The sequence below is a fragment of the Manis pentadactyla genome, chromosome 3 (genome assembly GCF_030020395.1).
Source record: "Manis pentadactyla isolate mManPen7 chromosome 3, mManPen7.hap1, whole genome shotgun sequence".
NCBI lineage: Eukaryota > Metazoa > Chordata > Mammalia > Pholidota > Manidae > Manis > Manis pentadactyla.
Genome location: NC_080021.1, coordinates 106,112,425 through 106,256,603, shown reverse-complemented (window position 1 = coordinate 106,256,603; position 144,179 = coordinate 106,112,425). Strand labels below are relative to the sequence as shown.

The 144,179-nt window shown below is 38.2% G+C and overlaps 1 protein-coding gene and 1 pseudogene across 1 annotated transcript; both read right to left on the bottom strand.

The window, feature by feature from the left end:
- Nucleotides 1-11,029, bottom strand: part of LOC130682920 (serine/threonine-protein kinase TAO1-A-like) — a 14,977-nt pseudogene extending 3,948 nt beyond the window's left edge.
- Nucleotides 11,030-29,230: 18,201 nt separating this feature from the next.
- On the bottom strand, nt 29,231-131,732 carry LOC118935861 (uncharacterized). The gene is made up of 21 exons (XM_057498257.1): nt 131,297-131,732; nt 127,414-127,529; nt 113,894-113,973; nt 100,715-100,769; nt 98,872-98,988; nt 96,850-96,914; nt 91,066-91,144; nt 88,230-88,379; nt 82,389-82,496; nt 81,854-81,943; nt 71,606-71,677; nt 68,880-68,981; nt 67,571-67,616; nt 66,921-67,017; nt 65,290-65,403; nt 62,764-62,855; nt 39,074-39,167; nt 37,437-37,518; nt 34,821-34,988; nt 32,788-32,987; nt 29,231-29,331 (listed from the first exon to the last, which is right to left on the bottom strand). The coding sequence occupies exons 1-21, from the start codon at nt 131,454-131,456 to the stop codon at nt 29,259-29,261; spliced, it is 2,160 nt and encodes a 719-aa protein (XP_057354240.1). The 5' UTR covers nt 131,457-131,732; the 3' UTR covers nt 29,231-29,258.
- Between the last annotated feature and the right edge of the window lie 12,447 nt (nt 131,733-144,179).

The window sequence follows — 144,179 nt, the reverse complement described above, 5'->3', positions numbered from 1 at the left end:
TCTTATGAAGGTTTCACATGAGCAACATTGTGGTTACAACATTCACCCATATTATCAAGTCCCCTCTTATGTATCATTTTTGTAAGTGCCCTTTTAAAAACACACAATTTAGCATGGAAACACATGCAAATAAAAAACTGCTACATAATATGATAAGATGTAATAACAGATTAATAAGGTAAAGCAGAAATACAAAGGGATGGAGTACTTCACTCTATAGGGGGAGAGGAGTAGGGTAAAGAAGTCTTCTCAGAGAAGGTGACAGAAACTGGATTCGGAAGGAAAAGCACAAGTTTACCAGAAGACAAGGGAAGGGGAAGATATTTTCAGCAGAGGGAACATGGGCAAAGGCATGCAAAATGATAAAATGTGTGTGGGGAATTACAAATAGGCCAGAATGTACTTTGATAGGGTGAATTTGAAAATTATTAAACTCTAAGTACTAAAGAGTTACAAAGGTTTAGGGAGGACACTTCCTAATGAAGGTTGAAAGAGAACCTAGATTAGACACAGTGCTTCTTCTAAGGGAAAGATATCAAATTGTTAACTGGTGATTTCTGAGTGGTGAGATTAAAGACATTTTAATTTCTATCTGTTTCTCTATAATTGCCAAGTTAAAAAAAATATGTATTTGTAAAATAACTTTTCCACTCTTTTAATATCTACATATAAAATACCCAATTCATATAGAATTAAATTTATATATCTGTAAGGATTCAAATAACTTCAAATTTTCCTTTTAAATCTTTCCTATTTTAAAATTTCAAAAATCCATTTATTAAGAACATTTAATTCAAAGGACCTAATAAAGGATAGGCTTGTACTGAGTATTTAACTAATTTGAATGCCCTGTATATTATTTGAAGGAAACTCATGATAAAAATATTAAACACATTAATTAACTTTTATCCAGTAAGCACAGCTTCAATTTTGTGTGCTGAATTAGTTTTGTCATTTAAGAAACTGTAAATATTTTTCAATAAAAATTAAAACTAAGATTTGTGATAGGTTATATTAACCCCCATTTCTTTGAAAATGTCTTATTTATTACTGTAAATAAGAAAGGTGGTTTCACTGGATATAAGACTTCTGAGACTTCTCTCCTAACCTATCTTCTCTGAAATCAAATGTGTAAATATTTTCAGTTCAGAAGGTCCTGTAAGATATTCCAATTGTCAATTCTTATTTAAAAACTACCAACCATCTTGTTGATATTAAGTGAAATATTCAGGGAAAATTAAAGGAAATGTTAAGACAAAGAAAAGCCCATTTATACTTTGCAAATACTGCCACTTTTTATGCATGTATGAAATGCACATAGAATTTAACATTTATAGTTATGTTGTCATTTTGCTGAAACTTTAATGTAAATGAAGCACAAGGAAAGCTGCAGTAAGACCTCATGTGAGCCTCAACGGAGGCGTCCTCTGTTGGTGTCTTGACCTGGAGGACAATTTTTGGTTCATTTGGAGGCTGAAAGCAATCTTCAAACAGAATTATTATACATCTAGAAACAACTAACATTCTCTCTGGTTCCACCTCTATTTTCAGATGACTGTTTCTTATCTGTACAACTGGTAAGCACAAAGTACAGAAAACACGGATGCTACAATGTTGTCAAATCATACCATGGGTATATCACTGCCTTGGTAGTTGCCAACTGACTGACCCCAAACTGCTTTATAGTCATGCACTTCACTTGAAATATAAACATGAGCCCTAAAAATCAAGCAGCAACTCAAAGCACTGTAGATTTATTCCACTGTTTCTTTTATTATTTTTAATACTAAATAATCTTATGCATGTCTATTATCAAATACAAACCACCACAACCAATCTACCATATTAATATAGCCATTATAAGTATTAGTTCAACTCACTTTAAGTGTGATTTGTCTTTATTTTATTCAACACCTCATAAGCATTTTTCCACATTAATACTATCTTTATAGCCATTATTTAAATGGTTGAGTAAGATTTAATTAAGTGGCTTGGTCATAAGCACTTAATTATTTTAAACCATTATAAACTAAGCCATAATTAACATATTTATGCATATTGCTTTTCCTGTATTCAGGATTTCTTTTCTCTAAATTCTCTAAATTCTTTGCTTAACATTTTCAGAGATCAATATATACTTCCAAATTGCTTTCCAGAAGGCATTAACAATGGATGAGAGTGCCACTGCACTTCTGGCAATGCTATCAGCCCTATGCTAACATTTTACCTGGTTTTGTAGAACATAAAGGCCTTAGTTCATATATTGAAATAAGACTACACCTAAGATACTAATTAGCACTCTTTAACTCGGAGCCACTAGGTGGAGCTAAAAATACAAATAAAACAGTACCAATATTTCTCTCATAACACTGTTACTGAAATACTATAGGTTCTCTTTTAGTGATGATTTTGAAGCGTAAGAGATGGAACTTCAGATTAAATTTTAAATATGCAAGTTGAAATCAGGCAGACTTATGAATTCTGTACATGGGACAACTACATTTTTCTAAAAATTTATATGTGTTTCTGTCTTCCCATCTTGAATGAGAAACACAATTGAGATAATTTTTAGAGGCAAGTAACTCTTAAAGGAGCCAGTAATAAAGACAGCTGTGCCAGAGAAATAGCAACACCTTATTTAGGTGGAGTTTTTAAGAACATATTTTTTTAATAGAAATGAGGTATTCTATTTTTATCACAAAAAGTATAGAAAGTGGAGGAAAATCGATGGGCCAACTAATGGTCCAGAAGCAATGACAATTTTTAATAGACAAAACCATTAGGCACATGTTAACTTACAATGGACCTAAGACCATGCCAGCTGCTGGGAACTTATGGCTCAGGAATTCTGGAACACAGCATTCAATCCTGGATACAAGTGATACTCTACTACTACTCAGAACAAATGCCTTTCCTCTCTTTCTTTCTCAAAAGCTTCTACCCTTTGTTCGTTCTCCAACACACACACACACACACACATACAGCCTCAGTACCTTAAAGGACACAAGTGAATTTAGGGATTCTAGTTCTAATATATATGACAAAGAATAAGTAAAACAAATAAAGCTACATCTAGAAATAATATTTTCAGCCTGACTCTTCATCTGTGTAAAACTGGTTTTACCTTCTCTTTTCTAGTAATGCATCAATCTGTACAGTTTCAGACCAGGGATGAATGAATAAAGTATATTCCTGATCCCTTTTCCTTGTCTCTCTCAAGCAATTACTAAAGTTTTTTCCTTCACTATCCAAGTTTCTCTCCAATTTCTTTAGGTACAAGTAGGTACACAAAAGAAGGGAGGAAGACGGAGCCAGAGCTATCCTTTTACAATTCAACTGTCTTCACATAACTCCACATCATTCCTCTAGCAATTACTACTTAAGTATATTCCTTTAATATAGCACATTCATTAATTTTAAGGTTCATTACTGAATCAGTAATTTTAAAGAAAAAGAAAACACTACCAAAACTAGAATTAAGGAAATATGGTATTGTGAAAACAATCTAATGCCATCTCTGTCATCACGAAAATATATTTATGAAATGATTTTCATGAAAGCAAATACTGGCACAATTACTTTTTTCTATTATGTATACCTGTTGTTTTAAGAGTTCCTTGTGGAGGGAGACCCTCTGTTCAAGCTCCCAAAGCTCTTGAGCATGTTGTGCCTCAGCCTGCATTTTGATCTTGCTCTGAAGTTCAGTCAACAGCTCCAGTTCCTGCTGCAGCTGCATTTTCAAAGCCTGGCACTCTGCCTCCTGTGCTTCATCCCAATGCGGCTGAAAGAGAGAAAAGAAACAGATATATCCTCCGGTGAGCTATCTTTTCATGACCTATGGAAAGGAGGAGGTGTAAGTTAAGGCAGACTACTCTTCTATAGGGCACAACTGTTCACTTTTACATCTTGGAGTAAACATCTCTGGAAAAGGAAAATACAGCAACCAATGACGGCATTATAAGAATAAAGCTATCATAAGCTATTTGGATGATGCCTAAATAATCATTATTTTTTAAAGGAAAACATAGAATCTGATTGATATAAGACTGTGAATCTCTTCTCCCCAATGGAAATAACTACAGAACAGGGACAAGCATGCCACAGCTTATGGGTCAAATCTGAACAGCTACCTGATTTTCTGTTTTTGTTTTTCAATAGTCCACTAATTAGGAATGGTTTTTTACATTCTGAAATGGTCACATTTTAAATGGCTACGTAAATACCCACATAATATCCTCGATTTTTCCTCCTAAAATATTTACAATCTGGCCCATTAAGAAAAAGTCTGTAAACTTACATAGCAAATATTTTGTACCTGCACTCAAATGTGACCATCTGGATTCCCGATAAAGTACTACTTTTTGAACACTGCTTAACAAAGTTGCTTCTCCAATCTTGATACACTGTAGGTATATGTACTAAACCTCTGCAAGGCACCAGCAGAGAGCCTATGTGGAACCTCATGTCCAAATGTATCAAAGAGAATTACATATGCATCGTGCATATTTCCAAGCAATGCTGAGAACAAGAAGAATATGGACCACCATGACTATTTTCCAAGGTGCAGCAGAGTTTTCATTTCCAACTTAATATTTCAATTGTTGGGATTTTATTCAGGTGGTGGAAGGAAAGGGGCACTAAATTGTTTTGCCTAAGTAAAATAAACTAACAGCTTGAGTGGAGAGCATTTCATTAATGTTGTGGTCATTCTGCTCAGTTAAGATGGCTAAGTTTTGGGTCTGCTTCTCCTTAGGGTTTACTCTTTAGCACCATGAGCAAAAACCTGAAAGTCAGCTAACTAATCTTTCAAAGGTCAAAGAAAAGTTATGAGGCAAGAGAAGGGACAACCCTTCTTGTGGTAATGATAACAGACATGAACTACATAAACATTTTTGAGATAAAATAATTTGAGTTCAGAAACAGAATAACTCTGGCTTTAAATTACAGGTTAATTATTCTCTGAACTCAAGTTTCAACAAAACTTAGTAAGATGAGATATATTTTATAAGGTATACCCATCAAGCCTACAAGTAACAACACTCATTTGCTACACAAAGGCAGAACCTATAGTTGAAATTATTTACCTCAATATATATACTGCCAGATATTGAATGGTTGAGTCAGTGTGCTAATGCATGTATGACCAAACACTCTTGTCAAGGAACTAGTTCACTCTTTGCTCCCATACTACAAAATCAAATATATATCCTTTTCTGCATTTTACACCAATTGAAGTACTAAGTCATAGTCATGTACCTTTATTCTGTGAAGGGTCAAGAAATGTCTAGCTAGAAAGACAAACTCTTGGTTTAGTGATGCTTAGCACTGCTCTTAAATACTGCCCTTGGTTAATAAAATTCCTCCCAGTTAGCCAGAAATGGAACAATGAAATTTAGAATTCTCTTCTGACTTTGTGTAACAGCCTCCATTCTTTAAAAAACTTTTAAATATTCAAATATATTGCCAAGAAAACTATAGTCCCTCCATATCACTAGCTAATGACAAAAAGGAATGCCCTGAAAAATTTTTACAAGATTAATACTTATACCAAGAATAAACTATATTCCTCAATGTTTCACTCAAGTGAAAGCAGGATAAACATGTTCCAGTTGTTTCTTAATCACTTAATACTGACAAAATGTCACCTAATGGCAGATGAAGAAATGGCAGATAAACAATAGGTGTTTACCCAAGTCATTCCTCAGAAATGGTGCCCCAATGTCTACAAATACTGTCAGCTTACCTAAGTGTGCAAATTGAAGTCCTCCTACCCCTCTTAAAGTCTTGGAGAAAGTTGGAATAGTTGCAACTATTGAAGTTGAACTACTACTTAGTAAATAAAAATTTACCTTAAAAAGTTACAACTATTACTTACGTAAATGAAATGACCTGATGTTAAAACAGAGTCTGTTTTCTCCCAGAAGGGACTAGGGTTACCAAAGGGAAGGGGTTGGGAAGCATGGGTGGGGAGGTACGGAGAAGGGGACTAAGAGGCACTATTATTAGCACTCACAATATAGTGGGGTCACGGGGAACACAGCACAGCACGGAGAAGACAGTAATGACTCTATAGTGTCTTACTACGCTGATGGACAGTGACTGCAGTGGGTTTGGGGGGACTTGATAGTATGAATGAATGTTGAAACCACAATGTTGCTCATGTGAAACCTTCTTACGATTGTTTATCAATGATACCTTAATTTTTAAAAAAGAGTCTGTTTTGTTCAAATTGTGCAGGTAGATAGATATATACAACTAAGAGGAACATGGTGATTTTCTTTCCCACTAAAGTAACAGAACAATTTCTTTATGGAAAATCTTGAGCTTATGTATCATGAGAAGGACGCTTTCTATCTGAAGTCTGACTACAACTGTGAGACATTATTTTTCCCCTTGATTTTTTAATAGTATCTGTGAAAATCAGACTAGTGTCTACAAGCTTTCAAACTGAGAAGGCTGCCACAACAGGGAACAAAAAGGAAGGGTTAAACAGCAAACAACTAACCTATTCCAAGCCCCAGAGAAATGAAGTCATATCAGATTTATGGTCTGACCAAAGACACTAAACAAGCTTTCAGTTTGGTTTACTTCTGGGTGCTGCTCACTTTAAAATTTTAATTCATTTTATAGACATGCTTTAAATATCTCTTGGTGGGAAACCCTACTATGTAACCACTACAAAGACAAAATAAATCTGGAAAATCATTATGAATTCTGATTGTGATAAGCATTAACTAATGACGGTTATGAGGGTAGTCAACGTACGAGCCACTCTGTAAATGATGTTCATTAGCTGTTTTGAAGGTACAGCAAAGTATAAAATTTTACTTAGATTCACAAGGAAAGGGTAAATTTTAGCTTTGCTTCTGTGTTTTGTTCAGGAGAACTTGTATGAATGGAGTTGAATAGGAATCAGAGATACCACTAGGTGTGGTTTAGCTTCTGGTTTGGAGACAGATTACTTCTGTAAGTGAATTTCACTTCACTTCAGGAGTTATTCAGGTAAGTGTTGTTACCTGATAGTTTTATAGTTAAATTGTCAAAGAGTTTGAAAAAGGGGATAAAGAAGATAGTGTGGAACCGGGGCCTTATTGGATGTAAATACATGTTTACAATGTGCAGACATGTACAGATTAACTGAGGTACTACTGTGGGTGACAACATATATAGTGCATCGTTTTGGTTTTTTGTTTATTAAGATTCATATGATTATACTTCACATATTCATTACAAGTTATAAAATTTGAAAATTCCTTGGAATTGTTAACTCTGGCTGTTTTTGGTAGAGGGGTCTGGACCAGGTGGCCTAAAGAACAAGGAGAGGGAAACCTTTAACTTTATAATAAATACACTTTGGCATCTTTTGAATTTTGTATCATATAAATAATTTTCTCCATCAAAGCAAATACAAAATTTAAAGTCCTTTGATATTATATATCACCAACACTTGTCTTTCCTTATTTGTCTACAAGAGAGCATATATACCTTGCTTCACTCTGATGTACTAATTAAAAAAATACACTCCAACTACACATGCCCTGGTCTTACCTATGTTACCAAACACAGAAAGAATGGGAGTAACAGTGTGATAATTCCACTATTCCTCTAAAGATGAGTATTGACAATGAAGGGAGAGGGGGTAAAAAGGCATTTTTCATTCACTGGTTTCTGTACTAATTAAGAACTTACTGCCTCTTTTGGATACAAATCACATTCAGAGGAAATAAGATTCCAAAACTATAAAACTTGGAACAACAGAGAGAAGCTAGCAGGTTAGTATGTTGATATGTAGATTGTAGTATCAACACTGGACATTTGGGTACACTTAAAATGAGAATTTTGAATCTTATTTATGACATTTTCCACAGTTAAAAAGTTCTGGCCATTTTTTGGTACTCCGCTGAGAAATACACAAGCAGAAGTCTGTAGCTACAGACCCTCTACATCAACACTAACCAAACATGCTTAAAATGAAATGAAAAAAAGCTTATTCAATTTCTTTATGACAGACATCTGGCTTAGACTTTTACTGTTTACATGATGCCTTTTATCTGTTCTCCTTTGTCAAGAAGCTTAGGCTAAAGGTACCTTCAGACTCTTAGGCTGCTGTCGAACCTGCATGACATGCTTCTGCCTTAGTTCTCGCTCTCTCCGTTTATTATGCTCCAGCTGGTCAGTGAACTCGGCTTGATGCTGCAGTCTCATCAACTCACAGCGCATCTTCTGCACTGTGATGAGGTGGTGGAACTCCAGTTCTTGCGTGGATTCATGCTGTCGCAGTAGCACTGCATGCTCTAAGTCCTTTTGAGCCTTCATTTTATTTAATTCCTAATCCATAAAAAAAGACAAAGGCGTAATTTGCTGATGTACAATGCCAGGAGAAAAAAAATCCTAAGAAACAGAATAACCAGGATATAGATGTAATCCTCTGATTTAATAATGGCTGCACGGTGAATATTAGACTTTTATTACTGGAACTGTAGTAAATGGGCAATTAGTAGCACAGTTGCCTTATCTGTTCATTTACTATTTATACTACTTTTAGCAATAAGCTTAAGACATATCAAATCTGTCCCAAGAGACTTAATGTCCTTTCTACTCTCTTTCTGTCATTTATGTTTCCTAATTTTGTATTTGAACAGGACTTCTAAGTCATCCTTTGAATTTCTTCACAGTATACATTCAATTCTACTACATGCAGTATACCCAGTATAGTGCAGTGGTTAAGAACACAAGACTCTAAGGCTAGGCTGCCTGCCTTCTAAATCCTGGCTCTGCTACTGACAAGCAGTGAGTCCTTGGGTTAATTACTTAAACTCTCTGTGCTTCCATTTCATTACTTCTCAAATGGAGACCATGACATAGCCGTTTCATAAAATTAACGTGAGGGTGAAATGAGTTCATAAGTGGAAAGCTGTCAGAATACCTACCTCATGATCAATAAATGTTACTACAATTTTTTTCAGTTTAAAAGATCAAAGTACAACACACACACACACACATACACTCACACATACTCTCTCTCTTTTTCTATGTAGAAGGAAGTCAGACGTGCCCCCTTTGCCTCTGCTGCCCCTTCTCCAGGGGCCAACATTTGGTGCATATGTTTCCCAACCTTCCCCACACTTATCGTGACACAACTATTACACAAAAACATACAGTTTTAAAATTGAATAACAATATATATTATAGGCATATAATAAGCTTTCTTTACCTAAAAATATAAAGGACAAATACAGATTTAAAAAAAAATTTTTATAGGAAGCTTGTGCTTTCTGATGCCATAGTTTTTCTATTTTTTGTTTTATGAAAAATTTTCAGTAAACATCTACACATGATACACCATATAATTATGTTACTATTTCTTTAGGAAAGAATTCTAGAAGCGGATTTGATGGGTAGAAGATACATGCAAATTAAATTGTTAAAGCTGATGAATTATGCTCCAAAATGGCAGTATCAATTTATATTCTTACCAACACTGACCACTTTCCCATGCCACTACTAGGACTTACCAATTTTTTAGACGGATCTTATCTAATTGATGCAATTGTTTTAATTTGAATTTCTGTAATTATTAGTAAATTTGAATAATTATGTTATACTTGAAGTTTATTTTAAGCCACTCTTGGAAATAAATTGATCTATGCTCATAGGTATACCTGATAATGAGAACCGTTGTTTTCATTGGCATAAGTTTCTACATATTCCCAATGAATAATTTTATGATTATAAATTATGTTAAATGGTAGTATATACCTTCATGGCACCCATTTCGGATGAAAAGGCATCAGTTATCCAATTAATTTTCTCATATTTAAAAATTAACAGTTCTTTCATTCATGGATTTAATATTTATTAAATATTTACTTAATACATATTTATTGAATACCTATTATGGGCCAGCCACTAGCTACAAGGCCTGGATATATCTAGCCACTGGATATAAAAGCCATGAACAGAACCTGGGACTTCATCTAATTTCCATTCTACTTGGGCAGAGAGAGATCCCCATAAAAAGTGTGTGCACATACGTGTGTGTGTGTGTGTGTGGTGTGTGTGTGTGTGTGTGTGTGAGAGAGAGAGAGAGAGAGAGAGAGAGGAGTGCAAGAATATTTAAAGAAGGGAGGAGGATTTGGAGATCAGAACTGAGGAGATATGAAGTGAGGGAGAAGGTGAACCGTGTGGGTTGGGTTTCCAGGGAAGAAGGACTTAGGCAAAGGCAAGCAGAGGCACTCTAAGGCCCTGGGGGTGGGATGTGACTGACATATTTTCAGGAAGATTCTGATTTCACACCATTTACACATACCTCCCTGACAACGTCCTGCTCCAAGTTATGGCACCCAAGTAACGACTTTCTTTTGAAGCGACGGCATTGCAGCTCTAGGTACCGTCTCTGACGTTGAAGAAGATTGGTCTTTTCCTCTTCTTAGAAATGCTGTATGTTCTCTTTCTGCTTTGAAAGCCATTCCTGTTTTTCTTTTCTTGGGGTGCTCTTGTTTTCATTCAGCTCCTGGCAAGATAAAAAACAACTGAGTTCAAAACACATAAAAATTAACTACATGAATATACTATTTGGTAGCTGGTAATCTTCAGTAAAAGTACTTAATTTGTGCCCTCTCTCATGGGCAGGCAGGGCAATGACCTTAAAGGAGGTAGGTAGTATTTTCCTGTTTCTGGAGTTATCCATGAAGTAGGACAAGAAAAGAGAAAACATACACTAGAAAACATGCATACTCTTTAGCTTTGCACAGCTATATTTAGGATGGCCCATAGCTTTGAAAGCACGCAATGATTGGTGAATGAAGTAAAACATCTTTCTTTAAAGTTCTCCCAAAAAGGGGAAGAAGACAGTGCTTTCAAGTAAAAATCACACATGAATTAAAATTAAGGTTAAAATATAGTTATGTCTCACTTCTTGGTTTTCAACAATAGAAATACTAAGTTTTTGGCAAAGTTAAGGATGGGTTCAGTATAAAAGACTGGAAATTAAATGGAAAATCAACAAAACCACAGGAAAATAGAGACCTTTTAGAATAGATTTAATATTCAGCACTATAACCACTGAACAAGGCAAGACCAATGTTTTTCTACAGCATTTTAAATATCATCTCACAAACTACCTAAAAAAAGTTTATTTATACTGGACAAGATGAGAATATTGACAATACATTCAATGATGCAAACCCAAGGATGCTAATTAATACTAGTATATTTCAACCTAAAATGCATCAACCTTGCAGAGAATATAAATCAGCCATCTTTCCTAGGTCTAAGATGATTTTTTAGAGACTGTTAACCTATGGTTCTTCATCTGTTGTTCAAGAATGAAACCAATTATTCATTACTTTCATTGATAAGATATTCAAACACATAAAAATAAAAAGCACATAAGCTTGTAGTTCTCAACTTAAGGATGTCAATGAGAAGACAGGGCTAATACAGGAATATACAAAAAGAATCACTTGGCTATGTTTTTCAAAATCTTTGGCCAAGGAAATTTCCCACCCGCTAAGACTATAGTATGTCCCTTCCTCTATACTAATAATAATCATTCTAAATGAACACACACACACACAGACATACGCAGACACAAAACTACCTTCTAAAAGAAAACGAATTTATTAGTTAGACTATGAATTATATGCTTAAAGGATTATCTAAAACAACATATTCATTTATAAAACTAAAACCTGATTTCACTAGGAAACAACTATAGAACCGCATTTTGTTGGATATTTATTTACAGTTGGGAATCCTATTTACCATCTTTTCAAATCCCATGTTCTAGTATTGAGTTTAGCTTTTAGATTACAGTAATGGGAATACATAGCAGGTTATTATACTCTTTAAAGTTGGAAAAATTTTATCAATGAACCTCACTCGGCAGGGTATATATAGCAAGGCTTTGTGACACCAATGTCCTTAATAAGACTTATATCTCTAATTATAGGTCAAATTCCTACACATAAAAAAGCACTATACCAAAGGGATTATGGTTATTTTATCAAGATTAATTTATCTGTGTGCTAATAATTAATTAATTACATTGACTAAAAATTTCAGTCCATCAGTCTGTAAAAGAGGGTGCAAACTGGGGAAGTCTTGGTGGGTGGGGAATTTCCTTGGCAAAAGATTTTGAAAAACATAGCCAAATGATTTTTTGTGTATACACCTGTATTATCTCTGTCTTCTCATTGACATCCTTCAGTTGAGAACTACAAGTTTATGTGCTTTTTATATTTATGTGTTTGAGTATCTTATCCACAAAAGAAATAAGGAATTGGTTTCTTTCTTGAATAACAGGTGAAGAACTATAAGGTCAATAGTCTCTGAAAAATCATCTTATACCTATAAAAGATGGCTGATTTATATTCTCTGAAATATAATAAATATGCCATAGTTGACACATATCATTTTCCTGTCCTGACCACTATCCTGAATAATAATCCCCTTTCAGATATTGCCTTAGGACAACATGGCTTTCCTCACAGTTAGACTAGATATGCGATAAAAATAAGTTCAAGAAAGCAGCACATAAAGGGCAAACACACATGAAATCCTGTAGCCATAAAGACATAATTAGCATGCTTTCCTATTAAAGAAAATGGGATGAGAAGAAATGCCTCTTATCCTTCTTCTGTGTTAAAATCAGAATAAGAACAAATTATTGTAATCTGAGCCCAAAGTAAGAAGATATGATTTACTTTTTTTTTCTTAATTGAAGGGTAGTTGACACACAGTATTACATTAGTTTCAGGTGTACAACACAGTGATTCAACATTTATATACATGATAATTCTAGGTACCACCTATCACCATACCAAGTTGTTACAATATTTTGACTATATTCCTTATGCTATAAATTACATCCCGGTAACTTATATATATATATATATATATATATATATATATATATATATATATATATGTATATATTTTTTTTTTGTGAGGGCATCTCTCATATTTATTGATCAAATGGTTGTTGACAACAATAAAATTCTCTATAGGGGGGTCAATGCTCAATGCACAATCATTAATCCACCCCAAGCCTAATTTTAGTCAGTCTCCAATCTTTTGAAGCTTAACGAACAAGTTCTTACATTGAGAACAAATTCTTACATAGTGAATAAGTTACATGGTGAATATAACAGGGGCAGTCATCACAGAAGCTTTCGGTTTTGCTCATGCATTATGAACTATAAACAGTCAGTTCAAATATGAATATTAATTTGATTTGTATACTTGATTTATATGTGGATACCACATTTCTCTCTTTATTATTATTGTTTTTAATAAAATGCTGAAGTGGTAGGTAGATACAAGATAAAGGTAGAAAACATAGTTTAGTGTTGTAAGAGAGCAAATGTAGATGATCAGGTGTGTGCCTGTAGACTATGTGTTAATCCAAGCTAGACATGGGCAATAAAACATCCACGTATGCAGAAGATTTCTCTCAGAACGGGGGGGGAGGTTCTAAGCATCACCTCTGTTGATCCCCATTTTCCCACCTGATGGCCCCCCTGCGACTGTGCCTGTCTTAGGTTGTTCCTCCCTTGAGGAATCTTACCCGTCTCTGGCTAACCAGTCATCTTCTGGGGCCATACAGGGAAATGTAAAGTTGATCAGTGAGAGAGAAGCCTTATTGTTTGAAAAGGTTAGCTTTTTACTTCTTTGCATATTTATGCCCTGTGGCTTCTATGCCCAGTATTTGTCTTGAGGTGTCTTTACCCCTTGGAAGAATTATGATACTCGGTAAATTCGATATATGGCACGAATTCTATTTAAGGGTTGTAATTAGGAAAGAAGAAGAAAAGCTATAGAAGTAGCAGGCGGAAGAAAACCTGGGGAGATTGATTATTTCTTTGACATATCTTCTTGTAGAGTAACTTCAGCATGTATAGTTTTTAAACTACTAATTAAATTGCTCACACACATTAACATAATAGGAGTACAGTTACGTAACCAAAGCATACCTGTAATTACCAGCCATCTCCAGTGAAACCAAGAAAAACAGTTAGGCACCTTAGGCATTTGTGAAAACTTATCTATGATATGGTGGATAATATCCAACTGAACTTGAACAGTCTGAGAGAATTCAGATAAATTAAAACAACCCATTCCTGGGAACTGTTCACACCCCATATGTTCTTTTAACAGTAAATAGTCTATAGTTGTAAGATTTTGGAGTGCTACAATTTGCACTTCTCCTAAATCTTGGTTGAGTTCCAACCGTACAGATCCAGTCAAATTTGTTGTTTTACTGTATGCACAGGCCAACTTAGATATCTCCTTCTTCATTCCCATGGCAAGTCCAGGAGTTGGTGGGATGAGTGCATCTACACCTGTAGCAGTGTGTGGATTTTGTTGGGTTTTTTTTGATGATCATCTTCTGGTATGAGTCCTCCCGAGAGTGCTGATGTTGAAAGTTCTTTTTCATATCATATTTTAGTTCATTTTCGGGTAGCCAAATTAGGCTTTGATCCTCTGTATAAACACAAACAGACCCTTTGCCTACACTTTTATATGCCCTTTATATCATTGTGTAGAGCTCATTGGAGGTCACCACACAGGAACTGCTTTTTTTTACTAACATTAATCTATACTTACATGACGAATACTTTGTTTACTAGGCTCACCCCTATACCAGGTCCCCCCTATATACCCCTTTACAGTAACTGTCCATCAGCGTAGCAAAATGTTGCAGAATCACTACTTGTCTTCTCTGTGTTGTACAGCCCTCCTCTTTCTCCCACCCCCCTATGGATGCTAATCTTAATACCCCCCTTCTCCCCCCCCTTATCCCTCCCTACCCACCCATCCTCCCCAGTCCCTTTCCCTTTGGTACCTGTTAGTCCATTCTTGAGTTTTGTGATTCTGCTGCTGTTTTGTTCCTTCAGTTTTTCCTTTGTTCTTATATTCCACAGATGAGTGAGATCATTTGATATTTCTCTTTCTCCGCTTGGCTTGTTTCACTGAGCATAATACCCTCCAGCTCCATCCATGTTGTTGCAAATGGTAGGATTTGCTCTTTTCTTATGGCTGAGTAGTATTCCCTTGTGTATATGTACCACATCTTCTTTATCCATTCATCTATCGATGGACATTTAGGTTGCTTCCAATTCTTGGCTATTGTAAATAGTGCTGCGATAAACATAGGGGTGCATTGGTCTTTCTCACACTTGATTGCTGCATTCTTAGGGTAAATTCCTAGGAGTGCAATTCCTGGGTCAAATGGTATGTTTGTTTTGAGCATTTTGATGTACCTCCATACTGCTTTCCAAAATGGTTGAACTAATTTACTTTCCCACCAGCAGTGTAGGAGGGTTCCCCTTTCTCCACAGCCTCGCCAACATTTGTTGTTGTTTGTCTTTTGGATGGCAGCCATCCTTACTGGTGTGAGGTGATACCTCATTGTAGTTTTAATTTGCATTTCTCTGATAATTAGCGATGTGGAGCATCTTTTCATGTGTCTGTTGGCCATCTGTATTTCTGTTTTGGAGAACTGTCTGTTCAGTTCCTCTGCCCATTTTTTAATTGGGTTATTTGTTTTTTGTTTGTTGAGGCGTGTGAGCTCTTTATATATTCTGGACGTCAAGCCTTTATCGGATGTGTCATTTTCAAATATATTCTCCCATACTGTAGGGTTCCTTTTTGTTCTATTGATGGTGTCTTTTGCTGTACAGAAACTTTTCAGCTTAATATAGTCCCACTTGTTCATTTTTGCTGTTGTTTTCCTTGCCCGGGGAGATATGTTCAAGAAGAGGTCACTCATGTTTATGTCTAAGAGGTTTTTCCCTATATTTTCTTCCAAGAGTTTAATGGTTTCGTGACTTACATTCAGGTCTTTGATCCATTTTGAGTTTACTTTTGTATATGGGGTTAGACAATGGTCCAGTTTCATTCTTCTACATGTAGCCGTCCAGTTTTGCCAGCACCATCTGGTGAAGAGACTGTCATTTCGCCATTGTATGTCCATGGCTCCTTTGTCAAATATTAATTGACCATATATGTCTGGGTTAATGTCTGGATTCTCTAGTCTGTTCCATTGGTCTGTGGCTCTGTTCTTGTGCCAGTACCAAATTGTCTTCATTACTATGGCTTTATAATAGAGCATGAAGTTGGGGAGTGAGATACCCCCTACTTTATTCTTCTTTCTCAGGATTGCTTTGGCTATTCGGGGTCTTTGGTGTTTCCATATGAATTTTTGAATTATTTGTTCCAGTTCATTGAAGAATGTTGCTGGTAGTTTCATAGGGTTTGCATCAAATCTGTATATTGCTTTGGGCAGAATGGCCATTTTGACGGTATTAATTCTTCCTAGCCACGAGCATGGGATGCATTTCCATCTGTTAGTGTCCCCTTTAATTTCTCTTAAGAGGGACTTGTAGTTTTCAGAGTATAAGTCTTTCACTTCTTTGGTTAGGTTTCTTCCTAGGTATTTTATTCTTTTTGATGCAATTTTGAATGGAGTTATTTTCCTGATTTCTCTTTCTGTTGGTTCATTGTTAGTGTATAGGAAAGCCACAGATTTCTGTGTGTTTATTCTGTATCCTGCAACTTTGCTGTATTCTGATATCAGTTCTAGTAGTTTTGGGGTGGAGTCTTTAGGGTTTTTTATGTACAGTATCATGTCATCTGCAAATAGTGACAGTTTAACTTCTTCTTTACCAATCTGGATTCCTTGTATTTCTTTGTTTTGTCTGATTGCCGTGGCTAGGACCACCAGTACTATGTTAAATAACAGTGGGGAGAGTGGGCATCCCTGTCTGGTTCCCGATCTCAGAGGAAAAGCTTTCAGCTTCTCGCTGTTCAATATAATGTTGGCTGTGGGTTTATCATAGATGGCCTTTATTATGTTGAGGTACTTGCCCTCTATTCCCATTTTGCTGAGAGTTTTTATCATGAATGGATGTTGAACTTTGTCAAATGCCTTTTCAGCATCTATGGAGATGATCATGTGGTTTTTGTCTTTCTTTTTGTTGATGTGGTGGATAATGTTGATGGACTTTCGAATGTTGTGCCATCCTTGCATCCCTGGGATGAATCCCACTTGGTCTTGGTGTACAATCTTTTTGATGTATTTTTGAATTCGGTGTGCTAAAATTTTGTTGAGTAGTTTTGCATCTACGTTCATCAGGGATATTGGTCTGTAGTTTTCTTTTTTGGTGGGGTCTTTGCCTGGTTTTGGTATTAGGGTGATGTTAGCTTCATAGAATGAGTTTGGGAGTATCCCCTCCTCTTCTATTTTTTGGGTATTATGTCTTCCCTGTATGTCTGATAAAATTCCAAGGTAAATCCATCTGGCCCGGGGATTTTGTTCTTTGGTAGTTTTTTGATTACCGCTTCAATTTCATTGCCGGTAATTCGTCTGTTTAGATTTTCTGTTTCTTTCTGGGTCAGTCTTAGAAGGTTGTATTTTTCTAGGAAGTTGTCCATTTCTCCTAGGTTTCCCAGCTTGTTAGCATATAGGTTTTCATAGTATTCTCTAATAATTCTTTGTATTTCTGTGGGGTCCATCGTGATTTTTCCTTTCTCGTTTCTGATACTGTTGATTTGTGTTGACTCTCTTTTCCTCTTAATAAGTCTGGCTAGAGGCTTATCTATTTTGTTTATTTTCTCGAAGAACCAGCTCTTGGTTTCATTGATTTTTGCTATTGTTTTATTTTTCTCAATTTTATTTATTTCTTCTCTGATCTTTATGATGTCCCTCCTTCTGCTGACCTTAGGCCTCATTTGTTTTTCTTTTTCCAATTTCGATAATTGTGACATTAGACCATTCATTTGGGATTGTTCTTCCTTTTTTAAATATGCTTGGATTGCTATATACTTTCCTCTTAAGACTGCTTTTGCTGTGTCCCACAGAAGTTGGGGCTTAGTGTTGTTGTTGTCGTTTGTTTCCATATATTGCTGGATCTCCATTTTGATTTGGTCATTGATCCATTGATTATTTAGGAGCGTGTTGTTTAGCCTCCATGTGTTTGTGAGCCTTTTTGCTTTCTTTGTACAGTTTATTTCTAATTTTATGCCTTTGTGGTCTGAAAAGTTGGTTGGTAGGATTTCAATCTTTTGGAATTTACTGAGGCTCTTTTTGTGGTCTAGTATGTGGTCTATTCTGAAGAATGTTCCATGTTCACTTGAGAAGAATGTGTATCCTGTTGCTTTTGGATGTAGAGTTTTGTAGATGTCTATTAGGTCCATCTGTTCTAATGTGTTGTTCAGTGCCTCTGTGTCCTTACTTATTTTCTGTCTGGTGGATCTGTCCTTTGGAGTGAGTGGTGTGTTGAAGTCTCCTAGAATGAATGCATTGCATTCTATATCCTCCTTTAGTTCTGTTAGTATTTGTTTCAGGTATGTTGGTGCTCCTGTATTGGGTGCATATATATTTATAATGGTTATATCCTCTTGATGGACTGAGCCCTTTATCATTATGTAATGTCCTTCTTTGTCTTTTGTTACTTTCTTTATTTTGAAGTCTGTTTTGTCTGATACCAGAATTGCAACACCTGCTTTCTTCTCTTTGTTGTTTGCATGAAATATCTTTTTCCATCCCTTGACTTTAAGTCTGTGCATGTCTTTGGGTTTGAGGTGAGTCTCTTGTAAGCAGCATATGGATGGATCTTGCTTTTTTATCTATTCTATTACTCTGTGTCTTTTGATTGGTGCATTCAGACCATTTACATTTAGGGTGATTTTTGAAAGGTATGAATTTATGGCCATTGCAGGCTTTAAGTTTGTGGTTACCAAAGGTTCAGGGTTAGCTTCTTTACTATCTTACTGTCTAACTTAACTCGCTTGTTGAGCTATTATAAACATGGTCTGATGATTCTTTATTTCTCTCCCTTCTTATTCCTCCTCCTCCATTCTTCATATGTTGGGTGTTTTGTTCTGTGCTCTTTTTTAGGAGTGCTCCCATCTAGAGCAGTCCCTGTAGGATTCCCTGTAGAGGTGCTTTGTGGGAGGCAAATTCCCTCAATTTTTTCTGGGAATTGTTTAATCCCTCCTTCATATTTAAATGATATTCGTGCTGGATACAGTAGTCTTGGTTCGAGGCCCTTCTGTTTCATTGCATTAAGTATATCATGCCATTCTCTTCTGGCCTGTAGGGTTTCTGTTGAGAAGTCTGATGATAGCCTGATGGGTTTTCCTTTGTAGGTGACCTTTTTTTTCTCTCTGGCTGCCTTTAATATTTTTTTCTTGTCTTTGATCTTTGCCATTTTAATTATTATGTGTCTTGTTGTTGCCCTCCTTGGATCCCTTGTCATGGGAGTTCTGTGTACCTCTGTGGTCTGAGAGGCCATTTCTTCCCCTAGTTTGGGGAAGTTTTCAGCAATTATTTCTTCAAAGACATTTTCTATCCCCTTTTCTCTCTCTACTTCTTTTGGAATACCTATAATTCTTATATTGTTCCTTTTCATTTGGTCACTCAGCTCTCTGAAAATTCTTTCATTCCTGGAGATCCTTTTATCTCTCTCTGCATCAGCTTCTCTGCGTTCCTGTTCTCTGTTTTCTAGTCCATTAATGGTCTCTTGCATCTCGTCCATTCTTTTTTGAAGTCCTTCCAGAGCTTGTTTTATTTCTGAATTCTCCTTCCTTAGTTCTTGCATATTTCTCTGCAAGTCCATCAGCATGGTTATGACTTTTGTTTTGAATTCTTTTTCAGGAAGACTGGCTAAATCTATCTCCCCAGATTCCTTCTCAGGGGAAGATGTAGCAGATGCCGAAGCTGTCTGGGTTAGTCTTGTCTGGATCATATTTTTTTGCCTTTTCATGTTGACAGGTGCTATTGACTGTCGGCTGGGAGGGCCAAACTTTTCACTTGCTACTGGCCTTTCTTTACTGGGACAACTGCGTCCTCTAGTGGCTTGTGTTGGGTAATTGCGAGTAGGCTGGGTCTTTGTGTCTTGCCTGGCTGATATGGATGGATCTCCCTTCTGTGGGCGGGGTTTGCCTTAGGCTGTTTCTCTGCTTTCGCAGCGCCCGGAGGGGTAATGGACCGGGTGGGGGGGGGATTTTTGGCTGTTTACCTCCGTGAGGGGTCTCAGAGCTGTTGCCCAGGGGTTTAGTGCGTCCAGTTTTCCCTGTAATTTCCTGCCACTGGGCTGTGGCCTATGCTGTTTCCGTCCAGCTGTTAAATCCCTGTCCCTTTAAGACTTTCAAAAAGCCTCCGCTTTTCTTTGTCACAGGGGCATCAGCTTTGGCACCCGCTCAGAGGTCTTGCTGCCCTATTTCATTAGTTACCAGCCCTCTACACACGCACTGTGCCTGCGCTCTGGTGCGGGTGGCTGGGGCTTGGTGTTTAGCAGTCCTGGGCTCCGTCTCCCTCCCGCTCTGCCTACTCTTCTCCTGCCAGGAGCTGGGGGGAGGTGTGCTCGGGTCCCGCCAGGCCGGGGCTTATATCTTACCCCTTTCACCAGGCGCTGGGTTCTCGCTGGTGTAGTTGTATTGTGTCTGTTGTCCTGTGTCTTCTGGTCTCTCTTTTAGGATTAGTTGTATTTGTTGTATTTTCAAAAATATATATGTTTTTGGGAGGAGATTCCCACTGTCCTACTCACGCTGCCATGTTGGCTCCGCCCCCCCTATGATTTACTTTTAAAGGAAGAGATGTATGGCTCTTTTTCACAGCTAAAATATTTTTATTTCTAGTGACTCAATTACTTAAGAAGTGCTTAGGAAAGCTACTAAATAATAGCTTTATAAAATAATTCAGATTTTCAAGAGATCACTCTTTTTAGATCCCACTCAACTGAGGATCTCAGCCATTGAAAAGTAATAGGTTATAATCAATGTCCTCACTTAAACTGATATATTGTTAGTGGCCACAAAGAAAAGAAAAATTTATCTTAATGGTTCTATGAGTAGATCAATATTGGATATAACCAGTAAGCAGGTAAGTGGCTTGAAAATTTTTATAAAGTAAATGCCTCCTTAAGCTCTTCCTTTCAGTTTGTATTCTCTCTTCTGGGACTTCAGAAAGCTATTCAGTTCTTTCTTCTGCTCAGCCTGAATAGTTGCTGAAATTTTTTCATCTCATTGGACATCACTTTAGCCTACAGGAAAGATTTTTAATGGATCAAATTAGCTAAGCAGATAAACTTCAAAGCAGCAGTTTAATACACATTAGCAAGGATATTTCCTCCCACCTAAGAATATAAAATCAGTATAATCATTACCAAAACAAGAATATCTAATAAATTATTAACAAGTATTACTCAGCATCCTTATGATTTGAATTTCAGAGAACCACTAAAATGGAACTCATCTTTAAAATGTTGATCTTTTACAGGGTCAGTGTTTTCACCTTTTTTCCCCCCATTTAAGTTGAGTATGCTGCCCAACCCCCCCACTAATAAAACAAAACAAATGTAATTAAGTTATGACCTTTTATCTAGCTTGACTTGTGTATTAAACAATGTAATAAGTTCATCTTCAAATTAAACCCTGACTTTTAATTTGTATTTTAAATAATATGAAAATGTTAAATATTAAATACCTGTATATTATTATTTTATTTCTGATGATACATGCAATAGTTGATCCTTAAACAACGTGGGGATAAGGGGTGCTGACTCCTAACAGAGTAAAAAAATCCTCCTATAACTTTTCATTCCCCAAAAACTTAACTACTAAAAGCATACTGTTGACTGGCAGCCTTACTAACAACATGAACAGATATTCACACATATTCTGCATGTTGTATAAATTCTATACTGTATTCTTACAATAAAGAAAGCTAGAAAAAAGAAAATGATCTTTTAAACTGTCTCCCAAAACATTTTCCAAGACCTTTATTGAAAAAAAATGTGTATAAATGGGCCTGTGCAGTTCAAACCTATGTTATTCAAGGGTGAACTATACATATTCATTTTAGAACATTTAGGAAATACAGAAAAACACAAAGAAGAAAAATCTTGCATGATTTTACCATACAGAGATAACCAATATAAACATTTTGGTGCATACCCTTCCTAATTTTTTCTAGGCATGTAGAGATATTGATATAAATATATAAAACAAATCTAAAATCATATTGTACATCCTGTTTCATGAATTCCTTTATTAAAATGTTAGTATCTACCTCTTTAAAAAGTATTCAAGAAAGTACAACACCAAACAGGATTCTAAATATTTCTACATTCTTTCACCAAATTATTTCAAAATCAAATATTCATTTACACCAGAAATTATTTTGCTAAATTCTCTATTCCTGTGAGAGAGTGATTCTTCTTCTTTTTGCAGGGAAGGGTGAACAGGGTAGCTATAAATGCCCCAGGGCAGACTAGCCAGACATAGTTGAAGATATGGTGTAAATTTATTGAAAAGTTTACATTTTACTTGACAACTGTGATTATCAAAATAAATTGAAACTAATGGGACACCAAGGAAATTAGAAACCAGTTTTCACAAGACTCCTAAAAAATGCACCTTTATCATACAGTAGAATGATACTTATTTGTAGTAAACAAATGGGCTAAATCTGAATCTGAAACCCTCTTAATTCCTCTTAATTTAACATTCTCTGTATATTACAGTACTCTTCAATTCTTCTGATATAAAAATGCTACTATAAATTTAAGGTTTCTAAAAAGTACATAGAGAATGATAAATGTTTTTTTGAAACCTAAATCACCTACTAACTGATTTATCAAACTTCTCAGATAACCAAAGTACCCAAGGCCTAGAACAGAATACTTAATGACTTTTTTTTCATTAAGGTATCATTGACATACACTCTTATGATGGTTTCACATGAAAAATAATGTGGTTACTACATTCACCCACATATATTGCCGAGTTTCCCCCCATACCCCATTGCAGTCACTGCCCATTGGTGTTGTAAGATGCCACAGTCACTACATGTCTTTTCTGTGCTACACTGTCTTCCCCATGATCCCCCCCACACCATGTGTACTGATCGTGATAGCCCTCAATGCCCTTCTCCCTCCCTCCTCAACCGCCCTCCGGCACCCCTACCCTTTGGTAACCGCTAGTTCCTTCTTGGAGTTTGTGAGTCTGCTGCTTTTTCCTTCAGTTTTGCTTCGTTGTTATACTCCACAAATAAGGGAAATCATTTGGTACTTGTCTTTCTCTCCCTAACTTATTTCACTGAGCATAATACCATCTAGCTACATCCATGTTGCTGCAAATGGTAGGATTTGTTTCTTTCTTATGGCTGAATAGTATTCCATTGTGCATATGTACACTTCTTCTTTATCCATCCATCTACTGATGGACACTTAGGTTGCTTCCATATCTTGGCTATTGTAAATAGTGCTGTGATAAACATAGGGGTGCATATGTCTTCTTGAATCTGACAACTTTTTTTCTCTGGGTAAATTCCTAGGAGTCGAATTCGCAGGTCAAATGGAATTTCTATTTTTAGTTTTTTGAGGAACCTCCATATTGCTATCCACAATGGTTGAACTAGTTTACATTCCCACCGGCAGTGTAGGAGGAATCCCCTTCCTCTGCATTCTAGCCACCATTTGTTGTTCCTAGTCTTTTCGATGTTGGCCATGCTAAATGGTATGAGGTGATATCTCATTGTGCTTTTAATTTGCATTTCCCTGATAATTAGTGATTTGGAACATCTTTTCAAGTGCCTCTTGGCCATCTGAATTTCTTCTTTGGAGAAGCGTCTGTTCATATCCTGTGACCATTTTTTAATTGGGTTATTTGCTTTTTGGGTGTTGAGACATGTGAACGCTTTACATATTTTGGATGTTAATCACTTGTCGGATATGTTGTTTACAAATATATTCTCCCATACTGTAGGATGCCTTTTTGTTCTGCTGATGGTGTCTTTTGCTGTACAGAAGCTTGATGTAGTCCCATTTCTTCATTTTTGCTTTTGTTTCCCTTGCCCAAGGAGATACATCCGGGAAAAAGTTGCTCATGTTTATATTCAAGAGATTTTGCATATGTTGTCTTCTAAGAGTTTTATGGTTTCATGACTTACATTCAGGTCTTTGATCCATTTTGAATTTACTTTTGTGTATGGGGTTAGACAATAATCCAGTTTCATTCTCCTGCATGTAGCTGTCCAGTTTTGCCAACACCAGTTGTTGAAGATGCTGTCATTTCCCCATTGTATGTCCATGGCTCCATTATGGTATATTAATTAGCCACATTTGCTTGGGTTTACATATGGGATCCCTAGCCTGTTCTATTGGTCTTTGGGTCTTTTCTTGTGCCAGTACCAAATTGCCTTTGCAGTAGAGGTTGAAGTTGGGGAGCATAATCCACCCCCTACTTTATACTTCCTACTCATGATTGCTTTGGCTATTTGGGGTTTTCCATTGTTCCATATGAATTTTAGAACTATTTGATCTAGTTCACTGAAAAATGCTGTTGGCATTTTGATAGGGCTTGCACTGAATCGGTAGATTGCTTCAGGCAGGATGGCCATTTTGGCAATATTAATTCTTCCTATCCATGAGCAAGGGATGTGATTTCCATTTATTGGTATCTTCTTTTTATTGAATGTCTTGTAGTTTTCAGTGTATAGGTCTTTCACTTCCTTCATTAGGTTTATCCCTAGGTATTTTATTCTTTTTGATGCAATTGTGAATGGAATTGTTTTCCTGATTTCTCTTCCTGTTAGTTCATCATTAGTGTATAGGAATGCAAGAGATTTCTGTGTATTAATTTTGTATCCTGCCACTTTGCTGAATTCAGTTCTTAGTACTAGTAGTTTAGGGGTGGATTCTTTAAGATTTTTTATGTATAATATCATGTCATCTGCAAACAGTGACAGTTTAACTTCTTCTTTACCAATCTGGATGCCTTTTATTTCTTTGTGTTGTCTGATTGCTGTGGCTAGGACCACCAGTACTATGTTGAATAAAAGTGGAAAGAGTGGGCATCCTTCTCTTGTTCCCAACTTAGAGGAAAAGCTTTCAGCTTCTCACTGTTAAGTATGATGTTGGCTGTGGGTTTGTCATATATGGCCTTTACTATGTTGAGGTACTTGCCCTCTATACTCATTTTGTTGAGATTTTTTACCAAAAATGGATGTTGAATTTGTCAAGTGATTTTTCTGCTTCTATGGAGATGATCATGTGCTTTCTGTCCTTATTTTAGTTAATGTGGTGGATGATGCTGATGGATTTTCAAATGTTGTACCATCCTTGCATTCCTGGAATAAATTGTACTTGATCATGATAGACGATCTGTTTGATATATTTTTTACTATGATTTTGTTGAGTGTTTTTGCGTCTATGTTCACCAGACATATTGGTCTATAATTTTCTTTTTTTGTGGTGTATTTGCCTAATTTTGGAATTAGAGTGATGCTGGCCTCATAGAATGAAGGTGAAAGTATTCCCTCCTTGTCTACTTTTTGGAAAGCTTTAAGGAGGATGGGTATTAGATCTTCACTAAATGTCTGATAAAATTCAGCAGTGAAGCCATCTGGTTCAAGAGTTTTATTTTTAGGTAGGTTTTTATTACCAATTCAGTTTTGCTGCAGGTAATTGATCTGTTCAGATTTTCTGTTCCTTTCTGGGTCTGCCAAGGAAGGTTGTACTTTTCTTGAAAGTTGTTCATTCCTTCTGGGTTATCAAGTTTCTTAGCATACAATTTTTCACCATATTCTCTAATAATTCTTTGTATTTCCATAGTGCCCATAGTGATTTTTCCTTTCTCATTTCTAGACACTCTTTTTTTCTTGATAAGTCTGGCTAGGGGTTTTTCTATTTTGCTTATTTTCTCAAAGAACCAGCTCTTGCTTTCATTGATTCTATTGTTTTATTCTTCTCGATTTTATTTAAGCCTGCTCTAATCTTTATTATGTCCCTCTTCTACTCACTTTGGGCCTCATTTATTCTGCTTTTTCTAGTTTTGTTAATTGTGAGTTTAGACTGTTCATATCGGATTTTTCTTCTTTCCTGAGGCAGGCCTTTATTGCAATATACTTCCCTCTTAGCACAGCCCTAGCTGCATCCCACAGATTTTGCATTGCTTGATCTGTTTTTATTTGGTCATTGATCCATTGATTATTTAGGAGCATGTTGTTAAGCCTCCATGGGTTTGTGGGTCTTTTCATTTTCTTTAAGTAATTTATTTCTAGTTTCATACCTTTGTGGTCTGAGAAGCTGGTTGGTTCAATTTCAATATTTTTGTATTTACTGACGTTCTTTTTTGTAGTCTACTATATAATCTATTCTTGAAAATGTTATATGTGCACCTGAGAAGAATGTGTATACTGCGGCTTTTGGGTGGAGCATTCTGCAGATATCTGTTAGGTCCATCTGTTCTAATGTGTTGTTCAGTGCCTCTGTTTCCTTACTTATTTTCTGTCTGGTTGATCTATGCTTTGGAGTGAGTGGTGTGTTGAAGTCTCCTAAAATGAATGCATTGCATTCTATTTCCTCTTTTAATTCTGCTAGTATTTGTTCCACATATGTAGGTGCTCCTGTGTTGGGTGCATAGATATTTATAATGGTTATATCCTCTTGTTGGACTGACCCCTTTATCATTACATAATGTCCTCCTTTGCTCTTGTGGCTTTCTTTGTTTTGAAGTCTACTTTGTCTGATACAAGTACTGTAACTCCTGCTTTTTTCTCCCTACTGTTTTCATGAAATATCTTTTTCCATCCCTTCACTTTTAGTCTGTGTATGTCTTTTGGTTTGAGGTGAGTCTCTTTTAAGTGGCATATAGATGGGTCTTGTTTTTTTATCCATTCTATTGCCCTGTGTCTTTTGATTGGTGCATTCAGTCCATTTACATTTAGGGTGATTATCAATAGGTATGTACTTACTGCCATTGCAGGCTTTAGTTCTGTGGTTACCAAAGGTTCAAGGGAAACTTCCTTACTATCTAAGAGTCTAAGCTCACTAAGTGTGCTATTACAAACACAATCTAAAGATTCTTTATTTTTCTCCTCCTTTTTCTTCCTCCTCCATTGTCTATATATTAAGTATCATATTCTGTACTCTTTGTCTATCCCTTAAGCTACTTTGGGATAGTTGATTTAATTTTGCATTTGCTTAGTAATTAATTGTTCTGCTTTTTTTAATGTGGTTTTATTACCTCTGGTGGCAGCTATTTATCCTTAGGAACACTTCCATCTATAGCAGTCCATCCAAGATACACCGCAGAGACAGTTTGTGGAAGGTAAATACTCTCAGGTTTTGCTTATCTGGAAATTGTTTGATCCCTCCTTCAATGTTAAATGATAATCTTGCCAGGTAGAGTATTCTTGCTTCTGCTTCATTGCATTAAATATATCATGCCATTCCTTTCTGGCCTGTAAGTTTTCTGCTGAGAAGTCTGATGATAGCCTGATGGGTTTTCCTCTGTATGTGATCTTTTCTCTCTCTCTCTGGCTTCTTTTAATATTTTGTCCTTATCCTTGATCTTTGCCATTTTAATTATTATATGTTTTGGTGTTGTCTTCCTTGGGTCCCTTGTGTTGGGAGATCTGTGCACCTCCATGGCCTGAGAGACTATCTCCTTCCCCAGATTGGGGAAGTTTTCAGCAATTACCTCCTCAAAGACACTTTCCCTTTCCCTTTTCCTCTCTCTTCTTCTTCTGATACCCCCATAATACGAATATTGTTCCGGCTGGATTGGTCACACAGTTCTCTCAATATTCTTGCATCCCTAGAGATCTTTTTTTCTGTGCCTCAGCTTCTTTGCATTCCTCTTCTTCAATTTTTTTCATTTATCGTCTCCTCCACCATATCTAATCTGCTTTTAAATCCCCACATTGTATTCTGTAATAAATGGATCTCTGTTCTGGATTCATTTCTGCATTCTTGAGTATTTTTCTGTACCTACATGGATGTGTTTATGATTTTTTAAAAATCTCTTTTAGGAAGATTGATGAGTTCATTTTCACTTGACCTCTTTTCTGGTGTTTTGGGGATTTTGGTTTGAACCAGGTTCCTTTGGCATTTCATATTTATATGTGGCACCCTCTAGGACCCTGAAGGCATACTCCCTGGAGTTACTTAGCCCGTGGAGTGATGTCAGGGTCTCAGCGGAGTGGCGCTGGTGACTGGGGGTTGGGAAGAGCTGTTTCCTGCTTCCCAGCTACTGTGCATCTCTCCACAGCCAGACTAGTCAGCCGAACACACAGGTGTAACCCTCTATGCCTTGCATTTGTAGCTGCTGTAGGCAGGACCTCCCTCTGGATGGACTGATGCCAGGGCAGGGGTAGCTGGTTTGTAAGCCAGTGCCAGCCTGCTGGAAGGTGCAGCAGGCTGCATATCATGGTGGAAGGCCTCCGAGCTGTATAGCCAGCCAGGGGGATGGAGTGCCTGAAGTTCCTGAAAAGTTTCCAACCTGCTGAGCAGAGTGCACCTGGACAATTTTGTCTACCTGTCCTTTTTCCTGAGCAGCAAGCCCTGTGCAATCCTTGCCCATTTAGTAGCCCTCTCACTGTTAGGAAGTCTCTCATACTGCCTGCCTCTCTTTTGTCCCAGAGCAGCTGAATGTGAATCCCTGTTTTCTGCAACAGCTGGAATCTTAGTCTGTCCAAGTATTCCTCCTGTCTTAGCTTTCCAACCCCACTTATCTCGAGCACCATGCAATATCAGCTCTTGCTCCCACAGCAGATCTCCAGGGCTGGGTGTTCAGCAGTCCTAGGCCTCCATCCCATCTCCACTCCATTTCTCTTCCTTCTGCCAGTGAGTTGGGTGGGAGAAGAGCGTGGGTCCCCCCAGATCATGGCTTTGGTATGTTACGTTTTTTGAGGTCTATTCTTTTCTCCAGGTGTAAGCAGTCTGGTACTGCCTTCTTTCCTGTTGATCTTTTAGGGTTAGTTGTATTAACAATATTTTCATATTATATGTGGTTTTGGGAGGAGGCCTCTGTCTCACCTCTCACATCGTCATCTTTAATCTGATCTACCTGACTTTAACCACTGTTACATGATAAAATTTTCAATTTATCAGGACATAATTCCATATCTACTGGTTCCTGACTCAGCACTTGATATTTTACCTATTATATAAATATTTCTCCCTTTCCCCAACTGACTTGCTAGTTCTGGGGAACAGATACCCTAACATCGAAATGCCAACTTGGTTAATTTTGAAATAGTCACAAGTGAGAATAAACACATTAGTAATACTGGTCAGCTACCTCTTTTTCCACTGCAGCCTGATGTTTCTTGATAAGTTTCTTCATTTTTGCAGCAAAGGTGTTACGCTGAGTTTCAAGATCTTTCTCTAATCTGAGACGATGCTCATCCACCTTAGCCTTTAACTTTTTTTCCAGATTCATGAGCTGTTTCTGATGTTGCTGTGTCATTCTCTTACAGCCAGACATTTGTTCTCCGAGCTGAGTTTCCTGCTCATGTTCTGGCATTTCCCTTGTAACCTACAACAATGGAGAGGAAAGAATGAAGTAAAGCAAAACCTTTTTCTTTCAAAACCATCTTAGACCAGTGTACTATCAACTAAGTAGGTAATTCATGTAGGAGATCCCAGTCAACAGCTTCTAATAAAATTTCATCTGAAAAAGCAGACAAGCTAGCTGGTTCTAAAATTTAAATGGGAATGTAAAGGACCTAGAAAGCCAAAGTTTTGAGGGGGTATGAAAAGTTGGTAGACGTAAACTTCAGTAATCAAAACAGTGTGGTATTGGTATAAGGAGAGGCTGAATAGAGCAAAGGAACACAGTAAAATATGGAAACAGACCCACATATATTCAGTGAATTGATTTGCTACCAAAATGTCAAGTTAATTCAAAGAGGAAAGGAAAGTGTTTTTAACAAATCCTGCTGTAACAACTGGTTCTCTGTATTCAAAATAAATAAATGCTTAATCATGCTACACACAGAAATTAATTCGAAAAGAGTCACTTGACCTAAACCTAAAATCCAGAATCATAGAGCAGAGGAAAACACAGAATATTGTCATGACCTTGGGGTCAGCAAATATTTCTTGGGTACGACACAAAAAACACTGATTATAATGAAAAAAATGTACAAACTGGATTCTCAAATAGAGGCAAAATTCAGATAATGTAAGATTAATCATTTAAAGTGAATAATTCAGTAGCATTTAGTATATTCATGATATTCTGCAACCACTGCCCCATTGTAAAGAAAAAAATGTACAAACTGGATTCTTAGAGACAAAATTCACATAAGGTATGATTACTCATTTAAAGTAAACAATTCAGTAGTATTTAGTATATTCATGATGTTCTGCAAGACTGCCTGTATCTGGTTACAAAACATATATAATACTTCAGAAGAAAACCCTGTATGTTTTAAGCAGTTGCTCCCTAATCTCCCCTTCTGGTAACCACCAATCTATTTTCTGTCTATGGATTTACCTATTTTGGATGTTTCATATAACATGTGACCTGTTGTGTCTAGCTTCTTTCACCTAGCATGTTTCCAAGGTTCATCCATATTGTATAGGATATAACAGTACTTCGTTTCTTTTTATAGCTGAATAATATTCCACTGTATGCACATACCCTCATTTGTTTATCCATTTATTTGTTGCTGGACCTCTGTGTTGTTTCCACCTTTTGGCTATTGTGAATACTGCTTTTATGAACATTTGTGTATATGCATTTGTTTAAGTACCTGCTTTCAGTTGTTTTGGGTATATATCTAGGAGTAGAATTGCTGAGTCATGGGGAAATGCTATGTTTAACTTTTTGAGAAATCATCAACTGTTTACCACAGCAGCTGATATTTTACATTCTTACCAGCAATATACAGTAGGAGTTCCAATTTCTCCACGTGCTCCCTAGTTGTTATTTTCCATCTTTGTTTTTGTTTTTCTCTTTTAATAGCTAGCCATCTAACAAAACAGCAGCAGACTCACAGAGTCCAAGAAGGGACTAGCAGTTACCAAAGGGAAAGGGGTGGGAAGGGTGGGTGGGAAGGGAGGGAGAAGAGGATTAAGGGGCATTATGATTAGTACACATAGTGTAGAGGGGGGAGACGGGGAAGGCAGTAATAGCACAGAGAAGACAAGCAGTGATTCTATAGCATCTTACTACTCTGATGGAAGTGACTTCAATGGGGTGTTAGGTGGGAACTCAATAGTATGGGTGAATGTAGTAACCAGTGTTGCTCATGTGAAACCTTCATAAGATTGTATATCAATGATACCTTACCACCAACAACAAAAAAATAGCTGGCCATCCTAGTGGCTGTAAGGTGGTACTCATTGTAGTTTTGATTTGCATTTCCCTAATGACTAATTATATTGAGCATTTTTTCATGTGCTGTTGGCCATTTGTATATATTCTTTGGATAAGTGTCTATTTAAGTCTTCAACACATTTTTAAAAATTGAGGTATAGTTTATATATTAATTTGAATAGTTTTTTGGTGGAGTCTTTAGGGCTTTTTTTATGTATTATCAGGTCATCTCTAAACAATGACAATTTCACTTCTTCCTTACCAGTGTGGGTGCCTTTTATTTCTTTTCCTTGCCTGATAATGTAGCTAGGACTTCCAATACTCTGTTGAATAAAAGTGTTGTGAGTAGGCATCCTTGTCTTATTCCTGATTTTAGAGGAAAATTTTTTAGCTTTTTCATGGCCTTTACTCATTTTTAGTGGGCTGTTTGAATTGGATTTTAAAACTAAAAATTTTAATTTATCACAGATGGAGAAAAAATATTTGCAGGACATATCTGAGATAAAATACCTGTATGTTTCTTATGAAAGTCACACATACATATGCCCTATGACTCAGCCATTTTATCCTATATATTTGTCACAGAAATTAAAACATCATGTTCAAAGACATGTACATGTTTGTAGCATCTTAGTTTGCTGATGGACAGTGACTGTACTGGGGTATGTGGTGGGGACTTGGTAATAGGGGGAGTCTAGTAACCATAGTGTTGCTCATGTAATTGTACATTAATGACACCAAATAATAAAATAAATAAATAAATAAAAGTATTTATTTCAGCTTCCACTTGCCCCTTAGCAACCTCTAATCTACTTTCTATGAATTTGCCTAATTTAGATAGTTCGTATAAGTGGAATTCTAATAATATTTTTCCTTTTGTGTCTGGCTTATATCATTTAGCATTTTTTCAAGGTTCACTTACATTGTAGCATATATTAGAACACCATTCCTTTTCAAAGCTGAATAATATTCCATTGTGTGTGTGTATATATACTATGGTTTGTTTATTCATTCATGTGTTGATGAACACTTGGGTTATTTCCATCTTTTAGCTATTGTGCCTACTAAGTTTTGGTAATACTGAAAGCAGTGAAGTTAAAAAGGAAGCATTCCTATCAATTGTGAAAAGGAGTTACCTGACCTTCCAATATTTTCAAGAAAATTTAAAATCTTATACGTGAAAGTGTAGCAAACATCCATATTTCCTAAACTGAGAAGTTGTAATTTTCTACAATTACACCCAGTTTTATTTTTAAAATGTAAACATTATGGAAAACGCAAAAATCACTTTTCATTATCACCCATCTTAAACCTTTCCACGTCCCAAAGGCAACCATTATCATTAATATCATGTTGTATACTTACTATTTTTAAATACCTTCGTTTTCATCTAAGTAACTTCAAATAATACATTATATGGTATTTATTTATTTATTTATTCTAAGATTTAAAAAATATTCTTTTTGCATTCTCAAAACATGTTTCCTAAATGCAGACATTAAACTGCGAATTAAAAAGCCTTTTGCCACTTTAAAATAAGTTGCCTAAAATTATGTTCTAAACTTCTGATACATCAAAGGAAAAAAAACCCCAAACGCTTAAACTAACCAGACTAGGAAAATTAGGTACCAAAGTTGAAATTTTTTTCACTGAAATCCAAATACTCACAGGTTTTGAACGGAGGGCAGAATTATTAGACATATTGTTTCGATTCCCTCCATCACGTGTAGCTCATTCTTATCTGAGGCATCTGGAAGAATGTTAACCCTACTGCTTTGACTCCTGGTCCTGTTGGACATACGGGGAATAGACTGATGACCGCCAATATTATGCACTGCTCCTGTCTGTCCAACACCATGATCTTGGTCCTGAGGGAAAAGAGTATTAGATTCAAATATCTTTATCTCCTGAATTCTTGATTATTAGCACCTAGCACACCGCTTGGCACACACAGTCTTCAAAATGTTAGTGGTCTATTTTGAGAAATTCCTTGTATTTGCCAAGACCAGAAAGTTTATCAGTTGTTAGTTGACAGATTAAAAAATGACCAAGTAAATACCAAAAAGCCCAACCATGTGAAAAAGTTAATCAATTCAGAGTTATTTCCAAAGTGTAGTCTTTTCTCTAAAAATTTTGACATTACTTTGAAATCCATTTCTACTACACATCTCATGGGGTATACACAGAGATGCTGCTCATTTCTCAGTGATTCCAATGGTGAAAACAAACCCCAACCTTTTTTTTAATCCTATAAACATCCCTTTTAGTTATTTTTTATTGAAGCCTTTTATATTTTTCTTCTCAGAATATAGTCTTTAGCCTAAACTTCTTCCACTAAGTAATTTAATATTAATTTCTATTTTTCTGTAAAATTTAAAATTGTATATATATTTAATCATAATAGAAGACTGTTCTTCCCAAGAAACCCAGCAAACTTTGGTATCTGGGCACCAATATTACAGTCTTACCATACCAAAACTCTTTAAGATATGCAGAGTAATAAATACAGACCCATGGTATATGGAGGATCTTTTCTTACATCCACAGCCTTAAAAAGTTGCTGTTATTCTAATGTTTAATGACATTAGAATTTTATTAATTTCACTTTACTAAAGCATTTCATATACCTAAAATAGCCCCAATTTTCTAGTGACTACTGTAAGAACTAAAAAACAATATCAAAAATACCAAAACTGTATGTAAGAAAGTCTTCTATTTTATAGTTCATTAATTATGTAGTGTTATTAAAAAGAAAAGTAACTACTACTCCTGTTTTCAGAATGCAGGGATCTTTCTCAATAGAAAGCAATAAAAAAGAATCAAAGCTTTGGCATTGGGACATGAGCAAAGAAGAAAACAGAAAACGCTTAGACTAAAAAAGATAGCTCCACAAATCATAAGCTTTATATTTTCCTTTTGAGGAAGTTCTGTAACATTTCTACTGCAAATTTGGAAACATGGCAACATGGAAACAACTTGGTCTCAAGAGTAATATATGAATCCAAACCCATATGCTTCTCCAGTAAGTTAGTTAACCACTCTGAGCCTTACTTTAGTCACCTATAAAATGAGTATTTTAGAACCATGTAGAGGAATGAATCCTATACACAACTGAAAAGAATGAAGTGTTCTTAGTAACAGAATAAGAATGCTTGGTAATTCTTTTCCCCCAGGATAAATTTAGCTAAGTCACATGTTTATTTGTTTACTTATTTTTTAAAAAAGCAAGAAATTTCCAATTTAATAAACATTTATCAAACATTACACAAAAGGCACTGGGGAAAGGTTTATACAATAAACAGGATAAGGAGAATGGTTGGTAATTCTAATGACTTCTCTGTGAACACCGTCAACTTCCAAAGCCTGTAATTTCAAATACTTTCAAAAGCGTGTCCCATGCCATCAGACAATCAGGCAAAAAAGTGTTCAGTAGACCAGAATTTTGAGAGGGACTAGATTAAATAAAAGTTGAACAGGTTTCTCTAATAAAAGACTTCACAGAGCTTTACTATGCTAATGTACACTACCAAGAGGTTGGTTTAAAGAATGCAAAACCTTTTTCTCCACCTGGGACCTTAGAGAATCACTGTGAAGACACAATCTGGAAACCACTGATATAAAAGATTCTTGGCAAGAAAAGTTCCATAAGGAAAGAAGCCAATAAAGAGACCCCAATACTTGAGCCGTTTCTAAGTTATTACCTTTTCTTCCTGTGCTTCTACTGCTGGCCCTTTATGTGCCTCCTGGGAAAGGACCTTCTTCGTCTTTTGAGTGCGCAGATTGTCCAGCACTCTTTTTTTTTCATCCTTTGCCCTTTGAAGGAGATCTGTTAACACTGTTGTAGGGCGCTCCCAAAGAAGAAACGGGTGCTGGTTTTAAGAGTAGAAGGCAAAAGTCAGGTTGAGACCTATATATTTTTTCATTCAGAACAAATGAATCCCTTCTTGGACCCTAGAGTTACTATCCTAAATAATTATAGATAATGCATGTAATCTATAGTTATCTAATTCTTCTATGCTTTTTACTTCTTATATTTATAAAATTTAATTTACATATAAACACTCTGTGCCTACATAACTTCCCCTGTACTTTTTATGAAAACTTTGAACATGACACCTTTGTTGGCCAAATGAAAATGCAGAGTTGAAATAATCAGAGTCTAAGTAAACATTAAGAATTAAGTCCAAATAGAGCCCTAAGTAAATGCTTACAAATTCTTAGAACTGGTTGCATAGAGGAGACACTATCAGTTCTGAATTACATTAGATTTCAACAGGAATGTATTCACTGATGGTGAATTATGTAACATACTACTTGGGTATAATGGGTTCTTTATGTTGCTTAAATGAAACTTCATAAAACATTAGCAGTTGATTAAAAGATGTTATGTATTAGTGATTTTTACCATTAATATTTAATAAAGCTTAACATTATCAAATACAGAAAAGTAGAAAGAACAATTCTACTATAAGATTATCATTGTTACATTTGGTATTTTTTGGATATTTATTTCTTCTCAGAAGTTTTCCGTGTATAGATTTTGTTTTGTAGTTAGCACACAGATTGCAGAAAGATGACTTGTGCACTGGAGTTCATGAGATGATCTTGAATTCTTTTAAGACTTTTACCTCCTTTATTAGCTCAAATTTATTTCTTCTCTGAAGAGTTGTAACTATATATTATTCTCTTTTTATTGGTGTAAGTATTATGTTATTTCAACTCATAATGCCTGCTGACTATTTCATCAAATGTTCATGCCAAAATTACATAACCATTATTCTAATTCTGGATAATTATTTTCAATTTTTCATTCTGAAAATATCTTCATTTTAAATATGAAGCTTAATTAATAAATAGCTTCATACAGTAAGTCACTTTTTTCCATTTTATTTTTTTTTCCTTATGACAGACTGCAACAGAAATGTGATTAGGCCAAAGGGAAGGATGCACTTGACAGATTCTTCCTATCACTTCCAATAATGTCAATATACAAAATGGACCAGATAAATGAATACATATGCAGGTTTGGGATTACCCAAGGTCAAGTACCCATTCCTGGTGGGTTGGGTTATTACCAAAAGAGCTTCTTTTGCCTTCATTAGGTAAATGTAAGAAGCCAGTCACATTCTTCCCTTTCCTGAGCCTTAGCTTGGTATGTACCACTATTTATAATATTTGGTCTTTTTTATCCAAAAATAATATATCTTGTAATTCTAAGTTATTTAATAGTTTTCTACAAATGGATCCTGCTTGTTTTTCACTTACATAATTCATAGCTATACTAAACCTTTTGTTGCTATTGTGAATACCTAGTTTTTGGGCTTTCATTTGAGACTGTAAGTGTGCTTAGGGCCTAGAATTCCCTAGGTGTTACTGAAACTTTATACTGCTCTTCTACATACTGTAGTTGCAAATAACCCTACTGAATATGTACATGATCCTTTCAATATCCTTGCATATTGAACTGCGTTTTGGTGAGAATAAACTGAACTTCTTTGAAATTCTAAAACATTCATGCTGAAAGTCTAATTTTCTAGTGAAAAATCCACAAAATTCCTCAGGGTCACAAAAAGATAGTCAACTGCTACTCACTAATGCCTTATCTCGATGTTTTAAGAACTATATTAAGTTGAACAATACTATTATTGCTATTAATAAGATGTCAAGCTCTAAATGAAAACATTTTTGAGAACAGAAAGCATATACTAATAATTTATTTAAATTAGATAACCAAACCTATTGAAAAATGAATAGAATTCACATTACTTTTAAAATATTTTCATTGCTAAGTTAGAAAAACATATTTCTCAAAAGGAAACAAAAATGTGATATCCATTTTTAACAGTTCTTTTGAAATCTCTTTTCTCCCACAGTATTTATGTAAATGTATTACACATTTCTCTTCCTTTCATATTACTTTATATAGGACAGATCGATATATAAAGTATGGTAGATACAAAAATTAAATCCAAAGTTAAACTATGCTTTGCCATCTCTGAAATGACATTGTTCCACATGAGTTAAAATTTCTAGTTGTAACTCATGAATATATTCTTGCACATATAAAAATTAAGTCATTTAGTAATACTATATTGAATATTTAACTATATATTCTATTCAGACATGGTAAAAGCAGTTAATTTTGAAAAACAAATGAAAAACTTAGCAACTAAGAAAATTTCCGAGAAAGAATGGTATTATGAAATTAGTATTTTAGCAAAACCCAGTACAGCGTACTTAATACTGATTCAGAATCAAAGAATAAAACGCATTCTTTAAAATAATTTCTTAGGTGTACAAAACAGAGTATAACTGACCTTTAAAAGTTTCTTTGATGCAAGGCGATCTTTGGGGTTTTTCTGGAGGCAACACTCTACAAAGTTGCGAAAAGAACTGGACCTATTGTAAAGGAAAGTATTAAGTGAACATATTGCTATTTCCTTTAAAAACACATCCAGAAATCAAGGCATGTCCCTATGGGTGGGAGGGAGAATAGAAATCATAAAAAAAAGCAGACACAATACACTATATATTTCATCAGGTAAGTCTATAAAAAGCTATGCAAAGCAACTAATGAATCTTTACCATTTTCCAAAGATAGATTTGCACAAATTATTTTAAAATCCTGTTCTCACATACTTAAGTATCACAACTCATTCTACGTTGCGGTAAATTAGGGAAGTCAATCATTTTCCTTTTTGCATTCAAATCTAAGATAATATTCTTCTTAGTATTTTTTTTTTCTTTTCTCTAGCCACATCTTTTTCTTGCTTGACCCTTGGATCATCTTCAATATAGCATGTTTCAGAACATCACGCTATTTGTTTTGGAAAGAACAATTTTTATACCTAAGTATTTAGTGTCCTTGAGCAAATGGATAAAAGTTCCAGAAAACAGTAAAATTTTTTTAAAAATTAGAATTCTGTAACATACTATTATATAGTGTTACTGATGAGAGCTCAGTAAGGCAGTAAGTAAAAAATATTCCATCAATGTTTGTCATCAATATTCAAATAAGATTTAATTATTTTATACAAGAATCCTTTTTTGAATCCCCAAAGTATCATATCAACCAGTGTAAAGACAGCCTGTGTTTCGTGTATTTATTATTCAGATGTACCATAATAAACTCTGAGCCAAGATTTCTTCAAAACATCTCTACAGAAGCAGCAAAGACCTGTGAACTTGCCTTAATAATGTAATGATAAAAAATAAATTATTGCTAATTTATGCATCTTATTTGTGAATTTTAAAGTATTTGTTAAGTACGGTAGGTAGTCCCCTAGAATGTTTCAAATGCTAGATACACCTAAACTTTCCCATTAAAATTTTCTATCACTGATAAAAATCCTTCTTTCCTAAAATTGTCCATCTGTTCTCAATAAACTTCTTTACATGAATAACAGTTATTATCAAAGAAGCACTAGGAGATGCAACATCAAAGCACATTCTGAATAATAAATAATAACAATTAGAATCACTCCAAAATTATGAATTATCTGGTAATTCTTATAAATTATCAAATCATTTTTACCTATGTTTTATACCATATCAATTATAAACCATTCCCCAATTAAATATCTGTACAGGTTGCAGCAATCTATATACTGCAGTTTTAAAATATGAATGTTTAAATCACGCTATTTATTATATAATCAGGGTTGTATGTGTCGCTAAGGTACAAAAAATATATTACTTTTTATACAAAAGCCATACTTTTTGCTCCCATGTAGCATCACCTATCTTTTATTTCTGAACTGAGTTAGTTACATACATGCTATGAAAAGTAGAGATAATAAAGGATAAACATGATGTAAGGATAAAATTAAGCTATTTTAATATTTCTTCAGGTTATATACACTTCACCTAATTGAAATGAAATCATTTTGATAACATTATGAAAAAGTATTTAAATTTTACCATGTTGAACAATATATCTCTCAGCCATACTCACCATTCATTAGACTGTAGTGTAGGGGGGTTATTTCTGGTAATGTGATATAAGGCATGCCTTGCATTCATATCAAATAAAGGAGGCTCCCTTTCCGCTATAAAAGAAAGAAAACTTCCTGTTAAATATGTGCCTGTTATATAGGAGCATGGAAGCACTGTTAGTTTTTTTTTTAAAATAAACCCCAGCTTAGGAAAAAAGTTGCAAGTAGAGTTCAGAGAACTTAGTTAAGTGAGTCAATAGAGAGGAAATTGCAGCCTTGATGCAAAACATCTCTAAATAGTGTATTTTTCCAATAAACAAGAACATTCTAAGAGAACCTAATACAGTCATTAAATCAGACCATTAATATGAATACATGACTATTATCTAATCCTCAAGCTCCATTGTAGTTTCAATCAAATGTCCCAATAATGTCCTTTGTAGCAAAAATGACCTTCGATCATCTGCATCCTTAAAGGAAATTGTCCATTTTTTCTAAGTTTTAAACTTACATAAAATTGTTCATAAAATATCCCTATAATCCTTTCAATATGTGTAAAATCTGGAGTCATGTCCCCTGTCATTCCTGATATTGGTTGTTTGTGTCTTCTTTCTGTTTGATCTAGCCAGAGGTTTATTAATTTCATTAATTTTCCCAAAGAACTAATTTGTGATCTCATTGATTTTCTCTGTTTTCATTTTCTATTTAATTGATTTCTGTTTTGATCTTTTCTGGGTCTCTTCTGTTTACTGTGGATTGAATTTGCCCTTCTTTTTCTAGTCTTAAGGTGACAGTTGAAGTCATGACCTTGACAATTCACAAGTATACAATTCTGGCTCTCGAAGATCCCTCAGTATAGCTTTGTGCTGTTATTAAATTTAGTTTACACATCTCTGGCAGGAATATCACAGAAGCAAGTGTCATGCTTTTCTCAGTGTATTCTATGATGCTCCTATAGAACAGGTCCATGGTTTCAGATCGCCTTGTCATTGATGGTGTTCACTTTGATCACTTAAGGCCATTCCACAAGGTTTCATGATGAAGTTTCACTTTTTTCATTTGTAATTATTAAGTATTTGTGAAAAGGTACTTGAGTCTATATAAATATTCTGTTTTGCATAAAGATCATTTTATTCTCTTATTGTATAGATTTAGATCCTTCATTTAATAATTTATAACCTGCTACTATTTATTTTGATGTTGAAATTGTTTCATTTTTGAGCAGTTGAGAATCTTTTTAAGCTGACTTCTGCCTTTCTTGCATGGCTCCATCATTCCCTGCTCAGCTCCTTGCTCTCTGGCACACTAAGATGTTTTAGGATCATCTTATGCTTTCCCTACTGTAGACACGGCTCCAAGGAGCTGTGGCAGGCAGTGTGCTCACTGCTACTGCCTGTGTCACTTCTCTTAGATCCTGTCAGTGGATAAAGAAAGGGAACACACACGTCCCTCATATATTTGTATTCATACTTGCACATTAAATATCTTTAGTTGTTTATTGAAAATAACTGAGTTCACTACAATATCTCAAATCCAATGCTATAGTACTATTTATTCGAGCCTTGTCTTTCCGTTATTTGTAGCACCCTTCTCTGACAGTAAGAAACCTCACTCTCATTATCCTTAATGTATTTGATGAATCGCCCCTGTACATAGCCAGTCTCCCATCTTGGCCACCACCCTTTCCCCTTTTCCCCATCAAGTTTTCAAACCCCATTCCAAGCCTGTCTACAGTGTGAATGTCCACTTCATCCACTCAGTTTCTGACACCCCATCCAAACTGGATCACTTTCTGCAGTGAGGCCCCCCTCATCAGCCCTCAGGAGGGAAGCCCCCTTCCTTTCAATCAGGCAATGCCACTGTGTCAGGTGATCCACCCCCAAATGTGGACATGCTCCTTGGCCTCTGACACCCCATGCTGGGCTACTTCCAGGTCTGAATGCTTTGGTTACCCCACCAGGACTCCGAATCTCCAAACTTGACTGCGCCCTCCCTGCACAGGTTCTGCTTCCACATACAAGGCATTCTGTCTGTGGGAACTCTGTCCTCTCCTCACAGGACTCTGACACGCCACGCTGGGCTACCATGGCTCAGCAGGTGACATGGACACCTACTTTACACTGTCCTCCCAACAGCTTTAAGAATGAGTAGTTTGATCCAGGAAGGGGAAGGGATTACTGAACAAATTCTTAATGAATAAAATTACTTGTGTTTCTACTGTGATTTATTAAAGTATTCAAAAATTCTAAGTGGTGTACCATCAATATATCAAACCAGAGTATGATTTTTGATCTGTCATTTACTATAAAGCTGAACATCTCTATTTAGTCAAAGAACACTGAACTTAGCTAAAAACCATACAGATTTACTAAATCTAGACTGCGGTAGCCTTCAGTGGATTCAAAGGATATTTTCGATTTCAAATATTTCTTTAATTGAAGTACCATTGATATTCAATCTTATATTGGTTTGAAGTATACAACACAGTGGTTCTACAGTCACCCATATTAAATCCTCACCCCCAATACTGAAGTTACTGTCAACATAGGAAAACGTTACAGAAGCAGTGCTTATATTTTCCATGCTATTCTACTATCCCGGTGACCAACTTATGACTGAAAATTTTTGTGCCCTTTTATTGCCCTCACTCTCAACTACTCACCCCAATCCCTCCCACACAGTAACCACCAGTCACTACTCAGTGTCTATAAGTCTACTGCTATTGTGTTCCTTTTGTTTTGTGTTTAGATTCCACAAATAAGTGAAATCGTATGGTATTTTGTCTCTGCCTGGCTTACTTCACTTATCATAATACCCTCTAGGTTGATCCATGTTGTTGCAAATGGCAGGATTTCTTTTCTTCTTATGGCTGAATAATATTCCATTGTGTATATGTACCACCTCTTCTTTATATCCACTTATCTACTGATGGACAGTTAGGCTGTTTCCATAACTTGGCTACTATAATACAACAATAAACAGAGGGGTGCATCTATCTTTTTGAATCAGGGATTTTGTTTTCTTCAAGTAAATTCCTAGAAGTGGAATTACTGGGTCATATGGCATTTCTATTTTTAGCTTTTTTAGTATCCTATGCACTGCTTTCCACAGTGGCTGCTCCAATTTACATTCCCACCAAGAGGGTAGAAGTGTTCCCCTTTCTCCACATTGTTTTTCCTTTTCTCTTGGACAGAGGTCATTCTAACTGGTCTGAGGTGATATATTATTGTCGTTTTAAGTTGCATTTCCCTGATGATTAGTGATGTGGAGCATCTTTTCATGTGCCTGTTGGCCACCTGTATTTCTACTTTGGAAAAATGTCTGTTCTGGTCTTCTGCCCATTTTTTGTTGGTTTTTTTTTTTTTTTTTGGTGTTTAATAGTATGAGTCCTTTATATATTTTGGATGTTAACCCTTAATAGGACAAATCATTTACAAGTATTCTCTCCCATACTGTAGGTTACATTTTTGTTCTGCTGATGGTGTCATTTGCTGTACAGAAGTATTTTGGTTTGGTATATACTCCCACTTGTTCATTTGTTATTTTGTTTCCACTTCCTGAGCAGTTGTGTACAGGAAAAACTGCTCAAACTTATGTTTGAGAGATTTTTGCCTATGTTTTCTTCTAAGAGTTTTATGGTTTCATGTCTTACATCTAGATCTTTGATCTATTTCGAGTTTACTTTTGTGTGTAGAGAGTTATAGACAGTAATCTAGCTTCTTTCTCTTGCATGTAGATGTCCAGTTTTGCCAACATCAGTTGTTGAAGAGTCTGTCATTTCACCATTGTATACTCATGGCTCCTTTATTACGTATTAAGTGACCATATATGCATGGGTTTATATCTGGGCTATTTTGTTCCAGTGATCTATGGGTCTGTTCCTGTGCCAGTACCATATTGTTTTGATTAGAGTTACTTTGTAGTATAGCCTGAAGTCAGGGAACATAGTATCTCCCATTCAAATTCTTCTAAGCTACTACTATTAAACTAATGTGATTTAAATAAAATTTAATTTTTAAAAAGTTAGAGATCCTATTCCTTATTATCTTGTATACATGTTTCTCAAATATGTCTATTTGTAAATGTGGATTGCTTCCAGTTTCATTCTCTTACATGGGCCTGTCCTGTTTTCCCAAATGAGCTGTTGAAGAGGCTATCTTTTCCCCACTATATATTCATGGCTTCTTTATGTTATTGTATTAGTTGAACTTGAATATCATAGAGCTTGAAGTCAGGGAGTATAATCACCCCAGCTTTGTTCTTTCTCAGAATTGCTTTGGCTATATGGGGTCTTTTGTTCCACATGAATTTTAGAAGGATTTGTTCTAGCTCATTGAAAAATACCATTGATAATTTTTTTTTTTAATTATTTTTTATTGAAGGGTAGTTGATGCACAGTATTACATTACATTAGTTTCAAGTGTACAACACAGTGGTAGAACATTTATATACATAATTCTAGGTTCCAGCTATCACCCTACCAAGCTGTTACAATATCTTGACTATATTCCTTATGCTATACATTACATCCCGGTTACTTATTTATTTTACCATTGGAAGTCTGTCCTTTTTTTTTTTTTTTTTTTGTGAGGGTATCTCTCATATTTATTAATCAAATGGTTGTTAACGACAATAAAATTCTATATAGGGGAGTCAATGCTCAATGCGCAATCATTAATCCACCCCAAGAATAATTTTCATCAGTGTCCAATCTTCTGAAGCATAACAAACAAGTTCTTACATGGAGAACAAATTCTTACATAATGAATAAGTTACATAGTGAACAGTACAAGGGCAGTCATCACAGAAACTTTCGGTTTTGCTCATGCATTATGAACTCTAAAGAGTCAGTTCAAATATGAATACTCATTTGGTTTTTATACTTGATTTATATGTGGATACCACATTTCTCTCTTTATTATTATTATTTTTAATAAAATGCTGAAGTGGTAGGTAGATACAAGATAAAGGTAGAAAACATAGTTTAGTGTTGTAAGAGAGCAAATGTAGATGATCAGGTGTGTGCCTGTAGACTATGTGTTAATCCAAGCTAGACAAGGGCAATAAAACATCCACGTATGCAGAAGATTTCTCTCAGAACAGGGGGGGTGAGGTTCTAAGCCTCACCTCTGTTGATCCCCAATTTCTCACCTGATGGCCCCCCTGCGACTGTGCCTGTCTTAGGTTGTTCCTCCCTTGAGGAATCTTACCCGTCTCTGGCTAACCAGTCATCTTCCGGGGCCATACAGGGAAATGTTAAGTTGGTAAGTGAGAGGGAAGCCTTATTGTTTGAAAAGGTTAGCTTTTTACTTCTTTGCATATTTATGCCCTGTGGCTTCTATGCCCAGCATTTGTCTTGAGGTATCTTTACCACTTGGAAGAATTATGATACTCGGTAAATTTGATATGAGGCACGAATTCTATTTAAGGGTTGTAATTAGGAAGGAAGAAGAAAAGCTATAGAAGTAGCAGGCGGAAGAAAACATGGGAAGATTGATTATTTCTTTGACACATCTTCTTGTAGAGTAACTTCAGCATATATAGGTTTTAAGCTACTACTTAAATTGCACACACACATTAACATAATAGGAGTATAGTTACATAACCAAAACATATCTGTAATTACCAGCCATCTCCAGTGAAACCAAGAAAACCAGTTAGGCACCTTAGGCATTTGTGAAAACTTATCTATGATATGGTGGATATTGTCCAACTGAACTTGAACAGTCTGAGAGAAATCAGACAAATTAAAACAACCCATTCCTGGGGAATGTTCACATCCCTTATGTTCTTTTAACAGTAAATAGTCTGTAGTTGTAAGACTTTGGAGTGCTACAATTTGCACTTCTCCAAATTCTTGGTTGAGTTCCAACAGTATAGATCCAGTCAAATTTGTTGTTTTACTGTATGCACAGGCCAGCTTAGATACCTCCTTCATCATTCCCATGGCAAGTCCAGGAACTGGTGAGATGAGTGCATCTACAGCTGTAGCAGTGCGTGGATCTTTGTTGGGGTTTTTTGATGATCATCTACTGGCATGAGTCTTCCAGAGAGTGCAGATGTTGGAAGTTCTTTTTCCTGTCGTATCTTAGTTCATTTTCGGGGTAGCCCAATTAGGCTTTGATCCTCTGTATAAACACAAACAGACCCTTTGCCTACACTTTTATATGCCCTTTATACCCTTGTGTATAACTCGTTGGAGGTTACCAAACAGGAACTGCCCTTTTTTTGTTTTTTGCTTTGCTTTTGGTATCACTAATCTACACTTACATGACGAATATTATGTTTACTAGGCTCTCCCCTATACCAGGTCTCCCCTATAAACCCCTTTACAGTCACTGTCCATCAGGATAGCAAAATTTGTAGAATCACTACTTGCCTTCTCTGTGTTGTACAGCCCTCCCTTTTCTCCTACCCCCCCATGCATGTTAATCTTAATACCCCCCTACTTATTCCCCCCTTATCCCTCCCTACCCACCCATCCTCCCCAGTCCCTTTCCCTTTGGTACCTGTTAGTCCATTGTTGAGTTCTGTGATTCTGGTGCTGTTTTGTTCCTTCAGTTTTTCCTTTGTTCTTATATTCCACAGATAAGTGAAATCATTTTGTATTTCTCTTTCTCCACTTGGCTTGTTTCACTGAGCATAATACCCTCCAGCTCCATCCATGTTGCTGCAAATGGTTGGATTTGCCCTTTTCTTATGGCTGAGTAGTATTCCATTGTGTATATGTACCACATCTTCTTTATCCATTCATCTATTGATGGACATTTAGGTTGCTTCCAATTCTTGGCTATTGTAAATAGTGCTGCAGTAAACATAGGGGTGCATCTGTCTTTCTCAAACTTGATTGCTGCGTTCTTAGGGTAAATTCCTAGGAGTGGAATTCCTGGGTCAAATGGTAAGTCTGTTTTGAGCATTTTTATGTACCTCCATACTGCTTTCCACAATGGTTGAACTAACTTACATTCCCACCAGCAGTGTAGGAGGGTTCCCCTTTCTCCACAGCCTCGCCAACATTTGTTGTTGTTTGTCTTTTGGATGGCAGCCATCCTTACTGGTGTGAGGTGATACCTCATTGTAGTTTTAATTTGCATTTCTCTGATAATTAGCGATGTGGAGCATCTTTTCATGTGTCTGTTGGCCATCTGTATTTCTGTTTTGGAGAACTGTCTGTTCAGTTCCTCTGCCCATTTTTTAATTGGGTTATTTGTTTTTTGTTTGTTGAGGCGTGTGAGCTCTTTATATATTCTAGACGTCAAGCCTTTATCGGATGTGTCATTTTCAAATATATTCTCCCATACTGTAGGGTTCCTTTTTGTTCTATTGATGGTGTCTTTTGCTGTACAGAAACTTTTCAGCTTAATATAGTCCCACTTGTTCATTTTTGCTGTTGTTTTCCTTGCCCGGGGAGATATGTTCAAGAAGAGGTCACTCATGTTTATGTCTAAGAGGTTTTTCCCTATATTTTCTTCCAAGAGTTTAATGGTTTCGTGACTTACATTCAGGTCTTTGATCCATTTTGAGTTTACTTTTGTATATGGGGTTAGACAATGGTCCAGTTTCATTCTTCTACATGTAGCTGTCCAGTTTTGCCAGCACCACCTGTTGAAGAGACTGTCATTTCGCCATTGTATGTCCATGGCTCCTTTGTCAAATATTAATTGACCATATATGTCTGGGTTAATGTCTGGATTCTCTAGTCTGTTCCATTGGTCTGTGGCTCTGTTCTTGTGCCAGTACCAAATTGTCTTGATTACTATGGCTTTATAGTAGAGCTTGAAGTTGGGGAGTGAGATCCCCCCTACTTTATTCTTCTTTCTCAGGATTGCTTTGGCTATTCGGGGTCTTTGGTGTTTCCATATGAATTTTTGAATTATTTGTTCCAGTTCATTGAAGAATGTTGCTGGTAGTTTCATAGGGATTGCATCAAATCTGTATATTGCTTTGGGCAGGATGGCCATTTTGACGATATTAATTCTTCCTAGCCACGAGCATGGGATGAGTTTCCATCTGTTAGTGTCCCCTTTAATTTCTCTTAAGAGTGACTTGTAGTTTTCAGAGTATAAGTCTTTCACTTCTTTGGTTAGGTTTATTCCTAGGTATTTTATTTTTTTTGATGCAATTGTGAATGGAGTTGTTTTCCTGATTTCCCTTTCTGTTGGTTCATTGTTAGTATATAGGAAAGCCACAGATTTCTGTGTGTTGATTTTGTATCCTGCAACTTTGCTGTATTCCGATATCAGTTCTAGTAGTTTTGGGGTGGAGTCTTTAGGGTTTTTTATGTACAGTATCATGTCATCTGCAAATAGTGACAGTTTAACTTCTTCTTTACCAGTCTGGATTCCTTGTATTTCTTTATTTTGTCTGATTGCCGTGGCTAGGACCTCCAGTACTATGTTAAATAACAGTGGAGAGAGTGGGCATCCCTGTCTAGTTCCCGATCTCAGAGGAAATGCTTTCAGCTTCTCGCTGTTCAATATAATGTTGGCTGTGGGTTTATCATAGATGGCCTTTATTATGTTGAGGTACTTGCCCTCTATTCCCATTTTGCTGAGAGTTTTAAACATGAATGGATGTTGAACTTTGTCAAATGCTTTTTCAGCATCTATGGAGATGATCATGTGGTTTTTGTCTTTCTTTTTGTTGATGTGGTGGATGATGTTGATGGACTTTCGAATGTTGTACCATCCTTGCATCCCTGGGATGAATCCCACTTGGTCATGGTGTACGATCCTTTTGATGTATTTTTGAATTCAGTTTGCTAATATTTTGTTGAGTATTTTAGCATCTACGTTCATCAGGGATATTGGTCTGTAGTTTTCTTTTTTGGTGGGGTCTTTGCCTGGTTTTGGTATTAGGGTGATGTTAGCTTCATAGAATGAGTTTGGGAGTATCCCCTCCTCCTCTATTTTTTGGAAAACTTTAAGGAGAATGGGTATTATGTCTTCCCTGTATGTCTGATAAAATTCCGAGGTAAATCCATCTGGCCCAGGGGTTTTGTTCTTTGGTAGTTTTTTGATTACCACTTCAATTTCGTTGCTGGTAATTGGTCTGTTTAGATTTTCTGTTTCTTTCTGGGTCAATCTTGGAAGGTTATATTTTTCTAGGAAGTTGTCCATTTCTCCTAGGTTTCCCAGCTTGTTAGCATATAGGTTTTGATAGTATTCTCCAATAATTCTTTGCATTTCCGTGGGGTCCGTCGTGATTTTTCCTTTCTCATTTCTGATACTGTTGATTTGTGTTTACTCTCTTTTCTTCTTAATAAGTCTGGCTAGAGGCTTATCTATTTTGTTTATTTTCTCAAAGAACCAGCTCTTGGTTTCATTGATTTTTGCTATTGTTTTATTCTTCTCAATTTTATTTATTTCTTCTCTGATCTTTATTATTTCCCTCCTTCTGCTGACCTTAGGCCTCATCTGTTCTTCTTTTTCCAGTTTCGATAATTGTGACATTAGACCATTCATTTGGGATTGCTCTTCCTTTTTTAAATATGCTTGGATTGCTATATACTTTCCTCTTAAGACTGCTTTTGCTGTGTCCCACAGAGGTTGGGGCTTTGTGTTGTTGTTGTCGTTTGTTTCCATATATTGCTGGATCTCCATTTTGATTTGGTCATTGATCCATTGATTATTTAGGAGCGTGTTGTTAAGCCTCCATGTGTTTGTGAGCCTCTTTGCTTTCTTTGTACAGTTTATTTCTAGTTTTATGCCTTTGTGGTCTGAAAAGTTGGTTGGTAGGATTTCAATCTTTTGGAATTTTCTGAGGCTCTTTTTGTGGCCTAGCATGTGGTCTATTCTGCAGAATGTTCCATGTGCACTTGAGAAGAATGTATATCCTGTTGCTCTTGGATGTAGAGTTCTATAGATGTCTATTAGGTCCATCTGCTCTACTGTGTTGTTCAGTGCTTCCGTGTCCTTACTTATTTTCTGCCCAGTGGATCTATCCTTTGGGGTGAGTGGTGTGTTGAAGTCTCCTAGAATGAATGCATTGCAGTCTATATCCCCCTTTAGTTCTGTTAGTATTTGTTTCACATATGCTGGTGCTCCTGTGTTGGGTGCATATATATTTAGAATGTTTATATCGTCTTGTTGGACTGAGCCCTTTATCATTATGTAGTGTCCTTCTTTATCTCTTGTTACTTTCTTTGTTTTGAAGTCTATTTTGTCTGATATTAGTACTGCAACCCCTGCTTTCTTCTCACTGTTGTTTGCTTGAAATATGTTTTTCCATCCCTTGACTTTTATTCTGTACATGTCTTTGGGTTTGAGTTGAGTTTCTTTTAAGCAGCATATAGATGGGTCTTGCTTTTTTATCCATTCTGTTACTCTGTGTCTTTTGATTGGTGCATTCAACCCATTAACATTTAGGGTGACTATTGAAAGATATGTACTTATTGCCATTGCAGGCTTTAAATTCGTGGTTACCAAAGGTTCAAGGTTCGCCTCTTTAGTATCTTACTGCCTAACTTAGCTCACTTATTGAGCTTTTATACACACTGTCTCGAGATTCTTTTCTTCTCTCCCTTCTTGTTCCTCCTCCTCGATTCTTCATATGTTGGGTGTTTTGTGCTGTGCTCTTTCTAGGAGTGCTCCCATCTAGAGCAGTCCCTGTAAGATGTCCTGTAGAGGTGGTTTGTGGGAAGCAAATTCCCTCAGCTTTTGTTTGTCTGGGAATTGTTTAATCCCACCGTCATATTTGAATGATAGTCGTGCTGGATACAGTATCCTTGGTTCAAGGCCCTTCTGTTTCATTGTATTAAATATATCATGCCATTCTCTTCTGGCCTGTAGGGTTTCTGTTGAGAAATCTGACGTTAGCCTGATGGGTTTCCCTTTATAGGTGACCTTTTTCTCTCTAGCTGCCTTTAACACTCTTTCCTTGTCCTTGATCTTTGCCATTTTAATTATTATGTGTCTTGGTGTTGTCCTCCTTGGATCCTTTCTGTTGGGGGTTCTGTGTATTTCCGTCGTCTGTTCGATTACTTCCTCCCCCAGTGTGGGAAGTTTTCAGCAATTATTTCTTCTAAGATACTTTCCATCTCTTTTCCTCTCTCTTCTTCTTCTGGGACCCCTATAATACGGATATAGTTCCTTTTTGATTGGTCACACAGTTCTCTTCATATTGTTTCATTCCTGGAGATCCTTTTGTCTCTCTCTATGTCAGCTTCTATGTGTTCCTGTTCTCTGATTTCAATTCCATCAATGACCTCTTGCATTCTATCCATTCTGCTTATAAACCCTTCCAGAATTTGTTTCATTTCTGCGATCTCCTTTCTGGCATCTGTGATCTCCTTCCGGACTTCATCCCATTTCTCTTGCGTATTTCTCTGCATCTCTGTCAGCATGTTTATGATTCTTATTTTGAATTCTTTTTCAGGAAAACTGGTTAGGTCTGTCTCCTTCTCTGGTGTTGTCTCTGTGATCTTTGTCTGCCTGTAGCTTTGCCTTTTCATGGTGATAGGAATAGTTTGCAGAGCTGGGACGAGTGATGGCTCGAAGGACTTCCTTTCTTGTTGGTTTGTGGCCCTCCTCTCCTGGGAGAACAGCGACCTCTAGTGGCTTGTGCTGGGCAGCTGCGCGCAGACAGGGTTTCTGCTTCCTGCCCGGCTGCTATGGAGTTAATCTCCGCTGTTGCTGTGGCCGTGGCCTGGCTCAGGCAGCTACTCCAAAATGGTGGAGTCGCGTTGGAGCAGGAGCTGCTGGGAGGCTATTTATCTCCGTAAGGGGCCTCCCTGCTCCCTGCAGCCCAGGGGTTAGGGTGCCCAGAGATCCTGGATTCCCTACCTCTGGATTAAGTGACCCGCCCTGCCCCTTTAAGACTTCCAAAAAGCACCCGCCAAAACAAAACAATGCTCACCAAAAAAAAAAAAAGAAAAAAAATTTTTTTAATTAAAAAAAAAAAGAAAATGTGGTCATTCGTTTTTCTTTATTTTCCGGTGGCAGCCTCAGGCCTCTGCTCACCAGTCTTTCTGCCCTGTTTCCCTAGTATTGGGGTCCCTATACCTTTAAGACTTCCAAAAAGCGCTCGCCAAAACAAAACAGCAAAAAAGGAAAAAAAAATGGTCACGCGCTTTTCTTATGTCCTCCGGTGCCCGGCCTCCAGTGCCTGCTAACTGTTCTTGCTGCCCTGTTTCCCTGGTATCCAGGGCCCCCTGGGCACGTACTGTGTCTGCACTCTGGCCCGGATGGCGGGGGCTGGGTGTCCGGCAGTCCTGTGCTCCGTCTCCCTCCCGCTCTGCCTATTCTCCCGCCGGGAGCTGGGGGGAGGGGCGCTCGGCTCCCGCGGGGCCGGGGCTTGTATCTTACCCCCTTCGCGAGGCGCTGGGTTCTCTCAGGTGCGGCTGTGGTCTGGATATTGTCCTGTGTCCTCTGGTCTTTATTCTAGGAAGGGTTGTCTTTGTTATATTTTCATAGATATATGTTGTTTTGGGAGGAGATTTCCGCTGCTCTACTCACGCCGCCATCTTCCGCCCCTCTGTCCATTGATAATTTTTATAGAGACTGCACTGACTCTGTAAATTGCTTTGGGCAGGATGGCCATTTTGACAATATTAATTCTTCCTATCCATGAACAGGGCATTATTTCCATTTATTGGTTAATTTCTCTCATGAAGAAAGTATAGGTCTTTCACCACCTTGGCTAGGTTTATTTCTAGGTATTTCATTCTTTTTGATGCAGTTTTAAATAGAATTGTTTTCCTGATTTCTGTTTCTGCTAGTTTGTTGTTAGAATATAGGAATGCAACAGATTTCTGTGTATTAATTTTATATCCTGCAACTTTGCTGAATTCAGTTATTAGTTCGAACCATTATTTTGATGGAGTCTTTAGGGTTTTCTATATGCAATAATATCATGTCATCTGTAGACAGTGATAGTTTTACTTCCTCCTTCCTGATCTGGATGCCTTTTGTTTCTTTTTCTTGTCTAATTGCCTTGGATGGTATTTCCAATACTATGTTGAATAAAAGTGGTGAGGGGATATCCTTGTCTTGTTCCCAATCTTAGAGGAAAGCCTTTTAGCTTTTAGCTACTTGGTAGGATATTAGCAGTGGGCTTTCCATATATGGAATTTATTATGTTGAGCTATCTTCCCTTCACACTTATGCTAAGAGTTTTTATCACAAATGGATGCTGAATTTAGTCAAATGTTTTTCTGTGTCTAATGACATAATCATGATTTTCAGCCTTCATTTTGTTCTGCTTCATTTTGTTCATTCACACTGATCTGCAGACATTGATCCCATATTTGCATCCCTGGGATATGTCACAGTTAATCATGGTGTATTATTCTCTTAATGTATTGTTGAATTACATTTGCCAGTGCTTCACTGAAAATTTTTGCACCTATGTTCCTCAGGGACATTGGCCTGTAACTTTCTTTTCTTGTAGTGTCCCTGTCTGGTTCTGGTTATCAAGGTAATGCTGGCTTCATAAAATGAGTTTGGAAGTACTCCCTCCTCTTCAGTTTTTTGGAAGAGTTTGAGGAGGACTGGTATTACTTCTTTACATGTGTGTTAGACTGCAATAGTGAAGCCATCTGGTCCTGGATTTTGTTTTCTGGGAGATTTTTGATTACTGATTTGATCTCTTTACTAGTAATCAGTCTGTTTAGATTTTTTACATCTTCATTATTCAGTCTTAATAGGTTGTATGTTTCCAACAATTTATCCATTTCTTCTATGATGTCCAATATGTTGGCATATTAATTGTTAATAGTAGTCTCTTGTGATCCTTTATATTTCTGCAATATCAGTTGTAATACCTCTTCTTTCATTTCTGATTTTCAGTCCTTTTTATCATGGTTAATTCTAACTAGAGATTTGTCTATTCTTTTTATCTTTTCAAAACACCAGCTCTTAGTTTCATTGATCTGTTCTGTTAACTTTTTAGTTTTTTATTTCATTTATTTCTGCTCTCATCTTTGTTATTTCCTTCCTTCTCCTAACTTTGGGACTGGTTAATTCTTATTTTTTCTCATTTCCTGAGGTTTTAACTAAGGTTGTTTATTTGAGAAACTTCCTAGTGTTTTAATGTAGGCATTTATTGCTACAAAATTCCCTCTTAGAACTGCTCTTGGTGCATCCCATGTGTTTTGGTATGTTGTATTTCCATTATCTGTCTCCTTATATTTTTTTATTTCTTCTTTGATGCATTGGTTGTTACAATAGCATGTTGTTTAATCTCACATAGTTGTGAATTTCCCATTTTTCTTCTTGTAACTAATTACAAGTTTCATAACATTGTGTCTGGAAAATATGTTTGATATAATTTCCATCTTCTTAAATTTATTAAGATCTGTTTTGTGTCCTAAGATATGATCTATCCTGGAGAATGTTCCATGGGTGCTTCAGAAGAATGTGCATTTTGTTGTTTTGGGATGGCATGTTCTGTATATGTCTGTTAAGTTCATCTGGTCCAGTGTGTTATTAAAGGACAGTGTTTCCATATTGATTGTTTTGTCTGAATAATCTATGCATTGATGAAAGTGGGATGTTAAAGTCCCCTACTATTATTGTACTGCTGTCTATTTTTCCCTTTAGGTCTATTAATATTGCTTTATAATCTTAGGTGCTACCACGTTGGGTGCATAAATATTTACACATTTTATATTCTCTTGTTGGACTGACCTCTTTATTAATACATAATGTCCTTCTCTCTTATTAGTCTGCTTTAAAGTCTATTTTATCTTTTGTAAGTACAGCTACCCCAGCTTTCTTTTCATTTCCATTTGCATGGAATATCTTTTTCTATCCTTTCAGTTTCAGTGTGTACATATCCTTACATCTAAAGTGCATCTCTTGTAGGCATCATATACATGGGTCTTATTATTTTTAATCCATTCAGCCACTCTGTCTTTTGACTGGAGAATTTAGTCCATTTATAATTAAAGTAACTTTACATAAGTATGTACTTATTGTCATTTTGTTCATTGCTTTCTGGTTGTTTTGTAATTCCTTTGTTCCTTTCTTTTTCCTCTTGCTCTCTTTCTTTCTAATTTGATTTTTTTGGTAGTGGTATGCTTAGATTCCTTTTTATTGTTTGTGTATCTACTATAGCTTTTAATATTGTGGTTACCATGAAGCTTACATAAAACTAATATTTATAATTATCTATTTTAAATTGCTGATTTGGAAAGCATTTTGAAGTTCTACATTGTTATTTCCCACCATGTTTTACATTTTTTATGTCATAATTTACATCTTTTTATTTTGTGCATCCTCTAACAAGTGACTGTAGTTATTGTTACACTGTTTATATTTCTGAAATTTTATACTCTCCACATGTACTTTTATAATCAGACAAAAATGGCACATTTTATTTTTATAAACACAACTGTGTAATCATGCACATAGCCTGAAAAGCAACAAAACTGGGATCTTTTTCATCAAATTGTGAACAAACACATAAAGTCACCTATGAAAAAATTCAAGTTATTTCAACCTCTATGATAATAGGGAATGAAAGTCATATTTATTTAGAACTGTATTTATCAAAACCAAAGACAGTACAATTGACTTAAGTTTTGTTCTTTTACCTACCCTGTAAGAAAAGTTTGCTTTAATTCATTATCCTTAATTATTGTAAAGTAGAACAGCATATTACATATATTTCCCAAGACAGCAAATCTAATATGCATTAAAAAAAATCAGGCCTCTACACCTGTTTTGTCTAAAAGGGCAGCTACATGTTACTATTTAAATGCAAACTTATTTTTTATACATTTTTCTTTATTAAGGTATTATTGATATACACTCTTATGAAGGTTTCACATGAAAAACAATGTGGTTACTATACCCATATTATCAAGTCTCCTCCATACCCCATAAATGCAAACTTATTTAAATGAAATAAAATTTAAAATTCAGTTCCTCAGTTGTACTAGCCACATTTCAAGTGCTCAAAAGACATGCAAATACAGAATATCTCTATCACTACAGAACATTTTATTGGCCTGTGCTATTCTAGACTTTCCCCTGGAACCAGAGTCAGGTTCTGGTTCATGACATTACAGAATTCAAAATATCTGTAAGTAAAAATTTAAATCTGATCATGAAAGAGTTTCTAAAAGTTGAATATGCCACATGCATGCCTAAAACTCTAAGAACTTCTTTGAAATATCTTACTCCTTTAAAATTTAGGCAGTCACATCTGAAGTTGCTTTATTCTATGTGTAAAAACTCTCATTGTGAAGGAAGTCTATTTTATGAACTATAATAAGAAATGAGAAAACATGGAAAAAATAAGAATCCATCCCATAGAAACTCTGGAGTTTATACATTTCTTTCTGAGCAGTATAATTAGCCAAGGAATACTTTCTAATCAAATGAATATCAAAATACATCAATGATATCTAAAAGGATCATTAATGCAATTTCACCAACCCAAAGGGGCACATATATGCATCAAACACATACCCCATAAAAATACCCCATAGCCAGACTATATTAACCAGCTTCTGTACATTTATACCCAAGTTTCTTAAGAAATTAATTAGGATGTACTGCTAGGAAGAAGAATCAGGAGTAAAAAAACAAGAGTTTAAGATACCTAAAGATATTTTCAAATAGAAGAAACACTTTGAAAACCTCAAATTGAGACCAAAATATCAGAAAAGGATGACATGGTCATCTCCAAATCTCTCTTTGCTGATGTCAAGCTTTAAAATATATATGATGATACAGAGCTTGAAGGGAATGATTAATGTAGGAATTCTAACGAAAGTGAAAAAATCTAAAGGTTATATTATTTTGGAAAAATATTAGATTGCAAGATAGAAACAGCCTGGTTATAATGGAAATTGTAGTATTTATTGTGTAATGATAAGGAAGTTTTTACTTTTATTTTACCTCAATTTCCCTATCTGGTTTTTTTTTACTACTGACAAACCCAGGTTGATGATTTATCCAAATGACACATGGATTTTACTTTAAATGTGTTATTTTCAATCTTTGGTCACTTCTAGAATGGATCAATTAAATATTCCCAGTATTTCTTAATAGTAAATAACGCTTAAAGAAAAAAATGTGAAGGGTATTATAGGCTGGTGCAGGGAATCAAGAGCAAGAAGATGGCCAACAGCTTCAATTATAGTGACAGTTCAATTACTCACCTGGCTCACTTACAATGGGAGTATTAGCAAAGTTTTGATGGTCCACTGCCTTAAGCATAATTCCACTTAGGGCAACAGAATAAAATGTGTGCATAAAATCAAACTGTACAGAGACTGACAAGATGGTGGCATGAGTAGAGCAGTGGAAATCTCCTCCCAAAACCACATATATTTTTGAAATACAACAAATACAACTATTCCTAAAAGAGAGACCAGAAGACACAGGACAACAGCCAGAGTACATCCACACCTGTGAGAACCCAGCACCTTGTGAAGAGGGTAAGATACAAGACCCGGCCTGGCAGGACCCGAGCACCCCACACCCCAGCTCCCGGCGGGAGGAGAGGAGTCAGAGCAGGGAGGGAGAGGGAGCCCAGGATGGCTAAATAGCCAGCCCTAGCCATCCGCACCAGAGCGCAGACACAGTGCGTGGGGTGCTGGAAACTAGGGAAACAGGACAGTAAGATCTGTGAGCGGGTCCCCGCAGCCAGTGCCCCTGGGGCAAAGAAAAGCGAGCACTTTTTGAAAGACTTAAAGGGACAAGGACCCCACCGCTGGATGGAAGTGTCCCGGGACACTTAGCCCAGCGGCTAGGAATCCCGGGGAACTCTGGGCACCCTAACCCCCTGGACAGCAGGGCAGCTCAGAGGCCCCTCACAGAGATAAACAGCCTCCTGGCTGTTTCCCCTCTGATGCAGCTCCGCCATATCAGAGCAGCAGCCCAAGGGAGGCCACGATCACTGCAACCACAGAGCTAAAATCCAGAGAGGAAGGGCAAGAATCAGAAGCCCCATCTGCATGCAGCTGCACAGCACAAGCCGCTAGAGGTAGCTGTTCTCCCAGGAGAGGAAGGCCACAAACCAACAAGAAGGGACGTTCTCCTAGCCATCACTTGTGAGAGCTCTGCAAACTATCTCTATCGCCATGAAGAGGCAGAATATGAGAAAGACCAAATCACAGAGTCAACCCCTGAGAAGGAGATAGACCTAACCAGTCTTGCTGAAAAAGAATTCAAAATAAAAATCATAAACATGCTAACAGAGATACAGAGAAATATATAAGAGCTAAGGGATGACATCTGGAGGGAGATTACAGAAGTGAAACAATCTCTGGAAGGATTTATAAGCAGAATGGATAAGATGCAAGAGGCCATTGATGGAATAGAAACCAGAGAACAGGAACGCATAGAAGCGGTGCAGAGAGAGATAAAAGGATCTCCAGGAATGAAACAATATTAAGAGAACTGTGTGAACAATCCAAAAGGAACAATATCTGCATTATAGGGTTCCCAAAAGAAGAAGAGAGAGAAAAGGGGATAGAAAGTGTCTTTGAAGAAATATTGCTGAGAACTTCCCCAAACTGGGGGAGGAAATAGTTGCTCAGACTATGGAGGCACACAGAACTCCTGAGAGATGGGACCCTAAGAGGACAACACCAAGACACATAATAACTAAAATGGCAAAGATCAAGGAAAAGGACAGAGTATTAAAGGCAGCCAGAGAGAGAAAAAAGGTCACCTACAAAGGAAAACCATCAGGCTATCATCAGACTTCTCAACAGAAACCTTACAGGCCAGAAGAGAATGGCATGACATACTTAATGCAATGAAACAGAAGGGCCTTGAACCAAGGATACTGTATCCAGCACGATTATCATTTAAATATGAAGGAGGGATTAAACAATTCCCAGACAAGCAAAAGTTGAGGGAATTTGCCTCCCACAAACTGCCTCTTCAGGGAATCTGAGAGGGACTGCTCTAGATGGGAACACTCCTAGAAAGAGCACAGAACAAAACACCCAAAATATGAAGAATGGAGGAGGAGGAATAAGAAGGGAGAGAAATAATCATCAGACTGTGTTTATAATAGCTCAAAACGCAAGTTAAGTTAGAAAGTAAGGTAGCAAAGAAGCTAACCTTGAACCTTTGGTAACCATGAATCTAAAGCCTGCAATGGCAATAAGTACATATCTTTCAATAATCATCCTAAATGTAAATGGACTGAATGCACCAGTCAAAAGACACAGAGTAATAGAATGGATAAAAAAGCAAGACCCATCTATATGCTGCTTACAAGAGACTCACCTAAACCCAAAGACATGCACAGATTAAAAGTCAAGGGATGGAAAAAGATATTTCATGCAAACAACAGAGAGAAAAAAGCAGGTGTTGCAATACTAGTATCTGACAAAATAGACTTCAAAACAAAGAAAGTAACAAGAGATAAAGAAGGACATTACATAATGATAAAGGGCTCAGTCCAACAGGAGGATATAACCATTATAAAGATATATGCACCCAATACAGGAGCACCAACATATGTAAAACAAATACTAACAGAATTAAATGAGGAATAGAATGCAATGCATTCATTTTGGGAGACTTTAACATGCTACTCACTCCAAAGGACAGATCCACCAGAGAGAAAAAAGTAAGGACACAGAGGCACTGAACAACACACTAGAACACATGGACCTAACAGACATCTATAGAACTCTACATCTAAAAGCAACAGGATACACATTCTTCTCAAGTGCACATGGAACATTCTCCAGAATAGACCACATACTAGGCCACAAAAAGAGCCTCAGTAAATTCTAAAAGATTGAAATCCTACCAACCAACTTTTCAGACCACAAAGGCATAAAACTAGAAATAAACTGTACAAAGAAAGCAAAGAGGCTCACAAACACATGGAGACTTAACAACATGCTCCTAAATAATCAATTGATCAATGAGCAAATTAAAATGGAGATCCAGCAATATATGGAAACAAATGACAACAACAACACAAAGCCCCAACTTCTGTGGGACGCAGCAAAAGCAGTCTTAAGAGGCAAGTATATAGCAATCCAGGCATATTTGAAGTAGGAAGAACAATCCCAAATGAATAGTCTAATGCCACAATTATGGAAATTGGAAAAAGTAGAATAAATGAGGCCTAAGGTCAGGAGATGGAGGGACATAATAAAGATCAGAGAAGAAATAAATAAAATTGAGAAGAATAAAACAATAGAAAAAATCAATGAAACCAAGAGCTGGTTCTTCGAGAAAATAAACAAAATAGATAAGCCAGACTTATTAAGAGAAAGAGAGTCAACACACATCAACAGAATCAGAAACAAGAAAGGAAAAATCACGATGAACCCCACAGAAATACAAAGAATTATTATTAGAGAATATGATGAAAACCTATATGCTAAGAAGCTGGAAAACCTAGGAGAAATGGACAACTTCCTAGAAAAATACAGCCTCCCAAGACTGACCGAGAAAGAAACATAAAATCTAAACAGACCAATTACCAGCAATGAAATTGAAGCGGTAATCAAAAAACTACCCAAAAACAAAACCCCTGGGCCACATGAATTTACCTCGGAATTTTATCAGACATACAGAGAAGACATAATACCCATTCTCCTTAAAGTTTTCCAAAAAATAGAAGAGGAGGGAATACTCCCAAACTCATTCTATGAAGCCAACATCACCCTAATACCAAAACCAGGCAAAGACCCCACCGAAAAAGAAAACTACAGACCAATATCCCTGATGAACGTAGATGCAAAAATACTCAACAAAATATTAGCAAACCGAATTCAAAAATACATCAAAAGATCATACATCATGACCAAGTGGGATTCATCCCAGGGATGCAAGGATGGTACAACATTCAAAAGTCCATCAACATCATCCACCACATCAACAAAAAGAAGGACAAAAACCACATGATCATCTCCATAGATGCTGAAAAAGCATTCGACAAAATTCAACATCCATTCATGATAAAAACTCTCAACAAAATGGGCATAGAGGGCAAGTACCTCAACATAATAAAGGCCATCTATGATAAACCCACAGCCAACATTATATTGAACAGCGAGAAGCTTCTGAGAAAGCGTTTCCTCTGAGATCGGGAACTAGACAGGGATGCCCACTCTCTCCACTGTTATTTAACATAGTACTGGAGGTCCTAGCCACGGCAATCAGACAAAACAAAGAAATACAAGGAATCCAGAGTGGTAAAGAAGAATTGAAACTGTTATTATTTGCAGATGACATGATATTGTACATAAAAAACCCTAAAGGCTCCACTCCAAAACTACTAGAACTAATATTGGAATTGAGCAAAGTTGCAGGATACAAAAGTAACACACAGAAACCTGTGGCTTTCCTATACAATAACAACGAACTAATAGAAAGAGAAATCAGGAAAACAATTCCATTCACAATAGCATCAAAAAGAATGAAATACCTAGGAATAAACCTAACCAAGGGAGTGAAAGACCTATACCCTGAAAACTACAAGACACTCTTAAGAGAAATTAAAGAGAACACTAACAAATGGAAACTCATCCGATGCTCCTGGCTAGGAAGAATTAATATTCTGGTCAAAATGGCCAATTAATAGTATGGTCAAAATGGCCATCCTGCCCAAAGCAATATACAGATTCGATGCAATCCCTATCAAATTACCAACAGCATTCTTCAATGAACTGGAAGAAATAGTTCAAAAATTCATATGGAACCACAAAAGACCCCGAATAGCCAAAGCAATCCTGAAAAAGAAGAATAAAGTGGGGCGGATCTCGCTCCCCACCTTCAAGCTCTGCTACAAAGCCACAGTAATCAAGACAATTTGGTACTGGCTCAAGAACAGAGCCACAGACCAGTGGAACAGAATAGAGACTCCAAACATTAACCGAAACATATACGGCCAATTAATATATGATAAAGGAGCCATGGACATACAATGGGGAAATGACAGTCTCTTCAACAGATGGTGCTGGCAAAACTGGACAGCTCCATGTAAGAGAATGAAACTGGATCACTGTAACCCCATACACAAAAGTAAATTCAAAATGGATCAAATACCTGAATGTAAGTCATGAAACCATAAAACTCCTAGAAAAAAACATAGGCAAAAATCTCACGAACATAAACATGAGTGACTTCTTCATGAAAATATCTCCCCAGGCAAGGGAAACAAAAGCAAAAATGAACAAGTGGGACTCTATCAAGTAAAAAAGCTTCTGTACAGCAAAGGACACCATAAATAAAACAAAAAGGTATCCTACAGTATGGGAGAATATATTCATAAATGACATTAGGTCTGATAAAGGGTTGACATCCAAAATATATAAAGAGCTCACACACCTCAACAAACCAAAAGCAAATAATCCAATTAAAAAATGGGCAGAGGAGCTGAATAGACAGTTCTCTAAAGAAGAAATTCAGATGGCCAACAGACACATGAAAAGATGCTCCACATCGCTTGTCATCAGAGAAATGTAAATTAAAACCACAATGAGATATCATCTCACACCAGTAAGGATGGCTACCATCCAAAAGACAAACAACAACAAATGTTGGCGAGGTTGTGGATAAAGGAGCACCCTCCTACACTGTTGGTGGGAATGTAAATTAGTTCAACCATTGTGGAAAGCAATATGGAAGTTCCTCAAAAGGCTCAAAATAGAAATACCATTTGACCCAGGAATTCCACTTCTAGGAACTTACCCTAAGAATGCAGCACTCCAGTTTGAAAAAGACAGATGCACCCCTATGTTTATCACTGCACTATTTACAATAGCCAAGATATGGAAGCAACCTAAATGTCCATCAGTAGATGAATGGATAAAGAAGATGTGGTACATATACATAATGGAATATTACTCAGCCATAAGGAAAAAACAGACCCTACCATTTGCAACAACATGGATGGAGCTAGAGGGTATTATGCTCAGCGAAATAAGCCAGGTGGAGAAAAACAAGTACCAAGTGATTTCACTCATCTCTGGAGTATAAGAACAAAGGAAAACTGAAGGAGCAAAACAGCAGCAGAATCACAGAACCCAAGAATGGACTAATAGTTACCAAAGGGAAAGGGACTGGGGAGGATGGGAGGGAAGGGAGGGATAAGGGCAGGGAAAAAGAAAGGAGGCATTACGATTAGAATGTAGAGTGTGTGGGGGCACAGGGAGGGCTGTGCAACAGAGAGCAGAGAAGTAGTGATTTTACAGCATCTTACTACGGTGATGGACAGTGATTGTGAAGGGGTGTGGAGGGGGGACTTGGTGAAGGGGGAGCCTAGTAAACATAATGTTCTTCATGTAATTGTAGATTAATGATACCAAAATAAAAAAAAATCAAACTGTACAATAAGGTACGCAACCTGATAATCTAATCCTCATACCTAACACAAAGTATTAAGTAACCTTAGTAGCGGTACTACTACTCTAAGGCATTCATGAATGCTTTAGAGACCCTTCATAGATGGTAAATCTATAACCATAGACATATTCTAGGTTTTTAACAAATACTCATTAAATTTTAGACACAGATACCTCAAAATTAATAGCACAGTAGAAACTATTTTAGACCTAATTTAATACAGCAAATCTAATATACCTAAACTAAGATATATATATATATATACATAGAGAGAGAGAGAGAGACAAATTGCCAAATAATCAAAGTGACAACCTTGATAGATTTATTGCTCCCCTTAAACACTGACATAAAAATAAAAAGCTGTAATTTGCTACAGAAATTGAGGTGAAACATTGATCAAAACTTACTACACAGTAATAAAGAGCAATGCTTACCTATTTCAATACATGTTATTCCAAGAGACCATACATCTACTTTGCTATCATATTGTTCTTCATTCCTGCCTAAAATTATTTCTGGGGCCATCCTAAAACATAAAATGGTACTTAAAGTTAAAAAAGAAAAGAAAAGTATACTATTGTTTAAAAATGTAATGACCATCCACATGGAGAATACCTGTGTGAATTCCAGTTGATATGTCTGGACATAAGAATTCTTATAATGGGAAATAAATGCATTACAGGTTGTGAGGTAAATATTTACCATTGCGTACACGGTGTTAGACTTATTCTCACCATTTGTCATGATCATGTACCAGCATCCTGGAGGAAAGACTCCCCAGAGCAGGGTTGTGTTCTGCATCAATTCAAGTTTTCAGATTGTAATATTGTATATCCTTTATGCCAGCGGTTCTCAAACATTTTGGTTTCAGCATCTTATTACAAAAGTCCAAATTTTTATCACTGGCACTTGTTTTCTTGAAGTAAACAAACTCACTACATTTAGCTGAGAAAATATCTGCCACAATATGCAACAATGATTAAGCAGTTTGTCAGTCATTTTTGCAAATAGGAGCAGTGTTCTGTGATGAAAGTGGCTAGGACAGCCACTCATAACTAAATAAATCATACAATTATTAACTTTGGAGTCGTCTTGGCTATAAAATGAAACGCTAATTCGCATCTTTGGCTAGACTCTAATGTTCTCACTAGTGCTTCACCTTATACTTCCTTTGTACTTGTTAAGCACAGACAAACATTTAGAACAGTTTCTGATTGCTTAATAAGATTGTTACCAGGCGTATGCGTGTTCCTGTGTGTAAAAATATGTAAATATGTACATAGTGCTGTGTTCCTAATATACCATATACAAATTAATACGTATGTAACTTTCAATTGCCAATAACAGAGGGCTTCTAATGTGTTAAGATGTTGAAGTAAGCTTGGGGAGTCACTAAATTCAACAAAGTTAAAAAGGTAGTTTTGTTTTTAATGCACAACTTTCTAGCTCCTTTCTAGTATCTAATATTGATCACTGATTTGTAAAGAGGGGGACCATTAAGAAGCATTATTTGTCCGAAGAACCCTTTTTTTATACAGGGGAAGAGGATTCTATCTAAACTAGGGTTCTACATAAGAAATTTTTGGTCATACAGAACAGTGGTCTTCAAACGTTTTATTTTCTTACTTACAATGAATTTATTTAAAAAATGTATCCACTTGTACATTTTTGAGTTGGTATCTAAATTTTATAAACTTAATAGTTGAAAAGGATATAATGCACACATATGTATACACATAATTTGTATATGTGCTTTACAGATATTTACAACTTGGAGCTGAGGACCTCGCTCATTCAATTCATTAAAAACACTGCTGTATAATAACCTAATTAGCAAACCCAGTCTGCACGGTCATATGAACCATTCAAATCAGAATTATTTTCTGTCAGGAAATGTCAAACTTCATTTTTCATTGTAAATAATATGTTAATGTGTCCTCACAATAATTGTCCCAGTTATAAATGAGATAATTTGTGATTCACTAGAAAAGAAGATGGGAGGAAAGATAATTGGGGAAAAGAAAGAGCAAGGAATAAAAGGAACTGAAGAGAGATGACTGTGAAGGCAGAAGGCCCTTTGCCAAAACTTGGTGTCCTAACTCTTCAAGATTTCTGATGCTATATATTCTAGATGTTACATGTTCTCAGATTGTCCCTCTGGTGATAGTTGGAGGCTTTTAATTCTCAGAACAATACATCACTCTACTATTCAGGATGGCTGAGAAGCCTTTCTTTAACAAACTGGGAGTTGGGAGATTTGAAAGGTAGGTGGAAAAGAAGATGCAGTAGACCTAAGAAACTTCTCAGCATATACAGAGAGAGGACATCTATGGAAGTTGAAGATGTGGAAAATTATTCCCTTCAGACTTGCTGACATTAATATGGAATTATTTATGAATAAAATTAGATGATGTCTAGAAGTCGCTTCAAATAACTGGAGGTGGGAGGGAGGGCAAGAAGGTCAAGTATACAGGGCAGCCAGGCCCTGGGGTAGTGCTGTTAGGCTGAGCTGACCGCTGTGTGAGCCTTCATTATATTTTTGTCTATTTCCCTGTATACTTGAAATTCTCCACAATAAAAAATGAAAACAAAAAGTTCCTAATCAGCTACCAGTCTTCAGGTAATCTTATTCAGAAGATACTGACACACAGTAAGTATAAATCTAAAGAAAATTTCCACTTAGCATTTCTATCTTCTCCCTTCTTAAAGATTAAAATTTTTTCACTCTTACCCCCAATACATCATGTAGATGATAACAGGAAAGAAACGTAGGGGGGACAAATGATACAATAGGAGATACAAGGGCAGCACTCCAAATCTGTATCTGAAACTACAGTGCTTACAGTAATATCTAAAGCAGCACTGTATTTCCAAGAGAAACATAAAGCACCTGATAAAAGTACAACCACACACTGCCTATTTCAATTATGAGGATCAATACCAGATAGGACTGTGCCTACCAATGCGGCGTTCCCACAAAAGACTTGGCAGAAGAGCCCGTGGAAGCAAATCCAAAGTCAGCAAGTTTCACCTGGCCTCCTGGTGTCAGAAGGATATTTCCTGCTTTGATGTCTCTGCGTTTAAGGAACACAGAAAATTGTTTGTCTTTCCTTTGTAAGATTATACTGAAAATGATAAAGATCATATAAAAATTTATAAAATAGGGAAGGAGAAATCAGAATAATTAAGGCCTTGGATAATGTCTCAGTTGGGATAATGAGAATTAAGATCCAAACTAAGAAATTAGATACACAGAATTCCTATAAGTATATAGTAACAATTTTCTAAAAGAGAAGATAAAATAGCAGTAGAAACAGAAGAAAAAAATTAGGTAATTAATAGCACAGACTCGATATTTGAGTGCCTGTTTATTGGTACAAATAATGGCTTTAAAAATTTAGCTGAACATTCTTATATGACTGTAAGATTTCTGAGTATACCCTTAACAATAAAATGGAAAAAAAAGAACCTGATGCCCCAAATTTGTTTTTTTTAATTACTCATATCATTCCAAATTTTACCATAGTTCTCCTACCTAAATATGATATGAAAACTGAAACACATGGGTAAGGTAATATCAATGATCCCAAATTTACTTTTAAGCTCTTTTCTAAATCAGCAATGTACATGTGAACTAAGAAAATTATAATGGGATTGTATGCCCAATGGGCACCATAACATTCAAAAAGAAAGAAATTTCTAAGCACTTGTCAATTCACACTATACAGTATTATAATGGATGTAGTAATAAGTCAATCTATTTTCTTACATTTGTTTTTTTAAAAAATGGAAGGTTCTTTGAAGTTGAGAAGACCTTAGGTTCTGCTTCCAACTCTTTCATTCTCTTATTTACTATGCATGTGGATTCCTCTTGGATCTTACTATCCTCATCTAAAAAACTGATAACCCATTAATTTGCAATGACTCAACTATATAAGTTTACTATGTATTGTCTGGTTCACATAGATAATTTTTAAAATGCTAGCTTCCTTCTAAAAACAGGCAAAACCAATACCAATGCTAAAAATGTAGTTTATGATGGTTTAATCTTTAAATTACTATCCATTATCAAGGATTATCTCAAAAGCATAGAGTGTTAAGTAGCTTTTACTCGTCTCTGTCATGGAATCAATGGAACAAATCCGGCATTATGAGTCACCAGGAGGACAAAAGATCTGGGTTAGTTCTAGTCTAATCTATCTTGCTTCATAAGCTTTGAGAAGTGAGTCACAAATTGGGGCATCAGTTTCTTCATCTGTAAAATGAAACAAGTAAGAATACATAATCCCTATCATCTTTTCCACTTCACAAATTAAACTTCCCTATAATTAAATTTCTATCACAAATCTATAAAGTGCACATACTTCGGAAAGCCCAGCAGCATGTGTAGAAAAAGATAAAAATTATTCTCAACAAAGAGATCAAATAAATTAGTATATTCATTTTAAGACATGGATAACCTAAAAAAATATGAGTTTGTAAAACTCCAGAATACTTTTATTTAGCTAAAACCAACAAAGCTTTCAGGATTAATAAATTCTAGGTCTGATAAAGTTGCTTATTAATATATGGTAATTTTTAAAGTACTTACCTATGGATCATGGCACGAGAATGTAAGTAGGCTAATCCCTGAAGAGCACCATGTATAATTGCTGCTATTTCCATTTCTTGTAATGGCATTTTGTGAACTTAAAATAAGATTTTATTTGAAAATAATTATTCTATAGAACATTTCTATTTTAAAAAATATATACACATATCTAACATATGGGCAAATTTCAAAAAACTAACATTTAGCAAGAAGGAATTTTCTGCTTTCCAAGATAATAAAACAAAGCAATTGAACTTAATAAGTGCGCAGTTGTGCCTAGTTATTAGAGTTCACAGCCAATTTTCCTCTAAGTTAACATTTAACAATTATTTCATGATTATAAAAACAATGAAAGAGAAGCTTTCCCTTTTTATATTCCTACATATCTTCATTCTGAACAGAAGGAACAAATCAAGTTTAATGATAAAGAATGCAGAAAAATGCCTGTTAAGTCATAATGAAAGAAATCTCATCTGTTATGCTAAAACGTAGTATTTAATGAGGACAGTGCATACCACGCTGAGACTCTAGAAAACACAAAGGTTTTTACTCTTCCTGGAAAGTTTTAACATTATTAAAAAAAATCTCTTAGTGAATGAATTCTCATTTTATTATACTAATACTTCTCTTAATAAATAAAGGAAACTTACATTTCAGCAAATCTGAAACAGATCCCGAACAATATTCCATTACAAGCTACAGGGGAAAAAATGATAAAAACATTAAAATACACTATTAAAATAAAAAGATTCTATATGAGATAAAATAAATTCACCAAGGAGATCAAGAAGATAGTTTGAAGTGAAACAAACTCTAGTTATCAATTACCTTTAAATATAAGTATACATTTTGGAACTTGTTAAATGCATACATGAAGTTAAGCCAATGCTACATTAATCTTTTATAATGCTGACATATAACTGCTTGTAGAAGATGTGTGTTTCATATAATTACTAACTAAACTATAAAGGAATATACATATTCCATTAATATTAACCTATAGTAGCAATACTGGTATTGTTAGGAAGCAGAAAATCGTCCTCTGGTACTATATATACAAAGTTTAGGTTACAGTTTAAATCTTTCCTATAAAGCAAACAAAGAACACGTCTTATGTGCCAGGTATTTTATATATATTAACTAATTTAATCCTCATAACCACCTTTGGAAGCAGACCCTATTATCATCCTTGTTTTACAGATGGAGAAACTTGAAAGACAGAGAGGCAGCCTACCCTCTCTGCCACTGTTTTTTCTTTTACCACAGCCTCAAATTTAGGAGTACCATCACCATCAAATTAAACCAAACATTGCAAATCTAAGTAAATCTAAGTTCTGTATACTAAAATGATAATCAGCTGTAGCTTATTAAAAATAAAAGGTCATTCCTGTTTAAGGAAAATTTAGCCTTTCTCTGAAAAGACATAATTACTATGCCTATACCATTGTAAGATTACTACCTTATCTTAGTTTCAACAGTGGGGCAAAATTAATTTCCATTTTCTGCAATAAAATGTCCCAATTTTCTACCTTTAGTATTATTTAGCCTAAGGATCACAATCAGTTCAGATTTCACCAGGATTCACCACCAATATTCCAACCAAGATCTTGTGGTTAAATAGCTTACAGTACATTTATGTCAAAAATAAATGCTGATTTTCATCCTTTGATAGGATTGTTCTCAACAAATGTTTGATAAAGCATTTGAAGAATGATACCGCTAACATACATCAGAACATTTTCCCGTGCACGTAATGGTCAGCTGAATCTCTGTAGTCAACTGGGAAAAGTTCTATTATCTCTTACTGCCTAAGAGTTTCAGGAAAAGCTGCTCTTTTCTCAGTATGAACTAACATTTCAAGGTGTTTGTGCATGGCTTTACACAACTATTTTGAGACATTTTTGAATTAATTATAAACTAAACCTACTAAAATTAGAACAAGGGGAGAGCAGATACTACCCATGGTCTGTGCTCACGTAAATAGCAGCCTTTGTATTCTACAATGTTGGGATGTTTTAATGTTCGTAGCAACCTGACTTCCTTAGTAATACCCTGCCATCTCTGTGGGGAGAAAAAAAAAGAATAAAGGAAAGAATTAGGAACAGTTGCCTTTCCTTAGAAAACTATATAAGTACAAAAGTAATTATTAGATTAAAAAGTTAACAAGAACATACAACTTTGCTTTATTTGTAATATTTAAATGTCAAACTAATATATTTTAAAGAAATTACATTCATATAGTTTACAACTCAATAACATAAAATTCATTCCAGGTAGGACACATTTTTACTTTCATAAAATTTATTATCAATGAGTCTTATAAAAATTTTACAACCACACACTAAGCCTGTTGAAATCTATATACTATGTTTAGTGGTTTTTCTTCAAAAGTTCAACCTCCCCCTTTTTTTTTGCAGCTTTATTGTTGTATGATTTACATACCTTAAAGTTCAGTTGTTGTGTTTTTTTGGCTTATATTGTCTACCAAATGTTAAGTTTTTTCTGCTGTTTAAACTCAAATCAAGTAATTACCGAATTCCTAAATGCACATATTCTAAAATGCTAGTGAACACTTAGGTTATAACAGAGGGAAGTTCACAGAAAAACCAAGCAGCACGGAAACATTTTCCTATAGGATTTCATGAAGAGCCTTCCCATTGACACCTACTAGTCAATAACAGATAAACCTTCAGCAATAAAAGCTACTCTATGACAACTTCAGAAACTTAGGCCATATCCTAAATATAGTTAGTTGTCAGAAGCAATCAGGGAACTGAAAATACAGGTACTTGGGTCCATACCCAGAGACTCTGGAGGCTTAGTAGATGTGGGATGGGAACTTGGAATCTGTTTTTTGTTCTTGTTTCAGTTTTTCCAAGCTTTACCGCTGACTTGTATCATATTTCTAAAGGTAGGGGAACTAGGATACAGAACTTTAAAAAATGTTTTGCACTAGAATTTAAGGTCCTGTATCTCCTATGTTATTTCATAAGCCCTCAAGAAAATAGAGCAAGATATTCACAGTGTAAAATGTGTAAGCTGTAAGATGCTAACTTCAGAAAGTGTTTTATGGGCTTTACATTTCAAATTTGAGTGCTCTGGGAGGCAAACTCTCAAAACAAAACCAAGCTAAAACTTGTAATGTAAAAAAAACTTCCAGGAAGGATACAATATTAGATGAGAGAAGATGATGCCCTAGGTGAAACTTTTTGTATTGGGCATGACTAATTAAACAGACTCCAATACAAGTCTGCTATGAAAGCTGGTTTTAAAGTTATACTATAGAATGGCAAATTAAATTAAACTTGTAAAAAATGGAGGTTTTTTTAGGGGTTTTAGAAATTAAGAGGTTTTTTAGGTATCAACATAATGGAACAGTGATCAATCACAACAGTGTTATCATACCCATAAGTATGATTATCACAAAAAACATTTACCACAAAACAGAGATTACAGAAATGTAGAAAGCCAAAACCTTTAAAAATTAAAGACTGATCAAGCAATTCTACCTCTGGGCATATACCCTAAAGTTTAAAAGTTTAAGAAGTCAAAGAAATACTTGTATACCTATGTGCATAGCAGCATTATTCACAATAACCAAGGGGTAGAAGCAACTAAGTGTCCATTTACAGATGGTAGATGGACAAAATGTGGTGTTTTTACACACACACACACACACACACACACACACACACACACGGGAATATTATTCAGCTTTAAAAAGAAAGGTAATTCTGACACACTACAACATAGATGAACTTTGAGAACACTACATTAAGTGAAACAAGCCAGTCACAAAAGGACAAATAGTGCATAATTTCAATTACATGAGATACCTAAAGTAGTCAAATTGATAGAGACAGAAAGAGGAGAGGTGATTTCCAAGGGCTGTGGGGAGGAGGGAATGAGGTGTTATTGTTTGATGGGTGTAGAATATCATTTTTGCAAAATGAAAGAATTCTGGAGATGAATGGTGGTGATGGTTGCACAGCAATGTGAATGTCCTTAACACCACTGAACTTACACTTAAAGTGGTTAAGATGGTAAATTTGTTTTGTGTACTTTAACACAATTAAAAATAAATAAATTTTTTAAAGAATTAAAGAATGACAAAGAGAACAGACTTAGAAAGTAATTTTATAAACTTATGCAATTAAGGAAGAACTAATCAGAACACTGATGAACTAAAGTACATGCAATACAGTATCAGTAATTTTATTTTTCAGATTATTACCCACTGCCTTATTTTTCAGACTAGATATATTGCTGCTGATGATTATTTGAAACAGCCATTAAATAATTTCTCAACCATTAAAAATTTACATCCAGTATACTCACTGTCAAATGTACCTTATTCTAGTTTACTTTCTCAGACATGATAATCCCTCTATTATAGAATAATCTGAACAACAATTTAAAAAATTAAACTCGTGTCAGCAGTACATATCTAAAAAAATTAAAAGTAAGGGATGCAGTTGGGAGGTTTCTGGGATGTCAGGAATGTTGTTTATGGCTCTAGGTACAGGTTAAATGGGCACACTGGGTCTGTGGAAGAAAATTCACTGAGATTAACCTTAGTATTTGTATATTTTTCAACATTTTTTGAAAAAATTTCCACCTATCCCCAATTAAAAATGGTATGGATTTCTTTAACATGCCAATACAAACATATATATTTCACCTACCTCCATAGCCTTCTTTCCACTATAAGGTATTCTCTTGATAGCCACCACGTCATTGGTGTGCACATCTCGTGCCTAAAAAAGACAGAAGACCACTGTAAAAATTAATATTTATAAACTACCATGTCCAAAAAGATACCAAAACTGCTTTTAAAGAACATTAAAAACATAAGTAAATGGATAGCAAAAAGCATATCAAATTGTCAAGGAGCTGGTACTTTAGAAATAAAAATAATGCATGTTTATCTTTGAATGAGCTAGTTGAGAGGAAAAATATAGAAATTTGAATAGAACTATAAACAAACAAAAAAATGACTAGTACAAGTCTATGCTAGGCCTGTAAATGTCAAAATTTCAATGAAATGGACAATTCTCTAGGAAAGAACTACTAAAATTGATCTAGAGAAGAAAATTTGAGTAAAACAGTGGTGGAAGATTGAAAAGAATACTAATTGTCTTTAAAATAGTTGTGAGTGGAGCAGTTTCACTAGGGGAACTTCCCAGGATAAAAGGGGAGGAAAAGGAAAGCTATCCCATTAATTGTACGGAGGCAGTCTAACCCAACAACTAAACCCTCACAAGCAGCACAAAATAGAAAGTTAGGTACCAATCTGACTTATAAATGTAGACAAGGGAACTCTAAATAAAATTTTAAAACCAAATATTATAGGGCATTAAAAGAATATTTCATTTGGATAAAATATATTACCACAGAAATGCAAAATTTTGATACAGGAAACATTTCATAAATTGCCATATTTTTTTACAAATCAAAGAGGAAAAATATATACTTACACATATAAATGCTGAAAATGCAGAAAGAGCCCAAGTCTAAATGTATTTAATGCAGGGAAGACCAAACTCTTAGAAAACCCACATGGGAAAGGTAATTCCTCAACATGATAAATCATGTCTATTGTAAACAACTATTAACTAGAATTAAGACAAGACAGCTAAAATGCTATCACCATTACTATTTACCACTGCTGTGGAATTTTGATAAAAAAAATAAAAGCATAACAGAAACATAAAAGTTAACTCTTTAGAAAGTAAGAGCCAAATTCTCATTATGTGTTAAAAAAAAAGATGATATATAAAGAAGGCACAAGAGGATAGCTGCAAAACATTTCAAATGAGTTCAGTAAGAAGGGTTAATCATCTCTAGTCATCTGTGGAAGAATTCATCTTCAATTCAGTCTTTAATGAATTCCCAAAGATAAAATGTTTTAAAATTAGATTATGCTGATGGCTACAAAAATCTAACTTACTAAAAATCTATGAAATGCACACTTAAAATTGGTGAACTGAGAGTATGTAACTTAAATCTCCAAAAAGCTGTTAAAAATTAGACAAGCAGGTATGTAAATTATACCTAGAGTTCCTTAAAAAAAAAAATATATATATATATATATACATATATATATTCTTTTAAGTGGGTCCTTGGAACAACTAACGACCTTCCAATTTCAATTACTAGCAGACTGGTTAAGGAAAATGTGCACCACTTAACATAGCGGGTGAAGTGGATCTATCTGCATAAGATCTTGAATATGAATTTATTTTTCCAAAATGTTCTCTACTCATCAATTTGTGAGCCCCTTGATTTCAGTCAATAGGTCTAACCAGCTATATTCTTTTCTAACAGTTTTAATGAGATATAATTTACATACCACACATTTCACCCATTTGAATGTGTGTAATTCTATAGCTTTTAGTACACTGACAGATGCATGGCAATACTGATCGATATGACAGATATATGCAATTTACCGATAACTACAATTTTAGAACTTTCATCACCTTAAAGAGAAACGCCAAATTGTTTCATTTAAAAATGGTTAAAATGGTAAATTTTATATTATGTGTACCTTACCTCAAATTTTTTCCCCATTAAAAAAAAAGAAAAAAGAAACCCACACCCTTTAGCTATCACTCTCCTATCCTTATTCCTCACCCCTTCAGCCCTAAGGAACAACTAATCTACTTTCTGTGTCTCTGGAGATGTGCCCATTCTGTACACTTTGGAACCATATAATATATGGTCTTTTGTGACTGCTTTCTTTCACTTAGTATAATGTTTTCAAGATTTGAGACCAGTGAATTTTGAGCATCTTTTTATGTGCTTTTTGGCCATTTGTACATCTTTGGAGAAATGTCAATTCAGATTCTTTGCCCGTTTAAAAATCGGGTTGCCATTTTTTATTGAGTTGTAAGAGTTCTTTATATATTCTAGACACAAGTCCCTTAGCAGACATATGACTTACAAGTAATTTCTCCTATTCTATTGTTGTCTTTTCAGTTTTGAAGCATAGAAGTTTTACATTTTGATCAAATCCAATATCTATGCTTTTCTTTTGTTCATGCTTTTGTTGTCATTTCTAAGAATCCTTTGACAAAACCAAGGTCATGCAGTTTTACCCTAAGAGTTTTATAATTTAAATGTTCATATATGGTATGAGGTAAGGGTCCAGTTTCATTGTTCCGCTAAAGAGCTGCATTTCTAACTAGCACAAGATAAAGTTCAAAAGTGGGTATACTAAATGCAGTGTAGTCACCTGGAGTAGATTCCAGAACAGAAAAGAGCACAAAGACTGGGAAAATATGAATAAAGTGCATTGTTTAGTTAATAGTATCAGTGTATCAATGTTGATTTCTTAGTTTTGATAAAGGTTCTGTGGTTATGAAACTTGTAAACTTTAAAGGATCTGGGAGAAGATTGTAGGGTAAACTCTATTATTATTGCAAAATCTGCAGCTCTAGTATTACTTTAAAATAGTAAGTTAAAGTGACTGCATTTATTAAAATCCAAACTCATTAGTAATGATGATTACATTAAAATTAAATCAGATTAAAATGAGATTACTTTTGCCTATCAAACACACACAAAAAAACCAACAGGAAAATATTTAATGTCCACAGTCATGTTTCTCTGTCCCTTCAGGATTACGAGTTGTGCTTACTTATCATTTCTTATTCATCTCCTCTAATCTGGAACAATTTCCTCAACTCTTCCTTATCTTTTATGACACTGGCATTTTTTGAGACTACACAGCAGTACTTACCTTACTAAATTTGTGTTTGTCTGAAGCTTCTTCAAGATTAGATTCTGGTTACATATCTCTGGCTGAAATACTACATGAGTAATATTGTGTCCTTTTCAGGGTATCATATCTGGATGCATACAATGTCTGTTCATCACTGGTTGCAAATTTTCATCACCCACTCAAGGTGTTTGACTGTTTCTTTCCAATATATATAGTTATAACCACTGTTTCCTACTTTGTATCTAACAAGCAATCTGTGAAGAGATACTTTTAAACTATATAAATATTCTGCTCATCAAACTTTCCCCCTAGTTTTAGCAACCACTGAAGATTCTAGCCCCAAACAATCTTTGCAATGATGATTTCAAAATGCTGGTTTTTCCCAACTCTACCATTCCCTTCACATTTATCAGTCAGCATTCTATTATAAAGAAAAGCCCTCCCTTTCTAACTACCTATCCATCCTATATCTGTCATGGAAATTAGGAATTCCTATTTTATTCAATGGGTTATAATCAATAGATGTCTATATTGATGCTCAAATTGTTCCAGATGTGGCCAGTGGGAGCATCTTCAAGCTGGTTCTAGCATCCTCTCGAAAGGTCCTATTTTTCATTTTAAAAGCATTTTTAAAATTTCTGGTTCAAGTTATTCTAAAGCTTATCTTTTATGATCCTTGTCCCCACAATAGAATGAACCATTACTGCAAGAGCTCTTGATCCATGTAGTGAGGAATCCAAGATTGAGTGCTAAGTGTGCTGCCAATTTCCTATTTCTATCATTCTTTTCAGTTAGGATCTGAGTCCAAAATGACATCAAAATTATTCACTGATCAATCTTTAAACACACAGTTTCAGAACTGTCACACCCATACCAATATGAAACAAGTTTACGGAGAAGAGTTCAAGATTTGTTTTTAGTTTCCTCTTCCCAACCAGACAGAGGGTATACAGTTAAAATACTGTGTATGAAAGTTATTTGTATTAGTTTTGGTTTTTACTCCAATGTGGTTATAGCCCAAATACAGTTGGGTTCTCTTATTGGGTCCATTTCTAAGAGTCTGTATATTTTTTTCCTTTTTTATTCTATATTTCTCCAGAGTAGTATTAAGGAGAACAATGGGAGAAGCTTATGTTCAGACAAAACTGTAACACAGAAAAAAAGGTTGTTTATGAAATACCTGTTTTCTGAGTGCCTCTTCCCTTATTCTGTGTCCAATCTAGAAATCAAACAAACATAACCTACATCACACACACACATAAAGCATGCGTAGACAAAAAGATTCTGCAAGGATGTTTATCTAAATGTTAACAGCAGCTGTCTTTGGGTAGGAAAATTCCAGAGGGAGTTTCTACTACCTTATTTTTACCTCTAATTTACAAATGAGAAATAAGTGAAAAGTTCAAATTGTTAAGAATTTGGAACACATTTTCTCTTTTATTCTTAAGGTACCCATTAAAATGGAAAAACTAAATCTGTAATACTACCAAAATATTAAACATCTATACAAAACTTGTTGCTGAGAAAAAAAAAGCAATCTTAATAGGAAGAAATAATGAAATGTGTGTATGGGACTTTACGTAAGTCGGTGTTTTGCAATATTTGATTCAATAACAATGTAAGTCATAAAACTGCTAAAGTAGTGTAAACAACATGGAAATTAAAGCCGAATATCTTTTCCATTTTTTCAATAATCTAAGAAGCTCAATAAATAAAATGATCTCTTTTTATATACACCTAATGCAAGTGACTATAAAATAGACTATTGCCTATGTCTTTTTGTATTACTGATTTTTACTCTGCCAGGACTGGATATTAAATAAATGCTGGTCACTGACATTAAGCCTTTAACACTTACAAAAAACACTGCCCCAAAGCCTCCCTGGCCAACTTTTCTGAGATCTGTGAAGCGCTTCTCTGGATCTTCTTTGGAGAAGAGTTCTGCAATCTCAGGGTCCTTCAGGCTCTGTGCTTGGATAGTTGATGACATCCTGCTGGGCGATCAGCAGTCTGATTCTAATTTTATACTGCTATCCCAATCCTTGGTAAATCAGTATGAATGAAGCCACATTGGCATAAACAATTGTAGAGAAATAAGAAAAGAAAAAAGGAAAAGCAAAAGTTGTTACGAATAATTAGTATATCATTTTCTGACTACATATATAAAATTATCTTAGACGTGGAATTTCACTGAAAAAGTGTTGCCTACTAGTGCAGGAGTCTTAAACCCAGCTCATCATCACAATCACCTGTGCTGCTTTTTAAAAAAAATTCCCACTATACATAGTATGAAAGTACATACTATACATACACTTCTAAAAATTAGATAAATCTTTATGTACTGGAAGGCTTTCTGTATCAGTACTTAAAGATTTATCTAACTCTGATGCAATAAGCTCATCAGCAAAAGAGATAATATAGTAGGAAGACCATTAAAAACATGCCCAACAACTCAAAAGGTACCCATAATGTTTGTAACAACAGGAAGATTCCCATCTATTAATGACCTTCAAATGCAAGAAAATAGATAATAGATTTAATTCAGTAAGATTTCTTTTCCTTTCAGATACCACTTGGCAGTGTTTAATCAACTCTAACACAGACATTCCTAAGAAAAATGCAATGGGAGAAAATAATGAATTTAACACAGATAGATAACTGTTTCCTCCATAACCTGATTCACATTAAAATATGGCCTTATCAAATCCGCTTCATTATGTAAGTAGATACACTACAGAATTCCCTGGTGGTTCTGGTATCAGTTCCTTTATATCAGATTACCAAATTTCAAAAATGGCTGCTATAAATGAGAGGCTTCAGAACCTGGTTCTAGAATGACACTGCCTAGATAGGAATCCTGACAACAATTATTTATCAACTATGAACTTGGGTAGCTTCATTTTCCAAATTTATAAAATGAAAGAAATAACCTACCTCCCAGAGTAGCTGTGAGGGTTAAATTAGTTAATAAATGTTAAGTGTAGACTAGTACTCAGGAACAGTAAGCAGTACACTAAATGTTAGTTATCATGACCTCCTTGAATTTACCAATTAAAATTAAAAACTCCAAAAATTGATTACATTAAACTCATAAGGGAAAATAAAGCTCTAGCCAGTTTTTTCCATGCCCAAAGCATATTTTTTAAATTTTTGAATGCTTCTAATTTTATTAACTCCAAAAATTTTGTAAACGACAGAGAATTTTTTAAGCCTGTATCATTTTTAGTGAAGTCAACTGAACCAATTTTAATGCTTGTTATTAAATTTCCAACTACATAAAACATATTTACATATCTTTCGCACTTCCCTAAATTAATACTACATTGCAGTAAAAATTCAAATTACTAGTTTGTATTCCTTTTCTAACATTTTCGAGGCTGCACCATATTCTTCACTTTTACCAATCACTCTGCTCTGGAAGTTAGTTCCCTGGAACAATGCTTCAATTACAATTCTTCCAAGAATATGTGACCAGAGGAAAGTCATTTAACTTATCACTCCTCAAATGAGGAGATTGAACTAAATTCTATATAAAGTGTTCCTATTCAATTTACACACCTGCGAAAAACAAAAAGCCTTCTATGTACCTAAGACCTTATTTAAGAACTTTGAATTATCAAATTATAGTACTTTTATTACAAGCAATGACTTTATATAAAATTTTGTAAAAATTTTGAAAGAGAGAAAAACATTGCAAAAAATGAATACATCCTTAGAAACTTGTGGGACAGTATCAAATTGTCTAAATTTCATATTATAGTTGTTCTATAAAAGAAAAGAAAATCTTATTTTTTAGGTAAAATAATTCTTACTAAGAGCAGAAAAGATCTCAGCTTTAACAAAAACATAAATTTAGAGATTCAAGATGCTCAGCAAGCCCCAAACAGAGCAAATTCAAAGAGTTTACGCCCAATAAGGCGTAAACTCAAAATCAGTAACAAACAGTTAGGCCTGATAAGCCTAAACATGTCATAATGCTAAAAAGCAAAGATAAACTAAAATTTGAATGATCAGAGAATTCTCATAAAGTACAATGGAGGCCACAGAATGTTCAATAGTATCTTTAAAGTGAGGAAAGAAAAGAACTGCCAACCCAGAAGAGAATCCTTTATCTAAGCAAAAGTTTTGTGGAATGAATGCAAAAATAATAGAGAGGGAGAGAGAGAGAGAGAGAGAGAGAGAGAGAGAGAGAGAGAGAGAGAGAAAGAGAGAGAGACTTAGATGATGGAAAGCTAAGAGAATCTGACCTCCATTAAGGGAAATGTAAAATATTAAACAAAAGAAAGCTAAAGGCTATATTACTACCACATAAAATATTCAGAGCGTCAGAGCTAGGAAAATTAGAAGGAGTAAAGAGGGACATTACATAATGTTATGATTTCATTCATCAAATTCTAAATGTATACTCACCTGACAAAAGAGCTTAAAATTACATGAAACAAAAACTGATACAACTGAAAAGAGAAAAGTCTGTAACTGGAACACCACCACCATAGACCAACACTACCAACCAACAGGTCCTAATGACATTCCAGTATGTAGCCTGGCCACAGAATGTACATTCTTCTTAAGTGTGCAATTTGGCATACACTGTGAGATCATATACTGGGTCACAAACCTAATCTTAACAAGTGAAAAAATTTCAATTCATACAGAATGTTTTCTGATAAGAGAGTAATAAACTTAAAATCAGTAACAAAACAGTTAAAAGAAAAACAGGACCTCAAGTGTGGAAATTAAATACACCTTGAGATTCAACATCCATTGGTGATAAAAACTCTCAACAAAATGGGTATAGAGGGCAAGTACCTCAACATAATAAAGGCCATATACAACAATCCCAGAGCCAACATCATACTTAACAGTGAAAAGCTGAAAGCTTTTCTTCTAAGATTGGGAACAAGACAAGGATGTCCACTCCCCTCTTTTATTCAACATAGTACTGGAGGTCCTAGCCATAGCAATCAGACAACACAAAGAAATAAAAGGCATTCAGATCGGTAAGGGAGAAGTTAAACTGTCCCTGTTTGCAGATGAGATGATATTGTACATAAAAAACCCTAAAGACTCCACTCCAAAACTACTAGAACTAATATCTGAATTCAGCGAAGTTGCAGGATACAAAATTAATACACAGAAATCTGTTGCATTCCTATCCACTAATGATGAACTAGCAGAAAGAGAAATCAGGAAAACAATTCCATTCACAGTTGCATCTAAAAGAATAAAATACCTAAGAATAAACCTAACCAAGCAAGTGAAAGACCTACACCCTGAAAACTATAGGACACTCACAACAGAAATTAAAGGGGACACTAACAAATGGAAATTCATCCCATGCTCTTAGCTAGGAAGAATTAATATTGTCAAAATGGCCATCCTGCTTAAAGCAATATACAGATTCAATGCAATCCCTATCAAAAGACCAAGAGCATTCTTCAACAAACTGGAACAAACAGTTCTAAAATTCATACAGACCACAAAAGACCCCAAATAGCCAAAGCAATCCTGAGAAGGAAGAATAAATCAGGGGGGATTACATTCCCCAACTTCAAGCTCTACTACAAAGCCCCAGTAATCAAAATAATTTGGTACTGGCACAAGAACAGACCCGTAGATCAATGGAACAGAATAGAGAGCCCAGATATAAACCCAAGCATATATGGCCAATTAATATATGATAAAGGAGCCATGAACATACAATGGGGAAATGACAGCCTCTTCAACAGGTGGCATTGGCAAAACTAGACAGCTACATGTTGGCAAAACAGGACAGCTACATTTAAGAGAATGAAACTGGGTTACTGTCAAACTCCATATACAGAAGTAAACTCAAAATGGATCAAAGACCTACATGTAAGTCGTGAAGCCATAAAACTCTTAGAAGAAAACATGGGCAAAACTCTCTTGAATATAAACATGAGCACATTTTTATGAACATGTCTCCTTGGGCAAGGGAAACAAAAGCAAAAATGAACAAGTATGACTATATCAAACTAAAAAGCTTCTGTACAGCAAAGGACACCATCAGCAGAATAAAAAGGCATCCTACAGTATGGGATAATATATTCATAGATGACATATCCAATAAGAGGTTGACATACAAAATATTTAAAGAGCTTGCAAGCCTCAACAACCAAAAAGCAAATAACCTGATTAAAAAATGGGCAGAGGATCTGAACAGCCACTTCTCCAAAGAAGAAATTCAGTGGGCCAACAGGCACATGAAAAGATGCTCCACATGGCTAATCATCAGGAAAATGCAAATTAAACCACAATGAGATGTTACCTCACACCAGTTAGGATGGCCAACATCCAAAAGACAAACAACAACAAATGCTGGCGAGAAGTGGAGAAAGGAGAACCCTCCTCCTACACTGCTGGTGGGAATGAATAAATTAGTTCAACCATTGTGGAAAGCAGTATGGAGGTTCCTCAAAAAACTCAAAAAGAAATACCATTTGACCCAGGAATTCCATTCCTAAGAATTTACCCTAAGAATACAGGATCACAGATTCAAAAAGACTTATGACCCCTATGTTTATCACAGCACTATTTGCAAATGCCAAGAAATGGAAGCAACCTACATGTCCATCAGATTATTAATGGATAAAGAAGATGTGGTACATAGACACATGGAATATTATTCAGCCATAAAAGGTATGAGAGGTAAGTGATCTAGCGCTAGACCAAAGTTGAGCTCAGGACACAATACACACTCTAAAAAGGAACCATTATTATTAATAGTCCCTGCCCTATTACCTCTGGTTCACTCTAAAGACCCTACAGGGTAGGTTTGACCTTGGCATCTCAAGAGCATCAGCAGCACCTTTGTTTTCTAGCCATCTTTGGTGCCTGTAGTCGCTTCAATGCTTATAACTGAGCAGCAGTTTCACCTGGCAGGCCAGTGAACTTGAGAAGGGTTCTTGCTATATTGTGATTGCCAGTGAAGGTATCACCTTATTATTTATTTTAAAACATCATCAAGTTGCTCTCAGCAAAGAGAAGCAAATGGAGTTGCTAAAAGTCTGGATATACCAGCTCTGAATGTCCTGATTATGCAGGAGCCCACAGAGGGAAATGGGCCCATGCACCCAGGCTGGGTTGGATTTCTGCCAGAGACACATGCATGTGTCATAAAGACAGTGTGCATGCGAGAGGCCCAGGGTCCACACCAACGTCCATCAGAGGAGCTGGTATCACTTACTTTTGAGAGGCGGCTCATTCTCTCTTCATTGTCTTCCAGGACACGCAAACTCGGAGGGACATACCAGAAGCACACGTTCGTGTGCTGAGGCTACAAAGAGGAAAGTAAGATTCACATTCAGCCCAAACTGACAATTTCAAAAATTCCAAGGATGTTCCAAATCTGTTATGCAGCTTCTGAATACAATTCCTACTTTTCAGTCTGTAATCACTTTTGGAGTGCCTGACTTTCAGCAATGACTGAATCCCTTGCTGCTGTCTCCATTTTTACTGCATATCCACCTGCTCAGGCTGCTTTCCTTGGGATGATAGTGCCCTAACTAACCTCCAAGAAATTTAGACTCTCCTTTTCTTTTCTTTGTCTTTTTGTTTGATTTTGATTATGGTTTCAGCTCAGAAATGCTACCCCATCATCCCAGCATCTCTTTTGTAATGGCCCCACATACTGGACAGTACATTACTGACATCAAGAAATATCAGTGATAAGAATTGGAATCGACTAAACTTATTGGGATCATAGAAGTCAGAATACATACCTTTCCGTCAAACACCATTTCATATCCTTCTCGGTTTTTTATAATATTGTATAAATACTCTGCCAGCTCCAAACACTTATCAATATGTGCTTCAAAGCCAGTTGTGCCCTAAGTAAGAGAGGAAGAAAGCTTATTGGGCAGGCTGAGAAAGGTGGGTGAACTCTGAGGCTGACATGAGGACAAACCCTTCTGGAGGCTGATGATCTTTCTGCCTCTTCCAGCTCAGCTCTGCTCTGCGCACATTCCTTCCACACGTCTGTATTTCTAGAAGGTTTTGGCAGTTATTTCTCCTCTAATGCTCTCCCCCTCAGGTGCTTTGTTTCACATTATCACAGCTCTCTACAGTGGATTCCTTTTCTTCCCCAGCCTCCATCCCTAGGCAATTATTTTGATTACTCGAGAGGAAAATTTGCCTCTGCCATTCAGAGGAGTAATTATGGAAGTCAGTAACGACAGGAGGGCTGGCCTATTCCTGTGGATAAGCAGCAGCCTCAGAGAGCCCCCCAGATGCCTGCTCAGCCCCTGCCTATCGTGTACGTTTACCATGGCCAGACCCCAGTTTGGTTCACCGATGTATACCCTCATTATAGAACAAATAAGGTGGGTGCCTAGTGAATATTGGTAGAACAAATGAATGAGTGAATCTTCAGGGGCACACAGAGGCTTTGCTAGCCTGTCGTTCTGCAGAGCTCATTAGATTTCTCCTCTGGGGATAAATGACTCATGTGTCTGTAATGGGCAAACATTACGAACAAGGTCTTTTAGTTTCCAACTCTGGAAGCCTAGGATCTGGACTTGTGAAAACCAGCATAACAGCCTCGGATGGGAGCTGTTAAAGCCACCTTGTGACACTCAAGGGAATTATTTTTTGAAATGGCTTTCCTCCTACCTCCGTCAGCATTTACGGAGTAGTAATGGAAGGTTAGGAAACAGCCAATGCTCATACGGGAGCAGCGAGAACAGGCCGACCAGTGACAACAGGGGGGACGTGAGGGAGCAGCTGCAGCAGAGCCGAGGTGGGCCCCCTTTCCTGTTTACACACAGTCTCACCATCTCAGCTAAACAGGGGACACAGCATAGCCAACGACTTTTAACATCTGAAGCATTAAAGAAATCTGAGGGGTTCAGAAATTGCTTTCTTTGGAGATCGCCCCCCTAGCTGATGGGTTCAAGGAGGCTGACTTCCTGATGACCCCAAGGAAGGGCCTGGGATGATGTCTGAATGCCAGGCCAGTATCTACACCATGCACCCTACAAGTCTATGGGTGCCAAGGATTTAGAGTGAGTGTGGACTGACCTGGCAGTTTAGGGCCACTTGGGATGGACCCTAGAATTAATTTTCACAAGTTAACTGTTCTCCAAACTGGATCCTTTGGATCAGTGATAGTTGGATTTAAGCTTGCACATACCTGATCCAGGATATGCCCAAGACCAGTATGACTCTGACCCTGTCCAAAGCTGTATGGCTTGGCTAATCTCTCTGGTCTGGGAATGATGGTGCCTAACTGATTTCCATACAGAGACAGGAAGATAACATGAATGCTCTGAAAATGGGTTTAACTGTATTACAAAGGGAGTGGGGGTCCTCTGGCTGTGGGAAATCTAGGACTGCACTCTGGAGACGGATAGGAGCAATCTGACTGCCCCTTTAGTTGAAAGCTAAAGAGGTGCAAGGGGAGTGACACAGGAAACTCCAGTGTGCCCCCAGGAGCCTGGCATCCTTCCTTTCATGTTGGATATTTATGGGAGTAAGATCCCTATTTTATTTTCAGTATTTGGAAAGATTTTAGGAGATTCTCCAAACTCCATTCATTCATCAAATTACCTGTTGAGTCATTACCATACACCACACAGTTCTTATTGAGGGAATGACAGGCATGTGGGAGACTTGGCCAGATGTGGCATCACCAAGACCTGAAGGAGGCTGAAGGCTCAGAGGCACATGCCTGTGACACACCCAATGGCAGAGTTCCACTGAGGAGCTATGGGAGAAAGATGGTCTTACTTTCTCCTCACTGCCCACACACTTAGGACTGGCTTGGACAGACCTGGCTAAAATGTGTACTCCACAAGGGCACAGAGTTGTGCTTCTTTTGTTCACTGTTATCACCCTTATACCAGCATTGCTGGTATACACTAGGTCCTCCATGCATATTTGCTGAATGAATGGATGAATGAATGAAAATATAACTTTTAGTCCCAGAGGCAGTGTTTTTACTAAATATGTTCTAAGGACCTATCTGTATCAGAACAAGATTAATTGTGTTAAAAATGAAGATTCTCAGGTCCCACCACAGTCTCCTAAGTCAGAATTTCAGGAAGATGAACAGTATTCTCTCATTAAGGGATCTCACCATCTGCAGCATTCAGCTACTGGCTCTGTGTTGTCTAAAGAGCCTGATGTCTCCAGCGCTGCTCATGACCTTTATCTGCATAGCAAACCCCTCAGCTAACGTGCTCAGCCTCAGAGATGCAGCTTCTGAAACAATCACTGAAGCCCTTGCTGCTGTCTCCATTTTTCCTGAATATCTACCTGCTCAGGCTGCTTTTCCTGGGGATGACAGCGCCCTAATTACTCTCCTGGCAATTTAGACTCTCCTTCCTCCTGGAATGTCCTCCTCCCAACTCTGCCCATTGAAATCCTATTTCTGCCATTCTGCTCAAGACCCATCTGAGAAGACATCTTTTGGTGAACCATTACTGACTCTCACACTAGGAATGAGCTCTCCATCCTTTAGCTTCTCACGGTGTGTCTGGGTTTCTTTTGTATCTGAGCACAGATCTTATCCTATCTGGAAAACTGTAGCCACCTTACTCCATTCAGCATCAGGCACAATAAGAGATGCACAACATCTACTTACTGAAATAAATAAACATTTTAGAGAGAAAGTGAACATTCATTCAGTCACTCAGCAAAGGGTGCCAGGTATCACCTTCTGTTTAGTAGTTTTTTCCTCTTCTATTTCTTTTCCCCAGCCATTTGCCAGTTTCTTTGTTACCTATGTTTTTATTTTGGGAGGGAATCATAGAAAACTATATGCATAACCATATATAAACAGAGAGATATCCTGGAAAACTTGATAGTTATACAGGAAGCCACTCCTGCAAGCCTAAAAAAGGGGGACTAATTTTTAGGGGTTTCTTTTTCCTGTCCACCGCTCACTTTCAACCACTGAGGAAATCTGTCAAGATCAAGTCCAAGGATTCTCAACAAAACACAGACAAAATGAGAGCTCTACCCAGTGAGAATGGAGTTGAGGGCAGGCACTGTGCTTTTGCTAGAGATAGGCCTGCACAGTGCACCATCTAGAGCACCTCCTAGCATCCCACATCGGGAGGCTCATATTTTAAACATATATTTGCTCTAACAGAGTTATCTTGGACTTTATAAGATGGCCATCACCAGTGCATTTAGCCCCACTAGTCATTAATGGATTAAAGAATAGTAATTTATACTTAGGTTACTATTTCTCAGGTAGTTTATCTTTTGAAGGAGAAAATTGGGTCTGTTTGAACATTGCATTCTCCAGGTGTATCTGATAACAGGGAGCTTACTGATGAACGTAGTGCTCCCCCCTCTTCATTACTCTTTTTACAGATTATCTCTTCATTCCTGAGGGGATACAAGTAGAATTTCATGGCCAGCTCTTCCATGGTTCTTCCTAGGAGAGGATGACTTCTTCCCTGCTTGGAATTCCTAGAGCACTTGGGATGTGAGAAGGTAACTAGCCTCACCTCTGATCCCAATGGCAGCACTGAACTTATTACTTTGGTGATTATTATTATTTAACTTTGCAAAAAAATACATAGCTTTAAGTCGAAGACCAAAAGTAAGTTTTAGCCATTTACATGCCTATATACTTGAGGTTTTACATAAGGAACCAAAAGAATACATGTCCATAGGTTACATGGCTGCTACGATGTTCCTTTTTCTTTTTATCCTCCATTGTGGTGCATTTGCTGCAGCACTTTAGAAATTGGATTTTCTGCCTTTACTTCAGGCTCCATTAGGTCCTGCTGTGTAATTCACACCTGGTGTCCTCCAATTAATTTCTCTAATAACCAACTGGCTGCCCCATGCTGGTGAGGCAGCTTTGGATGGCAAAGGAGCAGCAGGAGCTGATGAACCAGGAGGAAAACATTTTTGTGCAGATCTAGTTAACAATTGTCATCTGAGTAAAAGCACCACAGGAAAAAGAGACAAAAGAATGATACTGAACAATATTTAGAGATCAAGCTTTCCTTAGCTTACGAGCTGATATTTACATTTGTCATTTTATAATTCCCACCAATCAATGAAATGAAAAACCTACTTTTAAAAAACTGCTTGAGAGTACACCAATAATTCACCTTCTTGATTTATTTATTTTTGCCCAATGAAAGTGAGTCTCACAGTGGGTGGTGAGAACCTGGTGTATGTCCTTGTGAGGCTCTCAATTTTCCAAAGAGGTGGGGGCCCCTGCCCAGCTCAGGGGACTGGAGCCCACCTACAACACTCCTTTTATGGGGAACAACTTACCTGGGGCCTCACTCCGAGGAGCTGCCCAAAATACCTTGCAACGCTCAGAGAAAATTCAGCTGAGGCAAATACTATTACAGAGGCTTGCCTGGAATTAAGCATGACCATCTTCCTATTTAAACAACCCTTTTCCAGGATGGATTTAAAGAAGATTCCATAAAATAGTTGTTGAATGCATCGTTTTACTCCCAAGCCCCCTCTTTTTCTTGCTAGCCACTGCTCTTCTCTAAACTGCTTAAAGAATTTAGTTTACCTTGAAAAATTTTATAAACAGCACTGTATTGATCTTGTTGCTGTGGACACAGCTCAGAGCTCATCACACAGACCTGAGGAAGAATCCATCTGTGTTCTCATCCTGGAACGTGTCACTGTCACTGACCCAAGCTCTCTGCTTGTTCCTGTGGGACTGAACTTGCCACTTCCTGGTGTGGGCTACTTAGAAAGCTGAGAGCCAAATTTATGGCCCCTCTCCCACACACACAGGACCTCAGGGCAGGCCAGCTTCCCTCTAATCTCCCTCTTTCTCATCTCCCTTGGTCTTACGTACTCTTTTGGTGGTGGGGTTTTGCTAGCATGTCCAGCTGGCCTTGGCCTTTGCCTCCTGTGGGAGAGAAATGAAACCAGGTGGGAAGTCACCACTGTGTGACATTTAGGTTACTAATCTGGTCAAAATCAAAACAAAATCTTTGACCTTTCCAGACTGCTTACATTCAAGCATACATTTTTGCTCTTTGAAGGCTACAGTTCAGTCCTGCCAGTACCGCTCACCAGGAGTTACAGGGTTTCCGTTTCTGAGAGGAGTGATCAACTATAGTTAATTTCTGAGATAAATATAGAAAAGGAGGCTACCGGGTAGTTCTGGAGCTTTTAAAAGACTTTAAAACTAGAGGTTGCCCTTTGAAATATCAAAAATAAGCTATCATGGTGGGTTTTTTTCCTTTTTGTTCTCCAAATGAAAAGACTGCATTAACCTATCCAGGGCTCAGTTACTGCTTAAGGACCAGGAGGAGGTGGGACAACCACTACAAGAAAATGCGCCTGAAGAATCCAGATAGTTCTGCTGAATAAAGCAGCATAGATTTGTTTTCTACATGAGTGAGCATTACAAGCAATTTGGCTTAAGTGGGAAAAAACTAAAACAATGGGTTTCACTGTATTCCTACCCACATGGTATCTGGAATAAAGGTAAGTATAGTATTAAAGAAAATCTTTAGCAAGTAATTGTCAATTTGGAAATCAATTTTCAACCTATCATAATAATAAGGGTCACCAGATACAGTTTCTGTTTTTAGTGAACATTCAGCCGATCCACACATGCTCACCTTTGCCTTCCACATTAGCCATAACTTAAAAACATCCACATGGCGTCCGCACTGTAAGGCCTTGTCTCCAGTGTCGTAGGACAGGTCGTAGTGTTTATCTTGCTGAAAGAGGTAGGAGGCATGCATCTGACTGCAACTCTGCATCAGTCCCTAGAAAAGAAGAGAAAACAGGAAATTTACTGATTTTATCAGTTATTCTATTAGATTTATGCTGTGGTAAAAATTATTTAGAAAAAATTAAAGAGACATTGAATATCCTAGAGAAAGAAAATAGTGAGAATCAAATGAAAAATAAATAGGGCCAATATCTAGACAGGATGGGCCATTATGATAGCTCAGCTCTGTGGCATAAATAGCCCAGGGTCAAATGTTACCAGAGGTCAACTGCAAGCATGACCTTAAGAGAAGGCATTAATTTAAAAAAAAATCATGATCAGAGTATATAATGTTCATTCCTTGGGAGACTATTTTGATGTTCTGATTTTGTTGTAATTAAAATATTTTGGGAACTCTGGTTCTGTAAAATATGATTAGTGAGATTGTTCTAGTGTTTCATTCATATTTAGTTCAAGTACTTATCATTTGGCTATTAGAATGTGAGTTCTTTCTGGAAATCATAGCTTTTAAGATAGTGCTATCATTTTTATACTGAAATATAAAAAAATAAAAATAGCGCTCTTCTGAGATGTCAGATGTTATTATCTAAACTCATCTTTTGATTGTCATGTTCATCTCTCAGACAGGTTAGAGCTTCAGTACAGCATTTCCAGCCTCAGTTGCTAATGGTCGGCAGAAGTTTCACTGTTTATACCCCTGAACCTGCCCTAATGCCATAAGCTTCCTATGGAAAATGGGTAGCAACGTGATTGAGCTATTCCAAGAACAGTGAATAAGTCATGCTCTCTGACTAACACAGCATTACCAGCCTCCTCACTAGAAACCCCATCATGTTTCAATTTGTCACAAACCACAAGAAGGGCTCTTCCATTAACTATGGTACCATTGTGATTTACCAGAAGCTTTGGCATATGTTTTTTTTCATTTGTGACTCATGACAAGAGAAGAAAAGACTAAAATTCAATCACTTGGTTGAAATTAGAAGCAAGAACACTTCTTAAAAATTAACCAAACTAAGACATAAGGCAGTACAACTAAGGTTCTAGCCAGGTGCTGAAGGACCAAGTACCCGGACAGTAGACAGCAGAGCTGGGCTCCACCTTGTAGTCTGGGCTTCACATTCAGTCGGAATCATTAAGCTACTTTTTGAAACCAAGAGAAATTAAACACAATGTAATTGTAATAGAATGATAGAAAGCCATCAAGTTTGAAAAAGAAAGTTCACTTGAAGACCAGTAAGACTGACAATGCATCTTCTATTTTGTTTCATGGTCACAGAAACTTGGCATCATCCTCTCCCGGGCCAAGCAAGTTCACAAATAGGTGCCATGGATCCTTAGGCAGTGCAGAATGCTGGGTAGGTGAGACCAGCTTCTCCTGAGACAGGAAGAGCAACTCAAAGCATATGACCTCTAAAAGGTCAGACAGCAGCAGTCTCATTGTACAAAAGGATAAGTGAAAGTGTCACTGTTTTTCACATAAAGGCCTTGGTGAGATAATATCCTGATTCTGAGCCATTATAAAGTTATAAATTATTATATACCCAACTATTTTAAATATACTCATAGCTGCTATGAAAGCAATTCCCATGGTCAAAGAAACTATCACAAATACTTTATTTTTATATTTGTATTATCAGCAAGTAAAGCTCTGATATGCCTTGAAGTAATGAACCCTGATTTTAACTCTTTAATTAATATATCCCACACTTTCTTAAAACCAAGAACTCCTTTATCACAGAATAATTGTTACAATCTTACAGCATGGCATTATTCCTTGGACCCCAATTAGGGAAATGCTGTCACAGCCTCAGAAACTCTTGGATTTGGAAGGGAGCCTAGGGCTATTAATCTATACCTTCCCAATGAGGGAATCCTTACTATCATCCTCTTACAAGTAAGTGGTTGTCCAGTCTTCCATTCATCATTTCCCTGATGATGAATTTATTCTCCCATAAAACATTCATTACCTGTTGGGCAGTGTGATTTTTAGAACATTAACTGACTGTAGGTCAGACCTAAAATCATGGTGTGGTCTGATTTTGTCATCAAATCAATGGTACTAACAAATCAGTGGTAACTAACTAACCCAGTGTTACTAACCCAGCTTCAGGAAGCCTCAAGAAAACAATGAGTCTCTTTCATTTGAGAGTCTTTCAAATTGAAGGCCACCATTCTGTCAGCCTTTAAAGTTTCTTTTTTAAAAAAATTAGATTAAACATCATTAGCTCTTTCAATCACTCCCTCTTACATCTTTACCAGTTGTTCCCCACTGTTGGAAATCTAGCCTGATGGAGTCCCATGTACGATTCGACATGTACCTAAGCAAACCACTCCAGGTATAGTTTAACCAGAGGGCAGTGGGGGACCACCACCTCCCTCATCCTGAAACACCAACTTCTTTTATCCCATTAATATTTTCTGAATGGTGTTTCTCTCCTGACCTCCTGATGACCTTGCAGAGTGTAGCCTAACATCTTTTTCACAAGAGCCACTGGGCCATGTGTGAAGCATGCCTGTTTTGCATAGTCAAAGAATAACCATCCTGTACTTGGACAAGAGCAGGACTTTACAATTATCTTCATTAACAATTTTCCCTTTCTGGATGTGGCTCGCTGTTCCAGGCATAAAAATCACCTTGTGTTTCGATTTAGTCACTACACACACACACTCTAAGAAACACCCTGACTGGACTGGGCCACGAGTCAGGAAAGACGTACCTCTTCTCTAACCAGGAGAGCGGAGCACTGCAAAGGAACGCCCATCATCTTGTGCGGATTCCATGTCACAGAGTTGGCCCTAGAGGAAAGAAATCAGGTCAAGACGGTGGTGCTCATGATCAGCTGAGACTACCAAGGTCCAGTGTGTGAGCACAGGGCTTCAGAGTTCTTGGCACTGTTTCCTAGACTTCAGGACAATAAATTCACAGAGGAAGTGGACTCTTAAATCAACAACCTTTTCTTTGTTCACAGAGACAGGAGGTAAGGGCTAGCCAATTCCTTTTTCTTCTTATTCAACTGATTCCCAGATTTCTCAAGTATGTCCTTTCATAATAGCTTCTAGCTCAGCACCTGCTGCCGTCTCTTCTTTAATCCAGTTATCCTTCTAGACTGCGGGTGGAATACACCGTGGGTGCTACAGCAGTTTTCCATCTTTTTCTTTAATTGCAACACACTTGCAAAACACAGTGCTCTCCCATCAGTAATGAAGAGTCCCAGCACAGGGAGTTGTTGCTATTTGAAGAGTCTAAACCATAGTCCTCTTTCAGATTCCTTTAATCATAATTACTATTATTATTTTAGTCTGGATACAGCAATAGTGTCTGAACTGACTCTTGGTTTCCATTTCATCCTCTATCTGGTACCATGGTTGTCTTCTATGCTTATGATTCTCTCTCCTCTTTCTAGATTGCTGACAAATTCCATACTGGGGGGGCGGCTCCTGATGCCCTCAGGGTGTGCCCCAGCCCTGTGTTTTCCATCGTGCATCCTTTCACTTTCCTGAAGCGGGCGGGTACACCCATGTCCATCACACTGGAGTAGTTTTTGCTCTCAGGAAATTCTGTTTTCATGTTTCTGGGTCCCTTAATGCTCTTTTCTCTTCCGGAAGGTCATCTCTCCTTGCTTCACTTGGTTACATTCTACTTGTCCTGTAAGGCCGGATCCAGGCGTATCACTGCAGCCTTCATTCAGCTTCTCTCCCTCATCCCGCTGTCCTGCTCTAAGCCCTCCTCTTCCCGGTCCCTGAACAACAGACGTGGGCTCACCCTGCATCTAGCCCTCGAGGTATGAAAACCCTGGGAAGAAATTCAAAGCTGGGAAAGATCCCATTCATCTATTTGATGGACCGTGGGTGTCAGCCAGTCAGTCAGAGCGCACTTCCTGGCCTGGGACCTTATCTGAATCAGTGCAGAGTCCAGTTCATCTTCTAGCCTTTCTTTGGCTTGGACACTGGCTGTCAGACCCATTAGGCCTGGACCCGAGGAAAGCAGCATCAGCAGCTCATGGCCAGACGCTACCAGCAGGGGCAAGAGGACTAAATGGCCTCCTCACAACTTCACGAGTAACAACGGAACTGTGGTGCTGAAAAACACTTCGAAGAAAAAGTCTCCTTGCTCTGTGGAATGACCCTGAAGTCAAGAAACCTGGGCTGTAAGCAGTAGGTAATAATGGTTAAGGGAGGGAGCCTGGGAGCCAGAGAGTCTGCATTTGCATCCAGGTCCTCTCACTGTGTGATGCTGAGCAAGTGACTCAACCTCTCTGTGCCTAGATTTCCTTGTCTCTAAAAGGAAAATAAGAGTAACTGGTTTGGGTAAAGTGCTTATAACTGTCTGACATACAGTAGGCATTAAATAAGTTTGGCTCTTGCTATTGATGTCAACTCCGTTATTTACAAGTTTTGTGACACGGAGCACAAATACATCTCTACTCTATAATATTCTATAGCTATATACCCAATGCTGATGAAACTTAGCTTTGTCAATAATGTCACCAGATGGAGAAGAAAACGGATCTTCTCCATTTCTCTAAACAGAGGTGTTTATTTTTATATAGCGGCCAACTTGTTGATTTAGAATCGGCCAAGGCCCACCCGTACCCACACTGAATCCTCTGTCCTGCCTCCCTCTCTGAGGGGCTGCCTCATAAAGATGGCAAAAAGCTGCCCAGAGTGGTTCAACTTGCTCTGTGGGATGACCCTGAAGTCACGAAACCTGGGCTCAGTGTATTGGAGAAATGTTGGAAACTGTGAAAAACAACCTTGGGTTCATTTCAAACTGTTTTGCTGGGGGGATTCAGTCACGTGGCTTCTGTGATTTTCTGTGAGTTGGGAGAGAATTACAGAAATCCCGTAGGGCTGTTTTAAAACACATCCTGTGCCTGTGTCTGCACCTCAGACTCGCAGCCCCCGCATGAACCCGTTAACCTGCCCCTCTTCCTCCCAGCCTGTTCTGCGCCTCAGTCGGCTCCTTTCACTGTTTCCCCTGCCCACGTCCAACTCCTGAACTCTAGCGTTTGGGTTCCATTTCTCCCCCATCTCCTCATCACCCCTTGAAGTTCCTTCTTTTTTTCCTTCTAAAAATTCTTCTAAAATGCTTTATTCTGTAGTAATTTGGTGCTAGATTTTTTAATTTAATTTTAAGGAAGATGTTTCATGCACAAGAAGCTAATGTTAGCTTGGTCAAAGATATCCACACACAAAAAATGACTCCACACTTTTCAATATAATATTCAAAACTGCAAAATCTGTTGAGGTCGAAACTCTCTGGAATTTCTTGAAGGATTGGAAAGTACACAAAGGCAAAATAAAGCATTATATACAAATAGTGATCAAGCATTCTATAATATATGGTGTTAGTGTGGCTGGACAGTGACTTATACATAGATAGAAAATAGTTCAGAAGCCAGTGAAGCAAACAAAAGCAGCAGTTTCTTAAGTTACACTTGATCTCATAGATGAGCAAGTATCTGTGATTGTTGATCTTGTCCCATTGAAGGGACACTCCTGGATTCATCCACTTAATTCCCTCAGGGCTGCTGCTGCTCCAGCTCACACCCTGAGCTCCCTGACCTCCACTGCCTCCCGCACCTGGACGATGACAACAGCCAAATAGCTTCGCATCAGTCCCTGTCTTCTCTCTCCTCTCAAATCCAGGATTATCGTTCCAGAGGGCAGCTGAGATCATCTCCCTCCTCTCCTCCACTCAGGCTGTTAGGATGGAGGCTTTCCATCTCTTTTCCCACCCTGAGCAAGATAACGTTCCCCACACTTAGCAGTGGCTCACACAGGGGTGGTCCTAGGTGCGGGGACTGCTCTTGGGTTGGACCTGGCTCTGTGGCCAGGGCTTCTGGACACTCTGCTAGCTTCCTGGCCACTGCCATGAGTCCATCTCAGTTTTACATGTATCTGAACTTGCTCCAAGGACCCTGAGTGGGTCCCTGCTCTTCACCTTGATGCCCTTCTCCCACTTTGACCTGACAAAGCATCCCTCATCCTCGGGGCTAAGCTCCAGACTCCACCCCTGGATGACGGTGCCTTTAATAGTCCTTTCTAGCAGGAATCATTTACTTCCTCTGTGCCCACCAATCAGCTCCCTTATCTGCCTTTTGAGCCTTTACTTCCTCTGCCTTGAAGGTCAGTCCGTTGTTGACTCTCAGTCTTCCCTACTAGATTCTCTTGCAGATTGGCTTCATATCATATGCGTCTTTGTGCCTCCCCAAGCTTAGTGCTGTGGCTTGCATATGGCAGCAGCTCGCTAACATGCATTTCTGAACCCCTGGTTCTTGGGAAGGCAGTAAGGACGACAGTGATCTAGCAGAGCTGCACCAGACCTTCAACAGGGCCAGAAAGCGCTGAGAGGGGACTTAAGCAATGGCCTACTGTAGGCAAGCAGCAGTCTTCCACAGGGAGGAATTTAAAAAGAGCCTGTTTATGCACAGAAACATACTTCAGCATGTCAAGGTTCTGGGCACACCGTCTCAGCTACACCATCTCTATAAATTTTGACAGTGTTAGCAAGGGAGAAAGTTGCTTTCTGAGAATTTGGTTGGTTCTCAAAGGAGATGCCAGGCAGGGTTGCAGGTTCTTGTACCATTTTGCTCTGAGGATGGCACGCTGGGACCCCCTGACCACTGGGAGTCTCCAGGTGTGGCGACCAGAATCGACCACGGATTTCCTCCACTTTAGAGTGAGTCCTAATGCTTGGGGAAATGTGACGCCCCCGAGTGAGGCAAATTCCTTTCCTAAGCTGTGCCCATATGCGCATTATGCGCAGGGGTCTGCACTGGCCCTACGACCTCAGTCCCCAAAGTGTGGCTTTCCACCGAGTAGATTTAGTGGCAATATGGTTTCAAGAATAGTGGCCATTAGGACTCATTCCATGATGAATGTTCTAAGCTTTGCTCTCAAATAATAGTCTTTAGTACAAAGGCTTGTGGGTGTTTATTTTTCCAAGGCACAGGGTGGGTAATTTCACAAGCTTTTAAGTAATCGTTGGTGGAGGCTGCCCCATGGCTTCAGCACTTGGAGCCACGGGCAGTAACAGGCACTTACTTTCTGTGCCAGACAGGAAGAAGCTCAAAGAGGAGGCACTGTGTACAGCCTCCTCTCTGGAAAGAGCGCGGGTCTGGTTCTTGTTCTGGTCATCTGATCAGGCACTTCCCCAGTTCTCTTTTTTACATCGTCTCTCCCTGTTTAATTCATTTCTAATTTCATACAGATCTTCATGCTGGGAAGAAATTCAGCCTGGGAGAGGCCCCAGGGGCCAGAAGCAGAGGCCTCACTTGCCTCACTCTGGGGAGGGCCCTGGCTGCCCTCACCCACTCACACCTGGGTGGGCACCTGTGATTAGAGGTGGCAGCTCTAAATTCCTCTGCCAGCTCTGCCCAGGCCAGACCCTGAACCCTGCTGGCAGACTCAGGGACAGCAGCCTTGCTGACATGGGCTGTACCTGGTCTACCTTGAGTCTCCCACTAACTTTGCAGGGTGCCCCTGACTCTGCCTCAGCTTCCCATCCCACTCTTTCTGCCCTCACGGGTCCTCTGCACGTGAGTGGCCCTGGGCACCACCCAGCACACTCTGAACATTCATTCTGGCCTAGCTGCCCTGTGTACCCAGGGCTGACAGATGCTCCCACACTCCATCAGCCTCTCTCATCCTGGAACAGAAGTGATGCCAAGATGTCTAGGGGAAGAGCCAATGAGAAGCTTTTCCTGGGCAGCATCTGGCTACTTGGCAGGGCATGGCGGGCACTGGGCAGCCTCTGGTGAACTCAGGCTTTCTCAGTTGCCTGGAGTGTCAGTTGCCTCAGTTGCCTGGAGAGCTCACAGCTATGGTTGGCCTGCCATGTAGGGACGGCAGAACGGGCAGAGTGGCAGAGCCCCCTTTACACACGGTCCAGAGTCAACCCTGAGGCTCACTTTGCATTCTGTACTTTTTTCTTTTGATTTGAATATGCTTTATGCTAACCAAATATTACCTCCTTTGTGATTTGCAACTTTTCTCAATGGGCCACTGGCCATGTAGGAAAAAATTACTATGGGAATGAAACCATGAGATGATGTTATCACAAGTATGTCTTGCTTTAAGTAAACTCTCAACACTGATAAATCAGAAGGTGCAAAACTGGCTTCTTTAAAGCTGTGAATATTATCCTTCTATGCATGTTCTCCATAGGAAACCAGACAGCCTGCAGGTTTTAAACAAGTTTGGCAGTTGGTTTGGAGGGCTGAGGAAGGCTGTTCCTGAGTCCTCCGGCCAACCATGGACCCCAGTTAGGAACCCCTATGTTCATGAGGCATTTCACTGGGACCAATGGATATGGGATTTGATTTACTTTTGTTGTTCATGCGGAAAATTCCTGAGTATATGGCTGCACAAGGTAAGGTGCACACTCGCTGTGCAGAACGGGCTCACTTGTATTCCAGGTGTTCCTGGAGGCTCTAGGTAACTTATTTTTCATATTTAACTTTCATGTTTTATGTTGTTAGTAAGAAGAATGGGTGTACCTCTCCACGCCGCTCAGTTTCCACTTGTGTTTCCGGGACATCAGTAATCCCCCACCCCAAGCGGCCTGAAAAGGAAGATCATACAAGGAGAAAGGTAGTAGTTTTTCACTGCCTAGATTTCTATAGTTTGGTGTCTTCCAGAACAGTGAGGGTCTCATGGGGTGTAAATTAGCTCCTCAACCCCTGGCAACTTAGGGAGGTGGCCACCTTCTGACAGTAGACTTTGAAAGTTTAAATTGGGGACTATTCTAAGGTCTCTGGCCCCATGTCATATTCCATGGGTGTAAGGAGCCAAATTAAGGGCATGTTTCCTCAGTCTGATGGAGGAGGAAAAAGATTCTCACCCATCACCACCACCCTTAGTCCTAGGGAAGCACACGATATCAGAATGAGAAACGCTATTATCTTCACAGTTTAGAGAAGACAAGATGGGCCAGGAGCCCATTAAATAGCTTCTTAGTACAAGGAAACCATCCAAGACGGAGGAAGCAGTTTCAGAACCCCATTTTACTGATGTGTAATTTTGGATAAGACTATTTCTCTGTGCAAAAGAAAAAAAAAACAGGGAAGATTCATACCAGTCAATTAGTTGAGCAGTTACAACATGTCCCTTAAAAACCTGTACTCAAGTTTGAAGATTTGAATTGGTGTAATACTCCCTTAAAAATAAAATGTCAAGATGGAGATTTATTGGAAAATGTTAACATTCTTTGTGGGTAAAAATTATCCTGGGATAATTTTAAAGAAGAAAAAACCAGGGTATAATTGCTTATTTTTTCTTTGTTATAATTTCATTTCTTTTACACTTTGAAAAACTATCCAATTTTCCAAATGTGAACTACTTTAACATTCTTTTGTACTTTGATGATAGAATGAATAAACATAAAGATAATACGTGGTAAAGTTGATATATTTCCAAAAAAGCTCATACAACTGGTTAAAAGATCTCCTGGCTCTATTTCAAGTAGAAATGTTGGAGAATCTGAGCTTCAGCATCTGTGGGCTCAGGATACATAGGCCCTGTTAGTTTTAAATCTGTCCAAGTAACCCTCTTCCTGAATCAGCCAGCAAGGTTCAGTAGGCTGTCCAGTTCCCAGCCCCAAGTCACTGATGGAGCTCGAGTTGATCAACTTGTTTTAGTGTTTTCCTGTGTAAAACTGAAGGAGTCTCTGGCAGCCTAATGAACTATCACATTGTGAATCAAGGAGGGAATGGAAGATGGCCAACTGCTGTGTAAGATAGTTCTGGGGTAATGGGAATGGACCCAGCCTAGTCAGTGGAAGTTTTCTGCTCCAAAAGAAGGGAATTAATTTGGTCTGAATACTTACTATAAAGCCAAAATGACTTTATACTGGTCTAAACTTAAATATTCTCAATTTGTCCTTCTAAAAATGGACATTTCTTCATTTGGAAGTGTTTTGATGAGCACATCTCCATTACATTTTAGTGTGACTAGGTCTGGAGTGAAAACATCTCAAATATAATTTATCTTCTTGGCTTCTGAAGCTAAGAAACTGGAAATTTGGTGGTTTGTGTTTTCTAACAGGTTGTCACACTTGCATTCCTCTCCCAATACACAAATACCTGATCTGAGCTTGAGTTTTTTATCCTCTGGGCTTCCTATATAAATGCATCTCCTTTTGACCATTTTGAATCATTTCTATATGGAAGTAATATGATCTACATATGTGCGGCTGTATGCGTATGTCCATAGGCTGTATTCCTCCGTGCATGTTATGACCCAGTGAACTGAGAACCAAGTGCTCAGTTCAGGTACTGGTCATAGAAATAAGAATATTATTGTGTTGGGAACATTAAGGCATAATCAACCTCTGACTGCTTCCAGCCAGTGTTATACTGTGTGAGTTGTGTGTAGTTTTGGCTCTGTGATCTTTAAAAGCTTAAGTATCATCAGTCTGAAAGTAAGTTCCTAAAGTAAAAAAACAGAGAGAACGAATTTCATTTCACCAGCTCCAAGTAAAAAATAGGGCATTTTAGTGGCGGTCCCCATGGGATACTTACATCCACATGCATCCAGATCTTGTACTTTTTGCACAGGTCAGCAACAGCTAAGAGGGGATCAAATGCGCTGTACACGGTGGTCCCAGCCGTGGCACTCACAAGGAAAGGAACAAATCCCTAGGCAAATGAGAAAGCCCCAAATAATGTAAATTAGGGTTCAAGGATTCTTTCAAAGAGCTGATAAAAACAGTGGTAATTCTCCCCTTATCATAAATAGCTGCATTTTTGGAACTATCAGAAGGGTTACTGACACCGTGGAGCCTGGTAGGGAGGGTGTCCACTCTCCAGGACATCCTATCGGACCTGCCAGGTGCCTTATGAGAAGAGTTACTCTGGTTTTCAGAAGCGGCTACCCTGGACCCAGAGGTGAGTAAGCTTATGGTGCCCACAGGCCATTTATAAATTCCAGGTAGATTTCCTGGTCTCTCATGCCCCTTTGCTCACGTTCTAGGGGCTCTTTTTTCATAACAGGGTCTCTGAACTTAATAAATGCCCAGAGTAAGCAGCCAAGAGAATGAAAAGCAGGAACTCCAGCCAGCTCATTATTCCTATTTGGAAAATCCTCAGATGATGTATTTGGCATCTTTGAGGGAAGAGCTCATATGGGACTAAACAATAAGCTTGGCTTTTATCCATCTTAGTATCCTCAGTCTGTCTGGCGCTGGCTAAAGGAACACTGATTGAAATAACAGGTGGCTGCTCAAAGAGGGCAGAAGAAAGGCTCACACAGGGTGAACATAGTCGGACATGAGGTAACGTGATGTTACAGAGTCGGTCTTTAGGTGGCAGCAAAGGTTTAATCTTATGGCCTTGTCTCTAGAAGTAGTTCTATTACAGGAACAAGGGGAACTTCCTGCTTCCACTTTGAAGGAAACAAACAAAAAAGACATCTAAAATAAATATTCTTGAGCCAACACGGAAAACATAATGGAGTCTCCTCAAAAAATTTAAAATAGAAATACCATACAATCCAGCAATTCCACATCTGGGCATTTACCCAAAGAAAACAAAAACACTAATTTGAATATTAACTCGGCCAAAAAAATAATGGAATCTTGCCATTTGCAACAACATGGATGGACCTAGAATTATTAGGCTAAATGAAATAAGCCAGACAGAGACAAATACCATATGATTTCCTTTACATGTGGAATCTAAAAAACAAAACAAATGAGCAACAAGCAAACAAACAAAAACTCGGAAACAGACTCCTAAGTACAGAAGAAAAACTGGATGTGTTCCATCTTTGAACTAGGAATGGCACGTTATATCTACTAAAAGTTACACTAAGAAAGCTCTAAAAAGCAAGCTCTCTGGTTTGCAAGCCATCCAGAGATGTAAGTGATTTTCTAGAGCTCTGTAGGAATCTTTAGTAGGTCTCCAGAACTCGTTACTTCTAAAAGAGTTCTAATTTGCTTCCTAAAAAATAAGATGTTTTGAGAGCCAGTCATATCCATATGTGTCTAGGCAGGAGAAATTGGCCCCTTTGAAACAGCCACACAACAGTGACACATGCGCCTTAGCATTCTGTTATTTTCCACTTGTGAACACGATCTTTTAAATGTTTGTTTAATGCCAACCTTGACACCTAGGAAGACAGGTGCTTTGAAAACTCTTACCATATCACTGTGCATATTATTTATCCAGGAGCTTGGCCCTTTCTACAACTCCAAGAAATGAATAAGGACTGGGTACAATATTTCATTTTCTCATTAAAGAGGGGAAGTTGAGACTTGGGTCCTCTTTTTAAAATAAAACCAAAGTGTGTTCTCCACTGAATGGAAATAGGAATATGGACCCTCAGCTTGTTTGGGGCTGGATAAAGATCTCCACAAAAACTTACTCTTTGTTTGACTTCAAGAATCCTTCTTTCAAGATCAGATAGGATCATTTTCCCCCTGAAAGGAAAAAGAAATACAGGTTTGCTTTGAATAATTTACTTTGTCTTTACCACAGGAGGATTTAAATGTCCAACACGAAACCACTGATAATAATGATCAGTTAAAACAACAACTTGGCTGTTTCCAGAAAGAACTGTATTTCCTCTCTGAAAGATGCATGACTGTAATCTCTGACACATTTAGGAGACACCCGCCACGTTGCGCTATTACTGCAGCTGCATGTCCCTCCGCCTCCACAGAGCCTGCTCCTCAAGTTATCCTTTTAATTCGGTTAAAACATGCCTGCTTTGGAGCAAGACATTTGGAGAGGAATGGAGAGTGCAGAAAAAATTTGAATTCCAAATCTCCCAATGACTGGACCTGCAATGTCAGAGAGATGCAATGCCAAGAAGAGAAAATCCATTCTGAAACATTTGAATGAAAATATTAAGTAAAAAGAAAAAAGGTCACCTAGTTACATTCCAAGTGCTAAAGGCATAAAGCAAGCCAAGAACTCATGGCCTCAAACTTCAAATGTGTGATTGACTTTAGAGAAAGAAACATTGTTTCATCCCTGAAATGTCTCTTTCCTAAAATAAAAGCACAGAAAGTGCTTTTGCCTACTATAAAACCCCATCATTACAGTGACCGAAGGAGGTGATTTCTAGTAGAAGCTAGATGTGTGATCTTAGTCAAGTCAGTAATTTCCCATTGCCTATTATTATCCCTGGAACATAGTGATAATAATTTTACCTGTGGAGTTAAGAGGAGTAAATGAGTTAGCAAATGTAAAATTATTTTAAAAGTAAAGTTAGAGGCAGTGAAATATTCTTTAAACAGAAAGAGCTAAACTGGCTAAACTCTTCATATCAGGGTCATTGATCTAGGTTTTTAAAAGGCAATTTGGAGAAAAACTACAGAGGAGGACATTCACAGGAAATGGTTGGCACATGCTCCTGGCACCTAGGGAGCAGTGATTGGAGGTGGGGTGGTTGGTACTGGCCTAGTTCAATAGTCCCTTTGTGACTGTGTCCCTGTGGTTCTAGATACAGTGCAAGCCCTGGGCTATGTCATTACACCTCTTAGTGTTGTCTTGCCTAAGCTTTACCTATTGAAAGATGTTATCTTAGTATAAATTATTTTTTAAACATTTCTCCATTTTATACAAATAATTTGAGCATGATATAGTGAGTAAGTAAGTTGTATTTTCTGCATTTTTCATTTCAGGCTAGTATTGGAGATGTTTCAAAATAGCTGGAAATAAAGCAGACAGTGGCCCTGAGCATACTGAGAACCAATGATTTATGTGCAGCTGTTCTCCCAAGAAAGGCAGTTAAAATGCAATTACCTGGCAACCAGAATGGACCAGTTACCAGCGATGAGTCAGTCAGGCTGGGATGGAACAAAGGGCAATAACTGTACTTTGGTGTGCCGGGTTGAACTTTTCTTCAGAGCAGCCCACCTTTGGAGAAACTCCTGAGAGACGCGACCTCTGAGGGCAGAAAATGGGATGGGAAGGCTGGATGGTGGGGTGGGGAAAGGAGCAGAGGAGGGCAGTTCTCTCGCTGTACTTGTCACACTCCATAGCTTGGCCTGGGGGCACTTCCCAAGCAGTGATTTTCAGCCTCTCCTAGATCAGACTGTGCTAAAACATCTCGTTCCAGCCCTGCTAGAAACACAAGGTTCAAAGTTCAGAGGAAATTCAGGTATTTTATATTTATCTTCTACATAAAGTTTTAAGCATATTAAAATTGCCATAATATTTGTGTAGGTAAACAGGGACATTGAGAGAGATTGCAAATCCTAAATTCTACCTAGTCTCCCACAAGCTAGCCATCTCTGCCTGGACAGTGTTGGGCAGATTAGCTTGACAGTTGCTATTTGCTCAGCTAGTCACATCTGGATGTTTTGTTAGGCATAAGGCACTAAGGTGTCACAAGAAGTCACAGATTAGGGGACATCAGAATTGGAAGGAGCTCAAGACCTATTTCTAGTCTAATTGTGTCATTTTTCAAATGAAGAAAGAGGCTAATGGAAGTGGTCAAATGCCAAGATCAACTGTCCAAGATCAAATGCTGGTAAAAGGCCAATTGTAACTAGAAATAAAATGCCATGCTTCTAGAATAAACTCAAAGGGCCAAGCATATGGGAAATGTATTTGGGAAGGTTGAAGTCTTATTAAGATAAATCCTTTAAGAGAATATCTGGCTTTCACAGATCAGAGGTATCTTTCAAGCCTGCCAGGAAAGCAGTAATAAGCACACAGTAGGTCTCATTTCCATCAGTGAGCTTTGGGGCATTAGGAAGGGGCAAGCTTGTCAGGTAATCAAGTTCAAGTGTACTTCTCACAGGGTGGAATGTGAGGGGTGTGGCTCTAGACAGGGCAGGCTCCTGTCTTCCCTGGCTTTCCAAGCCCTTAGTTACATTGCCTACTTAGGAATCCGGACCCTGGCACACTGCAGGGGGCAGATCAGCATTTGTTGGAGGTCTGTGACCAGAAGGGCAAAAAGGTTAACTCAGGGGTGGTATTAGCTATGCTCACTTTTCCTTAAGGACTGACCAGGCAGTTGGTCTGAGGACCTCTGGAGACAAAAGTTTGCATCTTTCCATTTATCTTAGGACTTGCTGAACTACTATAGAACAATGGTTCTTAAAACTTAGTGCGCATAAACATCACCTGGGTAGGTCTTTGAAATGCAGGTGCCTTGGCCTTGCTCTTAGGCATTTTGATTCAGAAGGTCAGTTAGAGGGCCCAGGAATTAACTCATTCCACAAATATTTATTGAGTACTTCCTCTGTGCCAAACACTGTCAGGGGTATGAGGGTCAACAAACCAGTTTCTATTCTTTGGGGCTTATATGCTGGCATGTGAGGCAAACAGTAATATAGTAAACAGACAAACATTCCTATGAAGCTGCACTGCTAACAAACTCCCCAGATGATTCTGATGCAGGCAGAGAAACATTGCTTTAGAATGGAAATTTTAGCCTAGTAGGCTTTTAAATAATGGTGTATAACACACTAGCCAAGTAATTTCCATGGGACCTATAGATTTGAGCCCTCATGGCTGTAGAGCAGCAAGCAGAAGGTCATCCAGATGTGCTGCTGTGCATCCCCCTACCTATGTGCTGCGGGATGAGAGTACTGGGTGACAGTCAGTAAACTCCTCTGAGGACTGGCTGCTGTCTGGCCGTCCTGGCTTCTCCAGACAAGCATTTTTAAACAGCTGCAATCTTTGGTAGCAGCTGTTGCATCCCATATCTCAGGTCTAAAAGTATTTCCACAGCAAAATGAGTCTCTTTAACATTTACACATACAGCCTTTAGCACACAGTTAAGCAGTGGCTGATGGTCTGTCATGCTGCATGCTAGGTGTCAGTGCTGAGGAAAGGCTGCCAGTAAACCAGACTGCTGCTTGGGAGGTGGATGTTTTGCATGGAGATCCTGATACTTTTTCAGTAGCCTTTAAAAATCTATATGATACTGTAGGGTCAGATAACTTCATGAAGTTGCCTGGACAAAATCCCCATGCCAGCTAGAGCTGCCAGCAGGAAATATCTTCTCTTTAAGGAAAGCAGCAAAAGACACATACTACCATGCATGGTCTTTTGACCCAGATTCACAGCTATCTTCCCATTGCTCTGAAGGAGACAGTTATCTCACCGAAGGGAGCACATTACTGGAGAGTATAAGCCTCAAGGCAGGTATCCAAATGGCCACAAATCCAGCCCTTGAATCACTGGTAACACTGATCATTGGCCCTCTGTCTCTACAATCTTTCCTAGGTGAGCAGAACCTGGCTCTGTTCACAGAGATATGTGTGCAAGGAAGAAAGGATGCATGAATCCTTCCTGTTAGAAAGGGACTAATGTTACAATCACATTAATATCAAAGCTACCCGCAGCCCCAGTGAACTGCCAATTGTAGAAGCAGTCACTGCACTATGCCTTCCTCCATGATCGCTGCTCCTCATGCCAACCCTTCAAGAGTTTTATTGTTTTTACTTTGCAGATGAGGAAGCTGAGGCTCAGAGAGGCAGCTGAATGTGGCTAAGAGTTTGGAATGTGTAGACAGAATAATCTGGTTCCTGCCCAGATCCTAGGCTAATTGTGTGATTTTGAAGAGTTAAGGTCTTCCTTCCATTTATTTATAAAATCATGATTGGATTACCTCCCTCACAAGGTTTGCACGAGGATTAAGTGAGAGTAAATATAAAACATGATAAACACTAACTAAAAAACTCTGCCCAGCATATAGTAACCACTCAGTACATGTTAGATGCTCTCATTGTTATTAGCAATAGGAGAATTTGCATGATGGGACTTGACGGATGGCACACAGTTAGTTGGGAGCAGATTTCAAACACAGAGCTCTCTGATTTCAGAACCCAGGTTCTTAGCACCATGTAATAAATGTCTTCCAAAGCATTAATGGGATTTAAACAAAATACCTAGTACTTTGACTTAAGAAGAAATCTTCCAGGTTGAGTTCTTGAATTGTAATGATGTATATATATACTATTTCCACTATGTTTTTTGGAAGCAGCGTGAATTGATCCTAATTCTTCCTGTGATTAGCACTGATAAATAAAATAAGAAAAATGTATGTCCTCTTACTAAAATATATCACTCTTTCATCCTTTGATGGTAATGTTTTCTAGTACAGCACCCAAATGCTACAAGAGTAACAGAAAACTAGGATCAACGAACTACTCAATTTGGGGTCTATTAGTTTTTAGTTCGTTTCATTGTTTCGTTGTTGTTGTTTTTTTAGCTAGTCAGTGCTAAGCAAAACTATTTTGTAACGTAGACTGCAATATAAGACAGCAAAGGATGCCCATGGACCCAAGCGGACAAAGAACCTGAATAGGTATCTTCCCAAATAAGACATACAAATCACTAACAGGTACATGAAAAGATGCTCCACATCACCAGTCATCAGGGAAACGCAAAGCAAAACAATAGTGAGCTGTCACCTCACACCTGCTAGGATGGTTATTATCAAAAAGAAAAGAGATAAAAAAACATGTTGGTGAGGATGTGAAGTAAAGGGAACCCTCGTACTGTTGGTTGGGAATGTAAATTGGTACAGTTGTTATGGAAGAGGATGGAGGTTCCTCAAAAATTAAATAGAGAACCACCATATGATCCATGAATCTCAGTCCTTGGCAAGTATGCAAAGGAGATGAAATGAATATTTTGAAGAGATACGTGTATTTACATGTTCACCATAGCTTATTCACAGTAGGCAAGATTAGGAAACAACCTAAGTGTCAACAGATGAATGGATAAAGAAATGTGGTTTTATATATATATATATATATATATATATATATATATATATATATATATATATATATAATTCAGCCATAAAATCCTGTCATTCGTGACAACAGGCACGAACCTGGAGGATATTCTGCTAAGTGAAATAAGTCAATCACAAAAAAGTCAAGAAAGACTCCGATACCTCAAGTCGTCAAATTCAAAGAGACAGAAAGTAGGATGGTGGTTGCCAGGGGCTGGGGGGAGAGTTGGGGGAGCTGGAGTCTCACGGGTGTGGAGCTGCAGTTTTGCAAGATGAAAAGACTTCTGGAGATGGGTGATGATGATGGCTGCACAGCAATATGAACGTGCTTCCTCTCCCTGAGCTGTGCACTTAATAATGGTCACAATAGTAAATTTTATGGGGATCTTTACCACAGTTTAAAAACTGGGGGGGAAAAAGGGACCATGTTTAACTGGTGTACTCTAGGGGTTCTCTGCTAAGCCTGAGCTCTGATTCCTCACTTCCCAGCTATGTGACCTTGGGCATGCTGCACCGCTGCCGTGGTGATGAGTCAATGAAGGAAGGAGAACTTAGCGGCCTGTTGAGGACTGTTGTCTGTAGAAACTCTTCATCAGAGCTGTCAGCATACTGTGAGGGAATACACTCTTTTGCGTCTCTAATGAATGAATTCATTAGGTCAGTTGTGCAAGGGGCTTAGGACTGTGCCTGGCACATAATAAACAGCACGTGTCAGCTGTTATTATTTATATCCTTGCTGTGGTAGGACACCACTGCTGTGAGCACCTCTGGCTCTCTGCACGTAAACCCGTAGGAACTGTGACCCTCGGAGCCTTACCACAGCCCTGCTCAGTCATAGTAGGTTCAGGGTCTCTGTGAAGTCTGTCTTATTCCAGTGCACTCGACAGCTCCCCAGGAACCTGAAAAAGTTCATCAGCTTCCCTAACCACCTTCAGGCCCTGGCCGCAATTCAGCTAATTTAATACAAGAGAATAATAACCCCAGATTACTTATGCTTTCGATTGTTCAAATCAATTGTATGGTAAAATGTGGCACTTAAGTACAGGGCAATGTAGTCTAACTGTAATACAAAGCTAAGTGATGCGGTAAAAGAAAAAATCTAAACTGCATACCAAAGCATAAGTAGTTAGTTTTTGTGGTATGAAAGTATTAATCACATCCTGACAGAACTGTCATGTTACCTGGGAGTTAGGAAGGCCAGTGCCTTGTCTAGTCCTATGCCAACCAGGTATCACAAATCCTGGTCAGGTTTATTTTCTGGAGGGTTTTATAGCAATTTTCTAGTAATTTAGATAATTTAAAGGAAACCCTAAAGGGAAGAGTAAGAAATGGAGAAATGGAAGGGGATGGGGAGAGAACTGATTTATAAACACTCCTGTTAGTCCAAACTGATAACAAATAACAGATAGGGGTTGGGGAGAGGGGGAGGGATGAGGAAAGAGAGAGAGAGAGAGAAACCCTTCCTTACAGTAGAATTAAAGGAACTAATACATGTAGAAGGAATGATGGAGATACAAAATAACTCTTTTGCAGCCATCATAATAATTCAGGCAAGAATCTTCAATGGATGCTAAACTAGTGAGTGAGTGAACATTTCAGGAGGAACATTTCAGGAACTTACATAGCCTTGAAGCATCCCCTGTGAGATACTTATTAACAGCAAAGCAGAGACTGGTCATTTTACAGCAGAGAAACCTGGCAGATGCCATCTTAGCCTACTGGTCAAAGCTGACGTTGCTGATGATGCCACATACTTCCTGAGAAGGCGCACTTGGGAAAGACAAGCGTCCCCTCCCAGGAATTCCTGCCCAAATATGCGTCACCTGAATCTAATCATGAGGATATGTCCAACAAACCCAAATTAAGAAAGAGCCTACAAAATAAATGGTCTATACTCTTCAAAAATATCAGTGTCATGAAAGATGAAGGATGAGATGATGTACAGATTAAAGAGACTAAAGAAACAGCTAAGTGCAAGTGTGATACTGGCCTGGGCAAAAAAAAAAATAGCTCTGTAGGCTATTACTGGGACAACTGATGAAATTTGAATAAGGTGCATAGATTAAATAATTGTCTTGTGTCAATGTCAGATTTCCTGATTTTGATAATCGTACTGTGATGGCATAAGTGAGTATCTTAGCTCTTAGGAAATACACACAAGTCCTAAGGGATAAAGGGGCATGACGTCTACCAGGAAGGCTCAAATGTTTCAGGAAAAATTATATCTGTGACATATACATAATTTATATATACAGCATTGTAATATTCATTTGTCAATATGTATTACTGAATGATGGTCATTTTACAGCAGAGAAACCTGGCAGATGCCATCTTAGCCTACTGGTCAAAGCTGTCAATATGTAATACTGAATGATGTATGTGGAGAGAGAACGCTATAGCAAATATGTCAAAATGCTGACAATTGGTGAATTTGGGTGTAGAGTGTATGGGAGTTCTTGTTACTATTCTTCCAAGCTTCTTTTATGTTTGAAGTTATTCACAAAAATGCAAAGTAAAATAAAGGTTGGATGAGTTAATGTGTCAGCACCTTTCCAGCTCGGAGGGTTTCTGAGCTGAAATCCATCCATAGCTTGTCGGCCTAGTGTAAGTCTGGGGCTTTGCCCATTTGCGTCTTGTCCAACTTGCCCGACCCTTCCTCCTGCCCTGCCATGGTCACGGCTGCAGTTTTCTCCCCCTCATTTCCTTCCAAGTTTAGAAGGTAAGATAACTTCCGAGTTCTTATGAGCTTTTCAGAGAAAGATCCTACACAATTCTAGCTAAAAGAGTAAGGAACACACAAGGGAAATTAAACCTCTGCTATCTATTTGATCTTTACTTTTTTCCATATAACTCACATTCCCTCTCTAGCAGGTCCTTTGTCCTAGTTAAATATGCCTTAAGCCACCTCCTTAAAAAAAAACCAAAGTCATCCTGGACTCAACACCGCCTCCAGCTTCTGCCCACCTTCCTCCCTTTCGTGGCTCAACCTCTGGAGACTTGCATCTGTTTGTTCCCCTTCTCTCCCATGATGCAAACTGCTCTTGCCTAACTCACCTGCCACCTCGTGATAAGTAAAGCTGAAAGGCAGTTGCCACCCTCACTTCATCTACTGGTAGCTTTTGATGCTGTTAATCACGCGTTCTAGAAAACACTCTCCCGGCCCTCGCAGCCCCAGTTGCTGACTCTCCTCTGACAATGCTGGGTGCTCCTTGCCCGTCTCTGTTGCAGGCTCCCCTGGCTCTACCTGTCCCTGGAATGTGGGTGCTCCTCAGGGTTCTTTTCTAGGCTCCCCCTGTATGCCTTCCATTGTGTATCTTCTGAGCTCCAGGCTCAAATTTCCAATTGCCTGCCTGACACCTGCACTTGGATGTCTCATAAGTTCTTCAAACGCAACATCTCCACATCTGAGCTTTTCACTCCAGCCAGGATTCCTGCTCTCAGAGAACAGCAGCATATGGATGCAGCTGGCAAGCCCGAAGCCTGGCATTCATCTCTGACTCCTCTCTCAACCTGCACAGCCGTCAGTAACTCCCACGATTCCAGCATGTCAGCTCCGCTGCCCTAGTGAGGTCAGCCTGTACCTTCCCTCTCTGAGGGCGTACCTTCCCTCTCTGAGGGCTTACCTTCCTCAAAAGTTAGCATTGTTTCAACGCCTGCCTTCCGCGCACTAGACTAAGTTTTGTAGCATCTGTGACCATGTCCACCTTGGGCACCACTGTGTTCCCAACCAAGGTCACTGCCTGCAGCCAAAATAGGGCTCCCACTTCCATCATGTGGGAACTTTGTATTCTTCTAATTTTTCATCCAGAGAACAGAATTTTTCTCCCCTCCCCTCTCTGAAACATTGGTAAACATCTTTTGCCTAGTGGCCCAATCTGGTTCTGAAATATCATTCAGTTTTCTTTCAGAAACACTTATTTTCCTCTGACTTTTCCTCCCTATCCTTAGACACATCAAGACATCATTAATTTGGATTCCACTAATTCAAAGTTTGCAAATATTAGATCCAATGATCCTTGAATGAAAATTCATCAATCTCATTGCTATAAATATTCAACCTTTTGCTACAAGGAAAGGGAATTCTTTAACTAGAACTTATGACATTAAAGATCCATTTAACATACTCTCCTCTTTTGAATTTAATAATTCATCTTTAAAAAACAGAATACTCTTTTTAGTTATCATACTTCCTACTAAAATATAAGCTATAGTGTAATGAGGTTTTCCATTACCTTACCTTATTTTACTTATTAGAGCATATATAATAAAATTAAAGTGCTTTTTGATTTTCAATTCTTAAAGAACCTATTCCAAACAAATAAAGATATGCTATATATTTCTCTTTCTTCATGTGAACTGAGAACCATATTTCACCCTGAATGGGTCACCAAACTGAGCCCCTGTGATGGCTAATTAAGTGACAACATCTCACAGGATCTTCTCCTCCATGTGACTTTGGGCTTGTTCGTTAGAAAGGCACATGCTCTTCCTCTTCACTAGGACGTTTCCTTCTATTGTGAACTTCCTACTGAGTCAACTGTCTGCAGAACAAGGGAAAACCTGTCACCCAGCCGCTGACAGAATAATCTGCAGAGCTGGAAAGAGTAAGTGTCAGAAATGAATGGCTCCGAGGGCAGGGCCAGATTGGTGTTTTGCCGAGCCTGGATGAACTTTGCAAAGCACGTTAGGAGAAAGAATGTAGGTGCGCACTTTGTCAGCTGCAAGTGATTTCTGGAGCTGCTCCCCTGACTTTTTCGCAAGGATGAGATAATAAAAACAAAATGGCTGCCAAGACTGTTTGACTGGCTGACTGAACAGTGGCTTCAGGTGACTGCCCAAGGTCTGCTCCTTGGCCCCTGACCCCAAGCATTTCAAATTCACTCAATCCATTAGGCCAGGCTCTCAGTCTTAAACTCATGCTATACAGATGATGTGAAACAAAGATGACAAGTAGTTACCAACACAGCTTTCGTTTGCTCCCCAACACACTCTCAGACAACACTGCTAGGAGAATACATTGGCAAAAACCTTTGCAAGGCAGTTGGGCCTAGGGCCCCTTGCCTTAAGAATGTGATGCAAGAAGACATACAGATGGCCAACAGGCACATGAAAAGGTGCTCCACATTGCTATTCATCAGGGAAATGCAAAGGAGCTACCACCTCACACCAGTCAGAGCAGCCACTATCCAGAAGACAACCAATAGGTGCTGGTACGGAGCTAGAGAAAAGGGAACTGTCCCTACACTGGTAGTGGGAATGGTCCAGCACTGTGGAAGGCAATACGGAGGTTCCTCAAAAACTAAAAATAGAAATACCATATGACCAAATAATTCTACTTCTGGGAATTTATATGAGAAAAGAAAATCACTGACTCAAAAAGACATATTCGCCCCTATGTGTATCACCACATTATTTACAATAACCAAGATATAGAAGCATATCTGAAATGTCCATCGATAGATGAATGGATAAAGAAGATGTGGTATGTATACACAATGGAATATTACTCAGCCATTAAAAAAGAAAAAACCTCGCTATTGCAACAACATGGAAGGACCTTGAGGGTATTATGTTAAGTGAAATAAAACCAGTCAGAGAAAGACAAATACCATATGATTTCACTTATATGCAGAATCTAAAAAAACAAAACAGAACAAACAAAACAGAAACAGACTCATAGACATAGAGAAGAGACTGGTGGTTACCACAGGGGAGATGTTGGGGTAGGTGGGTGAAATAGGTGAAGGGGTTAAAGGAGCACAGAATTTCATTCATAATATAAATTAGTCAATGGGATGAAAGTATAGCATAGAGAATATAATCAATAATACTGTAATATTTTTCTATACTGACAGATAGTAACTACACTAGTTGGGGTGAGTGTTTAATAATGTAGATAACTGTTGTATCACTATGCAGTATACCCAAAACCAATGTAATACTGTATATCAACTATACATCAATTTAAATAAAAAAGACTGTGTGTATCATTATTAAGAAATTCTCATAAATGGAGAGGCCCTGGTAGCAGAAGAACATTCACCAGAGGATGGAAAGTTTGTAATAGCAACACCAAAAAAAAACAGGAAATGAATAGTAGGGGACTAATACTTTGTGCTTGCTCTGTTCTAGGTGTCATTTTTAGTTTTACATTTGTAAACACGTTTAATCTTCGTAACAACCCTATGATGTAGGTGCCAGGTTTTTCCATTTTTTCAGATAAGGAAACTGAGGCACAGAGGCACTCGCCCAAGCTAGTGCTGGAGCTGATGTCCAGATGTAAACAGTCCAGCTCCAGAGCCAGCTCGTCAGAGGACTATATATCATGCTTTCTGACATAGTCACACTGCAAATACTATGTACTTAAGTGTTTGTAATAATATGGAAAAATAGTTATGTTATGTCTAGTTAGAAAAAGAAACAGGATCACAAGTACATACATAGAAAAGGGAACAACAGCAACAAGATCAAATCTCTATGCTTTGAAAAAGAGATTCAAAAGTTGAGACACCAATACGGTATTAGTGATGTTCAATGGATGGTGGAATTACAATTTCTCCCTGTCATTTTCCATTTTTGAAAGGAAGCATGTATTGCTTTTTAGGTAATAAAAATGATCATTTACTCCTTTGTAAAGCTCCCATGTGTTTCCTGTGTCCACTCACATTTCCCTCTACTTCCCGTCTTGCTACATGTCACACCTTCACAGCAAATTTTTTTTCTCCAAGGCCTCATTTCTCTCCGCTTTTATTTCTTGTGCTTTTTCCTTTCTTCTTCCTCCTGTGGCACTCTCTCCTCCCTTCCATGTCCCACAAGGCTCATGAGCAGAAGGAGAAGAAGCCCCCCCAGCCCTTGCTGCCTGACGGCCCCCTTCTCTCTGTATGTACAATGGGTGTATGGGGGAGGGGCAGTGCATAGAGAGTTATTTTCTGGAAAAAACAATAATTTTTAACCTTGTGTTTTAGTTTTTCTAATGACTTCTAAAATTATTGACATAAAATTCTTTGACCTTAAAATCTGAGGTTAACCTGGCCAGTTACTGATCTAGAGCCCATTGGTTCTTCCAGCACCCTCTGCTTTCTGTTCCTTTCTCTGCTGTTGGGGAACAACACGTATCTCTCCCTGGCAGCCCTGTCTGGGCTCCCCTTCCCTGCAACAATTTTGCTTTTCCTTCTTGTTCTTCCTTCTTCCAGGCCTGCACTTCTCTTTGGAGCAATGCCTGCAGACAATCAGCTGTCCTCAGCCCAGCCTTCTGCTCCCGTGAATACCTGGCTGACAGGCATGGCGACCTCATCCCCAGGCCACCTGCACTGTCACACTGTCTACTGATGTACACAGGAGTAGAAGCAGCAGTACTAAAGCCTTAAGGAGTGGAGTCAAGAGCTCCTTCCTTCCAGACCATCTATCCATCCCCCGGGACCACACTCAGGGACACCTGCCATCTGAGCTGATAAGGAAGACCTCCCCTCCTATAATCACTCCATCTAGTTCACACAGTCCATGGAGTCTAGAATGCTGATGCCTCCAGCAATTAGTGCTCAGACGCTGGCTGCTGCTTAAGTGCCCAGATGATGAATGTCCTTCAGCATCTCTTTGGCACAGAATATTTTGATGGATTTAACAAAAGTTCCGATTTACTCAAGGACCATGCAAGTCTTCATGGCACTGACGAAATGTCCCAGGGCTCCAAGCCAGAGCCCATGTGAAAAAGAAACAGCCAGTGGCAGCTGCAATGGAGGCAGATTTGCTGCCCACAGGCTTCACCCATTCTGAGACCAGAAGGCATGTATGTGGCATTTGCAAACTGTTACCCAGCAAGGGTTGTGGACTCATGCTCACCTCTCGTCACATTTAATCAGGATCACACTGTCTGTTCCAGTCCCCAAGGCTGCAGCTCCCTTCTTGAGTGAAAAAAGACTCTAAAAAAAAAAAAAGCATATTTGCAATTAATTGCGTGTAAAGTCAAAATCCATCCCTTTGGCTGTTTTTTTTTTCTTTTCTCCATTTATTTCTAATCTTTCCCTCCAAAGCCTGGATTGCTAAGAGAATATGGCATTCTTTTTTTTTTTTTTTAATTTTTAATTTTTATTTTTTATTGAAGGGTAGTTGACACACAATATTACATTACATTAGTTTCAGGTGTACAACACAGTGATTCAACATTTATATACATGATAATTCTAGGTACCAGCTATCACCATACCAAGTTGTTACACTATTTTGACTATATTCCTTATGCTATACATTACATTACGTCCCGGTTACTTATTTATTTTACAATTGGAAGTGTGTTTATATATATATATATATATATATATATATATATATATATATATATATATGTATGTATTTTGTGAGGGCATCTCTCATATTTATTGATCAAATAGTTGTTAACAACAATAAAATTCTGTATAGGGGGGTCAATACTCAATGCACAATCATTAATCCACCCCAAGCCTAATTTTCGTCAGTCTCCAATCTTCTGATGCATAACGAACAAGTTCTTACATGGAGAACAAATTCTTACATAGTGAGTAAGTTACATGATGAACAGTACAAGGGCAGTCATCACAGAAACTTTCGGTTTTGCTCATGCATTATGAACTATAAACAGTCAGTTCAAATATGAATATTCATTTGATTTTTAAACTTGATTTATATGTGGATACCACATTTCTCTCTTTATTATTATTATTTTTAATAAAATGCTGAAGTGGTAGGTAGATACGAGATAAAGGTAGAAAACATAGTTTAGTGTTGTAAGAGAGCACATGTAGATGATCAGGTGTGTGCCTGTAGACTATGTGTTAATCCAAGCTAGACAAGGGCAATAAACATCCATGTATGCAGAAGATTTCTCTCAGAACATGAGGGGGGAGGTTCTAAGCCTCACCTCTGCTGCTCCCCATTTTCTCACCAGATGGCCCCCCCTGCGACTGTGCCTGTCTTAGGTTGTTCCTCCCTTGAGGAATCTTACCCGTCTCTGGCTAACCAGTCATCTTCCGGGGCCATACAGGGAAATGTTAAGTTGGTAAGTGAGAGAGAAGCCTTATTGTTTGAAAAGGTTAGCTTTTTACTTCTTTGCATATTTATGCCCTGTGGCTTCTATGCCCAGCATTTGTCTTGAGGTGTCTTTACCACTTGGAAGAATTATGATACTCGGTAAATTCGACATGTGGCACGAGTTCTATTTAAAGGTTGTAATTAGGTAGGAAGAAGAAAAGCTATAGAAGTAGCAGGAAGAAGAAAACCTGGGAAGATTGATTATTTCTTTGACATATCTTCTTGTAGAGTAACTTCAGCATGGATAGGTTTTAAACTACTAATTAAATTGTGCGCACACATTAACATAATAGGAATATAGTTACATAACCAAAGCATACCTGTAATTACCAGCCATCTCCAGTGAAACCAAGAAAACCAGTTAGGCACCTTAGGCATTTGTGAAAACTTATCTATGATATGGTGGATATTGTCCAACTGAACTTGAACAGTCTGAGAGAATTCAGATAAATTAAAACAACCCATTCCTGGGGAATGTTCACATCCCATATGTTCTTTTAACAGTAAATAGTCTGTGCTTGTAAGATTTTGGAGTGCTACAATTTGCACTTCTCCTAATTCTTGGTTGAGTTCCAACCGTATAGATCCAGTCAAATTTGTTGTTTTACTGTATGCACAGGCCAGCTTAGATACCTCCTTCATCATTCCCATGGCAAGTCCAGGAACTGGTGGGATGAGTGCATCTACAGCTGTAGCAGTGCGTGGATCTTTGTTGGGGTTTTTTTTTTTTTTTTTGCTGATCATCTTCTGTCATGAGTCTTCCCGAGAGTGCTGATGTTGGAAGTTCTTTTTCATATCGTATCTTAGTTCATTTTTGGGGTAGCCAAATTAGGCTTTGATCCTCTGTATAAACACAAACAGACCCTTTGCCTACACTTTTATATGCCCTTTATATCATTGTGTAGAACTCATTGGAGGTCACCACACAGGAACTGCTTTTTTTTTTTTTTATCATTAATCTACACTTACATGACAAATACTTTGTTTACTAGGCTCTCCCCTATACCAGGTCCCCCCTATATACTCCTTTACAGTCACTGTCCATCAGCGTAGCAAAATGTTGTGGAATCACTACTTGTCTTCTCTGTGTTGTACAGCCCTCCCCTTTTTCCCACCCCGCTATGGATGCTAATCTTAATACCCCTCTTTTTCTTCCCCCCATTATCCCTCCCTACCCACCCATCCTCCCCAGTCCCTTTCCCTTTGGTACCTGTTAGTCCATTCTTGAGTTCTGTGATTCTGCTGCTGTTTTGTTCTTTCAGTTTTTCCTTTGTTCTTATATTCCACAGATGAGTGAAATCATTTGGTATTTCTCTTTCTCTGCTTGGCTTGTTTCACTGAGCATAATACCCTCCAGCTCCATCCATGTTGCTGCAAATGGTAGGATTTGCCCTTTTCTTACGGCTGAGTAGTATTCCATTGTGTATATGTACCACATCTTCTTTATCCATTCATCTATCGATGGACATTTAGGTTGCTTCCAATTCTTGGCTATTGTAAATAGTGCTGCGATAAACATAGGGGTACACTGGTCTTTCTCATACTTGATTGCTGCATTCTTAGGGTAAATTGAGAATATGGCATTCTTTAGTTGAGACTTCTCTTAAAAAACATGTGCTGAAATGCACATAACAGAATTTACCACCTTCCTCGTTTTTGAGGGCACAGTTCAGCGGCCTCAAGTACATTACACTGTGGTACAGCCATTGATACCATCCATCTCCAGAACTTTTCACCTTGCAAAACTGAAACTCTGTCCCCATGAAATGCTGACTCCCCATTCCTTCCTCCCCACAGCCCCTGGTGACCACCATCTACTTCTGTCTTCATGAGCTTAGCTACTCTGGGCACCCACTTCATATAAATGGAAACTACAACATTTGACCTTTTGTGACTGACTTATTTCACTCAGTATAATGTCCTCAAGGTTCATCCACGATGCAGCATGTGTAAGAATTCCTTTCCTTTTTAAGGCTGAATCACATTCATTGTATGTACACACCATGCTTTGTTTCTCCATTCATCCATCAATGGATACTTGGGCTCGCTTCCACTTTTTGGCCATTGTGGATAATGATGCTATGAACATGGATGTACCAACATCTCTTTAAGCCCTGCTTTTAATCAACTTAGATATATACCCAGAAATGGAATTACTGAATCATATAGTAATTCTATTTTTGAGAAGCTGCCACACTGTTTTCCACAGCAGCTGCACCGTTTTACATTTCCACGAGCAGTGCACTACCGTTCCAACTTGTCTACATCCTTGTCAACAGTTATTTCCTCCTTCTTTGGTAACAGTCATTCAGATGGGCGTGGCAGGGTACCGCCTTATGGTTTTGATTTGCATTTTCCTGACTGGTGACATTTAACATATTTTCATGTGCTTATTGGCCATTTGTACATGTTCTTTGGAGAAATGACTATCCAAGCCCTTTGCTCATTTTTTAATGGGATCATTTGGGTTTTTGTTCTTATTGCTGTTGGGTTTACTTGGGCTTTTGAGTGAATGAAGATAACAAGACCATGGAAACTGTAAATAGAGCTGCTCCCCCAACAAACCAATCTTCATATAATTCAAGCCAATCTTACATATAAAATGTAAGAACACATCAACTCCTCCAGCAGGTATGTATTACATGGCTTCCAGATTTATATTTTGCTACCAACAGCTCTACTGGTTCTCTCGCATTCAGTGAAATTGTGTGCAGTCAAGTGAGCAGAGAGGTTTGCCTCAAATCCAGCACTCTTCAAGGCACACTTGCTGGAGGGGCTATATTTTGTGCAGGTGCCTGCCCAGCCTGGGACGGGACCAGGAAGGAGGCATGGGTAACTGGCGTGGGCAGAACAGTGTGTGCAGAAAGGCCACACTGACAAGCCAATGCCAAATCTTTGTTTGTGCTTTTGGTTATTGATTTTGGGTAGGACTCTGAATCTCAATGGCTGTAATCACTGTGCAATTTGGAGAGAGAGCTGGGGGAGGCTGACCCAAGCCCAGCTGTACTGCATCTGCCCAGCAGCCTTTTACTATTAACTACAGATCATTAAGCTGTCGGAAAGGAGAGCTGCTTCCTCACTTTACATCTCCAAAGGGTTGCTGACTGGAATTTTAAGTCATAGCGCCAGAGTGTCCTCTCTTCTAATGCCCACTTTAGAGTCATCTGAGTTCTTAAAATATGTAGCATAGGAAATACTAACACACATAGTTTTAAGGGGTGTGTCTAATAAGAAGAAAGCACATTTACAACAGCAGCAAATAGTGTACACCAATAGACCAGACACTGAATAGAGGAGTTTAAAAGCCCAGTGTAGCTAAGAAGTAATGAGAAAGGGCTTCATTTTACAACCTTGGAAAGAGAAACTGAACAATCTTACGGACAAGGGAAGTAGGAGAGAAAGCTTAAAGATGCATGACTCTCTCACCAAAAAAGGTGTCCTCTTGTCCTCCATTTAGCAGATACCTGGGTGACCCCAAAAAGAAGGCGCTCAGGGGAAAACAGGGCTAAGTCTGTTACTGCCAGGAGGGCTCAGAACAGAGGCCCCAGTGGCCCCACCAAGCAAGCACAAGCTACTCCAATTAGGTCCCACAGCAAATGAGCTCATAAGCACTGTTAGAACCACAGTCGTAGACCAGACTTGAAAATTCCCTGAGCAGACAAAATCAGTTTCGTCATACAAGCAAAGCTTAATTTAGCTTATTCTGCAAGACAAACGAGGCTAATGATCTGGGTCATTTTTTGCTTGTGCCTCTGAAAATCATGAGTGAAACTTAATTGTTCCCCCACATGGATATGAGGTAACCATGAATCAATCCCCTTTGGCTTAAGAAAATTCTAATATTGTAATCAATCACTAGATTGATTCAAGAATAAACCCTCACTGCTTCCACACTATATACATGGCTTTATAGCAATATACCTGAGCCTTATTTCCTGTTTTGGCAAGGGCTCCTGGTTGCAACCTGCCTTTTTGGTATGAGCACAATAAACTCTTATTAATTACTACTACAGCGGTTCAGTGGTTTTACTTTGACTTCTGCTTTTTTTTTCCCCCTGAACTTTTGACAGCACAAAACTACCAAATGGTAAATTGGGGATAAATAAGAGATTTGGTGCACCTTGTCAAGGAGAGGAAGTAGTCTTGTCTGGTCTTTAATGAGAAAGAATAGGGATTCTCAAATGAGGAGCAATTACCTAGGATAATTGATCACTGTAGCAATTGCCACACTTACAGAAAAACACATGCCCAAATGGGAAGCTTCAAGATGGGTAACAAAGGTGATATGAGGCATGAAAAAGAAAATTAGGTACCAAAGACAGAGGCAATTTATACTTTCAGGAAAGGAAGGAGGGAAAGAACTAAATGTTACCCACAGCAGGAAGGGACCACGGAGAGGAGGGAACTTGAGAGACAAAAAAGCCACTCCCTAATGAGGAGGAACGGGGAAGACAGCTGAGATGGCCTGCCTCTCTGGGCTGGTGAGACAACACATAGACAGTCATTTTTAATTCCTGGCAGCACACTTAATGGAGCCACTTACTGGTGAGTCAAAGCAGAGCACATCCAGGAAGCTAAGGAGCCTGGAATCCCGGTGTCCAGAGAGAGCTCAGAGGACACCTGGCTGTGAGCAGAGGGCACTGGGGGCATGTGGCATGGGTGGCCTTTATATCTGAAGGGCTGTGCCAAGGCAAGAGCAGAGGGGTACACTGCTCTGGAAGTTTCAGACGGTAAAACAATGATCAAAAATTGGAAGCTGCAAGGATTCATGTGCATCTCCAAATAATCAAGACTAGCAGAGATCAGTGTTCATCAATAGAATGGCTGAGGAATGAGTTAACCAACACCCCTGACCTCCCAGCCCTGATTTTGGAAGAATAACAATAGATGTCTGAGAGAATCAAGTGCTTATTTAGGACTAAATCATATCTATATTTAGGGGTAATAGATATTAAAACCAATGTGATTTTTATTTATACTAAATGAAAAATTCAAGAAAGATCCATTTACCTTAAAAAATCATAAGTACTCTAGAAACAGGCTACATGATTTCAGCTGACATTTAAAATATGTGCAAATAAGGATGGGATTTTAAGTTATATAGGTAAAAAATAAGCAGGCTTTCTGGGTGTGAGTGGGATGAGAATGGGGAGAGTGAGAGCCCATAGGCTGGGGTGGAGGCTTGAGCTCCGCCACTCCATCCGGCCCTGTGACAGGAGGGTGGTGCCAGCTCCTTCCTTCTTTACTGGGAATAATACATCTTACCCATCTTTAAGGAAGGCAGGAGAGAAAGGGGAATGGTGGAAAGCTCTGGGATAAACCACGTCACTCTCCCGACTTGCTGGTTTCTCTTCCTCTGTTACAATGCAGATAAGCAGCTTGAAAAGCTGCAGTGATTCTTTCAAGCCATTACTAGTAACCTTCAGATATTTAACTAAGACTCAGATTCCACTGCCCAGTGGACCACAGGGCTTCAGGAAGAGCCTCTGCTAGGTGCAGGGGACATGAAGATTATGACGACAGTGCTCAGTCCCCAGCTGCCTCCCACCTTGCCTCCTACGTCCCCTCCTCTTGCTCTCTCTCTGCCTGGTGGGACTGGACCTTCTGGTCTTCGAGAGCTTGTTTAGTCTGTCTTTGCCTCTGGGCCTTTGTACTTACTGGCGCATTTCTTGGAAAATCCTTCCCTCCAGTACTTAGATGGCTCCCTTCCTCATTCAGTGTAGGTCTCTGCTCTATATCACCTCCACAGAGACCCTTTATGGCCTTCTTATACAACAGCCCACTACCATTCTGCTCTCTTGTCACCATGCGACATGAGAGTAAATATTTATCTGTTTACTGCGTGTCCCCTTCTAGAACATAGGCTGCATGAGGGCAAAGATTTTGTTGTAGTATACAGTTAACAAGTATTTGTTGAATCTGAACCATAAGCTCAGAGACCAAGTCCAGGGAAATGCCCACTATTTGTTGCCATAAATCTCTGGCCACAAATCCCAAGGTTGAGATGTAACTTTGGTGATTGGGGCCAGACAGCTGGGGCTTAATGGATACCAACACCTCCGATCTAAGGCCAATTGTAAAAGCAAGTCCAGAAATCTTGGCACCCACCCCACAAGGCCTAAGATGGGGTCCTTACTAAGTGGGAAGCAGTTGTAGGCCCTTCTAACCTGACCAGCTGCTTGCAGGGGGAAAAAAGAAGCGACAAAAAGACTTCAACTAAAGAAAGAGAAAGGGCACGACTTGGAAATAGCAGCTCTTAACTCTTCTAACATTCTATCAAAGCCCTGTCTTCTGGCTTTAAGGTCTATCAATTGTCCTTAACTTGATCCTTTTATACCAATACTCTCCTTTGTGGGCAAAGTGGATGAAGTATGTATGTGTATGAAAGAACACTGGACAGAGATGAATGGGGGTCATTACACATCAAGGATTCCTAGCAAGAAGGTCTTCAAGCCCAACCTATGAAGGAGCTGCAATCTGCCTGCTTTGGCCCTTCCCAGTGCCTTGGGCCCCCGCCTCCCTCAGCGATGGCTGGACTCTCTGTCCTTCCTCCACCCCACACACACGCTTTGGCTTGCCCCCTCTGCATCCTGAGGTTTGAGGGAAATGACAGCTGCATCTGCCTTAGGGAGACTGGTAGTCCTTGGTCTTGCTTCTACCCATCAAATGGCCAAAAGAGCTTCCCACTTTCTAAAGCATCTGCTCTACTGAGAAGCCTGTACTCTGTGACAACACCTCATTGACTTCTGTGATTTGGAGGAGGTGATCAGCCAACAGTCTTCTTAGAGACGCCATGTGATTCGAAGGCGATATCGTCCTGCACACGAGGCATTTCTGGGAAGCTGCTACCTGATTATTCACATGCAATTCTATGGTTTAAAGTCACTCACTGTGAGCTTGTGCCCTAGGTGAGTGTTAAAAGAAAGGAAAGTGCGTACCAGGATTGTTGACATAAAAAGAGACCCAAAGCTGATAACTTGGTGACAAACGTGAACATCAGCACTGAGCATGTGCTCAGACACACGATTATTCCATGTGATCTCAGGCGCACTTGGGAGGGTGACTGTCCCCTCCAGATCTCCTGCCCTTCCCTTCCCTTGGGTACAGGGTTTGTTCTGCTCACTGCTGCCCCCTAGTGCCTGAGGCAGTGCCGGGCACACAGCCGTCCTCAACGGAAAGACAGAAAGCTTCTCACTGCCCTCTGACCGCACTTGTCTCTCAGCGCCTCATTCCTTGTCTCCTATTGAATGGAAATATCCCCAGGAGAGGCAACACTTAGCTTTTACTCATCACTGACATGGCTCTCAGGTGGTTTCCTGAGAGTAGGTGATGATGGGATTGGACAGAGAAAATAACACAAGGGCTGATGAAAGCCCTGAAATGCAATGGTGGCAGGAATGCAGAGGTGGAATGGGGGGGCAAAGAGCAAACTGAACTGAGCTCGCACCGCACGTCCTGGAGGCTCTGTCCTGCTAAGTTTCTGTGTAACGGGAAGCATTACATGGGAGCTCTCTTTTTCTGAGATGCCTGGGTACTGTTAGTCTTTAATTTTTTTTTAAACAGAAAGGGCATATATTTTTGGTTTGGAAACATTTCAAATAGTGTGATGTGAAAACCATCTTTCTCAAGAACTATGAGAATCGCCTCTGCACAGAAGCGGGCTGAGGCCATGCGGGGCCTCAGCAGAACACTGGTGACCAGTTCCAGGGGACCTGGCTTGAAGCGGGCCTGCGGTGTGAAGAGTGCAGTGAGTTATGGTGATTTGCCTAACAGATCCCAGGGTCTTTTGTGATTTTGGAATTTGGAATTAAGCTCATGGTTTGGGCTTTCAAAGGACTCAGAGCTAGAGATGTGAATTACTAAGCTGTGACTGTAGCTTCCCTCCAAACCTACTTTCAAAAAAGGACCTAAAAACTCATCAGATTAATTTTTGCCAAGTTTTTCTAATACTGAAGACTTGGTAAAGGTGACAAGATTCCAGCAAAGGATGACTACTGAACCAGGCTATCTTGACTATTCCTCCCAATTCTGAAATTTTGTGATTCTGTATTTTGGAGGAAAACAATCTTGGAACTCTTCACTCAGCTTAAATGCTATCTCCTGTTTCAACTCAGCAATTGATTTACTTCTAATGTTCTTCACAGCAATACTATTTGTTTAATTTAGTCCTATCCAAAACTTCAAGTCAACAGTTTGCTTTGAACAAGTATAAAAAATGAATGTCCTTATCAGCTAGGGAAAGTTTTAGTTTGTATTGGTGGCCATAAAAGAGATGAATAGCTCTGTGGGGTGCAACAGAGAGTGTGTGAAAGGCCATTTAGAGAACAAAAGATGACCCTTCCCTTCCCGAATGTGTGAAGTTTCTGGTGGGTGATGGAAGACCACAAAGTTTCTCAATGCCATTTCCATCTCTGTGGCTCTAAGCATGTCAAGTTATAAACTTAGTGCTCACAATAGAAGAAAAGACCGTAACTTTACCTGGTTCAAAAGATGAAGAAATGATATCGCAGGAGATAACCAACACGGGGAAAACGGATCAGAGGAAACATGCTGTGGGTGACTTTGGAGCAGCCTGCTAGAGACTGGTGCTCAGGGCACCTGCCCCGCAGTGGGAAAGCAGCCCAGGGATTGTCAAGAAACAAGCGTGTTGGTTAATAATGTTCCTGGTCTGACGTGCCACTGGGTGGCCACGAAACCTTGGGCAAAGCCTCCCCCATCTTGGGCGAGGGCTTCTTCTTCTATACAACAAGTTTATTTTTATGTTACCAGTATTTATGCCGAGTTTCTCATGTGCCAGGCACTAAGGTGTTTCGTAAGGCTTTCATCAGATTTTCAGAAGTCTTGGGTCTTGGAAACTCTCAAAGCTCATCAAGAGAGAAATACCTGAAGCAGCTTCTGCCACAGCCGTTGGGCTCCCCTCTCCCCACTGGGTCCTGCCAGGAGCCCCTCCACTGCCCTTCCTCCCTGCAGGTCAGTCAGGAAAGAAACCTACACGCAAAGAAGACCATTGTTTGGCCAGGAGAAAAGGCGTAAGAGACATGACTTGGTAATGCTTTTTCTTCAGCCTGTGGAGATATATTTCTGGGACTGATGGGCAAAGTGATTGTAAAATCTGAAAAGACTGAGGGAATATATGGCCCGGCCTGAAGCTGCAAGAGGCTACACTTAGTGATGCACGGAATGGAATGGCCCTGAGGTCTAGAGCCCAGAAGTAACTAAATACGGGGGTCAAGTTACTTCTTAACCTAGCGTTGCAAGGGCAGGGCTCACTTTTAAGGGCTCCTATCTCCAGAATGGTCTGGATCAAGTACTCAAGGAGACACGGAAATGCCTTTAACTGAGCTCTGAAAGACCCCTATAGCCCAGCCGTTTGAGATAATGAGAAGGGTATTTTTGGTGGAGGGAGGGAGTAACAATTTAGCATCCCCTTCACATTAAGAAAAAAGCCCTTGGTGGAAATTTGATTCAAGAAGGGATAAAGTGTTTGATTAATTTATGAACTATGCTGTACAAAATTTTGTCACTGAACCTTTTAATCTGGTTTCTGCATTGGTAGTCCAGGGCAGGGACCACACTGATCTGGGAATTAGGAAACCCCTTTAATCCTGGTGCTACCTTTCTAGCTAACTGCAGCCTCTTTGTTTTTACAATGCTGATTGCCATCTCTGTTCTGCATGTCTTACACAATTGTCATGAGAATCTGAAAATCAAATGAGTTTTGGATATTGGAAGTGTGTTGGCAATGGTCAAATGGTTATCAAATATAGGCATTATACATTAGAAAAATAGTTCATCTATCAAAAATAAGCCTGTAGTTACAACTAATTGGTATTTTAAGAAAGGTTCATAATTCAAATGTTCTTTCACAATTATGTACATGGATAGAGATACAAAGATACAAGAAGGAGCAGGGAGAATCAAATGGTTGTTGTGTAGCCAAATCACCTTTCTTTCCCTTTGAAATGAAGAAGTAGACTCCAAGTTTGCAATATCAATAAAAGTACAGCAAAATCATTCTCAGACCACATAACCTGGGCTTTCTGGGCAAGGTTAAATCAATTTATCTGAAGTGTGAACCTAAGAAATACAGGCAGAAACCAGAGAGCACAGGGCAGCTTGCTGTTTGACCAACCTAATTTCAGGTTGTGCAAACAACATGGAAGCCAAAAGAAAAAGATGCCCAATATGAGATCATTTGGGCTATTTGAGACTGAGAATATAGTAACATTTAACTATGCAAAAATCCACTTCAGGGAAATAATAATTGGACAAAAATTATATCATGTTTCTCTACCCTTGGATAAGTTGAGAAATGAAAGTTATCTCATGGTGGGGTACTAGGCTTAATAGGCTGAATAATGCCTTCTCCTCTCAAAGATGATCCTAAATCCTGAAATCTGAGAATATGTTACCTTACATGGCAAAAAAGACTGCAATATCAAGAAAAGAAGGCATGGTAAAATTATTCTCAGACCACCTGACCTGGGCTTTCTGGACAAGGTTAAATTAATTTACGTGAAGCTTGAGCCCAAGATATTCATGCAGGAGCCAGGGAGCACAGGGCAGCTTGCTGGTTGACCAGATTTGGTGAAATTCAGGGTCTTGAAATGGTAGATTATCCTGGGTTATCTGGGTGAACCCAGTGCAATCACAAGGGTCCTTATAAGGGAAAGCAGGAGATGGGAGAGAGAGAGCCAGAGAAGGAGATGTGGCAGAAGCAGAGGTCAGAGAGAGAGAGATTTGAAGATGGAAGAAGTGGCCATGAACCAAAGAAGGCAGGTGGCCTCCAGAAGCTTGAAAAGACAAGGAAACAGATTCTCCCCTAGAGCAGCTCCGGAAGGAGTGCAGCCTTGCCGGACCCACCTGGATTACCGGCCTCCAGAACTATAAGATAATGAATTCATGTTGTTTTAAGCCATTAACTTTGTGGTAATTCGTTCCAGCAGCCATAGGAAAGTGAAACACTAGGTAAATTCAGGCTGTGGGCTTCTCTACTAAATTTGACCCCTAGAAGTTGAAGAAGGGCATTAACAAAATAAATAAATAAAGTGCTAAACCAGGACAATAAAAACAAGATGCTAAATATAATCTGTAAACATAAATCGTTAGTTCCTTTTGATTCCATGGCTACTGCTATGGTTGTGAATTGTATTCAAAGGTTTCTGATCTGTTCTAGCCCTGTGTTTTCTCATTATGAACTCACTCACATACATATACATACACACACACACGCACAGACACACGGCCTAAAACAAAAAAAGTTCCATGGTAGATCAGAGGTCCACTATGACTCCCTGCTTTACAGGAGCCCCTACTTTCCCTACAGACCCCTCTCTTGCCTCCCCATATCCTATTTCCCCCACCACCCCAGGGCTTCTTTATCTTTTTGAGGCAACTGCTTCCCAAACTCCAGGCTACTTTGAGGCAGAGTCCATGGTGGAACACTCTTAGGAATCACATGGTGGGCAATGCTTACTAACGCCTGTCAAGAAGTCTTTGGTTTGTGGCAGGGCTTGTGTGACGAGAGAGTTTGGAACCAAGATGTCTCTCAAATGGCTGTAGTATGGCTTTGAGTTTGTGTGCTGCTTCATGCAAGCACATGACACAAGCTGGTGGCCTAGCAGGCTAAAGCTGTTCAGCTCAATTTATGTGAACAGGGTGAACCAGTTTTTTCAGTGCCTTGGTGGTAGTGAAGAGAATGGCATTAGCTTTTTGAAGGTCACGACAGGGATATGAAGTACTGTGCCATGATGTTCCACGAAGAAGACCCAAGTTGTTGGCATCCTGCCTTCAGAGCAGCCTGGCAGAAAGCAGGAGCCCGTGCTTTGCTGGGACAGATCCGGCCCAGAGGTCAGATATGATAGACCACTAGAGCATTTCTCTATAGGATGAAGTCTCTGGTTAAGTCCACCAAATGTTAACATTCAGTGGTTCAAGATAAGATGAGGAGAGGATATCTGATCAGCATATTTAAATAGCACCAATTGTCCAAAGAAGCTCACAGGTACACTGCCCTGTCCTCCTTGTCTTCCCCCAACATGCAACATTATTATAGAAAAATGAAATGCATGAACTAGAAGTAAAACCATTCTGCTTTCTCTCTGAGGGTTTTCCTGAATTTCAAAGAGTAAGGAGTTCACCCCCTTGTATTACTCAGACATTCTTGCCACTAATTCTCCCCAAGTAGTACCTTCTGGAAAGAGACCTTCTGTGGATAAAGCATCTCCAAAAATGATTCCTTCAACTCAGGTTTTATGGAATATAATCTTAAACTTGGAAAGAACAGAAATACATACATGCTCAGATGTGAAGGCAATGAGCCTGGGAACCGCAGCCATTCCTTTCTCCTTGACTTCTGGGAACATCTTAAAGCGTGCAATCAGCATGGCATACATGTTAGATATGGCACCACCTAAAAGCACAGCAATTCAGTTACCTTTCCTGGTCACCGTGAACACCGATTCACATGCAACAACCCTCATTTCCACTGATCTACAGTCCTCCTTGGATGCAGGAGACTGTCTCATTGGTTATCCTTTGAACTGAATCCTCAGATTCAGGTGCTGGCTCAGACAGTCCAAAGAAGGAGCACCGGGCCAGCCACAGGACAGACGCTCTCCCTCTGCACCCCTTCTCTGTCACTAAGGGGAGCTGCATTTGACTCTGCTCTTCCTGTGAACCCTTTGAACATGCTTGTAAGAACTGCGAAATAGCTGCCTTTCCTTCCAGATTGCAAGTGTGGCCATTCAACCTCAGGCCCATGAAAATCCTGCTTACATCCTGATGGAAAACACTTATTTCTGTTCATTTCAGCTCACACAATGATGTGCACTTGGACTGAGGCAAATCGGTTGCTCTTAATGATGTGGACTGTTAATCAACAATTCTTAAAGAATGAGGATAAACATTTATGCTCATCTCTTCATAATCATGTTTGTTGATACCCCCAAACAGGTCTTCCCTTGCAAAGACATTGAAATAAAATTGTGATATTTAACCAAATCTTATTTTATAATTATAGGAAAACAGACAACTAAGGGAATTTTAAGACCATACTGAATTGCTTTCCTTGTGTTATCCTAAAATTGTCAAGGATGTCACACCATAAGATTTGTATCCATATAAAATGGTCTCATTTGATAAGCAAATAAAAAGTGAGCTTTTCCCCAAGATTGTTGGAAAGTTTACGGGTTTTATTATATAGGAAAAAGATTTTTGTGCATGCAAATGAACATGCGGGCATGGAAGTTGTGAGACCATAAGGCAGAATGAAGGTATTATCTCCTCCTTTCACCCAAAGGGGGACACAGCCAGGCCATGCCATCATGTGGGTGCTTTGAGTTCCCTTCCCTTTAGGTGGGAACTCAGAAAGGGCCTCCGTACCAAGCTGAATGGCCCACACAAGGCCATGACCTTTACCTTGTGAGAGCTGGGCTCTGATGCAAGCAGGAAGCCTGGCACAGAGCAGGCATCACCCAAATCTTGGCTCCATCACCAGTTAGAATGGGGGCAATTCCTACCTCTTCTGGACCCCAGAGACAGAGGGCAAACAGAATCCAAGTCATGCCTGGGCCCAGTGTATAGGGTGCTGTTAGGCAAGGGACTAGCTTTTAAGGGAACTTCTCCAGCTCATGGTTTCTCAACACTGACACATGATGATATATTGGGCTGTGTAATTCCTTGCAGTGGGGGCTGTCCTGTGTACTGTATGGTGTTTAGCAGCACCCCTGGCCTCCACCCACCTGGTGCCAATAGCACAATGTCCCTTCACCCAAGTTGTGACAACCAGAAATTGTCAATTTCTCCAGATGTTGCCAAACATGCCCCAGGGGGCAAAATTGTCCCCAGTTGAGAAGCACTTCCCTAGGTATCCTCTCAGAGAAGCTGTGGAGAAAGGAGGGCAGAAGGAAAAGGGAAGATGTACATAAAGAAAGTCCATTGCACAGCATAATGATCCAAGAGGCTTCCAGCTCTGCTTTCCCACTAACTCGTTCTGCAGTTCAGTCATTTTCCATCTAAAGGTTCAGTAGCCCTGAGAGGCTTCTGGGCCTCCGGACAGAGCAGACTTCCCTGAACAACCCAGGTAGAAGGAGAGATGCATGAACCCTGCATGCTCTTACTTTGAATCTTCCAGAAAAAAGATGCAAACACAAGCCCCCCATGACTTGCTGAGCAGTGAGGAGTGCTCCAGCTCTCTGTGTGTAGACAGCATCACAATGACAGATTTCTTCTGGAAGTCCCAAAGGGTCTCCACAAAGCATGAAGCCTTTGGAGGCTGTAGATGGCAAAGTTAAGGCAAACTGAGCTGAGCTATATATTCAAATCACAGACCTAACTCTTCATATTTAATCCCCGGCAATGGGACTTTCAGATCTCAGGTACATAAGATGTGTGGTCTCCCTTATCGCAAACCCTTACAAAATAAGACTGTTTTCTTCAGAAATGAGGCTGGACACTACCTAGCAAGGCATCCATTGGCAAGTAAGAATGCTGTAATCTGTCTCTCCTTTGTAATGTCTTGTAGAAAGCAGAGCAGAAATGGTTGCCAGCGGTCTTTCCTTCTGTCACCTCCCCACTTTGCAATGCCTACATTACATTGCAGCATGACATCGATGGCTTCCATCCTGGGGGCGGAGTGGGCACAGAATACAGGTCTTTAGGATCTAAGGAAGGAGCCCCATGATCAAACTTAAGTACAAACTGTTCAAACTTAAGAAGAGCTCTTCTCTGCCCACTCTTTAAAAGAGAGCCCAGGATGCTCCTGGTTCCCTCGGGGCAGCTCAATCACATGACTGATTTCATAAGAGAATAAAGGTGGAAATGCTGTTGATCTCTGAGCCCTACCTAATTCCTCATGAAAAGCACCTGAGGAGCATCAGTTCTAGACAATGATGACAAAGTTCCCTCAACAGAGCATGGTTTCCAAAGGAAACTAAGTTCTAAGTTTCCTACAAAATAAAGGCTAGATTAAACTTCACCACAGCTGGTCTTCAATGACTTCTAAAAAAGCTAATTTTCCCTTCCATTTAACTAATGCATCTTCCTTCAACAATTGAAAAATTCCACTCTATCTTTAAAAACGCGACATAAAAGAGCATATCTGAGCTTGTAGGTCAAGCTGCTTAATTTAAAGACCTGGTCTTGAGGCCACTATTGCTCATTATAATTTCTTTTTTCCTCCTGTTCTTTACTTTTTTTCTTCCTCATCATCTGCTTGTCTTTGTAAATTTGATGAAGAGAGATCTCAACGTGGCTTTTGCCAGCCTGACACATGGCAGGGATGGCTCTGGCCTCCCCCGACGAATCAGTCTCAGAGTACTGAGCCCCAGGGGAGCGCCCACCACTTCTGCAGCCCCCTGCCCCTCCAGCCACTGACTGGGTGCAGGTCTGCACAGCAGGCGTCTTTTCCATGGCTCAGTGACTCTGCCCACTGCTTCCTAACTTCTCCTTCTGCTCTGCATCAAACCAAGCTTCACACAGATCCAGAACCAAGGGCAGGACTTTTCGTTTCAGGATGAGTCTCTTGGCTGGAAAAGGTAAAACAATGGAGCTTAGAATTGGTGGCTGATGGTAAAAGGCAGATGGAAGAGGTTGAATGGCATGATAAAGAGAAGGAATGAGTGATCTCTTAAGATATCTTCACCATCCCTTTTAGTTTTAAGAAATTGTCTCCTGAGGCACTGTGCCCTCCTTGAAATTAGTGTAAATCAGCTTCTACTTGTTACTTGAAAGGGATAGGGCATATTGGCTCTATTAAGTAGCTTTGCCTCACTATGCACCCCAAAACAGAAAATGCTTTATTAAATGAGGCTATCCTCATCCTTGCAGTAGTTCTGGGAAGAGTATCAGAGAGTGAATTCCCTTACTAGGAGTCTTCATGCCTTTGTTCCACATGATCCACACAGCTTCTGTGTAGGATCATAGTAGAGGTACTAGGTAAATACCATCTCTCTTTATGCTCTTTTGGACACAAATAACTAATGTTCAAGCCTGAGAAAGTTGGCTTGGAGGTGTGGCCAATGGTCACATGGACTTTGTCACACTCATTTTTTAAATCAACATACAGCCTATTTAATCTAAGCAGAAATACAGACTAGATATTTAATCATTCCTGTTTTCATAATGAGGCATTGCATATCAGAAGAAAAAAACACAAAGAAAAGTTGAAATATCAAATACCAGGAGAAAATATCCCATCGCCAGAGTCACCTGGCCAGCCAATGATTTCTCTCATTTTCTTTAGCATGACATATTCCAAAAGCACAAATACTGGAGCGATTTCATAGGTGAACCTGAAATGTAATAATGGCCATACTTTATGTATGTAACACAAAGACATAATTCACCATTGCAATATCTACAGAACTGTTTCCTTTTCTAAACCCTACATTCACAAATGTCACAATTATAGGATTGAGCAGAGAGAAAATTATGTCTTCTAAAAGGTTTGCTCATTTTCTCATTCATCGAGTCAAGAGCTTCAATTATTGGCTTAATGCCCAACCGTCATTTATCATATTGAATAAATAAACAACAGTGCAGAATAACATATTTAAAAGCCAACATCTGGTCCCATTTCTCTTCCACATTATAAAATTATGAATCCAAAATGCCAAAAAAAATGTCCCTTTCTGTTTAAAAAATGTCGTATAGCTTTGATTTCAAGAAAAATGTAACAGGATTATTTTCTTGTAAGCTAGCATGAATACTCACATACTTATGAACTTCGTATCACGATTTAGGGGCTACTATAAAAAGATATTTTCACATGACAGATAGAATAAAGACTATGGAATGTCTCTAATAATTATCCTGGATTACACAAAAACACATTTAGCTCCATACATGTTGGTGTTTGCTGTCGATGTCAGCCAGCTTTAAACTTTACTGTATGAACAGCTGGTGATGAAAGTCGTACGCATCACTTTCTCAAGAGAATCCAGAGCCATAATCGCAGTTATTGTTTCCATTATGTGCTGTAAATGGTTTCCTGCTTATAAAATGACTTCTGACTTTTAACTCTAAACCCAGAGGTGCATATATAAATGATATAAGTAACAATTTATTTTTGTACAAAAACAAATATTATTTGCTCACTTTAAACATGAACTTTAGTTCAGTTAATGGATACAAAGACATGCTGCACTAATGGATAAGAAAGCTTATCCGGATATAAACAGGCATATAAGGATACAGAGTGACTCTCACAGGATTAAAATGCTTTGTAGTATCACATGCATGTTCTGGGGGCCTCGTGGGCCTGAGCAACAACAGCATTTGTTCCGACTTAAACTCATGCCCACGGGTGATTAATCAATGGTTGGTGTTCACTCCCCTAGATTTGAAAAGTAAACTAGGGAACAGGACTCAATATTTTTTGTATGTTCTATACCACAATGATTATACCAAAGTGCAGCACACACAAAAACCAGCAGTATGGCTCTAACTCGAAGAGAGCTTCAGGCTTTGTATCACACTCTCATTGCTGCTGAGCTCTTTTTGACATGGAAGAAAACCAGAAAACAAACAAAACCAAAATCTAAGCTACATAATTACCATGAAGAGTCAGTACAGAGGACTGACTTACTGGAAATGCTGTAACTTGTTGTCTCCCTTTGAGCTGCTAACTTAAAGTCTTTTTAAAAATATGGGAGGAAATAGTGTGCATAAACATAATGTCCTATAAATATAATAGAAGGCCGAAATATGAGTGCTCTATTTGTGCAATTAATAAAATTGAGAGAAAATCATACACGTTTCAGTTGCAATTCATTGAGAAAGTTTGATTGAGTCTCAACTTTTAATTAAAAGATTACAACTATACTCATCATTTATTTGCAGGGATGGGGACCTAGATTACCATATAATTTTCAGACTATTGTTTTCATATACAAATTGTCCCTTTATCTTTTTTCAAAGGCAGTATATGTACAATGGGTTGGAAGCTTCAAATATTATGAAAAATCTATTTAAAGAGCTATATATTATTTTAAACTATCCACTCAGCAAATTATGGATTATGTCACTGTCATGAGTTCTTTCACTAAAACTGTTCTATTATACTCTAATGATTATTCTTTCAGTGGAAAATAATGGGAAAATAAGATTTAAAATAGCTTCCTAACCAACTCTGTTGGAGTGTTTCCACTGTGTATTACATGTAAACTGAACTTGGGCTACAGCAGAAAGCTTTATTTACATCCCACTGTTGTAGATCAGTCAATAAAGATAACGCTTGCTGGCTTACACAGGACCAGAAGTTGTTTTACCTGTGAATGTGCTGCCCAAGGCAGCTTCTTGTTTGGATTGCCTGGGTCATTTGTATATTCATGAAACTGAGAATACTATAGGTCTAACTGATAAACAATAATGGCTTTATTACTCAAAAGAGCTCTCAGGTCAAACCTATGATTATATTTGAGCAAAGAAAGTGTGATTATGACCTTCATTGATGATTAATAACTGTTTGTCATTTATAGAAATGTGTTCTCTTTATCTGTAATAGCTAATACATACAGATACAGTTAGCCTTTCTCAGCTACAATTTTTGCTTCCACAGGGAAGTAACAGGATGAAAGAAAAAAATTCAGATGTGGACCCAGGGTTCAAATGAAGAGAATCACTGAATAATGAAAATCCACTGGATCAACATTCATTGACCTGATCACTCACCTGCAGTGCCTGGTCCATAAGATTAAAAAGAAGGGATTCTTGGGTAGTTACTTTAGGAAGGCACTTAGAAGGATGGCTGCAATTCCTCAAAGCCCTGTGTATAATCCTAATTCTAGTTGAATTTTGAACTTGTTGGGAGCAATTTTGAGTTGTTAAAAGCCTCTCAAAGATATTTTAAAAAGAGCCTTATAGCCCAGGAACAAACAGAAAATCTGAATAGACAAATTACCATCAATGACACTGAACTGCTAATCAAAAAACTACCTAAGAGCAAAACCCCTGGACTGATGGCTTCACTGCCAAATTTTATCAAGCATTTAGTGAAGGCCAAATACCCATCCTCTTTGAAGTTTTTGAAAAAGTACAAGAGGAGGGAATACATCCAAACTCATTCTATGCAGCTAACATCACTCTAATACCAAAAGCAGGCAAAAACACCACAAAAAAGAAAATTACAGACCAATACCTGATGAACATACATACAGAAATACTGAACAAAATATTAGCAAGCCAAATTAAAAAATACATCAAAAAGGTCATCCATAATAATCAAGAAGGATTTATTCCAGGGACACAAGGATGGTACAATATTAGAAAATCCATCGACATTATCCATCACATCAACAAAAAAGGACAATAAACCCATGACCATCTCCATAGATGCTAAAAAAGCATTCAACAAAATTCAATATCAATTCATGATAAAAACTCCCAACCAGATGGGTATAGAGGGCAAGTATCTCAACATAATAAAGGCTATATATGACAATCCCATAGCCAACATCATACCTAACAGTAAAAAGTTGAAAGCTTTTCTTCTAAGATTGGGAACAAGACAAGGATGCCCACTCTCCCCGTATTTATTCAACATAGTACTAGAGGTCCTAGCCATGGCAATCAGACAACACAAAGAAATAAAAGGCATCCAGACTGGTAAGGAAGAAGTTAAACTGTCACTGTTTGCAGATGACATGTTATTGTACATTAAAAACCCTAAAGAATCCACCCAAAAATTACTAGAATAATTGAATTCAGCAAAGTTGCAGGATACAAAATGAATACACAAAAATCTGTTGCATTCCTATATACTAACAATGAACTAGAAGAAAGAGAAATCAGGAAAACAATTGCATTTACAATTGCATAAAAAAGAATAAAACACTTAGGAATAAACCTAACCAAGAAAGTGAAAGACCTATACCCTGAAAACTACAAGACACTCATGAGAGAAATTAAAGAAGACACCAATAAATGGAAATACATCCTGTGCTCATGGATAGGAAGAATAAATGTTGTAAAAATGGCCATTCTGCCTAAAGGAACCTACAGATCCAATGCAATCCCTATCAAAATACCTATAGCATTCTTCAAAGAACTGGAACAAATAGTTCTAAAGTTCATATGGAACCACAAAAGACCCTGAAGAGTCAAAGCAATCCTAAAAAAGGAAGAATAAATCAGTGGGGATTATGCTCCCTGACTTCAAACTCTATTACAAAGCCACTGTAATCAAGACAATTTGGTACTGGCACAAGAACAGATCCATAGATCAATGGCACAGAATAGAGAGTCCTGATATAAACTGAAACATATATGACCAATTAATACATGATAAAGGAGCTATGGACATACAAGGAGGAATGACAGCCTTTTCAACAACTGGTGTTGGCAAAATTGGACAGCTACATGTAAGAGAGAGAATGAAATGGGATTACTGTCTAATTCCATACACAAAAGTAAACTCAAAATGGATAAAGGACCTGAATATAATCATCAAACCATAAAATTCTTAGAAGAAAACACAGGCAAAAAAATCTCTTGAATATAAACATGAGCAATTTTTTCCTGAATCATCTCCTCAGGCAAGGGTAACAAAAGCAGAAATGAACAGTGGGACTACATCAAACTAAAAAGCTTCTGTACAGCAAAGGACACCATCAGCAGAACAAAAATGCATCCTACAGTATGGGAGAATATATTCATAAATGACATAGCCAATAAGGGGATAACATCCAAAATATATAAAACACTCATACGCCTCAACACCCAAAAAGCAAATAACCCAATTAAAAAATGGGCAGATGATCTGAACAGACAGTTCTCCAAAGAAGAAATTCAGATGGCCAACAGGCACATGAAAAGATGCTCTGTTGCTTATTATCAGGGAAATGCAAATTAAAACCACAATGGGATATCACTTCACACCAGTTAGGATGGCCAACATCTAAAAGACAAACAACAACAAATGCTGGGAAGATGCAGAGAAAGTGGAGCCTGCACACACTGCTGATAGGAATGCAAATTAGTTCAACCACTGTGGAAAGCAATGTGGAGGTTTCTCAAAAAACTAAAAACAGAAATACCATTTGACCCAGGAATTCCACTCCTAGGAATTTACCCAAAGAAAACAGATGATAGATTCAAAGACATATTCATCCCTATGTTTCCTGTAGCACCATTTACAATAGCCAAGACATCGAAGCAACTGAAGTGTCCACCATTAGATGAATGGGTAGAGAAGATTTGGGACATACACACAGTGGAATATTACTTGGCCATAAGAAGACAACAAATTCTACCATTTGCAACAACATGGATGGAGCTGAGACAGGGACCATGGGATTAGGCAGAGCAGGGTGAGCGCCTCCAGAGAAAAAAGCAGAGCAAGATAATTACAGTCAGAACAATGTAGCAATGTGCAAAGAAGTCCCTATTGAAACTCTGTGATAAGCATTACGCAAAGTCAGAGTCACAGTAATTCTCTAGGGTAAAGATACCAGACTAGGAATATAGACATCTTCAGTGAGATCAGTTAAAATTCAAAAGGCCAGCAGCAATTTAGCTGGGAATGTTTGAGTGTTCTGCAGATAAAGAGAAGTGTCTCAGCATAACCCGTGACTTTACTGTAAAATTTACCTTAGCCTGCTAAAAGGCCCAGCTTATTTTAACTATACCTATGTGCTATATTTCCTTCTCTGATCCTGACCACGTAATCTGCAACCTAGGAAAAAGACTAATTTAGTAAGCAAGCCCAACTATAAACAGCCCAAGAAGTTAAGAAGTAAGATTCTTAACTTCAGCAAACAGGCAACATCCCAGCCCACCTTGGGGGCAGGGTAGGCAGTCTTAACTGACATGCTCCCAGAGGGAAACTGCTATCTTGAGAAAGAATCTAGAGCTGAAAATCTCCTCTGTTTCTCAACAAGAATGAGCATTCTGGGACCACTCAACAAGTCTGCACCCCTAACCCTTTACCCTCATTCCTGAAAATCCTCATGCATAAAACCCCTAGACAATGAGCCAACGACGGACTCTCTTGTCCCCTCCTGGCATGAGCTGGGAGCTCTGTCCTCTCACTTTATTTCTAAATAAAAGCCTGTACCTTGCTCTCTTACCTTGAGTGTTTGTGAAGCTCATTCTTCGGCTTCATGAACAAGAACCCTGGCATCAGAGCTGGAGAGTATTATGCTCAGTGAAATAAGCCAGGCAGAGAAAGACAAGTACCAAATGATTTCCCTCATTTGTTAACCCCTTACTGGATAACAACAAAGCAAAACTGAAGGAACAAAACAGCAGCAGACTCACAGACTCCAAGAAGGGACTAGCAGTTAACCAAAGGGAAGGGAGTGGGGTGAGTGTGTGGGGAGGTAGAAGGGGATTAAGGGGTATTATGATTAGCACACATAATGTGGGGGGGTGGGTCCACGGGGAAGCCAGTATAGCACAGAGAAGACAAGTAGTGACTCTATAGCATCTTACTATGCTGATCAATAGTGACTGCAATGGGTTGGAGTTGGGGTGAATGTAATATGGACTGTATGGGTGAATGTAATAACCACAATGTTACTCATGTGAAACCTTTAAGATTGCATATCAATTATACCTTTAAAAAAAGCCCTATAGAATAGTTGCATCTGTAACAAGTCCAAAGACAAAAGGAGTAAGAGCACTAGGATTATGAAATTTAAGGTCTCAATCAAGGTGAATTGTAAACTGTATCATTCTATGAAAAGTGAAAGACAAATAATTATTGTAAGCTATGTAATTGGTTTAAAGTCTAGTTCCAATAAAACCAGGTTCTCACCTCAACCCAAAAAGGAGAAGAATGGACATCTACCAACTCAAGTTGTTAATTAATTTAAATAGGAAATACATGAAGCTGTAGCTGGTCCTGTGTAGAATGTAATCCTAATAGATCCCTATCCAAGAGTGCAAAACAAAAAAATTTACTTGTTTTCAGTCTCTGGTTAGAATGGATTCTGTGAACATTATGAGGCATTAAAGCACAATGACATTACAGTTGACCCTTTAACAACCCAAGTTTGAACTATGCAGGTCCATTTGCATGTGGATTTTTTTCAACAGATATAATAGAAAATGGTTTTGGAGACTCATGACAATTTGAAAAAACATTTCATTTTTCTCTAGCTTGCTTTATTGTAAGAATACATACAGCATACATAATATGTGTTAATCAACTGTTTATGTTATTGGTAAAGTTTCCAGTCAACAGTAGGTTTTTAGTATTTAAGTTTTTGGGAAGTCAGAAGTTACACTCAGATTTTTGATGGCACAGGGGCCAGTATCCCCAATCCCTGCATTATTAAAGTGTCAACTGTAATTTAATAATATTTATTGAGTACTTGCTAAGTGTTAGGCTCTGAAGATGATAAATGAATTAAAAGCACAATCTCTGACCTCAAGGAATTTGCAGTCTAGTGAGAAAGGCAAAGATGTAAACCAGATATTGTACTGTCAATTATTTTTACCTGAACATAGAAGAGGGAAGAATATGAACAAATCTCATTGATTTTTTGGATTTCAATGATGAGAAATGACATGTAACATTAAGAATTTTGGCTTGAGGAAGCAGATGGATAGAAATATCATTCACTGAAAAAGAACATAAGTAGAGGGAAAGATGATGAGTTCAATTCCAGATAAAGTTCTGGAAGCTGTCCTAAATGGAGACCAAGAGTTGAGAGAGAGCATTGGAGGTGGGAAGGTGGGCTTCACTAGCATGTAAGGGTGGTTGAAATAATGGAAATGGGTGATCTTTCCTAGGGAACATAAGAAAAGGGTCAAGGATAGAACTCTTTGAGGAACTAGAAATTAGAGCAATCATTCTCAACCTTGGCTGCACATTGGAATAGATCAGGAACCTTTAAAAACTTATTGTTCCCTGGGTCATTCCAAAAGATCTGATTTAATTGGTGTAGGACAGGGTCTTGACATTGGTATTCGACGAAGATACACAATCACAAATGATTATAGTGTACAGCCAGGGTTGGGTAAGTGATGATGTAGAAGGAGTAAAAAAGGAACCCATCAAAGAGGAAGAGAAACAAACTGTTTGGGATGCCAAAAGAGAAGTTTTCCAGAAACAGGAATCTTATCAACAAAGTTGAAAATTACAGAAAGGCTAATAATGTGGAAGTGAAAATGGTCCTGATACTAATGACTGATGAAATTAGGAAGGGCCATTTCAGCAGAGTTAGGGAGTCAGAGCCAGATACTATGAACTCAAGGTACCCAGTTGGGGAAATAATCAATACAGTGCAATGAATATTGAATATGCTTTCAAGGAGGTTGGTTGTGAAGGGAAGAGAGAGGGCCATGGCTACACAGACAAGCCGGTTGGGAGTTTTTTTGTCTTTAAAGATTTGTAAAGATTTCATCATGTATCTAGCCTAAGAGATGGCACTAATGGAGAGGGTCAGAAAGACAAAGAATGAATATTTGATAGAACAAGATCATGGGGTAGATGAGAGCTGCACAAAGACAGATAAAAACTCCTAACTTATTTCTTTTTTTTTGGCTTTAGAAATGTCAAGATCTAAATGTTTTCTTCTGCGACCACTATTTTCAAAATGCAGTTTCAAAGTAAATTCTCAATAAGCCTAAATATTTTGAATCAAAAGAGGTTCATGTACTTCCAATTTATTTCAAATTTAAATAAAAACTTCAGTTCTAATTACTAAATAAAAAGAGATTTAATATTATTTAAAGGAGACAGATGATATACCAACATAGAAATGACTATTCCTTTTAGACTTGATAAAGTAATTTAATAATATTAATACTCCAGTTTTGCCAAATGCAACTCAAGTTAAGTCTGATTTTTGAAACTGAATCATAAATTACACATATATCCTGACAAATTACCATTTCATGGCATTTGCATCAAACCCATTATCTTGTGTTCCATTGCCGAGCTACTGGGATTCTGAAGTTTAATGCATTTTAGGTGGACATTTAAATTTCAAAAAGAATTTCAGCTATGCAGTCTACAGAAAGGGAAACAGTTGGATACATCAGCTTATTTAAATTACCAAAGGAAACTTCTTTCTTTCCAAGAGCTCACACTTGCTAAGTTTTGGAGAAGGGTGCATCGATTTTTGACGGAGTACATTCAACATTATATATCAAGATGCCCTAAATTAATACAAGTTTTTGTGTTTACCATGGGCAAGGAGAAAGAAAATCTTTTCTTTGACTTTCTTAAATGTTTACAGCTTTACATCTATGACTTAGGTCCTGCTTCATTAGTACAAGTCTGTGTATAACTGGGACATGCACTCATCTTTACAGTATCTTAACTTACCTGTTCCCATGTGAACACATGTTGATTGAAATAATACTGAATCTGTTCATTTGCAATGTTAATGCACAGCTGCTCAAAGGAATTCTTTTTGAAATTTTCAAAGCCAAATATATCCAGAATTCCAATGCTCAGTTCATCACCATTCCCACTGAAAAATTAAAGAGACATTATTTTGAGTTATTTATTTTCTTAAGAGGTAATATAAAGCAGGGTATCTCAAAGGACACTTGTAATTTAGCTAAGAAATTACTACCAGGACAAAGAGTGCAAACTTTTCTTAATTGAAAATATTTTCCTTCATAGAACAGGGAGATAAAGTAGGTAGCATCTTTTTAGTATGTAAATGGTACAATATTTTCCTTATACTACAGAAACTACTTCCATACTATTTTATATACTCCCACAAAAGAAACATTTTTCCTATGAATTTGGGAGCACAGGAATCACAGCCCTGAGTGAGTTATGAATCATAGGGAAAGCCTGGCTAGCAGTCCAAACATAGCAAAAACATGTTCAATAAAGACCATACTGGAAAAGCAAAACTTCTGTGAAAGAGTATATTTAGTTCTTCATTTTAAGATAACAATGAAAACATCTTGCTAAAAACACCTCACTTATTTTAAAGAATTGTTATTTATTTTTGACTCATTCACTCATAATTTTTAATATAGAATAAATAGTAAACTGAAGATGCAAATGTATTTGAATTTATTTTATAATTAAATATATTTTAAAATACAATTAATTACTATTTTACAACTAAATATTCCAAAAGCATTTTTTTCCTACTCCTCCACAATGGTTACCTCTTTTCACTAAAGGGTAGATACTTTGTCAAAAAGCTTGCCCCTTCTCCAATAAACATATACACTGCAAAGTTATTTTCATGTAAATTTAAAAAGGAGAGTACCACCATGTCTCTTTGTGTTCTCTATTAATGTAATCTATGCCAACTCTTAGTGTGGTGCAAGGAAGTGATTTGGGAATGACAACTAGCAACCGAGGGCTCTGAACTGAAGGATGCTTTCTACATTTGGAAGAATTGTCTGAATTCAGAACTCAGAGTTGCAGAACACTTTGAATATGAGATGGGATCAACACAAAGAAAGCTATCAGATATTTCTGAAAATTCCCCAAATTCTGAATTGTAAGTGCAATTCTACCTATTCATATGAGGCAAAATGTGTAGCTAAAGTTTATGATCGTTAAATCAAAATTATTATTCTCTTAAAATCTCTTTGTCCTTTAGATAGATACTTATAAAATAATGTGTTTGAGCCGGGAAGACCTTAGAGATGATCAGGGTCAAGGATTCTCAAACGGGGCTCTGTTAATGGCCTTCAGGGGATCTGGAGTCACAACGGTGCACAATAATTTTGGTGAGTACATAGAAACATTATCCATTTTCTATTTTGGAGTGAAGGATGTAGTTTTCAGGAGATTCTTAAAAGGTTCCAAGATACCCACCAACTATTCAAACCACTGACTTGCCATTCCGTGCCTTTATTTAATGGCTGAGGAGGAAGAGATGCAGAAAATGCAGTCACTTGCCCAGGGTCACACAACAAGCTGGTCGCACAGAACACAGGCTCTCCAAAATCTCAGTGTAAACCCTGACAGACTGAACTAAACTATTCAAATGATAAATTATTTTAATGGTCTTGTTTTTGTTTTTTACACTAAACTGTAAAACTATTTTGTATGAAATTTAAAAATCTAAAATTTGGGTAATTTTCATTAGTGTATAGACAGGAAAGTTACCAAGTAATAGACTACAGTGGAATTTTCAGCAGATCACCTGTTTCAAAGTCAAATCATTCTGGGTACCACTTAGTGCCAAAGATAAGGATGATAACTAACAAAATGAGGTCAAATCTCTGAACATCTTCACTTACATTCTGTGGACTATATTGATATTGAAAAATTCTTAAATTTCTCCATTTTCATCTGAAAGCTTGGCGTCATAAAGATGGCAACACATCAACATACAGACTATTCTGACCATTAAATCACAATGTGCAAACTGGGTTGTCATTTGCACATGCAGTCAAATAGGTTACAGTTCAGCAGGAAGGTAAAGAAGCAATTCTCAGGGACAGAGAGTAACAGATATGGAGGAATAATGGATAGTCTCTTGGACAGTTTGGATATATCATGGTGTGCATGGCATGTATTTTAGAGGAAAAATAGCAGTGAATTACATGCCTGAATGTGTATTAAATGGCCTTTTATGCTTAGTAAGTATGAATGAGGTGATCTTAAGGTAGGCCTCTATTTTGTTTTCTCAAATACAAATCTCTAAAACTTATATAATTTATGGCAGAACAAAACATTAGATGCAAATTAAGGAGTGCCACCTATGCACAACCCCTGGCATATAAAGAGCACTCATTCAATGGTGACTGTGACCACCTTTATTTCTACGATGAGGTACTAGGCAGGGCATAGACTTACGGTCAGATAACATTATTGCTCATATCCTGGCTCTACTGTTTGCTAGCTAACTAGCACATTTCTGAACTAAATCTCACTGGAGGTCATAATTCCTACTGTCATGGCAATATAGTGAGTGTTAAAATATGAAAAAACAGTTTTCCTTTGCCTTCAAGATTTAATTCAATCACTCAAAACAAAAACAAAGAACTGCTGAATTGACTTTTTTTTTTTTTTTAGATAATTATTTTTTATTGAAGGGTAGTTGACGCACAGTATTACATTACATTAGTTTCAAGTGTACAACACAGTGATAAAACATTTATATACATAATTCTAGGTTCCAGCTATCACCCTACCAAGCTGTTAAAATATCTTGACTATATTCCTTATGCTATACATTACATCCCGGTTACTTATTTATTTTACCATTGGAAGTCTGTACTTTTTTTTTTTTTTTGTGAGGGCATCTCTCATATTTATTGATCAAATGGTTGTTAACGACAATAAAATTCTGTATAGGGGAGTCAATGCTCAATGCACAATCATTAATCCACCCCAAGCCTAATTTTAGTCAGTCTCCAATCTTCTGAGGCATAACAAACAAGTTCTTACATGGAGAACAAATTCTTACATAGTGAGTAAGTTACATGATGAACAGTACAAGGGCAGTCATCACAGAAGCTTTCGGTTTTGCTCATGCATTATGAACTCTAAACAGTCAGTTCAAATATGAATACTCATTTGGTTTTTAAACTTGATTTATATGTGGATACCACATTTCTCTCTTTATTATTATTATTTTTAATAAAATGCTGAAGTGGTAGGTAGATACAAGATAAAGGTAGAAAACATTGTTTAGTGTTGTAAGAGAGCAAATGTAGATGATCAGGTGTGTGCCTGTAGACTATGTGTTAAACCAAGCTAGACAAGGGCAATAAAACATCCACGTATGCAGAAGATTTCTCTCAGAACGGGGGGGTGAGGTTCTAAGCCTCACCTCTGTTGATCCCCAATTTCTCACCTGACGACGCCCTGCGACTGTGCCTGTCTTAGGTTGTTCCTCCCTTGAGGAATCTTACCCGTCTCTGGCTAACCAGTCATCTTCCGGGGCCATACAGGGAAATGTAAAGTTGGTAAGAGAGAGAAGCCTTATTGTTTGAAATGGTTAGCTTTTTATTTCTTTGCATATTTATGCCCTGTAGCTTCTATGCCCACCATTTGTCTTGAGGTATCTTTACCACTTGGAAGAATTATGATACTCGGTAAATTTGATATGAGGCACAAATTCTATTTAAGGGTTGTAATTAGGAAGGAAGAAGAAAAGCTATAGAAGTAGCAGGAAGAAGAAAA

What these genes read in the sequence shown, in the direction of transcription:
- LOC118935861 (XM_057498257.1), bottom strand. Translation starts at nt 131,456, where the DNA reads ATGTCTTTGTGTTACATACATAAAGTATGGCCATTATTACATTTCAGG. An exon ending in GTGGAAAGAAGGCTATGGAG is followed by an intron (nt 68,982 to 71,605) that starts GTAGGTGAAATA and finishes TTCTCCCCACAG; the next exon opens with AGATGGCAGGGTATTACTAA. An exon ending in TGTTTCAGATTTGCTGAAAT is followed by an intron (nt 67,018 to 67,570) that starts GTAAGTTTCCTT and finishes TCTTATTTTAAG; the next exon opens with TTCACAAAATGCCATTACAA.